General features: G+C 44.3%; 3 protein-coding genes across 4 annotated transcripts; 2 read left to right on the top strand and 1 right to left on the bottom strand.

Moving 5' to 3' along the window:
* Positions 1-25867: 25867 nt before the first annotated feature.
* Positions 25868-60734, top strand: TP53BP2 (tumor protein p53 binding protein 2). Its single transcript, XM_086629729.1, has 17 exons — positions 25868-26015; positions 30889-31002; positions 33555-33634; positions 34588-34689; positions 41796-41970; positions 43402-43583; positions 43977-44141; positions 44547-44784; positions 46530-46658; positions 47084-47220; positions 47990-48479; positions 48818-49599; positions 51482-51619; positions 52176-52309; positions 53340-53506; positions 57042-57241; positions 59995-60734. Exons 1-17 carry the CDS (start codon positions 25868-25870, stop codon positions 60034-60036), a joined length of 3423 nt encoding a protein of 1140 aa, XP_086485855.1. The 3' UTR covers positions 60037-60734.
* Positions 60735-62532: 1798 nt separating this feature from the next.
* Positions 62533-92794, bottom strand: LOC104376259 (calpain-2 catalytic subunit). Its single transcript, XM_086629720.1, has 21 exons — positions 92558-92794; positions 91494-91563; positions 82861-82979; positions 82341-82474; positions 81284-81452; positions 79216-79299; positions 77592-77677; positions 76830-76904; positions 76456-76616; positions 75939-76108; positions 74851-74862; positions 73173-73384; positions 72181-72217; positions 71322-71387; positions 70686-70743; positions 67352-67416; positions 65576-65644; positions 64921-64999; positions 63808-63924; positions 63269-63327; positions 62533-62584 (listed from the first exon to the last, which is right to left on the bottom strand). The coding sequence occupies exons 1-21, from the start codon at positions 92792-92794 to the stop codon at positions 62561-62563; spliced, it is 2103 nt and encodes a 700-aa protein (XP_086485846.1). The 3' UTR covers positions 62533-62560.
* Positions 92795-99836: 7042 nt separating this feature from the next.
* CAPN8 (calpain 8) lies at positions 99837-130609 on the top strand. 2 transcript variants are annotated; one of them, XM_086629704.1, is made up of 21 exons: positions 99837-100073; positions 102814-102883; positions 110751-110869; positions 112516-112649; positions 112950-113118; positions 114012-114095; positions 114905-114990; positions 116346-116420; positions 117430-117590; positions 118295-118470; positions 120473-120484; positions 122133-122344; positions 122973-123009; positions 123674-123739; positions 124671-124728; positions 125272-125336; positions 126549-126617; positions 127938-128016; positions 128933-129049; positions 129625-129683; positions 130586-130609. In XM_086629704.1, the coding sequence occupies exons 1-21, from the start codon at positions 99837-99839 to the stop codon at positions 130607-130609; spliced, it is 2109 nt and encodes a 702-aa protein (XP_086485830.1). The 2 variants fall into 2 exon arrangements, with proteins under 2 accessions (XP_086485830.1, XP_086485836.1); XM_086629710.1 differs by lacking the exon at positions 120473-120484 and having other exon boundaries at positions 118295-118480; positions 122131-122344.
* The last annotated feature ends 12209 nt before the right edge of the window (positions 130610-142818 follow it).

The following is a 142818-nucleotide window of genomic DNA, read 5'->3' as shown; positions in this document are numbered from 1 at the left end:
ATTTTTTGTTCAGATTTTAAATGGGTGTCACTTGTGTGTGAATTAGGAAGTATACGTCACAACTAAAACCGACTTCATCTGACAACAAAACATACCTTTCAACAAAACACACACCATTCAAGTAGGGGCCTGGTGATGTTGTTCATTAAGCATCCACTGATGTGATAAAATTCCCTGAAGGGGATTACGGCTGAAGAGAGTCATTTCAGTTGCCAGACTCAGACGTTGTAGAAAGAAGTAGCTTATCACCAGGAGGAAAATGTGTCTATTATAGCAGTCCTCGATGCCTAAGAAAACCTTTCCACTTAAAGAATTGGACTTGACAGAAGTTGTGGCAAGCCACTGTGTCTTAATTTAAAATCTACATCATAGAATCATGGAATGGTTAGGGTTGGAAGGGGCCTCAAAGATCATCTAGTTCCAACCCCCCTGCCATGGGCAGGGACACCCTCTACGACACCAGGTTGCCCAAAGCCTCATCCAACCTGCCCTTGAACACTTCCAGGGATGGGGCATCCACAACTTCTCTGGGCAACCTGTTCCAGTGCCTCACCACCCTCAGAACAAAAAATTTCTTCCTTAGATCTAATCTAAATCTCCCCTCTTTCAGTTTAAAACCATTGCCCCTTGTCCTGTCACTACATGCCCTTGTAAAAAGCCCCTCTCCAGCTTTCCCGTAGGCCCCCTTTAAGTACTGGAAGGCTGCGATAAGATCACCTAGAGCCTTCTCTTCTCCAGGCTGAACAGCCCCAACTCTCTCAGCCTGTCTTCATAGGAGAGGTGTTCCAGCCCTCTGATCATCTTCGTGGCCCTCCTCTGGACCCGCTCCAGCAGCTCCATGTCCTTCTTGTGTTGGGGACTCCAGAGCTGAACGCAGTGTTCCAGGTGGGGTCTCACAAGAGCAGAGTAGAGGGGCAGAATCACCTCCCTCAACCTGCTGGCCACGTTTCTTTGGATGTAGCCCAGGATGCGATTGGCTTTCTGGGCTGCCAGTGCACATTGCCGGCTCATGTTGAGCTTCTCATCCACCAGCACTCCCAAGTCCTTTTCCTCAGGTCTGCTCTCAATCCATTCTCTGCGCAGGCTGTACATCTGCTAAATGCTTCTTGATGTAGTCTTTTGAATGTGGCATATAGCAAAGGCTTTTGCTTCGGAAGCAGCCACTGGGGTAACATGGGATGTCCTAACTAGTGTGGTTAGCAGAGTCCTGAAAGGACTTCATGAATCTCAGCTGCAGAATCTGGAACTAGTGAATTTCTTTTTTTTCTATCTGGGAGGTAGACTCAGTCATTGCTGCATGTTTTCCTCAAAATTGTTTCCTCTGCAAGGCCTGTGATCTGACTTTCTAAAACAAATTAAATACTAAAAATGCAAACATTAAATAGTGACAATTAATTTAGAAACCATCAGAGGACAGCTGGTGGATTAGCAGAACTATATAAAGGTGAAGAAGGTACAGAAACCATCAGTTTTATTTTCTATAGCTACTTTTTTTCTTTGTGAGGGAATGTGACAACGCTGATGGTTGAGGCCTTTGCTTTGAATCACTGTCTGGAAAAGCCTTATCTTTAGCTGGAGACTAGCTGTATAAATTAGGTGCCAGAAGTTCAACATTGCTGGAAAGAATCCAAACTTGTGAAGCTGCTGTGCTGCGCCCCAGCCTGCTGAGTTAAGTGAGCAGTTTTCTTGGCATGTTCCCTTCTTTTTTTTTTTTCTTTTCGCTCCCCAGCAATCTCAATTCCAAAGCTTTCACTTCTTTCTGCTCTCTTAAGCTGTATCCCTCAGAAACTAGAGCTTAGAAGTTTGACGTGGTGGAGTTTTAACAGTAGGTGGCAGTGGACAGCAAATCTAAACCAGCTGGCCTCCTGCTCCTCTTAACATTGATGCTATTGTGTTGATTTCTGGCAAACTCCCTCTGAAATTACCGTCTTAGAAACAGTCTAAGAATCAGGTTCACCATCTTTTTGCTGAAGAATTAAAAATGTTATTAAAATATAAATGACTGGCAGGTACAGCTTTTTTTTTATTTGTTTATTATTACAACGTACTGCAAAAGAGATGTTGCCTGGTGTCTGTTGCCTGATAATCTTCCTAATTGTGTCAGGACTGTAAAAGAAGGCTTGACTGGGGGCAGTTTTAGGCAGGCTTTAGAGAGGAGGATGAGAAGTTACTGTTAAAATTGCTTAGATATGGCACTGAAGGAATTAACTGAAGTTTTGGAGTTTTAAGTATTGTGCTAAAGGCATGAAACACAGCAGTGTCTTCCCAGTTCCCCTCCCGCCCCGATCCCATTGTATGACAAGACTAAGGGCAAGAAAAGATGATGCTATTGATTTCTACTGAGTATCATCACTACTACTGTCTGTAATGTCTTTCTGCTACTGCAAGTTTCTGTGCTTCAGATGAAGTAGACCTCTTGTGAAGAGAAGAACGATTCTGCTACGTTTTTGCCTGGTGGGTTTTTTTTCATTTTCTTGGATACTTTTCAAGCAATTCTATGAGCATTAACTTCCCCTGGGCCCTTGCTGTGACTGCTTCTAGAGAACTGCATGTGGTCTTAGTCAACTGCAGCACGCTTCAGACAGGCCGCCAAGAGTAGTGGGAACCAGGGAAGAGGTGCAGAGCTTCAGCTGTCTGTGCCATTGGCTCCAAATCCTGCGGATCTTGTCTTCTCTTCCTTTTTGTCGTAGCTCTGTATATGCAGGACTAAGAACTGTTGTCCCTTGCCAATTCTCCTGTGCGTGACTCAGTTATCTCTAACCGTTGACTCTCCGGAGATTGAACCTGCGGTCAAAAACCTTCACGTGTCTCTTCCCGCTGCGGGGGAACCATCTACTCTCTGCTTATAAAACCAAAAATCTCTCCAGTAATTAATAACCTGTCATGGGAAATTCATGTCATGCTTATCTAGTGAAATCATGTCTGAATGCCTGTAAGGGGCAGAAATGTGGCATGCCATTGGGAAAGTAAGAAATCCATAGGGAAGGTAAGAAATGCTGTTGAGATACGCAGAGGTGCGAGTGGTTTTGACCCCGCTTTACCTGCAAACCTGGCGAGCATTGTCTCCTCTGTTGGAAGGAAGCTGTGATCTAAATGGCCAGATGGCACTGGGATCCTCCATCACAGTGTATGAGTCACAGAGCCTGGACAAAAACTGAAAAAAAAAAAATGTGCACCCCTTGAAGCTTCATTTCCTTAGCAGGGATGGGGTTGTAGTTTTGTGCGGAAGATGTAAAAAATTGGAAGTTGTGCCAACAGAGACTTCTGTGGATTGACCCGCAAGAGGCATGCACTGGCAAAATATAGGTACCACACACTCACGTATATCTGAAACATCTCTGTATTTTTTATCTAAACATTCCTAGGTTTATTTTACAGGCTTAGAGATAATATGTGTCTGTATTTGAGGCATACACTAAAAAATCGTACCACTTATTTTATCCTTTACCAGCTAGACGCTCCTAAAAATTCAGCAGAGAATTGCAGAAGAATTTTGGTTCTCCATTGCCGTGTGCTTTGGCCTGTAACATTTTTGTCCTGTAAAGTAAATTCAAAATTTGAGTTAAAAAAAGCTACTAAAGGAAAACTGGGATTATAAACCTTCTGTGGAAAGGTTGATTAGTACGTCCGGGCAGCGGAGAAGCGAGCCATGAATCGGGGCCATGAGACAGAGCTGGTATTTACAGCGTATACTCTACAGGTAACGTATAGGGTGGGTGTTTCCAGTCCTTAAGTCAGGGAGACAAACCGGCGGCGGCCGGTGCTGCTCGGAGGCGCGGGTTTTCCCCAGGGGAGCCACTGCCCGCGGGGCTGCAGGGCCGGAAGGCGGCCGGGAGCAGCCCCAGCTCCGGCGGCGGAGGGCCGCGGGGCGCCAAGGGTTACGGGGCGGTGTCGCGCGCCACGGTGTTGCCGAGAGACGGCGCGCTGTTTTCGCGAGGTAGCCAATAGGCATCGAGAGAGGTGATGTCATGCCGCCGCCGGCGCATCCTCATTGGTCGGACCTGCCGGCAGGGCGGGGACCAACCGGGGGAGGGGCGAGGTCCGCGGGGAGGGAGGCGGGGGCGGCCGCCGGCGGCGTGAGGCCCGGGGTCGCAGGCGGGTGGTTTCGGGGCGGCCCGCTTGGGAGACGAAATGTACCGGAGGGAGTTAAAGCTGGTTACGGCTGCAGGGAAACGGCCGGGCTGGAGCCCCCCCTGCCACGGTCCCGGTCCCTGCCGCCTCTGCAGGTGGTTCTTCCGAAAGCGAAGCGCTCCCGAAGGTGTGAGCCGGGGGCGGGGAGGTTTCGTACAGCAGGTTTAAAACAGATGCGAGACACTTCTGGGACAGGTTTTAAATAGTGCTGTATTTCAAAGCTCTGTAGAAAAAAGCAACCAAAAAAAAGTCGTTTGTTTTTCTTTGCTGTAATTAGGCAACTACAAAAATAGCTTTTTGATTTTTTTTTCCCCCCCAACACTCTCAGCTGCAACAGTATTGTAGTAAACTTGATTATTGCATAGGAGTGACCGGGGTTTCTATCAATGCTGCTTAAGATCCTTTATTGCTTTAGAAAAAAATACAAGTCTATGTACAAATTAGGTCTGAATTTTGTTCTCCCCTCGTCTGGGAACTTCTAATCCTCTTCCCTTTTATCCTTTTTAATTACTGGGAAGATTTTAATACAAGTAGGAAAAACAGATGGAGCTGGTTTTCCTGCAGAGAGCCCTGGTAACGGTGCTGATTTAGCACGCTTTCTGTCCAAGGAACCTGAGCTTTTGAAGTGCTGCTAACAAAGTACCTGGCTTTGAAATGAGTAATCCGCACTCTGGTTCAGGAAAGGGAAAACTTTTTTCCCCTCTCTCTTAAGTGAATCTAAAAGATTTGTGGGGTTGGTTTTTTTGTTTGGTTTTTTTTTTTTTTTTTTTTGGACAGAACAACCTTAATAGGGGTCTTCTATGTTCTGGCACCTTAACGTTGATCTGCGAGGTTTGAGTTGGCCACTGTATCTCGGCTGCCAGGTCCAACTAAAAATAGCAAAAAACCGTAAAACGTACGTTGAGTGGGGATGCTAAACCGGCTGGGTACACGAAAAGCTAAAAGGGGATTATCGGTAGGACCATCCGTTTGAGGTGCAGGGAAGGCAGGGACTCGGAGATCAGACTAGAGGAGGCTTCGGTGCTGAAGCCTGACCTTGGCCAGTTGCTTTCCACCCGCGCTTCCCCGCTGCCGACCCAGGGAGGCTCCCTAGGGAGGAGACCAGTGCTGAGTGTGCCCCTGCCCTCGGCGGGGCCCTGAGGCCGGCGTGTTCCGGAGGGATGTGCGGGAGGAGATGACCCGTGCGGACTCACACGATCTCGTATTGCCACAGCCCCTCACTGAGTCCCGGACCCGGCCCGGGCCCCGGGAGGGCTGACCCCCGCCGCACCGGCACCAGGCGCGGTGCAGCAGCCCCCCCGGGCCGGGCACCCCCGCCGGGGCGGTGGGGGGGAGGAGGCGGGCCGTCCCCCGCGGGAGCTGCGCCGGCCCCTCCCGGGGGGTGGGCGGCGGGCGGGGCGCGGCGGCTCCTCCTCACCAGGCCGGGGTTAGTTTCGGAGCGAAGCCGGGGGCGGCGGCAGCGGCGGGAGAGCGGCGCCCGGTGGGAACAAAGCAGAGACGAGCCGGGCCGGGCGTCTCCTGCAACAGGTCTCCTCGCGTGTCCCGGCAGCAGCGCAGGCCCTCCGCCTCGCGGGTCGCCGGTCTCCCGCTCCGGGCGGCGGGGCCGGTACCGGCCGCCTCCATGCGGTTCGGCTCCAAGATGATGCCGGTGAGTCCCGGGCGGGTAGGGCCACGGGGCTCGGAGTGGAGCAGCGTGGCGGGTGGCGCCCGGGGGCCGCCCCCGGGGCGCGGAAAGTTGGAGCGGGGCAGCGGGGAGGAAAAATGGATCCTGCGGACGTGGAGGAGGGTGGGAGCGCGACCCTCCTTCCCTCCGCCCAGCGCGGGCTCCGCGGCCGCGCAGGGGCTCCCCCTCCCCCTCCTGGCTTTTTTCCTTGTCTTCCTCTTTCACGCCGGGATCAACTTGTTAGACGGGCCCGCTGGAGCAGAGCCAGCGCAGGGGGAAGGGAAAGGGGCGCCGGGCCCCGGCGGGGCTGTCGGCGGTGGGGAGGGGGGGGGGGGGGGCCGCAGCGCCCGGGACCTGCCCCCTTCCCTCCGCTCCGGGGGGGAATATAAGGCGGCTCCGCTGGGGCTGCTCGCTCCGCTCCCCGCGGGGTAAATAGGCACCTCCTCTGAATCCTACTTTTTTTTTTCTTCTTCTTCTTTTTCCTCCATTGTATGAAGTTCTTCAAGTTGGCTTGAGCCGTGCCGCCTCTGCTGCTTCTGGGGGGGGCGGTGATGGTTTTGTTTTCGAGTGCCCGGGCTCCAAGAGGAAGATGGTGTCCATGTTGTTTACGGTTCAACGTGATTAGGAGTTCTCGGGAGTAGGTATTCCTATCCCCGGCTGGGAGAGTTTCAGGAGTTGTTCGCGGCGGTGTGTGTTAAACCCTTCCTGCTCTGGGAGGTGTCTCCGTCTTAACACTTCCAAAAGGCACAGGGAGGACCACCTCCTACCGGAGTTTAAACATTAATTTTAAAACTACACCGTTATTGTCAGCTGAAGTTGGATGAAAGCATAGCGCAGCAGCTTTGCTTGGTTTTCAGCACAAAATACGTGAAGATGATGACATAAAATTCCTTAAAAAAAAAAGTACACCTGCCTCTGAATACCTGGTTTTACCCGCAGAGATGCCCCATGAAGTCCATAATCTGTTGTTTCTAGAGACTGGAATATGTACAGAAAAATCTCAGCAAGTTTATACCTACTTAGTGTGAGTTGAGGGTGCTCTAAAATGATCTCTCCACCATCCTCCCCCGGGCGGTACGGCCTGCCATACTGTGCTTAATGCCGAGTAGCTTTGCACGCAAAGGTGGTCCTTTCAACTCTATTAAAGATTATTCTCTTAATCTATTAAAGATTATTTCCATTTAACTCTTCCCAGAGGAAGGAGCTGCACTGGGAGGTGAAACTGGGAATCCGTGATGGAAGTATATGGGTGTTTCAGGGATGCTTGTTTTGCTATCGGTGTGAGATTCTTCCCCTGCAATTAGGAGGAAATAATGAGTGATGATTTGATCTCGCTGAGCACTAGAGAAGGCTGGGTGACTTATTGCTGTAACTAATGAGGGAGGAACAGAGACAGAAGGAGCCTAACTACAGATTAAATAGCCAATGTGTTGTGCAACTGTGGTGTTGTCTACCTCTGAAAAACTAATAAAAACAAGCAGTAAATGTAATAAGGTGTTAATTCAACTCGTGTCAAAACCGGACTAGGTAAGCACTCATGCAACAGCGAAATCTCCAAGAGATGCTGTTGCTGGCCGGTTCCTTGGCACTGAGTTCAAATAAAGGAGAATCTCAACAAGCAGGAGCAGTCTTGTCCCATCAGTGTTTGCAGGTGACAAGTTCTGGAGTGTGCATTGCCCTGGTATCTCAGAGTTTTCTTTGGCTGACGACTCAACTTAGTGATTCTGGATTTTAACCCATAAATAAAGGGATGGATACAGCCTTTTCATGTGCTTACAGTGACTAATGAAAGATTTATAAAGGTTGAATGTGGCTAAAGGAATTAAAAATATAAGTGTTATGAGTATTAGAACTTTAAATCTGCTTGAAAAAACCCCACAAAAACCTGAGTTTTAGTATAATCTTCAGAGGGGTAAGATGTCCAACAGTTATATTAAACAGTGCAAACGGGTGTTAAAAAAGTGCTGTGGTCCGTTGGCTGTAGGGCAAATAGACAGCCGCTGCCTCTTTGAAAACATTTTGTAGTAAATATGCTCACATGAATGTGAATCCAAGAGTGTGGAAAATGCAGTGCCTAAAGTGGTTTGTACTATTTATCTTTTTTTTGTAAATATTTCTATAGATTTCCTCATCTCTTTATTTTTTATTAATTTTTAGATCCTCGCTCCCCTCCCCCACACTAATTCACATTTCTCTTATTTTATAAAGAAATTGAAAGAGTTTGGGGTAGGAAGAGAAGGACGGACCAGGACATCCCAGTGCCCTTTTATTTACGCACGAACGAGGTGTTCATGGACTTTGAGTATCTTTATCAGTGGTGTTTGAATGAGAAGTAGTAGGCTGGCCCTAAACCATCTGCTAAATATTTTGTTTCTTGCTTAATGTTTCTCACTGTTGTCTTTCCCACCCTCCAATAGAACATTGTAGAAGATTTTAAGTCTCTACTCCAGGTCCATCTCTCCTCTGCTCCAGAAAATAGCGTGGACAAGGGATTAAACAACACAGGAGGGGAGCTTGTGACCCCAAGTGGGAAGACGGCAATTCCTGGTGAGCCCAGCCAGGAATTCACCTCTGAGTAGCTGCTAGTGAAAAGCCTGGAAACTGCTGCAGCAGCATAACTACTCGTGCTCTTGGGAGACTACCCTGAAATGGGAATGTTTTCCTTGCGGTGATGACAGATAGGAGCTAAACTGCTGCTGTTACCATATGTCAGGACAACGTGATTAAAAGTCTGCATAAAGGTGTAATAGGAAGCAATTTGTGTGTAGCTGCACTGATGAAGGTAATAACAGGGCTAACGCTGGCAAGATGTGTGAAGTTGTCTCACCTTTCATCTGGGAAGGCTTGTGGGAGTGTGACTTGTACTGTTAAGTAGTGAAAAGGATCTGGAAATGCTTTCAAAAATAGTATATCTTTCTGCAGCATAGTTGGTCTCTCTCCCTTATTTTACATTATTACCCTAAAGATAAGCATGTATCAAGAAATGATTTGCGTCATTATGCATTCGGGATAAATGGCTTTTCACAGATAGTGGGAGGTAACTTCTCTACCCTTTAGAGAATTTGCTGATCCAAACCCCCTGATGATCTAGATAAGACAAACTGCAAAATGGAACCTTACGTGTAGTAGTTACTGGGGGCCTCCTTGAAATCAGGATGGATCCTGACATGCAGATGTATTGTTAGGGTTAGGGACTAATTTGGCAAACTGGTGAATGCTTGAATTCCTAAATTAGTTTTGTCTGCTATCATCAGAAACTACTTAAATTCCTGAAAATAAATTTTCATGATAACCGTATGTTCATTTCTAATCAAGTTCTGCTACACTTCAAGTGTAACCCTGCAACTTTGATAAAGTGAGTTCTACTTCTAAAGTCTGTCGCATGCCTTGTTCCAAGTGGTCCTCTCTGAGCTGTTACGTCCACTAAGCACTGGACTTGAAGTACATATTTTCATTGCACAATACTCGCTGCTTTGTGGATGTTTGTATTTTTTAAAAATGTATTTTTGGCCTTCTGTAAAACACCTACAATTTAAGTTGTTTTGCTTTTTCCATTAGGCGGTTAATTGGAATTGCCATAGGGATTGTGAATTACTGAAGTAGTGTAGTAGTAGCCTGTCTTGGGCAATTTCCTTGGGAATCACCTTTCTTGCCCTTTGACTAAAGAAACTTTAACGGAAATTGATCTCTTGCACTTTGTGGGATGAGCAGCTGTAAGTATGTATGAACAAAGTGGCCCATGGTACTTCTTGTGATCCCAATAAGTGAGCTCTGCCCCATTCCCTATAGTCTTTTAATTACTTAAGCTCCAATCAGGTTGATTGGTCACTGACACTATTTTTCTTGTCTGCCTGCACGGATTTCAGAGCGTGAATGGGACTTCAGAACGTGAGCTGCTCTGAGCATGTGCCTTGTATCTTCATCTCATTGAAGTATTTAGTATCTGTTGTGAGTTCTGATTGAATTTCCTTTTAATGTTAGTCATTTAAAAGTCTTAATATTGTGATGATATTCAGAAATTTTAGTGTGATATTCAGTGTTTGAAGTATTTTGTCTAGAATAATGCTGAATAAAGCTTAGATTAGAGGTAAGAAAGCTCTTCTAACAAACTTCTCCTGTCTCTTGCACTTCTCTGATAGACTGTGACCTGCCATTATGCACAATAGGAAATATTGCCTTGAGGTTCTGAGTGTACTTTTAAAAATTTTTTTAAATGCCCTCCCCCTCCTCTTTCATGTTGTTAAAAGGAGATCTTCTTTCTGTCCTGTGAATAATTGTTCCAGGAATAGTTTAAAATATTGAATTTCTCAGATGACTTTTTTAATACCTTAGCTCTCCATCTGCAATTTGTGTTGTATTACGCTGTGGTATATTAAATATCTTTGTTTCTTTTTGTGGGGGAAGGGCAATATTACAAATTCATACCAGATCAAGCTGTAGAGGCCATGGGAATAGCTAATTATGCTGCTTCTGATCTATTAAACAGTTCAGGGTGTTCGTGCCTTGTGGGGCTCTTGCATTTACTGTTTCAAGGGCTAGTATGCGGTGATGAAGTTTGAGATGGGTGGATAATTCACAGGATTTTTTTTTCCATAATGTCGCCAGATGGAATCTGCACTTTATTAGTGAGCAGGTTTGCTTTGTGAGATAAATTCACATGCAAGTCAGTTGGACTTTAAAAGAGGCAGGTATAAAGGTTATTTCAGCAGAATAAACTAGCAGAATGGCAATAGCAATGTGCCTAGCATTCTTTTCAAATTATTGATTAAGAAACCTTCTTGAGAATGCTCCATTTGTCTAGCCACTGTCCTTGTTAGTAGTCTGCCTCGGGGACTGTCCTTTCTCTCCCACTGTGTGTGTTATTGAGCTTGTTTAATTATGGGCATAGTTCTGCTTTTGCTGCCATACTCTGAAGAGGGAGCTGGATAACTCCAAGGAGACTGAAGTAAGCTACCTCCCATGGCTTGGTGGCACAACTGGAGGAGGACTTCTTGCTTCCTTCTGCGTGGGTCCACTGGTAACAAAGGAACCCCCACATCCTTTTAATCTATGGGCTTTTGGCTTCCTGTGAAGTCTAAAAACTTATTTAATGCTCTGGAAACTGGAAGGTGCTCCCATTCATGAAGTAATGAGCAGATAAAACTCTTCTTTTTGCTCTCAGTTTTATAGTCTTTGGGCCTGGTTTCTCTCGGCTTAGTCACTTGTGAGTCAAGCAAAGTCTTTTTGATCTTCAGTACCCAACAGTTGGATGATACTGTGTATAAAGGTCACTAGAAATCCTGGACATCATGTGAAATACACTTAATTATCTTAGTCACTGCTGCTTAACTGTTTTAGAGGTTTCAGGCTTTTCTGGGGAAGGTGAAAGACCTGAAACATTGTTTAAAATAGTGTTAGGCAGCTATTGCTGTAGTTTGGGATAAGTTCATGGAGAGGGAACTGTAAGTAAATTGGGGAAAGAACAGCAGTTGTGGCACTGTTGTGATGCTGAACATGTTAAAAGGCAGAAACTAGTCTTCTGCTTACTTTTGCCGTTTGCTTTTTGTTAATCATTAATGTTCTGGATCTTGCTGCTGGTGTTTGGAGTTAGTCACGCGTGTAGCCTCACCAGTTTCACTGTAGCGATGGCATTACGTGGATGTTGAACACAGTTGTGTAAAAAAGATGAGCCCTTTGGTTTTGTTGCTGTGACGTTAACACCGAGAATTTTATTACTGAGATGGTAGCATTGCTTCTATACTAATTTAATCTATGCTACAATGATGCTTCCAGGTCTTAATACGATATGATCCTTTGATAGATGGCTGTGTGCAGTGCCCTAGCTTTTATTGGTGTCTATTTTTAAAAGGAGGATTAGGGGAACACTTCTTGCCTTTTTCTTGAGCTTTTTAAAGCCCTACTCTTACATCTTTATTTCATTCTTTTGCAAAGTAAAGCATATACATTTTAAAACCAAACATGTACTGCAGTTATCCCTTGTTCTGCATGGTTCTCTTGATTATGAAATTAATTGAGAAAAACCTTTATCTGCAGTGTACCTGGGTTCTAGTTACAGTGCCCAAACTCAAGTAAAAGCATGGACACTTTCACATTGCTGACTTGAAAGCTGCTGACATTATTTGAGTTGTTCAATATCAAACATCTGGTCTGTAAAATACTAACTGCTACAGATCAGAGCATTTAATAAAGGGAGCAGAAGCTGCAGGGAGGTTAAGCTACTTGTTAAAGGTCATGCAGCGAGTTCAGCCTGGGATTTGGGAGACCCAAAGAGTCAAACCAACTGGTACATTGTGGTACAGCTGGAATAAAAGTCTGGAATCCAACGTATGTATTAAATGATCTTGCTTAAAGTAATTACATTGCCTGCAACTCTATTTTTATAGGGTTAATCATGAATGGGCAGAGAATCTCGATGGTAGTTCATTCTGTTCCATGCTGGAACAGTCTCCAAAAGAAGTGCTTTTTCGCAAGTCCTTTATGTGTGTGTAAAGTCATTGTTCCCTTTTCACTGTTTAAGGCATACCTTGGGTATAAGAAGCAGCACGTGTGTAGGTGTGTTTTTTTTTTTTTTCAAATAAGTTAGGAGATTTTCCTTCTCTTTTGATACTTTCATTTTGTGAGGCTTAACTGCTTAAGGAGCAATTTAGATCTAAGCTTAGATTATTACTTTTCTGTATGGCAATAGCCTGTTAAATCCCATTGTTTCTTTAAATTGAAAGCTAAGAAGAGTCTCTGGTTTTGCGTATTTTTCTTACCTTCAGTTTCCTTCTGTCCTTCGAAAGAGGAAAATCCGTATTTTCTTAGATCTTCCTTCACAGGTGTGTTTTTTTAATGCTGTCATTGTTATCCTGTTTGAGCTCTGTGCTGTACCAAACCACCTGTGTGCTCTTGTACTCCAGTGGAGCAGCAGCCTGCAGATCTGTGAACATGTCACAGCCTTGCAGTGTGCAAATAAGTTGCTGAAAGACTACAGGTAAGTACTGGTGTAGGGTATCGCTCTTGCATTCTCAAGGTATGGAGACTTGGGCCTTCTGCAAGGGGACTGTCCCTTTCCTAGGTTTCAGTAGTGGCAAGCATCTTGAGTAAGACACACAGGGATCTTATCCCCCTGTTCCTTAGTTTTACTGGAAAAGTTAAAGTTGTGCAAGTTGAGTGGGCTAGCAAATCATAAAAACGTAGAGGAAGGCTCTTACTCCCTGTAGCTGAGGCTCTTACTCAGCTGGTTCTATCATGCCTGTGCACAGTTAGCTTGCTGGTAATTTGTGACTTGTCTGGTGTGCTATTTTTTTTGTTGTGTTTTGTGTTGTGTGTGTTGTGTTTTTTGTTTTTTTTTTTTTTAAAGTGTGTGTAAACACCTTTTTTTTTTTTTTTTTTTTTTACCCAGCTCTCCATCCTACATAAGTGTATGCTGCCCTGAATGCAGAACCTCACCCAGATCAGTGTCTGGGCCATGCAGAGCAGTGATTGATGGCCTCTGCCCTGGTTTCTCCAGGAAAGTGAAACTCATTCCTGCCATCTTTGGGCATCCTGGGGCTGGGAAGACCCTCTAAAGGATGAGATTCCCAGAATTTGGTTGAAGTTCTCTGATCTCAACTGTAGGAAGACTCTGTGTGTGTGTCTCTCAACATAATGAGGTGTTCTGGAAAAGCTGACATAGCAGGGAACGTGACTGATGTCTGGCTGCGAAAGGAGGAGGGAGGTGTTGCTGAGTTGTGAAAGGCAGGATGCGTAGGGGCCAGGCAAAATACTCCAGACCTCCTTGGATAATGCCACGAAGCTCTCTTGTGAAATACCAAAAATGACAAAGTGACTCTGCCATGGGTATGAGCTGTTTCTGAAGAGCTTCACCTACTTATCGTGCTGCCCCATAGCCATTTTATCAGTGAGTGCCATGCTGTGCCTTCCAGCCTTTTGAGAACAAGTTTTACTACAAGTAAGGGTTTGTGTGGGGAAGCTGTGGAAACGGCACTTGCATGCTTCTTGTCTCTGCATCGTTTTTCCTATGCTATTGTACGTAGGTCTTGCCCACGAGGCCTTTCTGCAGTGTGGCTTCCCAGTGTTGCACAAAACCATTGTTATTTAGAGTGTTTCTCTTGCAAATAGCAGTTAGTGGGGTTGGGTTAGAGAAAAAGTTTTCTGCCTTCAGGGAAGCAGAATGAGTGGCCAAATAATTAACAGTCTCAGAGGGACAATTTCTGGAGTTCTCGGGGCAAAAGAAGTCTGTTGAGGAGCCCAGCGTAGTATAAGTATTGATTTGATTAAACTCTACTCTGTTTAATTAATTTAAAGTAGCTGCGACGTCACCTCAGTGGCCATTGTTTCACACGAGGCCGTCTGCGAAGATCACCGTCATGACTTCACTGGTGATAACATGCAGAGCCACCCAGCAAGCCTGCTCCCTCGCTCTGATGAACCGCACTCCCTTCCTTTGCTTCTCAGCTGGCATGTCTATGTAGAGCCTGGTATTGCCTAGAAGGAGCTCTGGGGAGTGAGCAGCACTTAAAAAAAACCTGTCAGACAGTGATCAGATGTACAATCTGCCACCCTTCTGCAGCTTCTCTTAGAGTAGCTGAATGTTTCCTGATGAAAGTTAAAGCCTGTAGAGCTCCACATTACAGGAGCAAAAGTTAGATGAAGTGGAGTGCTTGGTGGGCTAACAGGCTGACTGGTGAGGCAAGATTTCTCCTTCCCAGTTCCGCTGTAGTGGGTAGGTTGTACGTATCCCATTATAATTTGGTTGACTAAGACCATCTGACCGTTTGTCGTTTGCAGTGTGAGAATAGCCCCACTGGTCCCTTTTAACTTGCAAAATAACAAAAAAAAAATCCATCTGTTTTGGTGCAGAAGCTCAGTTTGCCTACTCTGCTAGCTGAACGCGTGCTGCTGTACATAATATTCTTCGATATGTGCACAGTTACTAATGACTTCCTGCGTGTTTGCAGCCCAGAAGTGGTAGGACAAAAGCCCTTCTTTATGGCTTAGAATAATAACTTCAGCTGTTGTCAAACAGACATGATCACCAAGCATAGGCATCTTGTGCCAGTTGTTTTTGGCATTGCTGGTGGCTGTGTTGGTAGCCTGCATTGCTGTGCACGGGCTGCTCGCTGTCAGTGTATCCCAGTCATCTGGGTCTGTCAAGCCAAGGTCATTCTTCAAGGTACACTTCCATCACAACAGGAGTGCCTTCCCACCCAGAACTGGTGGTGGGTTGGAAAGGGCTGCCCTTCTGCAAAGGTATGGTGTGACATTACACCTAATTAATTTAATAGTAGGATGCTGCTCAAATGAATGGTCTTGTTCCTTTGGTTTCCATCCCCACCCAAAGCCACGTCTGTTGTGGCTTCTTGAATTTAGTAAGGAGTTGGGTGACAGTTGAGAGGAAATGCTACCTGTGCTAAAGGCAAAAAGCAACAAAAGGCTTATATGGTGGAAGTGATTTGCCATGTGACTGCATAATCAGATGCAATAGGGGGGATTTGGGAAGAGCAGAGCTTGCCTCTGTCAGTTTACCATTGAGGTCAGCTAAGCTGTAGCAGTCAGATGATACTTTATGCTTTCCTTAACCTCAGTGAGTTATTACCATCTGAGAGATGGGAATAAGGGGAATTTCTCTACCATCTTTGGATAAGTTACAAGGGCGTGTAGTGATAGGACAAGGGGCAATGGCTTTAAACTGATAGAAGGTAGATTTAGATTAGATCTAAGATGGACATTTTTTACAATGAAGGTGGTGAGGGACTGGAACAGGTTGCCCAGAGAAGTTGTGGATGCCCCATCCCTGGAAGTGTTCAAGGCCAGGTTGGATGGGGCTTTGAGCAATCTGATCCAGTGGAAGGTGTCCCTGCTTATGGCAAGGGAGTTGAAACTAGATGATCTTTGAGGTCCCTTCCAACCCAAACCGTTTTATGATTCTTGCTCACTGCTAGGGTGAAGTTGGACTAACACAAACATATATTTATCCTGGTGAGACTGAGAAGCTCATATAGCAGGAAGCCTGTTTCCTGGAGGCAAATATATAGGCAGCTGAAGCTGACCCTGAAAGCGCACAGACTGTTGTTCTGTGTGGTCTGAAATTTCTGGTTTAGGTTTGTATGTTTTTTACTTGTCCTGAAGGTAGATGGCTGAACAGCATGTTCTAGGATCGCAGCATAAAGGAAGTGTCAACCTGCGGTGCACTAAAATGCCTCCGAATTCGACATTGTAGTAATGCATTTTAGTATACCAGACTGGTCAGCCTGTACAGAGAACAGCCCAAACAGTTTATCTTGTGGCTTTCTCCACACTGGAATTACCCATGTGGTTAAACACGTGTCATTGTTTCAGGTGCTAGAAGTGCTGTGTCCTCTGACCTACCTGTGCACGTCATGAGCGTTTGGGTTTGTCATAGGTCTGTTTCGTAGAGGTGGGCCCCAGATTTTGTCAGGTGTTTTCCAGGAGAAGTGACTAACGTGATGTAAAGAGTAGTATTTTCAAAAGTGTTTGGCATTGAGCTCTATGGAGTTGCTGGGATTGGAGTAAAGCAGTGTTCTGCACTTCCATTTTTCTGACTTGCTACATGCTTTGTTTTGTGTTGCTATTAAATCACAAAGCTTCTGCTCTCTGGGTTTGATTTTTTTTTTTTAAAAAAAAAAACCTGTTTGAGCTAGACACTGACTTACAAAAAACCCCCCTCTTTTCTACTTCAACACTCTGCCTCCCTCATGGGCACTCTGAGAAGCACAGCCTCCTGCTGCTTGTGAATAGAGGGTAATAAATGTGCTTGATATGTGGATCACCACTTGTTGCATGATAACTGTAGATTTGACTGCGTATTCTGGTGGGCTGAGGGAGAGTGCTTCCCGGTGCGAATGTTGATTGTCTTTCTGTTGGTGAGATTATTATAGGTTGGCTGGAAAAGCAAAAAAATGAGTATTTTTAAACCCAGTAAAGAGTTGATGTCTTAGGCAGTGGGCGGTGTGGTGTGGGTGTTATAGATGCCAGTTTACTGTGATAGCCTGTTTTGTTTAGGTGTAGGTTGTGTTAAATATGCTTCATCCCTGACGTGGGTGTAACGTTGCTTTTCTCTGGGAAGGGTCCTGGCTTGTAAAAAATCTTTTTTCATTACTAGGAAAAATACTAGGCTTTCTATTCATTGTAAGACTATAGATGCATCTTAAAGGACTATTTTGAGAAGCAGAATTCTCAAGTGTCCCAACAGGCAGCACTTAGTATGGCTTCTTATTGGCCTCTAGCTGCCTAGGAGGCTAAGAGAACACTAACACTTACTCCCAATGGCAGGGGATGCAAAGCTCTAGAGCAGCAACAGCAGCTTAGTTTCTTTTTTATTTTCCTTTATTTAGTTTGGTGTTTTTTTAGTACAAAGACTGCCTCTGGGTTTGACGCAAGTATAGAAAATTGAGATGATTCAGGCTTAAGCTTGAGTTCATAACCTTGCTCATTATGCTTGGATGTTGCCTTGGCTTTAGGCTCTTGTTAGGTACAATCTGTGTTGCGATACTGAAGATTGGGAGGAGGAGTGACTGCGCATCCCTGTGGTTATGTTGTATGAGTTAGACTGTTACAATAAGTACTAAGCTCTGGAAAAAGGTAAGAATTAAGTGGTATCAGTTTTTTTAATCTGCCTGAAAATATTATTAATTGCTTTCTGCTTGTGTACCAAGTGTTTATAACTCAGTGCTGAACACAGAAGATGAGACAGTCTGCCTGAAGGGGCAAGCCTCCAAAGACCCAATTCTCCTTTGCTGACTCCAGGAGGAGGAGCAAGCTCCAAGTAGGACACCAACAGTACAAGTCCTAACACTGTGTGTAGGCTTGCTTTTCTGCCAGTCACCAGTTTTGGTGAAATGTCCAGCAACACAAAAGTGGTGATTCGAAAGGGGAGGAGAACTTACTGGGGGATAATGTGTGGAGGAGAACAACTTCACAGATGGCAACGGGAAGAGATCTGTGAATGTGCTGCCGCGTGGTACAATATGAAGAATGTATTCAGGGTCTGATTACCCTGAATTCCTGCAGTTGTTTTAATTAAATTGGTGCAAATCCAAGTGTGGATTCAGGTCTGAGCAGAATGAGTTGTACATGATGTGTTGGCAAATGTGGGTACTCGGTAAAAGGCTGTGGTTTCCTACATATGTTACTGAAACCAATTTAGTTTATATATACTAAAAAAGAAAGTGGCCTGTATATTTTAGAACATTTTCCTCTGCTTAATGCTGATGTGGCAATAGATACCTGCAAAGCAAAAGTAGAAGTGGCTTTAAAAGCCATGCTTGACTTGAGAGATTCTTGCCTTCAGTGATATGTGGTACCTCAACCAAGGAGTGTGTTGCTCCTGTGCCTAGCGTTTGTCCAAAATAGTGAGCTTTGTTTGCATAGACTTTTCTGATGTCTGGCTTATGGGAGGACATTTGCTCTCTTTTTGTGTATGAGAATGATTGAAGAAAAACGTCAAGGTGGAAAACGTAACTTGGGTTCAAAGTAAAAGTCTTAATTTGGAAAGATGCCACCTTAATGACTTTGTGTGTAATACCCTACTGAAAGAGGGGAGGTGTAGGTTAGGCATCCTATATTTATCAGTCCTGAGTTATATCTGACAGAAAACACACAATCAAAATGGCTGAACTGAGATGATGGAGATGATTTTTCTATAAGGTTTGGCAGGAAGATTGTAATCGCATCTTCATCTTTTCCAAGTCTGAACTGAAGCACTGAGCTGTCTTTGAGGTTGCAGTCCATGAAGTAGGAGGGTTGCAAACCTACATCTGTTAATTTCAGATAGTAAGAATGCTTGGCCAGAACTCAGACTGATTTCCTTGCTGCTCTTCAGAGTCCCCCGATGATGATTCAGATGCATGCCTGATTGTGAGACGTAATGTGATGTTTGTGTATAGTGTTTGCCCAGTTTAACTAGTATATACCAAAAGCAGATGGCTTTTGTTCTGTTCTGTCTACATTAAGGATAAGAGGGAGAAAGAAAGGAAGGGGAGAGGAAAGCTTCCTCTTTGCTGTTTCCAGCTCTGTCTCTCCATCCCCCAAAAGTGCACATAGATGTACAATTGTATTTTAAGTCCTGGAAAAAATTGACATTTTTAGCAAAGATAAAATACAAATACATAATAAACTTATCTCTAAAATAATCTATACAAGCAGAAACTACTGTGCCTTTGAGAGTAAAGGCTCAGTCTTGTTTGCTCCTGTGACACAATTGAAAGGGAAAAGGACTGTGCTTTATATAGACTGAGAATAATCTGAACAATCCCATGGTGCTTCCTACTATACTCCACCTACCTTGCATCATAACTTCCTTTCTCGTATTTATGGCCAAAAGCCAGTACAATACAAACGGAGTAGTGTGTGTGGCCGGTGAGAAGACAGGAACATAACTCCATGCGTTTGGGTGTGGCTATAGGCAAATACTAAACTTTGCTCTGCGTTTCTGTTGAACCTAGCTTTATTGAACAGCTGAGTATGAAAAGGATCGGGAATAGCAATCATCTTGTGTGCCTGTCTTCTAGTAAGTCTTATAGTCCTTTGCTTACCTTAATCTTTTTACTTACTTTAATCTTCAGGTACAATAAGTGAGGACGTTACCTACTGAAGGACTGTTGCCAGGTTCTGAGAAACTTGGTGCGAAAGAATCATTGAATTACTTTGTTATTGTGGTATACTTTGCATTAAATGGAGAGCCGTAACTATGCACCAGCTCAGAATGCTGCTTATCAGAACAGGAAAATGTGCTGTTGTGCAGGCTGTCTTCTGTTGTTTAGAAAGTTGCATCAAGTCAGCAAAAATATCTGTTTTAGCAGCTGATTTCTTCGCAGCTGTCTGGAAGGTGCAGCATCAGTGTTATCACTAGGTAAGATTCAAGACTTCCATTTAAAACTCTTTGTTTGGAGGGATTTTATATTTATCAGCAAAGACTCATTTGTGGTTAGAACTGTGGGTATCAGGTCTGTGGGTGGAAGCAATTATTTCTCATTCCTGTTGTCTGTAGTTGAAATTTGATAGTTAATCTATTCATTATAAAAATTTTATGGTGTTAGTTTTTCAGCTAACTAAAATTAACTTATAAAAATATATTTCCGGATGTAAATTATATTGTTGTAATTATTTTCCATCCCACACAGTGTTTCTATTTCATGTACTTGTGAAATATATTTTCTGTATTGATGTATATTGCTGCTGTGTAACCACACAGTGCAGAAAAGTCGTTGAAGGGCATGCTATGAGCTCCTTTTTGGAGGCTTGTTTATACAGCACATCAGGTGTACATGCTCTCCGTGTTGTAGAAAGATATATTGCCTATGTTGGAACGTTTGCAGTGTAATATGATAGGTATAACTCAGATAACAATAGAGAGAATGTTCCTGCAAAGCATTGCACTGTCAACCTTAAGAGTGACTTTTACTGCCCTCTTAAAAACGAGAACTAAGAAAATTTGTTATGCAAGGTAAGACCATTACGTAGCTGTGTTATGTAAATATAAAACCCCCCAACACTAGTTTTGTGTGGTTCAAGGGTATTAGGTTTCGGTCTAGAATGCAGAGAATAGGGAATTTGATACAGAATTATATTAACTCTAATGTAAAGTAATGAAATGAATCACGGTTTCCAGAGGCAGTATGCTTGTTTGGCTACCAAATAATATTCTTGTCTCTGTCATTGCCTTGTTGTATGCCTCGGTTTCCCTGCCTGTGAAATAGGAAACTGCTTGCTTGTGTTGCGACTTCCTGGTCATAAGATGCTTTGAAGATGAAAAATACTATGTGAATAGATGCTGTGGTTTGTATTATATGTTACATGCTGTGCAGGAAGACTGCATAATGCAAAGTTAGGAATTTAGCAAATAGTGAAAACCAGGCTTAAGTTAGTCTGTTTTTTTATGAATTCTGTACTCGATTATAATATTTTATAAAGGACTGAGTTCTGCCCTGGAAGATTGTTATATGTTGTTGAAATTTCATTATCTCAACTAGATATTTCACTAGAAACCGTTAGAGGAGAAAAAAGTTTGTTCATCCTTTAAACTCAGGTAGTTTCAGGAATTAATGAAGTCCTCGTATTTTTAATTTGCTTCATGCACAATAATGGAGTCTTCCTGAATACTTTCATCCTGAACAATTGAATATTATTAGTATATTAATTAGAAAATGTCCAACTTAACAGCCTTTTAATACCTAAGATGTGTGATATCAGTTTTATAAGAAGTAAGAGAAATCTGATCATTACAGAAACATCATCAAAGCTGAAAAGTAAATTGCATTTCCATTTCTCCCCTCTTTAATCAATAATTGAGGTCTTCTGATCTCAGGAGAAGATTGATATGAGGTCTTTGATATGAAGCGGTGTCTTGTTGGATGGATGCAAATTGTAATGCACGTGTTTCCTCAGGTTCATTGTTTTCCTTGTTCCAAACAAGTTTGGAAGCTGGTTTATTGATTTTTTTTTTTTTTTTTTTTAATATGACAAAGCAGGACCCAAAATGTAGTGTGGTCATAGCCTAGCACTTTTGTAGAGCTAGCCATTCTTAAATATTTACTTTCAGTTGAAAACTTATTTGCAGATTTGAGATGATGTTGTGTTAATATCAGTGCAATTGTATGAAATTATTCTGATGAGCTTAACAACAAATGGGATGGATTTGTAGGCAAATGTAAGGCTATTTGGGATTGATGTGCAGAAGAGAGTTGGAGGATTATGAAGTGGGGTGTGACTTTCTTTAATTGATGTACTCTTACGTCCTCTTGGTTGCTTTTCTTGCTACGTTCTCTTCCTGCTCCTGGGTGCGGTACAGTCCAGACTTACTGGCTGTGGTTGGAGGTGATGCATAAATAATGTGGGTTGGAACAAAATTATATATTTCATACCGAGAGGACTCAAAGCTGTAATTCGTACCAATTTGGATTTTCTTAGATCTGTGTCTTAGGTGGTAGCCTTTTTGAGACATAAAGTCTTCCCTTATGTTCAGTTCTCTACTTTGCTGTTCAGTTGTTTGTAAGTCGCATGTAGCAGTCATTCCTTGCAAAAACTATCTCTTGCTTTAGCTCATGTGTCCTTGGTCATCCCTTTGCCCTTGGTGCATCTGATCGAACTGCCTCATCTGGTGGCTCCATAGCTGCAAACTTTTATTTTCTAAGCTGTAGCAGAGTCAGCTGAAATCTGTGATGTGATTTTTAAAAGGAACTGCTTCAGTAGGTACACAGCACATCTGTGGTTTCTTGCGAGTGTGCCACAGTACTGGAATGCTTTTACATTTTAAAGTTTTTCAGTACCTATAAACAGCGAGTACATCTTGGGGATGGGATGGGGAATGAGGGGGAAATCTTTAGAATTTAGGGACCTGATTTTGAGTGCTCAGCCTATATACTGGGCAGTCCTAAAACTCAATCTCTAAAGGTTGAAGAGAAGAAAAAACCCTGATCTAAGGCTATATGGAATTGTACAGATATTTCAGTATTTGCCTGGATGCTATCTTTAAAAGAAGTGCAAGGTCTGACTGGGATTTGTCTTCCTCTTTTTTTATCAAGTCCTTTAATTCATGCCTAGCTTGAAACTGATTTTTTTTTTTGCATGTTGTTTTTTCTTTTTTGCTTCTATCTTAATTCCTGGTTGCCTGTATATAACTGTCTTAACATCTTTGGTTTCAGGGGAGAGGCAAAGGATCGCATTACACTCTAGCTTGGTGCAATCAAAAGGATTAAAACCTCTGAACAAGGTGTCAGGAGAGTATTCTCGTTTCCTTTGATTTTTTCACTGCTGCACAGCAATCAAACAGCAATATCAACTAGCTGGTAGGGTGGTTAATAAATGTTGCATTTGAACCATTCCCAGGGGAAGGATAACTTCTTGGGATTCCGATGCACAGTGGTGCAAGCCACAGCAGCCACCAAGGGTTACGAAAAGTGCCAAGAAGCTATAGTGGGCTTTTGGTTCACACCAGTTTCTTTACCTTTTTCAGCCCTTTCTGGGGAGACAGACATCTCTGTGATGGATACTCTCTGCTTAGTGCTTGTCCTAGGCTCAGACATGGCCAGGCAGGAGAAGGTTACCCCAGGATACCTTGCAGATATGTGGACAGTGGAGCAGGCAGGGCTAGCTCCTTGCCTCTGCTGTGCAAGGTGATAAATGTGACTGCTGTTTGGATGGGAGAGGAGGGACACAACTACTTGGAGAGCTTCTCATTCATCTCAGCATTGTCCCTGGGGCTGAAGAGAAGTGGGGTGAGGTAACTGTGAAGATCATGTCAATTTTGTAGCTTTTTAGTTGCTTTAGACTCTAGGAATTTGCAGTTTGGTTACATCTTCTGTTTTTTTTTCTCTCCATTTCCTAGAATACGTAGGATGGAGCTAATACAGATGTTACCAAGTCTCAGAAATGGCCCTCACACACCAAGTTTGAGTGCTTTTGGCTTAATGTATTAGTAATTATTCTAAGCATTGTGGATAGAAATGGCAACTCGTGATCCTTCCTGCGTAGCTGTCTGTATTGGTAAATCCTAAGGATTAACAACGGGATATAAACAGGCACACCGAAGAGTGAACAGGCCTGCTAGGGTCAAATTAGGTCTGCTTTGTGTATAATGCCGTGTTTTTTATAATTTTCTCTTAATTCCCATCTGCAAGCTCATCTCTTAAAACTAACAAATGTTGCTGCAGGTACACAGCCTGTGTGATTTACTGGTGTTCTGAATATGAGGTTGTACAGCATTAAACGTGAAGTGTTGATGGGTTTAACGAACCTATAGAACTATATAGCTATATATAGCTATTTGGGAGCCTCTTTTTTATTTTATACTTTGCTGCAATTTTCGTGATTAAGTGGTATTCTTACCTGGTTGCACTTGGCATCTCTTATTGTCAGCCCCCTCTAGAAACACTACATCTAAAAGATAGCATGTTCAATGACAAAAGATTAAAGCTGAGTATCAGAGTTCCTGCCTGGAATGCTTTGTCTCTTAATTTAGGTCAGTACTTCAATGCGCTGTGCCGTAAACAGCACAATGGTGGTACCCATCTTCCCTGTATAATAAGGGTATGTTGTAAACTGATCCTACCTGCCTGCCTGCCACGCAGCTCTGGCCCACACAAAGCATACCGGAGAGGGAGCAGCATTCAAAGAAATTCCCTGCTGCTCGTGGGCGAGCAGCTGTGACCCTGGCTGGCAGGTGGGATGCTCCCCTCCAAAAGCAGAGCTGTGGAGTGAGCAGCAGCCTTGATTCAAGCCAAAATTCTCAAGCACTGGGTGACCCGCTTCATCTGCCTGCCTGCCCTTCATGGGATTCACTGGCTTCCATCGGTCAGTGACCAGAATTTTGTGGCCACTGTTGCATTTCCCCCCATTCTGTTTCCTAATTCCTCTCCTTGGAAGCTCCAAGTGTTTGGATTTTTTTTGACCATAACGTGAAAAGGAAATGGTTAGGGCATCTAAACATTTTCCAAAGGCTTACAGGCAGTTTTGAGCTCTCTTTCAGCAGACTTTTTCTGCTCTGTGAATATCTGTAGGAAGTCTTTAGGAATTTATCGGACTGTTGTCTTGAGGAGCTGGGCAGAACCAGAGATCGGAAACTCTGCGTGCTCTTGGTGCTGAATCTGATGCAGTCCCAGGGCCCAAAATACTATTCACAAGTGGGATGAATACTTAGTCTGTATAACAAGACATACTGAGTGTGGAGTGTTTTCGTGGAAGTTTATAAAGGCAGCTCCTCTCATGGCACTGGAGGGGATCTAGGCACTCAAAAGAGCCCTGGAAAGGCTTTGGAGACATCAGGGACGTTCCTGCGCATGGTTGTATTCCAGGAGAATCCCCAAGAAGGGATTCCTAAAAGATGAAGAAAATGGGGCTAAATTTCACTTTGCAGTGGCACCAAAACTACTTGTTCCAGTGTATTCACACAAAATCACAGAAATAATGCATGTGGTAATGTCTTTTTTTCCTTTAAATTTAGATGAATATTTTTATACCTCTCTTACCTTGTTTGATTTGAACTTTTTTTTTTACCTTTGAACTGTTGTTCGTAAGGATGCATACCCCTTTTACTCTTTAAAAATGAGGACAGGCAAGGATTTGGGTCTTTTCCTGTAGAAACAGATTTTCTAGCTGTATGAAAAAGACTGAATTGTGTAGCCTATTGATAAGGATTCTATTGCTTGAAATACTTAGTGGAGTAATTGCTTTCTGGAGACATTTGACTGATTTTTGTGTTGCTGGAAGTCATGCAACTAGCAGCTGGCTGATATGGAAGTTGAGAATAGGTCTCAGAAGAGAATTAACATTAATTTTTAGTTAGCAGCTAAACTTTGATAGCAGTTTAATATTACTATCCTACAGTGAGGAGGTGTTCAGAGGCATTTTTAAAATGCTGGTTTTCTAGTTGTGGCAGAAAAGACATGAGCAAAGATAACGTCTAGCTGTATGGTGTGTTTATACAGAATAATAACCAAAGATCAGGGATCTTCTACAGCTGTGAAGAGGAAGCCAAGTAAATATCCTTGCTTTCCTGTGAAGGGCGTTTTGGGGAGTATTCAGACTGAAACTAAGGGCGTAACAAGTTGTCTTGTGTTTCTAAGAAACCTTTGGATGAAATGTGTTAAGGAAATGTAAATATGTTTCCACTTCACTGCCTATGTACTAAGCTCTTTTTTTTGTTGTGTTGTTGTTTTTTTTTTTTAAAAAAAAGATGTAATTGCCATTGCTTTTTCACTGTAAAGAATATTTCTGAGCTCTAGATGACTACTCCTGCTGTGTCAAATGGGTGCAGTATATATGTATAGTAAGGTAGGAGGAGTTCTGATACATCACCTTGAGAGAAGGAAGGAGCAGTAGGTCCAGATTTAAAACCAGACAATCCTCCAGCAATGTAATTTAGTTGAGCAGAGAATAACTTGCAACGTGTCTCACTTGTTTGTACCTTGAAAAGAAATTTGATTTTGTTTCAAAATTCTATATGCACAGTAGTTGATAAGAAATTCTACGGTTGTGTTGAAAATGATGCATTTAATGAGGGTTGTGACTCCAGTGTGCAGTCTGGCTTTGTGTTATAAAGTAACCATGTGCTGTTGCCTTTGTCTTTTCCAGATGTTTCTGACAGTGTACCTCAGTAACAATGAGCAGCACTTCACTGAGGTGCCAATCACGCCCGAAACAACCTGCAGAGATGTGGTGGAGCTGTGCAAGGAGCCTGGTGAGAGCGAGTGCCACCTGGCTGAAGTGTGGTGTGGCTCAGGTAGGTGAGGCTTGCAGTTTGTGAATTAGTGGCCGTTCACTGATTCTAATAAGGTAGTGCACAGAGACCTGACAGCCGTGGTCCTGTCCCAGAGGGCTTCTGCTTTACAGTTTTGCTAATCTCTTCATCAGATCTGCTGTGTGATAATGCATCTACAGAAAGGCTCACGTGTGGAAAAATGAGTTAAAAGCTAAAGAAGGGGAATCAAGCATGCAGGTGTTCTTGTGTATATGCAGCCCTCTTCTGACTCAAATGAGTCTTCAAATGGTGTGGGGGAGTTGTTTTCTCTTCCTTCTTCTCCCCATAGTGGGATCCCAGTGGCCTGTGTGGGGTTTCTGAAGTAATAAGTATCAGTAGTTTTGTGACCCGGTCAGAATAATTTCTTCAACCTCATAGCTGTTTTCACTTGCAGTGGCAAAGGAAAACTTCCTTCTTCTGATGACATCTTTGTTATTCCTGATCATGTTAATTGAGTTTGGAAGGGAAGGAGTGTTACCAGAAGTAGTAGGAGTTACCTGATGTGACCTTCTCTAAAGGAGCTGTGAGATGGTTGGGAGGGAGGACGTAGAAACTACTTTTGACTGTGTCCTATCCTTTTAAGCTTGTGTAAGAGGGTTTCAGGTATGTGATTGTGTGGTGTGGGTTTTTTTTTTCCATTCCGTGTTCTTGCTGAATTTCTCTTGGATGTTTGAATTTCCCTGGCTTGCAGTGCTCCTTTGAAACTAGAGAACATGTTAACAAGCAAATCATAAGTATGACTAACATTTCATGGCTTTAATGGGAAAGGACTCTTGACTATCTCCTCTCTCCATGATACTCATTAGATACTGGTAGCCATCCAAAGGTGTAAAATAGATGAATTTCCGGATTTCAAGTAATGAAAAATAAGGATATTAGATGTACTTTTTTGAGATGCTTCAACAAAATTATAAAAGAATCAGATCATAAGGGCTTATGTTCCTGTCTTTCTCTGCTCTTGGCTCAGGCTCACACCTGTTCAAAGAAGTCTTCATGAGCTGGATGTTTAATAGCACGAGATACCTGAGTTGTCTCTTGATTTTTAGCCTCTTCTAACAGAGATGTAATGTTTCTGATATTTCTGAGTTTAAAAAATGCAACAGAAACTTTTTCTTCCTCTTGGGAAAGAAAGCATCTTTTCTTTATAAATAATAGTAACATAAAATCATAAATCCAGCATGGAAAGAGGTCTTTCAGGAAAGAAGTGTTTTGTTTTTTTAATTGTACATCTTTGTCCAACTGTAATCAACACAATACCAAAGTCTACAGTGAAAGACAAATAAAATAAAGGTTTAGATAAAATCACTGAATTTATAGTTAACAGGGCATGAGGCCAAGGCTAAAGACCACAGGTTGTGGTGAGGGACAGGGTTCTTCTGTCGTCACCAAAGCTGGAGCCCTGCTAGAGTGGGTAACTCAACTGGCTGTGTTTCCTGAACCTGGATTCTTGATTGGCTTTTGAGATGTTGATGTAGAGTATGCTAGAAAGGGCAGCAAGATTGTCCTGGAATCAAGGGAGACCACCTATGCTGAGAGGCAAGTGAAGTCTGCCAGTACTTAGTGTCCAAATGGTCTTGTTAAGCTGAAAAGTGAACTTCTTGGTGAGTGGGGCCATAGAATGCATGGAGGTTTATCTCTAAAATCAAGTTATCAGCTGATGTGGTACTTGAGGAGATGTAAGGAAATAATCTGGACATGGAAACACCAAGTGAAGCAGAGAATCTTTTCTGAGATTAATCAGTGCAAAGATGTCATGATATACCATGAGAACAGATATCTAAATGTTACTTGCACAGCTATTGTCGTAAGACAAAAAAAGTATTGTCTATTTATACAGTGAAAACCTTGACAATTGTGTTAGAAACCAAATTATTCTTGTTCCTTTCACTGATCCTGTCATATTTACTGATTATTTACTTCTGTATACAAACACTGGTATGTCTAAAACTGTATACAGTTTCAAATTGTACTTGGTAACAAAAAATGTGGTAGTCTCAAATCATGTAACATTAAAAGACTTGAGTACTGGATGAAGCATGTGCGTATTGTTTCAGATAAAATATAGCCTTTCTGAAGCGTCTGTATAACATCCAGTGGTAACCATTTGCAAGGTATGTTTTCATGTATATCTTGGGTTTTTTTTTTTTTTGAGGGGAGGGAGAGAAATACTTTTAGCTTTCATCTGATCTCATTTTAGATGTCAGCAAAGTTCACTATCTTGTTTTGCCAAGATATGCCATGACTTCTATTTTGTTTGTGTTTTACACTGAACAAATTTATTTTAAAACAAACATGGTGCATGGCAGCTAACCTTGTGGGATAGAAACAAAAGATTTATGTTGGAAATTGACTTCTCAGACTTCAATTACTGAGATCCTTCTTAAAGAGCTTGTGTCTTTCTCTTTCTGACGCCTGCTCAGGCATTTTAGCTTCTGTTGTCAGACTTTATTAAGTGTACTTTGAAAGATCGCTGCAGAGTGCTTGAGGCACTCTGCTCCCTGAAGGGGGCAAGTTTACTACTCTCGCTGACCTCCCAGTTTTGCCTGAAATTTAATGAGTATCTGAGCAAACTTTCTCGATCCTCCCATTATTGCCAGAATTCTGTTAGGCAACTCCCTCGGCCACAGTGGAAAGCAGTCTAAAGGTATGTATGTGTATAAAGATTTATTTTTTTTTAATGAGAAGGGGAATTGAAAAAAATAAAGTCTGATTGTTTGTCCTATCTTCTTGAGCTTTCCAAATCTAGTTTTGTTTGGTATTTGAAAATCTCTTTGACCTTCCTTTGAAGTCACTGAGTGGTATTGACAGAAGCCTTGTGTAAAGGGCATCTCCCTTGATTATAGAGTTTCAATTGAAGTATTGCTGAGCTGCTGGAAATCTGTCTCATAAGCCTGCTGTACATTCTTTAAGATGGAAATATGACAGTGGTACTGTTGTTTTTGCCTTTTTTTTCCTCTTGAATTAAGGTTTAGCAGATGAAGAGCTTTTTTAGATGTCTAGACAAGTAACCGCCAAGAGACTGCTTTTTCTGTAACAGTGACCTACTTGCTTATTCTGTAAAGCTAATCTCTTTTGACAGTGACTCCAGAAATTTTCCTTCCTAGATTGCTTGAGCGCAGCTGCAGCATTTACATTTAAAGAAACACTTTTATGTTGAAAAGAGCTTTTCACAGGCTGAAAACATATGTTAGTAGCTCCTCTTCTTCTGAAACTGACAACATTTGTACTTAACACCCAACAATTTTTTCCCCTGAAATGATTATTCCATATTAAGATAGTGACTTAGAATTAGTCTCTGTTGAATATGAACGAACTACACTCTGGTTGTGTGTGGTTTTTTTCTTTTTTTCCCTCCCCTTGCTTAAATAATGAAAGGAAACATCCAACAAAAGCAACGTCAGGAAAAATGAAACTGGTGCAAAAGTGGTGGTATTTAATTTCAGTCTTTGTCTGCTTGTCTTATTTCTTGGGCTAGGAACAATATCTTCTGTTGGTTTGGCACCCAGCACAAATGGATCCAACCTGATCGTGAGTCTCAGGTGTTGTCATAAGATACTATGATGGTATCCTGACTATGTAAAGTTGACTACTATGATATATTGAGCACCTAGTTGCCATCACCTTTAAAACAGGCATAAAAATGTGTGGTAAAATGTCTACTATAACAATAGAATTTGGTTTTATGTAAAGATTTAGCTACCAATAAGTAATTCTAATTATATGCTGTCTGTGAATGCCCTGCTATGAAGCGTGTAAATTTTGGAAGAACAGTAATACGGAAAGGGAGGAGTACAGGTAAATGAAGGTGGTAGATGTAGACTCCCACTGGATTTTTGTAATATAAAAAAGCAACATGTAAGGCTTAAGAATTAGAGATGTGACTGAATCCCAAACTTGGGAACAAGAGCAGGAAAGGACATTCAGTGGAACTTATGCATGTAATTTTTAAAGAAACTTCATCTTAACTGAAAGAAAATGGCAAGTTCTTATCGGAGTCACTTTTCACTGTCTGAGCTGTGAATCCAAAATAGTTCAGCTTTTCCAGGTTTGTCAGAAGAAGAATTTTCAAAATGTATGTAATCTGAACTTCCATGAAACTTACTAAGAGAATGAGCCAGATCTATGGGTGACAAGAGCTGCAGGAGAATACTTGAAGTGACAGAAGCTGTGATGCCTTGAGGAGGATCGGGCCCATGGGGTACTGCCTAGGAGCCTCTTCAGAGTATTGAATGCTTCTCCCTGAGCTTGAACTCAAGGGCTGCAATCCAGCATTTGATCACTATCCTTAGGAAGCATTAAAAGAGCTTCTCCTCTTCTCCGACAGTTTTGCATCTCTCTTAATTCTCGTTGGAATAGGAAGTAACCGAGTGCCTGTAGGAATTGAGAGAGAGGAGCGTTTAAGGAGGGAGTGGGAATGACTGGGAAATAACTTTGTGTGAGGTACCACAGAAGTGGAGTAAAAGGTTTGCCAGCGTGTTTCCTGTGGTGGTGAGTGGGCAAGATGATTTGCAAATACAAAACTATGGCACTGGTGCTGAAAGCTCTAAATTGCCTGTTGACTTCCCCTTGGGCTGAGATGGAGCCTCAGCTTCTCCCTTCAGGGGCGGACTTTTAAAGGGCTGTATCTGCTTTTTTGGAGGTGTTGGTTTAACTTCAGAAGCAGGGAGTGGTGCAATGCCTCCCTAAGGGAAAGGCAGAAATGCCTTGGGTGAGGGCAAGGGTTAGGTGCACACACTGCACCTGAGTAATAACAGGTGTTCAAGTGAAAGGTGATGGGCAGGTATCTTTGTTTTGTTTTGGTATATACCTGAACAACACAGGGATGTCATAGTCAACTGGATTTTTACCTTTTCAGAACGTCCCATAGCCGATAATGAACGGATGCTGGATATTTTGCAGCGCTTTGGGATGCAGAGAAATGAGGTTCGTTTCTTTCTTCGACATGAACGCTCTCCCAGCCGGGAAGCAGGTAGGTGTTAATCTCAGCTGGTTTGTTTGTCTAAGTTTCATTTTGTTCCTTAAGGTTAAAGAAACGGCTTGTGTATGTTATTTATTCATGTTGGTAGTCAGTATGGTGTTGCAGCCCTTTTTGGTCTAGCCATTATTTTCTCATGAATAGAGAATGCTAGTAACAGAAAATTTGTTCATTTTAGTAAAAGTAATCCTCCCTTGCCAGATCTGAGGGCAACAAATTCAAATTGAAACTCTTGCGGGTTTTCTAGAGCTGGTCATCACCGCAGCATCCAAGGGCATCCTGCGTTAAATATATTAGCCACAGCTAAGTATCTAGAGATCTGTGGTAGTCTCTTCTCTTCTAGTAACCAAGCTGTTGTCCAGTAATGTAATTTATTATTTGAGTCTAGGATGTTTAACCTGGATAATACTTTACCAGGGTGATAAACTTAGCATACTTGGCAAAAGATAGAGTTCTTTGATGTTTCTCCCACATTCTACGCATTCGTGTTAGTTGCAGGAATAGCATTAAATGAACTGCTCAGTCAAGTCCTCTGAGAACGTTAATATCCATGCATTCTAAATCTACATGTGAAACTGTTGTAGGTTAGGCCGCTCCGGCAACTAAACCCTATACAGTCTCTCTCTCACCCTCCCCCACCCCCAGGGATGAGGGAGAGAATCAAAGAGGAAAAAGAAAAGAGACCCGTGGGTTGAGATAAGAACAATTTACTACTACTGCTACATATATATATATACTGCTATATATATACAGATATGTACAAGGATAAACATATACAAACGAGTGATGTACAGTGTAATTGCTCACCACCCCTTGACTGAGGCCCGTCTTGTTCCAAAGCTGCAATCCCAAAACGGATAAAACTCAATACTGCAATCCCAGATGAACGGGAGGCCCCGAGACAGAAAGCGAGAGAGAGAGAAAACACTCTGAGAGCCCGAAAGTGAGAGTCCCGTAAGGGCAAAAATCCCTTCTTTCCAGCTGACCCTCAGTCTTATACTGGGCATGAGGCTGCATGATATGGAATACTAATTGGCCAGTCTGGCCCTCAATCTTAAGTTTAGGTACAAATCGTAAGGAAGAGTCGTGGACCGCTTGTCCTGGCCATGCTCCCCCTTATCGTGTTGTGCTCCTGCACACTGGCAAGAACCCGGCAGGCTGAAAAGTCCTTGAGACCTCAGTGCCAGCTACAAACATCAGTGCACTGTCAACATTCTTCTCAGAGTGAGCCTCTGTGTAAAACCAAAACAGGGAGCTCTTTTGGCTGCTAAAAAGAAGAGCTGACTCTGCCCCAGCTAAAACCAGGACAGAAACTTACAAAGAAAATTACTTCTTGCTTTTCAGGGTTTTTCTGTGCATCTCATATTAACCTCTTCAGTAGAATCCTTAAGACTTTTATCTTTACATCAGTCTAATGGATTCTTCTTCTTCCCCTTTTTCTGTTTTCACCCTTGGTTAATCTTCCTTGGTATTGGAAATACTGAGTCTGTGTTAAGTGGCATTGTACCTGGCATATGTTAAAATGGCTAAATGTATCTTGGTGTTCGAAATGCATAACGAAGACAGAATGAGTACATGAAAAGTTAAAGCTGTGCCATTTCTACCTACTAAGGATCTTGCAGTGCAGTGTTGTCAGGATGTAATTTTTCAAGTCTAAGGTGCTTGTAGTATAAGGCTTATTGGCATTTTATTGGGCACAGCATTGCTAAGCAATATGCTTGAGGAAGAGCGAATGAATAGTTAGGAGTTCTGCAGTTAGTCTTGCGGGAGTATGCTCTTGAAATAGGTATCAAATTGGCAAGAAACTAACAGACATGGCTTCGTCCTGTAGTAAATGTGTCCTACAGGGAAATGAGTGAGCTTGGTATTTGGCATCTGAACACCGTTTGTATGTAATTTGATGGAAACCTTAAAGTAGAATTCCAGTGAAGTAGCATCTTTACTGTCACAATGACTGCCAGGAAGAAGAAAAAAAAATGTGCTTTTAAACTTTATGTGCAAATAATCAGCTGTAGATTAAATGGTGTGTCTTTCATGATAGGTGACTAAGCTTTAACTGTTGTTATTCATGTTCTCTGAGAGACAGTTGACAAAGGCACACCAGAACGTCTAGATGCTGGATTTAAGATGCTGGTCCAAATGCCTCTCTATGAATTAACCAGTTATTGTTGTGGTGTTTGCAGAGGGGAACGCGTTTTTGTTACTATGCATTTGTAATGCAGACTTTCTAGGTCCAACTGCCTGTTGACTGCAGGAGAAATACTGAAATACCATACTGTTGATTAAGTTTTTTTGTTTGTCTAATTTTTAAACTGTCCTATATTTTAAAATAAATGTTGACATCGTACAGCAACCTCTTTGTAAAAATGCCTAGTGTCATTACTTAGGTGTCTCTTAGTGGTAAGCATGTGGGAAGAACAGGTGTTCAGATTCTAAACCAAAATGATTGTACTCTTTCTCCTTTTGTATTGAATACTGTGTCTAAAGGAATAAGAAATATCCTAAAATTACTCACCATCTTTTACTGTTCCTGTATTTCTATCTAGGGACTGGACAAAGGTCTCACGATCCAACCTTAAAAAGAAACGGTGTGAAACTGCCTGGTGATCGAAGAATAGAGAATGGAGTAAGTGCTTAATGCAAGGGCCAATCTAGTGAAAATGGTGGCTTCCCTTCCTTTGAGATATCGGTGCAAATCCTATCTTGGAAACTAAGAGATTGTTTTGGAGACATTGCTGATGACTGCTCTAAAATAGACACGAGGCCTCTAACGATTATCACCCTTGCTTTGAGTTTTTAAGATGTTTCTGAGACCCATTGGCTGCCATATCTGTGTTTGTACAGGTGATCTTAGAGCAGCAAATTCAGCATACTTTTGCTTCTCCCATCAAAAATTCTCTCCTTTCCTTTCATTGATTATTTTCACATTCAGTTTTGTGTCAGAGATCTCTTGGTTCCAGATGTCAAGTTGAGACCAGTTAGTGTTTCAGCATTGAATCCATTGTCTGTTATTTATTCTTGCTCCAGAAGGTATGATTATGGATATAAGATTGAATCTAGATTCAGGAAACACATGAACAGACAACTAATGTAATAATGATGCTGTCTTTGAGGGCAGTGGTATTTTTTCCCCCACTATGTTTAAACTTTCTATTTTCTTCAACTTACGTTCAAGTGCTTTGAATTGCGTCGATACACCTACGACCACAGATCCATCCTGCTGTGTGCTGAGTATTCTGGGCTCAGTCAGTCAAAGCTGATTCACGCTGAGCTTAATTATAAAGGGCTCCGAAACGCCCATTTAAAATGCTACTGGGATTTTGCTAGAAATATAATGTTTCAAGAGATGTCAGCTTATGTGTGTTGCTGGATTGGGCTACGCATGCGTATGAGCTTAGAACTATTTATTCTTTTACCATGGAAATATGCCATTTCTTTCTAATTATTTTGTTGGACGCTCAGTTTTGTTCTTATTTTTTAATAGACCTTTATCATACTTTTCTCCAGTAGCTCTGTTGAGTTGCATGCTAGCTCAATTAAAAGTTCTAGCCTTAGCATGCTTTGTATTTTCTTTGACAGGTCAGTGCTCCAAGGATGGATATGACACTGGCTGAACTTCAGGAAATGGCATCACGCCAGCAGCAACAAATTGAGGCTCAACAGCAAATGCTGGCTAACAAGGTGGGTTTGGAATGAGATTGTTTACAGCCAGGAACAAAGGTAGTAAGAGTCACATGAGGTGGAGGGACGGTTGAGGATTTATTTGGTTGGTTGGTTTTTTTTCCTGCCTCTTAGAAACAGAGGGCTCCTTTTCTTTGTCTGCCTCTTTTTAAATTTGAAAGTCAACCTATGCAAATATTCAGTAGTAAAACATTAAAATAATGCTGGTGATAGAAGTGACCATATAGCTTACTAAAAGGATAGAACGTTGTCGTGGTTTTTGGACTGAGGGTCGAGACAAGAACCGAGAGGGAGAACCCACCAACCATGATCCCGGGCAAAACATGACTCAGGCTTTCTTCTTAAAACAAAAACAATTTATTAACAGTTACTAAACAAAAGACAAAAGGGAACGAAACCGGTTACTTGAGAGGAGAGAAAAAAACAAGGCCAGATCTTAAAACAACACCTCCCCACCCCGTTTCCTTTCGTTCCTGGCTCTGCCTTCCCCCCAGCGGCGCAGGGAGACAGGGAATGGGGGAGTACAGGTCAGTTCATCCATGTTGTTTACTGCCGCTCCTTTCTTAAAGGAGGAGGAGCCTTTACACCATTTTTCCCTTGCTTCGGTGGATCCCCTACTCACGAGGAAAAAAAGTCCCCAAACTTTTCCACTGTAAGTCCTGCCCGCAGGATTGCAATCCTTCCCCATGGATTGTACCAGTTCGGGCTTTACCAGTCTCGGCCTCTTAGGGAGCTGCTGCCACTCGCGTCGGCGTGGGTCGTCCCACGATTCCAGATGCCTCCACGACCTCGTTGTGCATTCCATGCCCATTATTAACAGTACCTTGTCGTGCATCCCCTACTCCACGACCTCTCCTGGGCTCAGGCATCTCTTCCCCGACGTGGGTTTCTCCACGGGCCACGAGTGGGTCTCTGCTCCGCCGAGTACACCCTGGCTGCAGGGGGGCCGCCTGCCATCTCACACCGATTTGCAAGGGAAGCCTCAGCTCCAGCACACCTCCTCCTGCTCCATCCTTAACTGACCTGGTCGTTGTGGTTGTTTTCTCTTAGATCTTAATCTCCTCTAGAGGAGCTCGGCCCGGCGGGCACCCCGGGAGCGAGGCGCTTCCCGAGCCCCCCCCATGCGGCTCCCCTGGCGCCATCTTGAGCACATGGCGCCGGCCCGGGCCCGGGCAGCCGCCCGGCCGGGAGCCGGGAGCGAGGGCAGCGCCCTCCTGCTCTCTCCTCGCTCCTGAGCAAAAAGCCTCTTTCCCGCCCCTTTGTCCCAACTTAAATAGGGCAATTTGCAGAGGCACCAATTTGGCTCAACCTCCCCCGGGGGGGGATGAGACTCAGATCTGGTGGCACAGGGAGCAAACCCCCTCCCCTGCCACCAGAACACCCCCCCACACATCAAACTATCACAAATGTATAACATTAATATATTGTCATTCATCCTGTTGGCTCTGCCAGCTCTATCTGTGCTCTGTGTGGTTACCAGCCATTCACCAGTTTGATCACTGAACAACGTTTTTGTCTCTGGACACAATGCTGTCCTGTAATGATATCTTGCTTTCTCCTGATTGGATTCAATGTGCCTGGTTTCCTGGGGCAGCTGTCTAGGAAAGAAGGCATGTATGTGATAAAAGTAGCTAGGAGAGTGATTTATAAAATGCTTGCCAAACTATAAAAGCTAATGAAAGCACACAGGGTGCTCCTGAATGCACCTGCAGAATGGTGGCATGGATTTCGTATTTGACTTAAGCGATGTTGGTATACGCTGCTCCTGAAAATGTGACGAAAAATGCTGCTTTAGGCAGGGAGTTGTTAAATGCAAGCTCATCCTGAAGAGCGCTTGGCTGTCTGGGTGAATGAGTTCTCGTGCATTTCCGAATGCACTTTACTGGGAAAGGCAGCTGCTCTGGGGCTCTTGTCTCACTACTCTTCCCCTGTCAGAAGCCTTGTCTCCCTCTCCTCTTGAGATCAGCGGGGTGTCCACCCCCCATATGTTTAGCACCTTGTTCAATGCCCTTGGCTTTCAGTAATCTCAGGCAAGGTATCTCAAGGGAGTGCTTCAAACCCTGGCTTTCTAATGGTTCTGCAGCACCTGCAAAGTGGTACTATGGCCTGTCAAAATAGCCAATTGTTATGGTTTGAAGTGGGGGGGGGAGGTCCGGGTGGCACAAGCTGCCCATCAGACCGGACTCCCGTCCCCCTCGGGGCTTGACCCAATCGGCGCCTCTGCGAATTGCCCTATTTACGTCGGACAAAGGAACCGGAAAGGGGTGCCTTTGCCCAGGAGCGAGGAGAGGGGAGAGGGGGGCACGGCCCCCGCTCCCGGCTCCCGGCCGGGCCGGCGGCCTGGCCTGGTCCGGGCCGGGCCCGCTCCATGCCGGTGCCCGCTCCGTCGAGGATGGCGGCGGCGGAGCCACTTGGGGAACTCGGGGAGAGCCCCGCTGCCGGGGCGCCCACCGGGCCGAGTTCACCCAGACAGGACTGAAATCTAAGAGAAACGGCCACACAGCTAAGAGGTCAGTGAAGATGGAACGGAACAACGTGTGCCGCGGCTGAGTCCCCCTTGTGAGCGGCCCCTTCTAACAAACAGTCCTCGGTGGAGCAAGCAGAAAACCCACTCGCAACCAGTGGATGACCCACGTTGGAAAGAGATGCCTAAGCCTGAGACTATTGTGAATCATGGGCACAGGTAGAGACACTTTTACGCATTTTACGCATTTTACGCATTTTACGCATTTTACGCATTTTACGCATTTTACGCATTTTACGCATTTTACGCATTTTACGCATTTTACGCATTTTACGCATTTTACGCATTTACGCATTTAAAGTTTCTATGGAGACGCATTTAAGGTCGGCATGACGACCCACACCGGAGCACATTTAAAGTTTGTTGATGACCCACGCCAGAGTGAGTGGCTACAGCTCCTTAAAAGCCCAGGACTGGTAAAGCCCGCACTTGGGGCAAATCCGATGGGGTAAGGATTTGCCCCCCAGCGGGCAGGATTCACGCCTTCGCCGTGAGTAGGGGATCCGCTGGAGCAAGGGACAACGGTGTAAGGACTCCTTTTCCTTTAAGAGAAGCGGCAGTAACAACTTGGAATGAACTGACCTGCACTCCCCCATTCCCTGCCCCCTGCGCCGCTGGGGGGAGGAGGTAGAGCTGGGAAGAAGAGGCAAAGGTGGGGGGGAGTGGTGTTGGTTTTAAGACCTGGCCTTGTTTTCTCGTTATTCTCTTAAGTAACCGTTTTTGTGTGCTTTTCTCTTTCTAGGTAGCTGTTAATAAATAGTTTTGCATTAAGAAAAAGCCTCTTTTGCCCGGGACCGTGGTTGGTGGGTGCTCCTCTGTTCCTGTCTCGATCCTCAGCTCTTTTATTACATTTTTTTTTTCTCTCCTCTCCATTTTACTGGACTGGGAGAGCTGCGTGGGTTTGGTTGACGGACTCAGCCTAACCCACGACAGTCTTTTTGGCGCCCAACGTGGGGCTGAGGAATTCGAGATAGGGATGGAGACTGGGAAAGGTAACGGGCAAAACATGGACTGCATAGTGGTGAAAAACAGAAGGACCTTGGAAAGCTCAGCTTGTTGTGACTGGTGAAGGTACCAGGGGTGGATTGTTTATGAAAAGCTTGTTCTTGTTCAATATTGTTTGCAAAATCTGTGTTCTTGTTGATGTAACTGAAATTGTGCCTCAATAGGGAATCCGCAGAGGCGAGGGGTGGAATGTTATGGTTTGAAGTGGGGGGGGGGAGGTCCGGGTGGCACAAGCTGCCCATCAGACCGGACTCCCGTCCCCCTCGGGGCTTGACCCAATCGGCGCCTCTGCGAATTGCCCTATTTACGTCGGACAAAGGAACCGGAAAGGGGTGCCTTTGCCCAGGAGCGAGGAGAGGGGAGAGGGGGGCACGGCCCCCGCTCCCGGCTCCCGGCCGGGCCGGCGGCCTGGCCTGGTCCGGGCCGGGCCCGCTCCATGCCGGTGCCCGCTCCGTCGAGGATGGCGGCGGCGGAGCCACTTGGGGAACTCGGGGAGAGCCCCGCTGCCGGGGCGCCCACCGGGCCGAGTTCACCCAGACAGGACTGAAATCTAAGAGAAACGGCCACACAGCTAAGAGGTCAGTGAAGATGGAACGGAACAACGTGTGCCGCGGCTGAGTCCCCCTTGTGAGCGGCCCCTTCTAACAAACAGTCCTCGGTGGAGCAAGCAGAAAACCCACTCGCAACCAGTGGATGACCCACGTTGGAAAGAGATGCCTAAGCCTGAGACTATTGTGAATCATGGGCACAGGTAGAGACACTTTTACGCATTTTACGCATTTTACGCATTTTACGCATTTTACGCATTTTACGCATTTTACGCATTTTACGCATTTTACGCATTTTACGCATTTTACGCATTTTACGCATTTTACGCATTTTACGCATTTTACGCATTTTACGCATTTTACGCATTTTACGCATTTTACGCATTTTACGCATTTTACGCATTTTACGCATTTTACGCATTTTACGCATTTACGCATTTTACGCATTTTACGCATTTTACGCATTTTACGCATTTTACGCATTTTACGCATTTTACGCATTTTACGCATTTTACGCATTTTACGCATTTTACGCATTTTACGCATTTTACGCATTTTACGCATTTTACGCATTTTACGCATTTTACGCATTTTACGCATTTTACGCATTTTACGCATTTTACGCATTTACGCATTTAAAGTTTCTATGGAGACGCATTTAAGGTCGGCATGACGACCCACACCGGAGCACATTTAAAGTTTGTTGATGACCCACGCCAGAGTGAGTGGCTACAGCTCCTTAAAAGCCCAGGACTGGTAAAGCCCGCACTTGGGGCAAATCCGATGGGGTAAGGATTTGCCCCCCAGCGGGCAGGATTCACGCCTTCGCCGTGAGTAGGGGATCCGCTGGAGCAAGGGACAACGGTGTAAGGACTCCTTTTCCTTTAAGAGAAGCGGCAGTAACAACTTGGAATGAACTGACCTGCACTCCCCCATTCCCTGCCCCCTGCGCCGCTGGGGGGAGGAGGTAGAGCTGGGAAGAAGAGGCAAAGGTGGGGGGGAGTGGTGTTGGTTTTAAGACCTGGCCTTGTTTTCTCATTATTCTCTTAAGTAACCGTTTTTGTGTGCTTTTCTCTTTCTAGGTAGCTGTTAATAAATAGTTTTGCATTAAGAAAAAGCCTCTTTTGCCCGGGACCGTGGTTGGTGGGTGCTCCTCTGTTCCTGTCTCGATCCTCAGCTCTTTTATTACATTTTTTTTTTTCTCTCCTCTCCATTTTACTGGACTGGGAGAGCTGCGTGGGTTTGGTTGACGGACTCAGCCTAACCCACGACACCAATAAAGCGTTATTTCTGTTTTATGGTAAGAACAGGTATGAAGAAGGTGCAACTATAAATGTAAGAAATGAGTCAATCAACCACGTGATTAGAGTTTTCACTTGAAGTTTAGCAGCACAATTAACACCTGTTCTGCCCTGATTAGTTTGCCAAGGCAGAATTTTTCCCTCTTCTCAGTTCTAGCTGAGATGTGTTAAATTTAAAAGAGGAGCTTAAACTTAACTCTTGCCTGTTTCACTCACAGGTGATGGTAATAGACCTTGGTCTTATATACAGTGACTGCATTGTTATTTATATGAAACCAGAAATAGGAGCATTATGCATATTTACTGTAAAGGGAGTTGTACAAGACTCAAAATAAGTAAATTTTTTCTTTGAGTCTAGATAGCTACCCATCAGGTAGATGTCTTCTGCCTGTGGTTTGAAGAAGAGTAGCCTTATGGGAGTCCCATGGGGAGAATTTTTCATTTAACATGCCTCTCTGGAACAAACCTGCTTTTTCCAGGCACCTTTTCAAAGAGGGGCTTTCCATTGCCTCTTTCCTGCCTTCTGAAATCAGATGAAATATTAAAAATAGATTCTGAGGGGGAAGAATACACTTTCTTTTTAGACACGAGCTGTAATAGCTATTTTTTGACGTTTTCCTGCGTGGGATTGACTCTAAACTAGTGCATGCACTGTAGGTGCTGCCTGGTTTTCTGTGGAAGGCAAGCTCATTTTTTGCTCTTCCTTTTTTATTCAAAGTGCACAAAAGTCCCTGTTTCTAAATATGACTGGTGATTTTTTTTTTTGAGGAAGTGTTGAGTACTAATGTTAGTAAGCAGTGGTAGTCTTGGCTGTTAGTGGGTGCTTGTGAGAAAGTCTTAGTAGTTCTCCTACCACTGGAACAACCGATCATGTCCAGAACTGAAAGCCATGCGTAATGGCCAGTGATTTAAAGGAAGTCTCTATAGATGATCTAGTTTCTTTTAGCTCTAAACTGTAGACTTCTTTATATAGAAACTGATAGTGTACCATTTTACAGTTATGTTCTTGGAAAGGCAAGAGGATCCTCTCCCCTGAGGTGATGTCTGTTGTATGAAGGGGTGTCAAGTCACTGTGAAGGTTTTCCTGTGTCGTGAATTATCCTGTGTTGTGATGGTTATCAGGAAACAGTAAATTTTCAGAGCTTTGATGAGCAGTGGTCCCCCATCTCAAGGAGATTCTTACAGAACAAGTGAAAGTACAGTGATGAAAATGATCAATAATTTATGGAATACCTTCTGTATAAAGAATGTCTAATATTCTCAGCATGACTTTCAGATGTTTAAACTGTGATATATTATAGAGATCTGTAAAGTACAAGCAGTATGGAGAAGGTAGACAGGAAGTCATCATTAGCTCTTGCAACTCAAGAGCCAAGTAGTGATGAAATGAAGTTTTCAAATGTCATGGAACATGTGTGCTAAAGTTCTTCTTAGGCTTCAAGGGCTTTTGGGCAGTTTAATGGAAGAAAAATTTGCCAAGGGCTTAGACGTGGATATCACCTCTGTTTCAGTAAGTTCTTATACTAAGAATGGTTGTACATGGAGGACAGAATTGGTACATGTTTGCTTAGTTCTCTTGGACTTCTCATGGCGCTCTGGGAAGCCAGGATACTGGGCTAAAACTGATCTGAGCTGCTGTTTAAAAAGTTTTGAGACTGTTTCTGTCAATACTTTACCTTAAGTTAATTAAAAAAAAGAAAAATCAAAAATTCTTTATCTTGGCTGCAGGAACAACGTCTGAAATTCCTGAAACAGCAAGATCAGCGACAGCAGCAGCAAGCTGCTGAACAGGAAAAATTGAAGCGATTAAAGGAAATTGCTGAGAATCAGGAAGCCAAACTTAAGAAAGTGAGAGCACTGAAAGGCCATGTGGAGCAAAAAAGACTCAGCAATGGGAAATTAGGTGAGTTGCTGCTTGGGGAAAGTAGCTTGTGATTTTTCATCAAGCATGGCTCTTGGAACTCTAAATTTTCTGGTGATTTCAGTGATTCAGAGGGGTATTTATAGCATTCTAGGAAATGTTAATCTTAGCAATTTCACATCTTGTATTTACGAAGAAAACTCCTGAATGACCTAGAACAAAATAGATTTTCTTACTGTATTTTAAAATATCCCGTAAGGGCAACCTGTGTTTTGAGCCTAGCATGTCTGCTCTTTAATTATAGTGTAGGTTTTTCCTTAATTTGTGTACCACAGTAACTTTTTCCATCCTTGATGTTAATACCTCACACATTTCAAGTGTTATTTTGTTGGCCTATAACAAAGCTTGGCCTGATACCCATGTTGCCTCTTATGCAAGAGGTAGCTTAATGGCCAAAGTGGCTGAGTATTTTCTTTTTAATTACGGAAATCTGACTAGTGTCTGCCTTGCTACAGTACTAGTTGAGTGCTTGCAGTTCAGCATGTTGATGCAATGTTAAATATTTATTTCAGGCTTCATATCAACACACATTCTTCTGCCTACCTTTTCATCCTCCCTCTTATTGTATAAAACTGGTCATGTCCAGCTGGACTCAAATGAAAATATATTGGTTTTCTTAAGGTTAGAGATAAATATATTGTTTTATTAGGAAGCATTGTGCTTTACAGATAAAGCAAAAGTGTTTTTCTGTGGGGAGAACACGTTTTCTGTTTGGGTTCTGTTGCACAAAATAAACAGCAGTTTAAAGGAATGGAAGGATGGTAGAGTAATACAAGATCTTGAAGCACGTATATCTGTTTCCCTGCACTCTCCCCAGCAGGTCTGGTCTTGATACTTGCTTGAACTCTTACTGTTTCCTTAAACTTTGTTCTATAACGCGACAGTTTTGGCAGTTGGAGCAGCTGATGACAACTGTTTGTAATAGACCCTAGAGAGCCCTGAGTGTTTGTTTAATATAGCATAATATAACAGCTCGAGTGTTTTGTCATTGAGTTCCTATGACCTCAATTTGGAGTTTTAAATATCATAAATATGCCTTGTGGTTGAGTGAGTGTCTTCCTGCTGAATTCAGCATTAAGTGAATTTAGGTTTCTACAGATAAAATTCAGCCTGGCAACGTGGTTTTGTTTATTTCCATACTTCAGAAAGTAAGAAAATGTTCCTTTTTCCCTCTCCATCGGTGCTCTAATCAGACCGAATTTACGTAATCTTGCTAGTACGTTTGCTTTTGCAAGTGCTTGGAGGAAGAGCTGGTTTGACAGGGACCGTGAGCTTGCGACAAGCGTCCGCAGCCTGTGTGCAGCCCTGCTCCGAGGGCCGGCAGGGCACTCTGTCCCCTTAATGGCCGCCTTGGAAGCAGCCCACGCTCGGCTGTTTCTCAAGGCAGCTATTGTGCTCTCTCGTCCTCTCCAGTGGAGGAGATTGAACAGATGAACAGCCTGTTCCAGCAAAAGCAGCGCGAGCTGGTGCTGGCGGTGTCAAAGGTAGAGGAACTCACCAGGCAACTGGAGATGCTGAAGAACGGCCGAATTGATGGTTACCACGACAACCAGTCGGCTGTAGCTGAGCTCGACCGCCTGTACAAGGAGCTGCAGGTAATGCAAAGCCGGCTTGTGAACCACAACTTCAAGGGCTAAAAGTTGGTTGGATTATTTTTTTGCCTCGTCAGAGAGAAATCCCATTGCTCCTGTTCCTGACAGTGGTGTGGCTGCCTGCATGCCGAGGACGGAGGGTGGTTAGTTGTACTGGGTTCAAGGTAAACAGGGGAAGGAGCACGCAGTCTATATACCTTTCCTTTCTGTAAAAGCTGGAGACTAACCCACGCTTTCTCTGGAGAAAATAATCCTGAGTTTGCTAGCATGACTTGACTTTTTAGAAGGCTTTTCTCTTCGTAACTGTTTCCTGTCCCCCATCCTGAAAGTTAATTTGTTTTGAATTTTTGTTCTTTTCCCCTCCTCCCCCCCCGCCGGCTTTGTGGATTTATTCAGTTGAGGAACAAACTGAACCAGGAGCAGAATGCCAAGCTGCAGCAACAGAGGGAGTGTTTGAACAAGCGCAACTCGGAGGTGGCAGTCATGGATAAGCGTGTTAATGAGCTGCGAGAGCGCTTGTGGAAGAAAAAGGCAGCTCTGCAACAGAAAGAGAATGTGCCAGTAAGTGTGGGATACCTCATAACAAAAAAAATTTAATTTCGTTTGTGGCCTGTACAGTCTGAAGTAAAAACTTGCTTGTGAGGAAAGCTGTTCAGATGGTAGACTTGTTTTTATCCATATGTCATGGAAGTCTTGTATTATTAAAGTAATTTCATGGTACATTGGTGTTAACCTACTTTTTATGGACAAGAACTCTTCTTATGCTGCTGTGGATTTTTTTTAAGATAGTTTTTTTTTTTGCAATTACTACGCCATGTCTACATCTCAAAGGTTTTTTAAAAAATAATTTTTAATATTTGAGTATCACTTTCTATTTGTTCTTTATCCTTTTTGACTTCTATTTCAAACGGTGATGGATGGATACTGCAGCGTAACATTATTTGCATTTTCTTTTTATCCCTAAAGGTTTCTTCAGATGGGAATTTGCCCCAGCCAGTGGCTTCTGCTCCAAGTCGAGTGGCAGCAGTAGGTCCTTATATCCAGTCCTCTACTATGCCACGTATTGCTTCCAGACCTGAACTTTTGGTGAAACCAGCATTTTCAGATGGGACACAAGCTTTGCAGGTACCTGATGGTCCACTAAAAACACAAACTCTGCCCAACATGAGAGCCGGGAGCAGTTCACAAGCTAAAACTCCTGCAGGTAATAGCTTATGGTTAATATTTCTTCTCCTGAAATGTTTTGTTTTCTGATCTACTAGCTCATCTGTGGTTTGTTTTTTTTTTTTTTTTAAAGCAAAGTATTTGAGATGTCAGTCTTACCACTTGCAATTTTCCTTGAATATATTTATAAGCAGTGAGGTTATACGATTTGATGTGTTATGAATCAGGTAATCATCTTAGTGAGCAATTTGAGCATAGAATGTGGGAGGATTTTTCTGTAAACTATTTATTTATTTATTTAAAACTATGCCTGAAAACTATACAAGAGTGTGTGAGTTTCTATGGGCAATTTTAGGGCATACATGGTAACAACCCGGTGCCTGGATTTAAAAACTGGCAAAGTCAAGTTTTCTGATCATGCATTTTGGAAATGACACATGTAAAGAATTAACCAACACTACAAGAAACATTATAAAGGAGGCAGTTGATGGTAGCACAGAAATTGATATAAACTTGCTGACATGTTGATGACATAGGAATATGGAGAGACGTAAATTCAACACTTGACATGGGGCTTGGCCTCTCCTGATTGGAGTGTTAATGGAGATTTGCCTGGCTTCTCTGTGGCTTTCTCCTACAAAATAAGAGTACAGCTCTCTAAGAGTAGAAGTCTGGAGAAACTGGAGAGTTGTAAATACGTCTTCTGTGCTTCCGTGGGAGGAGAAGACTGACTTTTCAGCTGGGAGAAGAGAGAGAAACTCTGATCTTCCCAAAAGAAAAAAAATGGAGGCTGAGCTTGTAAAATAGCTGTTTATTTTTTTAATCTTCCTCCCATCTCCAGTTCTGGCAGATATTATTAAAGTAGCCATGACATGACACAAAACCAGTCCAAGTGTCTCTCGCTGTACTGGAAAACGGGGAACTCTTGCGCTTCTGTTTCAACTGTTTGCAGATCCAAAAACTTGGATTTTTAGCTCTAGTCCATACAAAATTTGAATTTTTGCTATAGGAATGTGTGGTGGTGTGCGATTTGAACTAAAACGTTACTCCTTATTTTTAGCATTTGGGCAAACGACTGCTTTCCTAGAGAGGTAGTATCCAATACTTTGTCAGAATGAAACTTTTCTCCTGCTGCTTATCACTACTATTTACATTTAATATCACTTATTGTACTAGATAATTTAAAATTCAGTAGACAACATTTGGTGAAATATTTAAACTAATAGCAATTGGCAAGCATTTTCTTAGTTATTTTTGATGTAGAATGGATGTCAACTCAAGTGAATGTAAAGATCAGCTTTAATGCAGTGCCCATATGCACATGGAACGTACAGATGATTTTTCTACTGTTTTGGATATCACTGGCAGGATCTACTCATGCTTTACATCATAATCATGTTTTTCTTTGCACAATATATCTTTCTCATCCCTTCTTTACCATCCTGTTGCGTTTAACTTACTGTAAATATCCAAGGAAAGTTTCTTACTAACTGGAAAGAAGGTAGTTTATAGAGAAGTTTCTTATCTGAATGCTCTAAGTGCAGACACATGCTAGGACAAATAGTTTTGCTGCTGCTTTGATAATTGTTTCCGAGCTTGGTTTTGCATTCTCTTTTTAAAACAAACAAATGAGCGAAAATCTGAAGTGATAGGATTTATAGCAGTTAACCTATATATGGTACTTGTACACTGTCTAGACCTGACTCTTAGAAAAAAACTATCAGTAATAAATAAGTCAATAAAATTGTTATTTTAGCATCATCTGTTCCACTTGTTCACTCCTAGGTTCTGTAGTCTCCAGTGCAAAACCTTCCCCATCTGCCACTGACTGGAGTAGTTCAAATGCAGACGATCATATTAGCCAAGGATCAGCCTTGACTTCAGGAAAAGGAGTTGTGACTAGTGAAGGACAAGGTATGTTTCTATGTGCTTGGCTAATCTTAAAATATGGACAATCTAGTTAATCGTATCTGTCTGTTTTAAGTGCTTCAGTAAATATGTAGAATTAATTTGAGAGCACAAAAAAAAATTTCCATATAAGCTTTAGTATGGTGTTGCAGGGATATTTTGTGTTGTGTTGTGGGTTTTTTTGTTTGTTTGTTTTTTCTGAAAACCCAACTAGTTTCAGGTGGTGAAATAGATACTAGTGCCTTCTTACATACTCCTGTTCAATTTGCAAGATACAGCATTTGGTAGACCCTTGGATCCTTAGCACAGGGGTAGGATGGACAGAGAAAGCATCCCTTGCGTACAATGTCTTGAATATTGCACAGAACAGGACTCTTATTCCTACAATTGTGTTGTCCCTTTCAAAAGTCTTCCTCTTTCTCTAACAACAGCTGAAGGAGAAGCTTTATTACGAGACAAAGAGAAAAAAGTGCGTCCGTTCTCGATGTTTGATTCTGTGGACCAGTCTGCTGGGCTTGGCACGCTGAGAAAGAACCAGAGCAGTGAAGATCTTCTGCGAGAAGCACAGGTATGCAGGAAACTCGAACTACTGCATTCCATCTGACAGGGATTGCTACACAGCTTTTCAAATATTGCTGTCAGGAAGCTCTTTGAAAAATACCTAGGTCTTCTTTTAAGACTGCTTTTAAGAAGAAAGCCTTTTAGGGTTTTCATGATCGTTGGTAAATCAAAATCGTTCTCTGCAGCCACTGTGAAAATCTGCATTTTGACTGAGTACATAAAAATGACTGTGTTACTTGTAGTAGTGTGTATGCATATAATTCTTTTTTCCCAAAGATTATATGCACAGAGGCATTTGCGTGAGGTTTTTAAAATTATTTACACACTTGTTTCACTGTAGCAGTATCCTTCAGGTGTTTGATTGCAGCAAGACCTCCAAACTAAATCTTGGCACAAGGGCATGATTTGATCAGGTAGGGGTGAAGTTACATAGCAGAACTGGGAATGACAAGTGCTCTGTTGGAAAACAAGCTTCTTGCCTACAGATGCTACTAAGTGCCTCTGCTATCTCTAGAATTATTACTGTGCGCTGCCATTGTTTGATGTTTTAAACAGCTGCTGCAGAAAAAAATAGAGAAATGAGTTCAAAGTATTAAACAACTATGATGATAATTTCAAGAAGTCTCTTCATGTTTCCAATGATACTGCAAACAGTGTTGCAGCAACTGTAGAAATGGTAGATGCTGTGTCATTCTTTGAGGCTCTTTGGTTCTTCACAGCAGCGCTCCTAATAAGCATTTTGCTGTTTAAGATTAAACTTTTTTTTTGTCTTGCAGACAGCCAATAAAAACATAACAAAGGTACCACCACCTGTCCCCACTAAACCGAAACAGATAAACTTGCCTTACTTTGGTCAAGCCAATCATCTGCAACCTTCTGATACTAAGCTGGATGGAAACCTGCAGAAGCTGCCTTTGGCTATTGTAACTATGGGCAACAAACAAAAAACAGTGGCACAGCAGCCTTCTCATCCTTCTCAGCAGATACAGCAAAGAATTTCTATACCTCCTGCAGGTCCTTCTTCTAGCCAGGATCAAATTCTTCCGTCCTCCAAACAGGAGAGTCCCCCAGCAGCAGCCGTGAGACCTTTTACCCCTCAGCCGTCCAAAGACACCTCACTCCCACCGTTTCGAAAGCCTCAGACTGTGGCTGCAAGTTCAATTTACAGCATGTACACACAACAGCAGACTCCTGGGAAGAACTTCCAGCAGGCAGTGCAGAGTGCTTTGACGAGGGCGCAGACCAGAGGACCGCACTTCCCAAGTGGTAAGCGTGTGACTTTTTTCCATGTTCATAGATGTGCTTTCCACCTGGCCTGTGGTATAAAGTTCTTCCTCAGGGGAATCAAGCAGGTTAGTGCAGCTGTAAGAATCTTAGGTGGATCTTACATGCTGTACATCAGCATTAACAAAAAGTGCAGAACATCTGTCTTGCATTTGCAGGATAACTAATGGTAAACCTGGTTATCAGATTAGTTCTGGTCAGTTGATCATATTATTCTGATTCTTTGCCCTACGTAGGTGAATCAGATTGCACGATCTTTTTAAGTTTGATCAAATATTCACACTTGTTTTTTCCCCACCCCTCTCTGAACTTCTCTGCAGTGTATGGCAAGCCTGTGATGGCAGGAGCTGGCGTACAGAATCAGCTGCCGCAGACAGAGAACGTCTACTCAAACCTCCAAGGCAAGCCAGGCAGTCCAGAGCCTGAGATGGAAACAACAGCCTCTGCTCATGAGAATCACGAAACAGAGCGGATACCCCGTCCCCTTAGCCCGACCAAATTGCTGCCTTTCTTATCCAATCCATATCGCAACCAGAGCGATGCTGATCTGGAAGCACTACGGAAAAAGCTGTCCAATGCACCCAGGCCACTGAAGAAACGCAGTTCCATTACTGAGCCAGAAGGACCTAATGGCCCCAATATTCAGAAGCTATTGTATCAGAGGACCACTCTGGCTGCAATGGAGACTATTTCAGCTCCATCCCATCCCTCCAAACAGACAGCATCTGCTGCCACTCCTGAAAGCCCAGTAGAAATCCCAAATCCCTATCTAAGTGCAGAATCGGAAAAAGAAACAGCTGCTTCTATGCCAGAGCCAGCCATTGCTGAGGAAGCAGAAGACACACCAGCAGATCAGAGCGAAGCTGTTCTTCCCTCTGTAGCTTTGGACACTGTACCTGAGGGAGTATCAGATAGTGATGAACTCACGCAGCCGAAAATGGAAGAACCAAGCGTAGAAGCTTCACTGCCACTGGAAGTATATATGGAAGAATATCCTCCGTACCCACCACCTCCCTATCCATCAGGGGAACCAGAGAGTTTGGGAGAGGACTCATTCAATATGAGGCCTCCTGAAGTTACTGGACAGTTTTCCCTGCCTCCTGTAAGTATTAGTTAGCCTACAGCTTGAGTGTCCTGTCAATAAGTCTTCTCAAGCTTTGCCATAAATCCTGTGCATTGTATTGTAGAGCTTCAGCAGATGTGGGAGACCAATCACACAAATAGGCTAGAAGTCTCTCTATTCTATTTCTGCGATGCTTTTATCTCCAGAGTGAATGACAGTACTGAAAAGTGTCTTTTGTCTCTAGAATTAATGACATGATGAAAAGTTTCAAATGGAATTTGATATGCAAATAGTAAAACTCTTCTGGGTTGTAAAGAATGTCCCTTATAGTTTGGATGTAGTAAGCAGACTTCTATACTTCCTTCTTAAGAGAAATTAAAGTTGGTGGGGTTTGGTTTTTTTTTGAGGCACAGATACAGATTTTACAAGCATTTCCCACTATTGCTGATACGAGATGAAAGCTAAATTATTTTAATTCCGGATTGCATTTGTTTATCTGAAAGTGCCTTACTTGAAAAATCTGGAGAAACAGACTTTAGTTTCTGCTGTAGAAACTGATTTGTAAACATCAACTGCTTGCACTTCCACTGAAATGTTTTCTGAATTTTTCTTTGGAACCTGATTTAACATTGGTCAGTTCTCAAGTTGCATCAAAATGAAGTCTCTTTGGGCTAAGGGTAGGCAGCGTTTTACCAACTTGTTTGTTTTGGAAGTTTGTATCTGTGTGTGATATAGTGTTATCTCACTGTTGTAGAGCAGAAATGCTTACTGCTTTCAGATCCTCAAAGAGTTTCTTTAAAATTCTATTCATAATAATTTTTTAAACAACTTGATACATGAAAGTGTTTTTTCCTCCATCGCTTTACTGCAGAGGAGTTAAAAGTTTTAAACATGCTTTTTAAGCACGTTTCTGCATGGAGCAGTCATTGCATGTTTTCATGCTTTGAAGACCTTGTCCTTGTTCCCTTTTACATGGAAACTTGAGTGGTAGGATTTCCTAAATGTAAGAACTCATTTCTGGTTCATTTTGTAACAGTTCTGCCATGATAAGAAGAAACCAGCCCAACTTCTTGATTTCATATTTAAAAACTTGGGTTGTGCTGACAGGCTCTTTCTTTAAAAAGCCTGTGCTTTTGATATTATGTATACATCACCAGGCAAAAGAGTACTTTCTGGGAATCTCCTCTTAGATATCTTATCTTCATGTTTGCTCTTGCAAAACATGAGCTGTTTCTATTCATCTTTGCTCTGGCATCTGTCAGAAATTTACATACCCTTATGAATAGTGTTTATTGCTGCTGAACAGCCAGCTGGGGAGAGCGCTGAGCTAATGCGTGTGTGTTCGCTAAAGGAAGGAGTAGAAACTCCAGCTATAGAAGCACTTGCTTTCCAGTATCACTGGGAGCATCTAAAGCGTTTCTTCACTTGGTTCTATATTCTTCCCAGAACCATTTTCCATAACTGTTTATGTTCCTGCTAATCTCTGCTAAACTTAGGAAAATGTTAGGAACTTAACATCAGTGCTTAAAAAGTAGTGTACTTCATGGAGTGTACTACTTGATTTATGCAACAGTTTTGAGAGCTAATGCTAAAATGGTCTGAATAAAAAAACAAAATCACATTTTTTTTCCTTGATCTTCAGGGATTTTGGAGTTTTATTATCTTGTTGATGTTTTTGATCAAGGTGACTTCTGTATTCGAGTTGAATAGTGACCTTGTCTAGAGATATAGGCAGAGATCTTTCGTACCATGCCTAACCTCCTATATTTGTAATGTGTCGGGGAACTGGTAGAAAATAGTCTACATTTCATATTAAAAACAGCCTTAATTGGTCATTTCTGTTGTCATTTGCAATAAGCAATTCTGTGTTCTTGTTCTTCCCGGGAAAAAAATGCCTTTAACTTGTGTTACTTTTCCACAGGGGAAGAGGACAAACTTGCGTAAAACTGGCTCTGAGAGAATTGGACATGGAATGAGAGTGAAATTCAATCCCCTCGCGTTGCTTCTGGATTCGTCTTTGGAGGGGGAGTTTGACCTTGTGCAGAGGATAATTTATGAGGTACAAATGCTAACTTGTAAGAGAAGGAATAGCAATCCTGGTTCAAATCGGGAAAGTTGCAGCTCTTCTGGACTGAGGAAGCTAAAATAATAGTGCATGCCTAAATCTGCCCTTGAGGAGATAAGTCCTAACAGGACATGGCCACTTGGAGTCTGATTTTAAGTGTGTTAAATCCACACTGGGTATTCAGCATCAAGACTGTGTAAATTTGCAGGACAACTTTTTCCTCGTTTCTTACACAGTGTTTCATCCCTTATCTGGCATGTTACCAGATAACTTGATAAGCAAAATCCTTGTGAGTTTTGCTTACAGCTAAATAGGCAAATACCAGAAATTTGTTATAAATATACATTTACTAAGTTATCAAGATACTGTTTCTCTGAACCATTTTAGGTTCTCACTGTTAAAAGGAGGCTGCAAGCTTACATGTGGGTCGTCTTGTGAGATTGGCTACTGCTGCAGCCTGTTGCTCATGTCCTTCATAGAAATATGACTCAATCATATTTCAGAATAAGACAATTCATTAATGTGAATGACTCCTTTTCTGGCTGAATAGGTTGAAGATCCTAGCATGCCCAATGATGAAGGGATTACTGCACTGCACAACGCTGTGTGTGCTGGGCACACGGAAATCGTGAAGTTCCTGGTGCAATTTGGTGTGAATGTGAATGCTGCAGATAGTGATGGATGGTAAGGCTTTCTTTAAGTGGTACCTTACAGATGCTTTCCGTAAGACAGCTATGGCTTGGAGTCTGCTACAGGTCCCTCAGAAGGTCCCTCACTTTGCTCCTGTAGAGCTGGCAACGATTTTTTCACAGAACAGCAGCAGTTCTCTGAGCATCATATGAGAATGTGCGGAGGAGAAAATACGCAAATTATGGTAATATTCATTATATGAAAAAAGTGTGTGTCTGAGGCCCAGTAGGGTGGATACAGTTGTCAGGAAATAGCTCTGCTGCTTTGAAATATTGAAGATGGGTTATGCATAATGAGCCATTTGCTGAAATTCCCAATGTCTTGTCTGTGAGAGAGCGCATAGCTCATATATGCTCTGGGCAGTATCTAACCCTGCAAACTCTCCTCAGTTCTTTGTCCGGTACTTGGACACCTTAAAAACAAAGCAGAAAACCACAACCTGCAAACCAGGCTTGCAACTGATAATGGGTTACAAACCCTCCTTACGCGTAGCTAGGGAGCTTATTTATAAAAAGGCTGGCGCAGGGGGCAGTGATTTTACTGTGATTTCTGCCTGTAACAGAAGTGTCTAAGGTCCAAGACTGAATAGAGATGCTTGTGGTCCATCAGCCTCAGTGGTTATCCCAGTTACCTGCACTTGTCACCAAGTCAAGTGTTGAAGTAACTGTCTGTAGATTGTTAGAGGCATGATATCAGGATTTCTGAATGTGTTTTCTAATATGGATGTTTTTTTTTTAATTATTTGTATTGCCTTAATGTTCTTAATGGCTTATAAAAAGGTAGCATAACTAGAGGTCCATACGGAAACCCAGCCTTAGGGCTCAAGCAGCTCTTGGTAACTCCTGTTATCTCTGAAAAGCAATTGCTTTTGCCATCCTGGGTTAAGTGCTTCTGGTGGGAAGCCTTCAGCGATGCAGTACTGATTGCTGGAGGTCATGCACAAAAGTGGTTTGCTCCCAGGAGTCTGTAAGCGCTGCTATGAGCAGCATAAGGAATGTGTCATCTCTCTCTTCTTGGCTTGCAGGACCCCATTACACTGTGCTGCATCTTGCAATAACGTGCAGGTGTGCAAGTTCCTGGTGGAGTCAGGGGCAGCAGTATTTGCGATGACCTACAGTGACATGCAGACGGCTGCAGACAAGTGTGAGGAAATGGAGGAAGGCTACACACAGTGCTCTCAGTTCTTATATGGTAGGTAGTGACAACTGAGTTCTCGAGCATGCTAAGGGCTTGCCTGGTGCTTTTTGGTGTGTTTTTGGATGAGGAATGGTAAGTTGCACGCTTAAGTTGTGTGCCCATGCCTCAAGTTTCTCTCAGAGAGACAGAGGTTTTAGCCAGCTGCTTGTCACAGAATGAGGTCCATCGAGACTAACTTTATAATGTTGAACTCGGAGAAGATCTGAGTAACAAAATACTCCCCTACATTAAAAACCTTGAAATAAGTTAAAAGCATACATTGACAAATACGTTAGGGTGAGGTGATAATTGGGTGAATCTTACCATGTAAGTACTTTTTTACATGAAAAAAAGTGGCATGGATATCTCAGTAGGCAGTTTGTGTCTGCTACCTAGTGTCTTTAAATGAGGAATATTTCCTAATGCGCACTTCAGAACCGAGAAAGGTACTGCCAAGTTTCTGCCTTAATGCAGGTTAGTAAGCTCTGAGTTTGACTTTATCTTTCTGGCCATTTTCTTCTCTTGCCTTTAAAAACAAATCCCGTTATTAAATTTAGATTTTATTCAAATAGTAAGACTACAGGGGAACTATCTTTTAACGGAGAGGATGAATTCTCCCTATGGTGCGATGAGTATTAGTCAATGAGATTTTAAATTACTTTACTCTGTTTTGTATGTAATGAGGTTTTAAATTACTTTTCTCTATATTTTGTATGTAGTTCTTGTCCCCTAGGCACCTACCAGCTGGAGTGTCATCTATCTGTAAGAGGTTAGAGTAATAGCAATGTAATACGGTGTAAAAAGCTGTAATGCAGCCTTTCTGGTTTGGTGGAACACGAGATCTGAGTTTCTGTAAGCTGCTCAGCCAGCATGTTTCCAAACAGTCTGTCCAGCTGTCCTCACTAAGCTTGAAAACTGTATCTCTTGGTGCCAAATATATCGTTTTCCCTGTGAAGGGAGGAAGCCTGTTTATTTACCTAGCCTCAAAATCTGTGGGCTAAGCAAAATTGCATTTAGTTTTGTGTCCAGACTCCAACGGTGGTCATCAACAGCAAATGCCCAAGGAAGATTGTAAGACTAGATTAAAATTAATAATACTTGTCCAATGCTTCTTACTGATTTTAACTCTGATATGAGTTCAGGAATGGTATCTTTGTGTAGAATAGGTCTTGAGACATTTCTTTCAGGAATTTGCCTAATTCTTAAATTCAAGTAAACAGCCCAAAAGATCCTGTGGGAAGGAGATCTATGACTTTATTATATACAACATGAAGACAGACATTCTTTTTTTTTTTTGTGGGGTTTTTTGGACCCACCATCTGGTGATTTCACTTGATACTGTTTTTTGTTGGATTTGGGATTTTTTGTTTGTTTGTTATGAGATACTTCTCAGTGGATCCTGAAAGGACTGTAAGGCTTTGCCTTATTGCCAGCTTTTTCAAATTGAACCCACTGAAACTAAGGTATCTCTTGATACACTGGCTGTTCTGCTGTCAAATTTCCATATTGTTCCATTAGGAATGAATCCTATTGCTAAGACTGTTTCTGGTTGCCTATAGTTAAGAAATTCATTCACTGGCTAAATCTGTTTCTTGCTGTAAAAGAATGTTGGGGATGTGTATCTGTCTGTTCCCAGAACAGATATGGCATTAAAACCTGGCTCTCTAAATTCATCTGTTAGGTGAGAAACCTTAGTGTAACTCATTGATTCACCTAATCCCTTTTTGTTCTGAATGATGCACAATATTGAATCATAGAATCACAGAATGGTTTGGGTTGGAAGGGACCTCAAAGATCATCTAGTTCCAACCTTCCTGCCATGGGCAGGGAAACCCTCCACTACACCAGGTTGCCCAAAGCCTCATCCAACCTGGCCTTGAACACTTCCAGGGATGGGGCATCTACAACTTCTCTGGGCAACCTGTTCCAGTGCCTTACCACCCTCTGAGTGAAAAATTTCTTCCTTAGATCTAATCTAAATTTCCCCTCTTTCAGTTTAAAGCCATTTCCCCTTGTCCTATCACTACACACCCTTGTAAAAAGTCCCTCTTCAGCTTTCCTGTAGGCCCCCTTTAAGTACTGGAAGGCTACTATAAGATCACCCCGGAGCCTTCTGAATATCAAGTGCAGGTACATTTAAATAAAACCACTAGTCCTTTAGTAGCATTGATTAAATGACAAGTCTGATGCTGCTTAAGTATGTCATTTTCACTTTCTGAGTTTTAATACCTGTGCTGTCTTTAAGAGCATGTTTGCACTGCTACCCTGGTGTGACTGTTAACACTCTTTTTTTTTAAAAAAAAAAACAGATCAGTTGTGTGAACCTTCTCTTTGTTTGCTTTGATGTTCAGGGCTCAGTCTTACCTTTCACATGGGTGCAGAGCACAGCTTTTGCCAAACATTAAATCATACCAAATGCAAAGCAAGGGGAGAGTTTCTTTAAGAAGAACTAAGCATGCAGTGCAAGAAATTTAATTTTGCAGGATGAACTGGTACGCAAAAATAAAGAACTTTATTTGAGCAGATGCTTCCTTTAGCAGAGGTAGGTAAGAATCCTATACAATAGGTTGTGGTAGGTAAGAGATGGAAAGGGAAATGACAGGTTTTGCGATGGGATGTGCAACATACTCCTTGCTCCTGGCAATAGCAAAACCAAACAAAAAATCCTAGTAGGATTCAGTATTTTAAAATGGAGTAATTACCTAAGAGAAAGCTTGTATACCAGTTAAGATACTTTTTTCTGGTTTGGTGCTTAGAAGCTGAGGAGTGTGTACAGCAAGAATAGTATTTCATCTCTGGCTACAGCTGCAAAATGATCAAGTCTAAATAATGTCTGCAAGACGTATGCATGTTCTCCAAAACACCTTGGTCCAGAAACAATTTAACAGAAGTCTGTTTCTGAAGTCAGTGTTTAAAAAAAATTAAAATAATGGTAGGAAATTAAGAACTACTGAGAAGTGCTTGAGTTAACCGAAAGTAGCTGGTGGGTAGCAAACAAATCTTTCAGATTTAGGTCTGAGATACAACTTGGTTTAAAGTTCTGAAATAAAGTGGCAAAGGGTCAAATGACACCTCAAGCATTAAAATTACAATGGTGGTCAACATAAGCAGGTATTGCTATCTTCCTTTTGACAGAAAAGAGATTACTGATGAGCGAAGAGTACAAACAAGTGTTTCTTGCTCATCACTTAGGTCTAGGAAACGTGAATGCTAGTACAAAAATAAAATCTTTTATCAATCAGTGCTGGTCTCCCCGTTTCCTTCCTTACAGGTGTTCAAAAAATATGAGGTTATCTTATCTGCTGCGTGCAAGGGCTAACTTTACAATGCCACCAGTTCCAGGATGGGCTTTTAGTAGGCTGATGACAACAAGGTGCTAAGTGTGATAGGAATCGAGGTGGCTGGTAGTTTTTGGTTTGTTTTCTGGTCTGCTCTGCAGAAAGAGTACAGTAGTCTTTCCAACTGTTCTCTTTTTTTTTTCCCCCTCCTTTTTTTTTTTCTTCTCTTTTGAACTTTTTTTTTTTGAGCTGCTCTGTTTTTAATGTTGCAGGAGTCCAGGAGAAAATGGGGATAATGAACAAAGGTGTGATTTATGGACTCTGGGATTATGAGGCTCAGAACGACGATGAGCTCTCGATTAAAGAAGGAGACTGCATGACAATCCTGCGCCGGGAAGATGAAGATGAAATTGAGTGGTGGTGGGCACGGCTGAATGACAAGGAAGGCTATGTTCCTCGCAACCTGCTAGGGGTGAGTCCTTGATACTTCCAGAGTCAAAATAACACACACCACTATGTGGAATATACACAGCATTATTCTCATGCATCTAGGTTAGGTGCAATTTGAAAAGTCAAGGGGAAAGAGTTGACGTTCTCCATTTATTCATTTGGGAAGTTGAATACCTTGGCAGAGTAGCTTAACACCCTCTGTTTAGATACCTAACACAGATTATATTAATAAGAACAACATGTATTACCACCCTGCTATACATAGCAGGTTCTGATACGAACCTTGTCTCACCACCTTAGAGAAGAAAAAAAACTTTTATCTGAACATGGTGTGTGCGTAAGGTTTTGTTGAGCATGTGAACAGAACTGGGTTTCCCCCTTTTAGAAAGTGATACACTGGCACCAAGGCCCTGGAGAACTGAAAATTTTGCGAAGAATGAGTCACGAGTCCTTCCCTGTCCAGGTGCATGTACACAGTGCACCTTGTGATCCAAGATGGTTTCACAGAGAGTTTTAAGACAAACACTGCAAAATTCTATGGTTGTCTTTTTTCCTAGTGTTGAGACAGATATCACATTGCCAAATAAAGGCAGATCTTTGTTTTCTCCTATGAGCTTTAAGTAGTATTTTAATCATAAGTCAAAGGCCTTAAATTAATGGCCTCTCCTTATCACCTTCTGTACCTCTTTTATTAAAAGCAACTGTGTACAAATAACATTTTCAGTTGTGTCGCTGTGTTCCTCCTCAAGGCTGAGTTGCTAGAAAACCATAGCAGATGGGCACATGTATAAAAATTCCATTAAGCTTTTTTCTACATATCCAGTTGCCTTGCTGCTGGAGATAAGAGGTTCTGCCAGTACTAAAGATTAACTGCTATGAATTTTAGCTGATTGATGTATGATGCTTGAAAGAGGCTGAACCTCCTTCCTCATGCAGATAATCCTTAAACTGGTTACATTTTGCAGGGTGACTGTATCTAATGCAAAATCAGTTTTCACTTCTGTATTGCTTTCAGGTCAGCCCTATCCACAAGGAGCTGTAAAATTCTCCCTAACATATAGTACTTCTAAGTCTAAGTGTTTTTTTCCTTTCCAAATGTAAACTTTTCTAAACTGAGGGCAGCCATCAGCACTGTACAACAAGGTCAGAAATGGCAGGGTTTTTTTTTTTTCCTGCTCCAGGGTGAATTGTGCATGTGGCTACTTCATCAGCTTGTGCACTCAGCCTGAGCACAGGTGTGTAAGAACATGAGGAGCATCTGTGCTTCGGTACTAAAAAGCACAAGGTAACACAGCCCAGACTGAGAATCATGACTTATCCTTCTAAGTACAACAATCCAAACAGACCTTTGGGGAAAACTTCCCAGGCCCCACATTAACTGTTACACTTCTGTGTGTCTGTGCAGTTGTGCTGGTACCGCTACCAAAGTATTCTGTGGTCATTCTCAAAAGCAATTACTGGACTCTTAACATAGCAGCTGAAATCTCGGCTAAGATACTCAGCGTAGAGGCAAATGCTTGGTAGTTTGATATATTCTTATATGAAGCTGTATTTTTATCACGGCTGCTTTATCCTTTTGCAGTTAGGTGCACTGAATAAAAACAAGGATGAAATTATCCACATCAGTACTCTACCCTTCTTAGTGACTCACTGGCTCCCTAAGCTGTGCGAGAGCTCCAAAAGCGAATGCAAATAAGAGAATACTGTCAAAATACTTTCTGCTTCATACTAAACAAAATCTTTTGAATACCATCAGGTGTTACGGTGCTGTGACTGACTGACTAGTGGTGAAGTCATAGCAGGCTGAGACAAACCCTGTGGGTGAAGCTATTGGTCTTCTCTTAAATCATTAGCTGACCATGAAAAATAAGAAAGCCAGAATCTAGCTGGAGAGAGAAAAGGGCATCTTTAAGGAGAACTTTAGCTAAAAACACCCAGGATGTAATGTAGACATACATTACTATTTAGAGCACAGAGGATTCGTTTTTCCTAATAGTATGGAGTGTATCCTTCTATTTTTATATGCCAGTAGCCACACTTTGCAGAACACTAGTTGTTCCCAAAGCCCTTTGCAAGTGGGAGCCAAGAGCTTCCCAAGCATCTCAGTGCTGCTGCGTGCGGTGTCGAGCTGTGTCCTGTCAGTCGTCACCCTGCATCTGAGGCAGCCTCTGTACCTCTGCGTGTAGCCAGACTGTGAATAGCGCACAGCTCGAGGGCCAGAGGGTGGCAGCTACTGATTTACTGCTGGGCAGTTAAATGAGTTTAACTGGCCACCCACTACCCACTAACTAAAGCACAGCTCCTGTGGTTCCATGGTCCTTATGCAGCCAGATGTTCCCAGCTTGCCCAAAGCTATAGATCTGTAAAGGCTGATAGGCATTCAGAGAGAGAGAAAGCAAAACAGACTTTAATACCTCTCTACTTCCTTTATAAAACTGGGAAGAAATCTCATAGTTCACTGAACACAAAAGTCTCTTGACTTACAAAGCCACATGCTTTTCCCAGCCCACCCATCTGGGTAGAGCTGAAGGTACTGAAGTATGTGATTTTTTTCAATGCCTTCCTTTTGTACTGACATGGTTTGTATTTTTTAAGCTTGCCTAAGAATACTAAATTTATATTTGTTAGTGCTTTGGGTGTTTTGATAACCATGCTTTTCCTACTAGAGATTACATTAGAATTGTAGCACCAAAGAGAGGTTTCTCTTTTTTGTTTTTAAAAAAGTAACCTTTTAAAGCACTAAAATTTCAAATCTCATTTCTATTTTACCCTCAGCTGTATCCAAGGATTAAACCTAGACAAAGAAGCTTGGCATGAAGCAGTACAGAAACCAGGTTCTTGAAGTACTAATCATGGATGACTTACAAAAAAAAAAAAAATCATTTTGTGTTGGTTCCAATATCATGAGACTTTTTTTCAATGACAAAGTAATTTGAAAGCTATGAAGAATGTGCTTTGGAAACAAATGAAGGATTGATGCATTAGCAAATGGATGAGGGCATTGTACAAGATGAAATAATGCTTACAAGCAAATGAGATTCTGCTGCCTTTGGTCTAAGCAAGCCATTGTGTTCAAGTACCTGCTCTGATTTCGTCAAACATGGCAGAAAAGAATTTCACATTTTTCTGCATTAAATACAAGGACCTTTTCAATTTACCATTGAAGGAATCATGATGAAACAGACAATTTGGCTTTGTCCAAATTTATCCCGAGGCTTTTTCCAGATGGGAGAAATTACAATAAAGTACGTGCACAGCACCCAAATGCTCATTGCTGGAAGCAGAACGTTTGTTAAAGGAGCTAAACAGAAGTGCATCTGAACAGTGACAACCCTGTGACCAATCCATTAAGCAATAACTTTTAAAAATGCTGTAGCATCTTAGGAATTCCATGTACTCAAAATATTATGTGCTGTAACAGTCAATGTAGTTTTAGATTCCTCTTTTTACAAAGAGCCTCATGTATTTATTGTATTTTGTACTTTGAAAACTAAGTGTAGAAACTTTCTGTAGTTCTTGACAACTTAACTTGTTTTTACTTGACTGTGATACCATTAAACTTTTGTCTCCTCTTAACTCTGAGTCTCAGTGTTGAGTTTTTATTGGACCATCTGAAAACGTTAATGGTAAGACACGCTGTTGTTCTACATCATGCTAACATTCAGCCACTTTCTGTGTTAAACTGAACCCCTCCTCCCCAGTTCATTCAAGACAGTCTTTCTGCATTTAAAATTAAACCGAATCTGTTACTTGAACATAACCTTTGTTAACCTTAAAAGCTAAGTGACATACTTGAAAAAAACAAACAAACAACTTGGTACAAGTATTTTCCAGATAAAGCCTTTTCCATGGAATTATCCTTTACATCTATTTAGTTGGGAATAATCATTTGATAGTGAATATTATTTAATAGAGAGGATCAAATCTTTCCTTAAGGCTATTTATGAAGTGCTTCACCCTTCAAGCTTATGTTTTCCTATGAGGTAAATCGTTACTGCTTTCTGAAAAGGTGCCCATAGATACAATAAACTCTTTGTAGGAAAGAGGACAATTGCTCATGTGGGTAAACTTCAGTCAGCAGTAGTGAGAACTCCTGAAGCAACAATCTGCTCATGTTCACAGCCTCATGATTTTAATAGGTTGTGTATGAGGTAGATAGGATCAATTATCTTTCTTGGAAACCGTTAGTTTTCCAAGTGTTACTTTATCTGATACTTTAAAAGATTATCAGACTGTCTAGCATTTCATTAACTGACATGGCCAGAGTGTCTGTCAGTGCCCAGTCAGCTCCCGAATACTCTTTTCCCCTTAAAAGGTAACATACTCTCTTCCTGACACTAAAAGTGCTGCATACACTCTGTGATGATATATCTCTAAGAAAAACTGTGCTTATTTGCAAAAGAAATAAGTGTTGCAAACTTTATTTCTACTATTTTTATTTAAATATGTTCCTGTATTTCAAAGGAAGATAAGTAAGAGGCAGGAAATCAAGATTCCACCTGAGAGCATGGGCTTTCTCTTGGAAGAGTATGGTTGCCAACAGCCTCCTGCTACAGGCACATCAATGGTCAGGAGGTAAAGACTTGTCCTCTTGTACTTGCTCCTCAACATCTTCAATGAATATTTAACCAGAATAATGCTTGGGCTTGACAGAAAGCACTCAAAGGACCCATATCTTACCTAAACACCTGTATTCAGACAGATGGAACGCTGCCCCTTTTCTAGTTTCAGATACGTAGGATGGAGCTCTTGGTTATTCAAAAAGCACTTACTGAACCAGACTGTAAAGCTATAATGAGCTTTCTTCCAGAAGTCATGTAAAACACCTTAAATTCAAATATATTAGTTCAGCTCTGGGGCCACCAACATAAGAAGGACATGGACCTGTTGGAATGAGAAATTCCTCACCCTAAGGTTGGTGAGGCACTGGAACGGGTTGCCCAGAGAAGCTGTGGCTGCCCCATCCCTGGGAGTGTTCAAGGCCAGGTTGGATGAGGCTTTGACCAACCTGGTCTAGAGGAAGGTGTCCCTGCCTCTGGCAGGGAGGTTGGAACTAGATGATCTTTGAGGTTCCTTCCAACCCAAACCATTCTATGATTAGCAAAGCAGTATTTTCAAAAGTTGCAGTAAGGATTTATACTAAATTAAAGCTTTTGTACTGAGGATATGTAAAAACTGTCAGACCCAGAAAAGGAGATCGGAGAGTCGTCTTCCAACTGTGTGCAAAATTTGCCATGTGTAAGTTAAGGCACATTCATGTTGGGATATTACTCGTATGTTTGCTTGATTATCTTCACCTGATCTTGCTGGTTTTGAGGTGGCTTGAGCTGATGTCAATGGCTCAAATGACAGTAACGCACAGCCACTGTAATGGGAGAGAGAGGAAAACGGCTCGAGGTTAAGTTTAATAAAAATACCTGTAGGTAGGAAGCCTTCATGTTCCCATTTCCAGCACGAGGCGGAAAGTCTATTGTTACAGAAGTAATTTTAGAATCTTTCCTGAATGATTTAAATTTGTATCTATCTCATTTAAGCCAGAAGAGTTTTGGGATGATGTGCACATTCCTCGTTTAGGTCCAGACATGAGTTATGTTCAGGTAATAAGCAAGTTGAATGCATGTGGGAGGGTAGGTTCCTCCTAACTTAGTCCTTTCCACAGGGCACGCATGGTGCAGAAAGAAGCAGGCACAGGCAGTAGCGTGAGTCACTACTGCACCTAGGTTTTACCCTGTTGTTGCCAGAAAAGGCAGGGAAGAAGTTTGCATCCGTATCAGCCAAAATTTCTGCCAGTAAGGTTAAAGTAACCTGGCCTGTTCGTTAGAGCACACAATGTGATGTAGGTACATCTTAAAAAATGGTAACCTTTCTTAAGACTGCTTATAAAAACATTATAAATTCACAGGCTATATAGATCCAGCATATATGTGAATACATATAACCAGCCATAATCAGTTCAGAATGGAGTAGGACAATCTCAACTGTTAAACCCTTTCCCCCGCAAAAAAAAAAAAAAAAAGACAACAAGCGTTTTAGAGCTAAACGTACTTACATCAACAAGGTTCAGTTCTATTGTTCCAGTTTTTTCAGTATCCAGTTTTCTAAACATTTCTGTAGCAGGAGAGAGATGATAGCAAGCATGAATATAGGAATAACTGGAAAGCCTTCCCTTCCTTGTGCTTCAGGATCAAAAAGGAATTTAGTCCCACAGTCTAAAATTCGACAACAGCCTAAGCCCCAAACCAGAAAGGGCAGCTCTAAAGTCATTGCATGCTTGTGTCCAAGAAGGAGACAGAACATTTTTAATGGTTCAGTCTGCAACATTAACATTATTTGTTAATCTACAAGTGTTTAGATTTTTTTTTTTAATTTTAATCAACATTTGCATGGAAGACTTGTCTGGCTCTGGTTCAGCAACCTGGCCTGAAAGGCTGATTCCTAGCTCTAGGAGGAGCATGCAGACCAGGTTGCCAGATTTATAGCTCAGCTTTGAAGTCACTTTGATTCCAGTACAAAGGTTTCTGAATAACTTATCCCAGACTTGAAAACACAAAGCAACAGAGTTTCTCTGGTTATTAAGCTTGCACTCACTGAACAAGGTTTCCAGTCGGATCAAACACCGGACAAAGTTATCAAAGTCAATGATGAGGTCTTCATCAGCAAAACGAGCCACAATGATTTGATGTAACTGGCAGTTCAATTTGAACCCTACAAATACAATGCCAAGGATTTAAAAAAGAGGAAGAAAAAGAATGCAAAAAGCTCCAACCAACAAAAAACCCTCAACCTTATACGCCTCCAGAAACTCAGATACTTTTCGTTAAATTCTCCAAGTTTAAAAGTATTTACTCCATTTTGGAAACTCCCAACACCCCTTCTGTATTTGGAGTGATTTAGAGCTGTGACTAGGTGATGTGTGCTTCCTGCCGTGTGTGTTTCCATGTATGTACTCCTGTTTCTCAAGGGACACAGCCAACTGCTCCAGCTCATGGTCCTTCCCTGCCAGACTCAGCCCACCAAGACCTGAGATGAAGCAGTGGCTTTCTGTGGGCAAATGGTTCTCTATTTCCAAAGAGTATCTAAACTTTGGGACAAAAATAAATGCTGCCTCGTCTTATGTGGTGAGAAGAAAAGAGAGCTCCAGAGAGCCCAAGCGTGGATGTTAAGATGGCCCCAGAAGATCAGTAAATTAATTTGGGATCATATGGCTCTGCAATACCCCCCCTTGCTTGCCATAACTCAGATTTGCTTTTCAGTAGTTGCAGTAGCAAACTGACTCTTCTTTAAAGCTCTTGTGAGCATCACCCCTTGGTCAAGCCACTTCCATTCCCTAGGTCACAGGATCCCGGCTTTACCGGCTTATGCCAAACCCACATATACCCAGAGAGACTCACTGAAAGACAACAGTATGCTGTCACAAGACTAGATCGTTGCAGTTATTTGTGCTTTTCCAAAAGCTGGTCGCTAAAGAAAGCAACTGCAAACCTGTCACTCCTTTGTGTAGCAGTGTCTTGCCATGCAGGCACACTGAAAGCATCTCAAAGACAAGAGCCCAGGCTGAGCATCTAGATTATATGGAGGCCTTTCAGCTCTAGGAACACAGGATTTTTCAACTTACAGGTGATATACAGGAGACTGGTGACCATCTATCAACCCAGCTTGAAACTGATATAATCCTAAAAAGAGACAGATCGATGTAAATACCTGCTGTTTCCAGCGCTCTCCTCATCTCGTACGAATTCATGGTACCAGATCGATCCACATCAATTTCCCTGTAAATTTTCTGCAGAACACAAAACCCAAAGTCAAAACTTGTCAATAATTCAAAACGTGCTTTGGCTTTTGTCAGAAGTCAAACATTTTGAAATGCAGCCTGCACATTGCTTAGGAGCATTTGTAATGTTGGTCTGAAGGACTAGGTACTTAACCCTGAGTTCAGGTAAAAGTGGCTTTAGAAAGTAAAGTCTTTTCAATGCAGCAGCCAGAGAGGATAAAAACTCCGGAGAATTCCCTGAACACCTCTGCAAAATGGTACTATTGCTACCAAAGCGGCAAGAACACCACCAAACTCACACTGTTAAGTGGGAAGGCTTAACGTATTTGGGGGTGAGTTAAACCAAAAACCCCTCAGAGAGCGAGGCAGGAAGAGAGGCAGCCTTTCCTTCAGCCCAGGCTGAAGCTGTCACACCACTGGGCCCCGAGCGACAAAGCCTGGGAAACTGAGGACACAAAATGCATCGTGAGCTGAAGTGGGAGCCCCTGCTTTGGGAAGCGTGATGGTATGCATCGTATGAGACAAATCAGTCTACAGCCACCTCCATGTTTGATTGCACGTTCACCCAAAAAGTTTGCATCTTACCTGGTATTTCTGAATCTTTGTCCAGAGGGTGTGGAATTCCTTCAGTCCCAGTTTACCACTCCCGTCATTCTTCTTTGAGTTAAGGGAATCTCTTTGGAAGGAAGGAAAAGGGTTTCCCCTCCTTGTACTGGGTTTATTTACATGGGCAGCTGTGACTTAATACTTTTAAAAAAAATAATATTGCAATTAAGAAAAGGATGCAAGTTCTCTCTGAAGGACTCATCCTATTGAATACACTACTGTTGTCCAAGAGTTCTTGTCCTTCTAGATCCATAAGGGGATTTATTCATTTAAACCATGATAATTTCACAAGGTCTTTCTGTTCCTCCTATCGTCTCAACAGATGTATAAAACAGCCACAATGATGCCATTTTGTTCTGCATTGTCAGTTCAACGCCTGCAGTTATAGGAGCATGAGTCCTAAGTCTGGATTATAAACAGGAAAAGCCACAACCAGGCCTACTATTTGGAGAACCTAAGTTCTTGCACAAGTGGCTAACAAAAGAACCTGGTCATTGCATTGCACCCCAAAACCACTAATGAGTCCCTACGGACTGCCGTATTTTACACCAAATTATAGCACAGCATCATTCTGTTTTGGTAACATTCTCTTTTTTCTGACTATGCAATTCAACTCCCACTGCACGGAGAAGCTGAACGCAACTATTCTTACACTTGAATCCTTCACCCTATACCTCTGCCCTTATTCTTAGGAGTAGAAGCTCCTAGAAGCCAGGACACTCTCTGGTTTCTGTATTTGTTTGCATCATTTTGTATTTGCTAAATTCTCATGGCTTTATTATGCCCTTACCAACTCCAGCCAGGTAACAAAGCAGTGAAATGCAATGTTCAAACTCTACAGCCAAGGCAATCCACCCCATGCTGAGAGCCAGGTGCCTTTTCCCAGCACAAACATCACACTGTCTCCAGCTAAACCAGGACGTGCAACAGCTGGGAAGACTTCAAAGCAGGTTGTCTTGTCTGAAAATGGATTTTTCCCACTGCCTAGGAGAACACATGTGCCACGGTCAGCAGCAATGGCAAGGGCTACCGTTTTTATTCAGGGAACCAGAGTAAAACCAGCTTCTCTCTAACAGTGTGGCCAGCAGGAGCAGGGAAGTGACTGTCCCCCTATACTCAGCACTGGTGAGGCCACACCTTGAGTACTGTGTCCAGTTTTGGGCCCCTCACTTCAAGAAGGACGTTGAGGTGCTGGAGTGGGTTCAGAGAAGGGCAACGAAACTAGTGAAGGGTTTAGAGAACTTGTCCTATGAGGAGCGGCTCAGGGAGCTGGGACTGTTTAGTCTGGAGAAGAGAAGGCTCAGGGGGGACCTTATCGCTCTCTACAATTACCTGAAAGGAAGTTGTAGGGAGATGGGGGTCGGTCTCTTCTCATACGTTATGAATGACAGGACGAGAGGGAATGGCCTCAAGTTACGCCAGGGGAAATTTAGGTTAGATATCAGGAAAAATTCCTCTACAGAGAGGGTTGTGAAGTATTGGAACAGGCTACCCAGGGAGGTGGTGGAGTCCCCATCCCTGGAGGTGTTTAAAAACTGTGTGGATTTGGTGTTGAGGAACATGGTTTAGGGACCCTGACAGTGCAGGGTGAATGGCTGGACTTGATGATCTTGAGGGTCTCTTCCAACTAGATGATTCTATGATTCCACCTCAGGAGTTACTAGTACATCAGTATGGACCCAGCACTGCAAAGGCAGTAGGTTACCTACTCCAGCACAGGCACAAGAATATTATCTAGGAAGCCTTAAAGGATACATCTAACAGGTCAACCATTATTTTGCACGTCTCAATACTAAAGCCATCAGATTTAATATCTTGGCCTGTAAAGAAAGAGCAAAAGGCAGGATTAGCACTGCATGCTGTACCACAGCACCTTCCTAAATTGCTCAGGAGCTCCGTAACCAGTGTATATTCAGCCCTTATTTGCTTCTGTGTCATCAGTGGCTTCCTTTGCAACTGGCAAGCTGACTTTTTCAATTTAGTGTGCTTTTTGCTTCTACATAACGCACGCTTAGTGCTCTACGTTGTTTGTGATCTACACCTGCTAGTTACTTGATAGCAATCCTATCGGCCTATGGTGTCTGAGGGCAGGGAGGAAGAGCAGATCGAAGCTCCTGTGATCGAAGAGGAACGGGTCAAGGATCTGCTCCTTCGGCTGGATGCCCACAAGTCCATGGGGCCTGATGGTATCCACCCGAGAGTCCTGAGAGAGCTGGCGGATGTCATTGCCAAACCCCTGTCCATTATCTTTGGGCAGTCTTGGCTCACTGGGGAAGTTCCGCTGGACTGGAGACTGGCGGATGTTACCCCCATTTACAAAAAAGGGCGGAAGGAGGATCCGGGGAACTACAGGCCTGTCAGTTTGACCTCGGTGACGGGCAAAGTCATGGAACAGGTTATCCTGAGTGCTATTAACGAGCACATACAGGTTAACCGGGTGATCAGGCCCAGTCAACATGGGTTTATGAAAGGCAGGTCTTGCCAATCAAACCTGATCACCTTCTATGACAGGGTGACCCGCCTGGTTGACAAGGGAAGGGCTGTGGATGTAGTTTTCCTTGACCTCAGTAAAGCCTTTGATAGAGTTTCTCATAGTGTTCTGGTTGAGAAACTGATAACTGCAGGCCTGGATAGGCACACCCTCCTTTGGGTTAAAAACTGGCTGGATGGCCGGGCCCAAAGAGTGGTGGTAAATGGGGCTAAATCCGGCTGGAGGCCGGTCACCAGTGGGGTTCCCCAGGGCTCAGTGCTGGGTCCAGTTCTGTTTAACATATTTATCAATGACCTGGATGAGGGGATTGAATGTACCCTCAGTAAGTTCGCGGACGACACCAAGCTGGGAGGCTGTGTCGATCTGCTCGAGGGTAGGGAGGCCCTTCAGAGGGATTTGAACAGACTGGATCGTTGGGCTGAGGCCAATGGCATGAGCTTTAATAAGGCCAAGTGCAGAGTCCTTCATTTGGGGTATAAAAACCCCAAGTATCGCTATAGGCTCGGGGAAGAGTGGCTGGAGAGCTGCTTGGTGGAGAAGGACCTGGGGGTGTTGGTTGACTACCGGCTTGATATGAGCCAGCAGTGTGCCCAGGTGGCCAAAAAGGCCAATGGGATACTGGCGTGTATCAAGAATAGTGTGACCAGCAGGAACAGGGAAGTGATCCTGCCCCTGTACTCGGCACTGGTGAGGCCGCACCTGGAATATTGTGTCCAGTTTTGGGCCCCTCGCTTTAAGAGAGATATTGAGCTCCTGGAGCGGGTCCAAAGAAGGGCGACTAAACTGGTCAAGGGGCTGGAAAATAAAACTTAGGAGGAGCGGCTGAGGGAATTGGGGCTGTTTAGCCTGGAGAAGAGGAGGCTGAGGGGAGACCTGATTATGGCCTACAAATACTTGAGAAGGGATGGTGGGGAGGTGGGGGAAGGGCTGTTTACATTAGTGATGGGTGATAGGACAAGAGGAAATGGGTATAAGCTTAGTCAGGGGAGGTTCAGGTTGGATGTTAGAAAGAATTTCTCCTCTGAAAGGGTTGTCAGCCACTGGAATAGGCTGCCCAGGGAGGTGGTTGAGTCCCCATCCCTGGATGTGTTTAAGAAAAGGGTGGATGAACTGCTTAGGGATACGGTTTAACAGGGGATTAGGGACAGTTGGACTGGATGATCTCTTAGGTCTTTTCCAACCTAGAAATTCTATGAAATCTATGAAATCCACTGCCTGCTTCAAATCCTCCCCTGGGAACAGGTATCCAGCTGTACCCGCTGCCAGATGAGCACAGTGAGCGGCATGGGATGCCTGCCTCCTGCTCTGGGAATCACTATTATCATCTGAAGCCTTTGGGATCTGGCAAGTACCTGATGCAATACTAATTGTGGAGGATGTGGTGCCTGTACAGCTGTAGTCAGGACACCTGTGTACAGATAGTCCTACAATTCCCTCAAATGCTGGATGGGAAAACGGTTGCTGTACCTGCTTAGGTACCCCCTTGGAGGTAAGCTATGACTTCTGACAACTCCTGTGCATCCAATCCAGCAGCACAGGAGGCAACGCTCACTTACAGGTGTGGTCAGTGGGGTCAGGACTTGCCAGCAAGGAAGTGCTTCAGGTGGGAGGACACACAAGCAAGAATTACAAGGTTCTTGGCCATCTTGGTCATAGGACGGTCCTTGTTTTGCATGAGAGAGATGCAGCACTGAAGCAGGCAAATGGATGCTAATAGGCAGCCCTCTTTGATTTCCTGACAAAGAGACTTAGGGTGAAAGTTAGCTGTGATGTTTCTCCAAGCGAACAGCCCAGTTAGTCTAGTTTGTAGGTGTGCCACAGAAACAAGAGACAGATAAAGCTTTCCTGCCCTTACCGTCTGCTTGCAAAAACAAGGGTGGACTTTTCTGAACAACACGGACTTCTGACCTATGGAGGTCAGTGGTGGGTAGCTTCATGCAAGGGAAGAACATCAAATCAAGCCCTGGCAATCAGCAATACACCATTGCAAACTGGCTGGTGCACACAGACATACAAGACAGTCCTAGCTACCTGGCTAAGATTTCCCTCTGGAAATTAAAGAGACACTTATTTCTCCAAGCACTTATTTCTTGAGCACTGTTTTAATGGAAAGGAAAATAATGCAGAGCCAAGCTCTCAATCACTTTGCAGAAAAAGAAGCCCAGAGTTTCAAAGTTTCTCCTCGTCATTAGAGAGACCACTGGCTGGGCTACTGGTTGAATCCCGAGTGGTTCAGCACTAAAGTAGCAGCAATACCTTCTCTTGATTATTATCAAGCATTAATCAAATCCGTCCATCTTCCCGGCAGCCAATTCCCAGTAGCAGATGCTGGGATAAAAGGCACCCATACGCACCCTGCCGAAGCACACATCCTGTGAAACACACCTTCAGCGCAGGCACAGCCCCAGTATTTCCTCAGCCCTCGGAAGGAGCAGAGATGGGACATGGCCTTGGCTACACAGAGAGCCAAGCCGCAGGTCTGGGGCAGAGCCCAGGGGTCTGACTCTGCCCAGGCCAGTGCTGCGCTCTGTGCTCTCATAGCCACGCTGGAAACCTGCTGGTGGCCAACCGAAGCCACCATTGGAGGAAGGTACTTACGTTTAGCCATGACTTTATTCAAGATGTTGCGCAGTTCGAAGGCAGAGATCTCTGCATCCTGTGGAAAAGAGGAGAACAACTGAAATATTCTATTCTGTTCACTGGGAGCTGCAGACCACCTCACAAACAACCTCTGACTCCTTTGGGTGAGATGGCCAAGTTCAAGCATCCCTTGGAATTCTGGTTTCCCTTGGAAGGAAATGCAAGTGGTAAGCTCTCCCCACCATTCGCTCCCAGTAGCCCAGCCCTGCTGTGCATTATCAGGCCGGGCTGTGGGGTCTGCCCGAGCCCTCGGGCAGGTGAGAGCAGCCCGGGGAGAAGACACAGCCCAGCCCTCGCTGTGTCCCAGAGGGACCCGCACGCACAGACACCAAATGCTCTGCCCAAGGGACGGAATTAGGGACCTGCAAAGATATAAGCCAAGCCTGTAGTTCAAAGAGTGGAGATCATTTGCCAGGAGCGCTCACAGTTCTGTTGCGTAAGCGGACGGGTAACTACACAGATTTCTGCATGCACGATTGGGCACAAGCTTGAGATCTGACTCAGCACAAGCATCAAACTCCACGCTGGGGCCGAGGCGTCCCTTACCTACTCACGCATGCTACCAGTAAGTCCTTAAAAAAACCAGATACTCACACTTCCTGCTAGCTGTCCAAAAAGCTTTTTAAAGCTTGGTTCAATGTCATCTTCACTGATCTCGGTCTAGAAGAGAGAGAAACAGAGAATATGGAAAGGAGGAACTTTTCTGCCTGAGAAGGCCTTAATGCATTCCCTCGTTCCTAGCGAAACAAAATTTAAGTGGCAAAGTCGAGGGTAAAGTAGGCTTTTACTTTGATTTTAATCAGTTTTATTTTCAGGGGCACCTCAAAATGCTGACATTGCAAACACTGCAGGAATTAAGAACTTTTGCAATGGCTTTTACTAAAAATAAAATAAAATAAAAATACTTTATTTAAAAAAAAAATCACTACCAAATTCAGAACTTCACTGTTGCTGCTGCTGCTATTAGATGTTATCATTTAAAGAAAAGAAAGCAAAACATAAGTTCTTATCTTGAAAAAAAAAAAAGAAATAAATCACATGGAGTGGTAGATGCCTTAGTAGGTGAAGCATCTTCAGCAAGACTAAACATCTGGTGAGCCACTACTTAAAAACACACCTATGGCTAACGGCTGCACTCTGGGATTCCTGCAGAGCAAAGGGAATTTCCAATGGCTCCAGCTAGCTCTGCAGAGAGGACCTGATCTCCTCTACCCGGGAAGGCCAAGCTCACCGCTCTGGATAAAGTACGACACGTGTTTCCATTATTGCTTACGATGTTTCCATTTGCTGGACGTTCAACTATGGATATTGAAAAATCTGTTTCCAAAGTGGGACAACAGCTCTTGACAATGCCTATAGAAAAACGCTGCCCTGCACAGGGAACAGAGCTCCCCAACCCCACTTATTTACAAGAAAATTATCTCCACTTAAAAATATTTAACTTAAGATATACCTCTTCAAAATTGGCCTCAATTTCATCATCTATAACCCTAGAAAGATAAAAAAAAAATCAGTATTAAACCCAAAACAACTCAGTTTTCTGATGCCCTTGCTTCAGGTTTTGGTTACAGAGAGATTCTTTAAATGATGGGAGTAACGACGAGTGTTTGCAAATTACTGGATTAATCAGCCACAGACATGCATACCACCAGTGAAAGCAGTATTTTACCAGCCATGGTAACAAGAGTCTCAAAACACATTACAAACCGTGCAACGTCCCACAGAGCCACAGACAAGATTTTGGGTCACACGCAACCCTTTGGGTCTCTTAGTGCCACTGCCTACAGACCTCAGCCCAGGACCAGGCTCTCGGGTGCAAATCAAACTTTATCTAGTAGCTTTTCCCCCCCCTCCCCTTTTTCTTTTTTTCCTTTAAAACTGCAAAAAGTGACTGTCTTAAAGTCATTTGGACGTGCCAGAGTCGGAGGAGGAGCATTTCACGCTGTCCCCCAGCTGCTGTGGGAGCATCACACCTACGGATGGAGCACAAGCACTGCCACGGGCCCATCAAAAGCAGAATGTGCCTTCACACAGCTGGCAAACCTGTTTTCTCACCGCTACAGAAACACACAACAAAAGATTTCAGAGCAGTAGAATGGTTTTTGCTAGCTTTGAATTAGGGAACTCAATACAAAAGACCCCACATCCCTTCCCAAGGCCTTCACCCAGCTGCTCTTTAAGGTGCGACATGTCTAAATTCTTTCATGGCTTCAAAGCTAACAGTGTGGTTGGAGCCACTGTTTAATGGAGTTCCATTAAAACCCATCTTAATTTTATCAAAGGTATCATTTGATTGAGCAAGCATCTTGAATTTTTTTCCAGCCTGATCTCAAAGGCGTGAGATCCATTGTTGTGATCAGTGTGTTCCCAGGCAGCAGAGCCGGAGATCGCCCACGTGCCCCTACCGCTCTTACATGACTACGAAAAAAAAAAAAAGCTACGTACGTGGAGTCTGCGTTTTTTTCAGAGAAGACTCGCAGACAGAAATCCCCGTTCTTGTTGGGTTCGAAGGTCGAGGGCACAATGATGTATTCTCCAGCAGGGAGCTTGAACCGGTTCAGCACTTCTCGGAGGTTGATAAAGGTGTTTGATTTTTCTCTTGCTTTGTTGGTGAGGAAGAAGTTCTTGCTCAGATGAATATTTGTCTGGCCAGAAAACTTAGGAAAAACAAAGAAAGAAGGAAGAAAACCCAGCAGTTTGCATGTATTTGCATTTAAAAAAATAAAAATATAATAGATATGACAATTAGGTGGCAGGGGGAGGGGGGATAAAAATATGTCTGTTCCACAGAACTGAAAGAGGAAAGAGAAATGGGTGGGCGCATCCCACCACAGTACTCCTGAGCTGTGGGTGCAAACGTATTTTGCAGATCATCTCAATAAATCATTTGGGTCTCACATTTGTGTTTTGCAGATGATGATGGGTACGTGTAGACTTTTGGCAAATTTTTCCACCAATTTTTCTTTAAAACAAGATGGCTTACGACTGATGTCCCTCTGGCCTCCAGAGCTGGTGCCACCAGGGTACTGCAGCTCAGCTCTGCCTCTGAGGTCAGGCTGCCCTAAAGAAGAGACCCCACCTATGGAGGCCTCCAAGAATAAAATAAGCGTTACGCATTATAAAAGCATATTTAGAGTGTAAAATCTTCCAGAATAAACTTCTGCTCAGAGTCTTACAGGTGGGCTAGCTCAGCTCCAGAAACAAACATCAGGAATGTGGATGGTTCAGCAACCTCCCCCTTCCCATCCTCCTGGATTTTTAAGAATGCAAAACCTGTCTGACCCGCTGCCATGGCAGGAGATAAAATTCCACCTTTTAGGGGAGAAAGAAAAGTCACGGGACTGTAGAGTCTGTTTTTTATGGAAATCAGATTTTTGGACCACTAGAGTGAGGCCGAGCAGCTCATGGAGAACTGCTAAAGCACTCAAAAGCTATGTAAGAAATTTAATTAACTGGCAGCATCATTTCCTTCCTGATGAAACCAAGTTTCACATGGCAGCAGCTGGTTTGAGCATAGCCTCAGGAGCCGGGAGATGCCCCAGCTGCTTTGCATGCACCCTTGCAGGTACGGCAAGCCCCGTAATGAGGTTATCCTGGCGTTTTGTTCAACCTCACTCGCTCCTCTGAGGAGCAACAGCTCAGAGGCATCTGCAGAACTGCCCTGCACTGCAGAGGCATCGCTGCCTTGCACACCCCTCTCTGATCCCCAGGGCATGCTCTAGCTACCTGCAGGTAGACACAGAGAGAAACCAATAAAGACAGTGCTTAGGGAAATGAAAACAAACGCCTCCTTGGAATATTAGTTGTGTGTCAAGCATGAACTCTGTGCAAACCTGAGAAACGCAGCTGTGCTCTGGGGGAGCAGGTGTGGAACTGGGCTGGGAGAAGACTCGTGGAAGAAAAGCTTTGGTAGTTTCTGTGGTACAGAGAGTTCTCATCCCAACCCAAGACGCTCTGGAAACACAACACGGGCTCCAGGCCCCTTCCAGAATAAACAGCCTCTAACTTTAGACTCTCCACAGTCAACATTGTCTTGCAGTGAAGGAGGACCCTCTGAACCGTTTCTTCCCACAAGCCATTCAGCCCCAAGTCCGTACTTTGACCACCACTGCATGCTACGTACCTCTGGGGGCACCTGCAAGGAAAAAAGGAGAGAGTTATTTGCTTGTGGAATGGAGGCTCCAGGGCTATTTCTTTTCACTGCTGGTTAGTGAGTACATCCACACTCATGGAAAAAAACCCAAACAAACAAAAACCAAAGAGTCAGCTCAAGGGGGAAGGCGAGCGCTGAGCCCACCTCACCCAATGCTGACTGCTGGCTCTGCTCCCAACTCCATCCCGGAGGTCGGTGGGGCTCCCCCGGGGCAGTGCGGGCACAGCCCGGCACAGGGCAGCCAGGCTGGTCATGGTTTTCTGCTGACCCTCTGCCCTGCAGCCTACCACGACAGTTTTTTGTGGACTCAGTTTCTCTATTTCTTTCCACTTTCTCTGTCACCCTCCTGCCCCTCTGGCCTCTCCGCCACCAGGAGAGGAGGCAGGGGCTGAGCAACCTGCAGGCAAAATCATCATTCCTATTTTCCCTACCAGTTAAGCATCGCTGCTTTGCAGCTCTGAACAAAATGTCCTGCTTAAGGAGTTACCACAGAAGTGTCTCTGACCCTTTATTCAGCAGAATGAGTTTTACAGGTGTTTTGGCCAGTTCTGCTGCTGGGTTCCCAGCCAGCGTGACATCCCTGCCACAGCTGATCTCATTCTGCTGCTTTTCACCTCAGCCTGAAAAGTGAAGCTCAGACTGGATTTCTGCATTTTATTTTATTTTATTTTTAAATACTTCTTCTGCTCTTCTATCTAGAAGCACACAATATTATATAGGTGGGAAGAGGCCTCTGTAGGTCATGTGGTCCAACCCCCTACTCAAATCAAGGCCAATATCAAAGTTAATGACACTGCTCAGGACCTTGTCCAGACTAGGTTTGAATATCTCCAGGAACGTAGATTCCATCATCTCTCTGGGTACCTGTCCCTGTGCTTGACCACTGTTATTGTGGAGGATAATTTTCTAAACAGAATCTAAGTGGAATTTTCCTTGCTGCAGCTGGTGTCCAACTCAACCCTGCTGAGTTTTGATAGTGCCGTTCTCAGACTGGGCTTTCCATCTCATTTATAGGGTGAGAGAGTTTTCTTCCCATGCACCTGTACGGCCTTACTTGCCTCATAAATCGCAAAGCCGATGGTGTGCATGTCCTCTCCCATCTTCCTCTGCTTCCGCCGGTGCTTCTGAATCAAGCCAATGAGGAAAGTGCAGCCCCTCTCGGGATCATCGGGATCCTCATCTTCTTCCTCCAGCTTGATTAAATACTGTGGATTCGTCCAGAAAGTGTCTGGAAAGTGGATTTATGCAAACGGCTCAGAGGCTGAAAGCAGCTGTGCTGATATATACATTGGTTAGGACAGATGCGGCTCTGACCTCCAAAACCAGCTGTGACAAGGCAAAACTAACAGTCCCCTCCCAGCCTTTATATCCACAACTAGATCCTCACCAGGGAGCCAAGTTTCCCAAACACTTGCACTTTTTGGACATCAGTCCTGGATATCCCAGGTACGTCCTGCTGCTCCATAGGCTACTCCAAAGCAGCTCCCAGAAGTACCCAGAAGCAGCTCCCAGAGCAAGTACAAGTGGCTGAGTCCAAAGGGTTCCTCCATCACAGCGGTGACCACGCGCTCTTACTCGGGTAATTCCTGCAGCCCCCTGCGGTGGCTCCTCGCCTCCAGTTCCCATCCAGCTTCAGCAGGCTCCACTTCTTGTACTTGTCACTTGCCAAGGTGTCTGGAGTCAGGTTGCAGATCTCCAGGCGGGAGTAATGTCTCAAGAAGTCGTTGAACGCCATCCTGTGGGAGACAACGCCACCAGCAACGTCTCCTTAGAACGGACAGGTTTTCTATACAACCACCTTGCCTATCCTCCCACTGCGATTTAGCACTGGGATTTGGGGTGAATTTGCTCACTCATCTTGGAGAGTCTACTGGGAGAGTTACTTTGTGTGAAAAAAGCAGAGGAGAAGACATTCCCTTCGGCCTGAATGGAAGCCCAGTGCTACTTACCAAAATTCCCCATCTTCGTGCCTCCTGGTGAGCCGCTCCCGCACCTCAGGGTCAACGCCGCTCCAGTTTGGGCAGCTGAAAGACAACCCCACATCAACTACAGGGCGCAGTAAAGGTTAAACTCTAATGTAGCTGTTCCGGCACCACGATTTCACTTTCTTACAGCCCTGCACAGTTGCAATACTCCACAATATCTTGCTGATAGCAGCTCCAGGGCTCTCAAACCACAGCAGAATTAAAACACAGGGACCTGGGATATTTGATACCTCATTTCTTAAACATCCAAGGTAAGGATCAGACAGAGAGTTTTACTTGCAGAAAGTGCTAATTCCTTGACTAAGATGGAGCTTTATTTTAGAAAAAGCAAGACCCAGAATAAATACTGCCCAGCCACAGAAGCAAGTAAACTCTGGCTTCTATTGCTAATGACACAAATGGATTTTTAAAGCCTTTTTAGAAAGTAAGTTTTCAGAAGCTCACCACTGAACCCGGGCTGTTAAAGAAGCAGAAACTACAGAGAGGCTTGCAGGAGCCACTAACCAAATGACTGCATCTTACACGAAGGCAGGTGTTTGTACGAAAGGCATCATGTGCTGTGACGCCTACTTGGGAGATGATAGTGGTGGGATGCTCCTGTTAAACAGCTCAGAGTGAACATCACATCCAGATGTGACTTCCAGAGGGAGAAGAAAGGTGACAGCAGAAACACGATCACACTCCTGCAGTAAAGGCCTACGGGCAACGCGCAAGTCATCGACTCACTTGTCGTTCCATTTCCCAGTCCACTCCACTTCCCCCCAGGGATTTCGGATTCTGATCAGCTTCTGCACAGTTCCTCGGAAGTTCACCTGATGGGATCAGAAGCGTATGGAGAATTACCCGGGGACTCAGCACTGTGCTCCCTTCCACCTTTTCTATGGGAATTGAAGGACATGACAGAGTATCTCAGTACTACACAAACACTAAGGTGTATGTACACAAACACACACGCATCTGGTCCAAAAGACATGAAGCAAAAATGATTTTGCACGAGCTTCATGCATCCAAGCCTCCCAAAGAAGGTTTTGGTGCAATCAAAGCTCACAATAACCAAAACATCTGTTTTGTGCGGCTAAAAAGTTACATCTGATAGGATTTCAAGCAAAGGGAGTGTAAAGCTGCTACAGGACTGTCAAAAAGCAGGTACAAGGGGGTATTTCTCTAAAGCTGTCATCTGTGTATAAACTGTCCTTTCACATTCAAATGCCTTTTCCTCCCTCCCTATATATAACCTGAACTGCACCTATTACAAAAGGTGGGATCCTCAGCCTGGCCACAACCCCTCTGACCACAAGAACGCCCCATGGCACGAGCCCTGCCATGACAGCACCTCCTCGCACTGCGCCCAAGCCCTGGCTTCTGATCTGCTGATCTCTGCACACACAAAGTCCAGGTCAAGCAAAGCTGTGCATGGTTCAGTGGGAACACTCAGTATTTACAGAGAACACACGGCACTAATTTGAGGAAGGAGCTGGTGCACCTCTAGAGCCCAAAGTCGAGAAAACAGCACGGAGCAGCGGCAGTGCAGAGTCCAGAGACGATACCCCAGTGCCTGAGATGAACTATCTGCACAAAGCCTGCCCACATTTCCAAAGGAAAAGCCTGGCTAAGTCCTGCCTCTGTGAATTAAGTTCAAACAACTCCCTCTTTGCTGCAAGCAGAGGAGCAAACACAAGCACACAAACTTGCCTGTTAGCAGCATCCACCTCAACGCAGCTCTCTATGCCTCACTCTGAAGTTTCAAAAATTATTTCAGAAACCCTTTATCATTGAAGAGACCGAAAGTCTGTTGCTCACATACAAGGACGCCACGATCTGCTTCCTTTGTTCTCACATGTCTTATCTTCGCCAGTCACCTGCTCTTGGACCGGCACCTTGTGCTTGAACACCAAGCCCTGCTGAAAGGCACTGCTCGGCAGGCATTTAGGGATAACAATTTTTTTTTTTTTTTTTTTGCTTGGCACACGTCTCTGCACATCTTGCTGTGCATTTAAGGTACAGTGCAGCCCACTATGCAGAAAGGTTTTGAGGGGTTCCACCACCAACAGAGGATAGGGTGCCCTCCTCTGCACAGGGCTTCTTGCTACCCAGTTCATTGGAAAATTTCCATAAGCATCGTGCTCACAGAAAAAAAAAAAAAGGCTTTTTTTGTTTAAGACCCCAAAAAGCCCAGTTTGTGTTTATCCAAAACACAGCAACTAATTTGGTATTTCTTCACTCAAAACCTGATTCAGCAAAATGGGTGAGTCTGGAGAATTTGCAAGGTGGAAGATGAATTTTCAGCTGCCATGGCCCTGGCTAAGCACAAAACTTACTGCATTTTGCCCCTTTGGAGCGGCGCACCTACCTCCTCTGCTCCGGTGACTGAGTACGCGTGTCCCTTCACCAGCTTCTGGGAAGTGACCGCCTCCGTCTCCGCTGCACTGGTGATCTGGAGAAGCAAAGCAAGTTGGTAAGCGTGGCTCCCAGGGTGGCAGGGGATCCAACAGAGCAAAGCTTCCCTGTCCAATGGAGCTTTATCCTGGCTGGGAGACTGCAGGGGTGGTTTAGCTGCTGCACAGAAGCAACGAGTGCAGGGAGAGGGGACAGCAGCACGTGCGGTGGTGCTGGAGCTCCAGGGCCCACCTTCACAGCATGGGGTGCATGCCAGAAGTCCTGCACTGGAGCAAAGCTCCCTCTTGGCTCTGAAATGCTTGGTGTGGTCACACCCTCTCATGCATCTCCAAATGCCGTACAAAGGGGATACATGGGATGAACTCCGTGTTCTCAAGGGACCTGGAAGAACATCGGGGCGACCGGCTTGATGTTGCCCAGGTATCACCAGGGATCGCCCCCAGGTCCAGCAAGCCCCAGTGCTTTCCTTCAAGGTCGAAACACGTCCTTTGGGTCCACAGCGGGGTGGGTGCTTTCTTTCCCCAGCACCGTCACCCTGGGACCTGCCATGCAGGGAAGCAAGGGGAAAGGCTGCACTTTGGATGCTGTTCATACCTGAAGGCATACCTCTCACTTTTTTGCAGCCATTACATTACTCGGGCAGTCTGGCCTACAAACACTGCAGAGAAAAGCCACTTCTTTCCAGAAAGTGACTCTGCTTGACATCTTGCTGTAATAATGCTTAACCCTCTATGAAACACACAGTTGTCATTGCCTTCTCACCATTTCAGAAAGTGTGTGAGCTTTAAACAAGCATATCTGATGCTTAAAAAAAGGAAAGGGTGGGATCAAGCAGGCAAGATTCCTGCTGTCAATTCATTCCCTATTACTGCCCGGCAGTGCACTCTCCGTGTAACACTTAACCTCTGTGTCCCTATTCCTCTCAGAGAAGAGAAGGAAAGATTTTACAGGATTTTTTCAAGGGCTAAACTCACTACTAAGTAGTTTACAACACAGAAAGTGTCAGCACTTACCAAAACCGGAACATATTCCGCTCCCCCCCACCCCACAACAAGAGATTTGTATCATTCCAGGGCAAAAATCCAGATGTCAGATTCTTATCTAAACGCAAACAGGCAAAACAGGCCTCAAAAAGTGCTGCGAAGTCGCACGCTGACATTAACCAAGTACTTTTCCTGCTGTGAAGCTTCCCTCTGCTGTGACTCTGATTTAACTTGAAAAATGGGAGGAAACATTTGAATTTATGTTATTAATGGAGTTTTTGTAAACAGCTTACCTTCCTTTTAGACATAACTAAGATGTAATCTCCTTTGGGAGTAGGGTGATTATCACAGTAACAATACTTAGGCTCATTTAAGTAAGGCTAAAAGCGATGCTGAATCCTTGCAGGTAGGGCCAAAGTTCCTCTTTTCCTTCCCATGCAGGTTCAGCTTTTGACAACGTGTTTTCCTATAAAGCCTTTTAAAAGCCTGGCAACAGTCCGAACCTCCCTGCTTCAAGAACAGAGCCCAGATTTTTTGGGAACATTTTAGTACGATCTGTGCGACAAGCAGGCTATAGCAAGGACAGAGGTTGCCATCTCTGAGTATCTGACTGCAGGAGCCATTAGCAGCAGCTTTCTGTCCAAACTCACTCAGCCTGCACCGACCCACTGCCAAGCTACAGCCTTCTTAAGGACAAAGATATAAATCAGGACTCGTAAGGAGATCCCTGTAGGATTTGTTACCACAAACCTATGAAACAGCAAAAGCTCGAGGTCTTGAGGAAGAAACATGAAGGAGACAACAAGCTTCTACACATGAGCTAACGAAGCCTGCATTTCAATCTAACCCCCTAGAAGAGCACGTGCCTGGGATACACTCTTGGGTCAAATTCTCCAGAGACAAGGTAGAGCAGAGAACCATAGGCAGAGGGGACCAGCATCCTTCGTGCAACTCCTGCAGATGGAGCACAGGTCTGCCCCGTCGCTGCCTGCACGCACAGCAAGAGCTGAGTGTCCAGCAACAAGCCTGCTAACTCACGTCAATGGAGCAGCCAAGGAGAGAACCTTTCTGAAGTGCCTTCTGAATGATTCTGAAGAGGTTGGGTGGTGCCTTCTGCAGCTCATACCATTCCGCAATTCCACCAGTGAAGTCCTCAAAGCCTTCGGTGGTGGTGCCACCAGAGAGAGACTCATACGATCCATTCAGCCTACATGAAAGGGGACACACATACACACACAACCATCAGGCTCCCTATTCTCTTCTCAGACCCACAACCATCAGGTTCCCTGTTCTCCTCTTCTCTTGGAAAGAGGCACTGAGTTGTGGCAACTGTCACAGCATTTCTGCTTTCAACAGCTCCACGGCAGCTATCATTCTGCCTTCCATTCAACTTTGCTTCTTAGACCTCTGTACTTGGAAAGCCCGGCATAAAATCTTCTACAATCATGTATATAGGTTGCAGGTTCAGTCATGTCAATGACAAAAATCATGAACACTATTTGAAGAAAAAGTAGTATTAAAAAAACACCCATCTAACAATTTGCCTCTCTAGTTCCACACAGACCTTTAATCCCTTTAACAGTTATAGGTCTGATTTTCAGCTGATCTAAATTAGCTCAATTTCTTAAGTCAATTGAAAATAGTAATGTTAGATGGCAGAATTCCTCCCTGGCCATCCCCAAACTGGAAATTCAGATTTGAGCATCTTTACTTTGAACAGAGACCTGAGCAGATGGACTGGTGTGCTTTGCACACTGAAGCACTGCAGCTGCAAGCCCTCGCAGGTGTGTAGAGCACACGGAATGGAGCTTCCCAAGCCCCAGTGACAGGAGACGGTATTCTAGGAACAGCCTTGCCATAAGATACAAGAGCTATTTTTCTTAGCTAGCAACAAAGCCAATACTTTTGGCTACTTGTCTTAAGCACCCGTCAGTAAAGCTTTACTAAAGCAGCCGTTGTGGGATATCCCAGAAGCTGTAAAGGCTAATAATTAGGCTGACATTTTAAATGCATAGCACCCATGCAGTTCAGGATGCTATAGGGAAGCAGAGGCATCGGGAGACTTGAGCGGGGTGAAAGCCTGGCCTTGACTCACTTGGCATAGGCCTTCTCCAGCAGCGCACTCCAGAACTCACTGCCCTCCGCTGAGTGCACGAAGAGCAGCTCCCCGTTCTTGGTGGGCAGCCTGTCGTCCACCACAACGTCCACCCACTCCCCGTACTGCCAGAACTGGAAAGAGAGCACAAACTCCTCGTCACCGCCCCACGCTGTGCACTCACATCACTGGGATGTTTCTCTGCTAACACCAATTTCCTCAAGGAAAAGCAATCCCCTTCGCAGTCAGCTTTGCCCACCCTGTTTGGGGATGCACGTCCTCAGCTGGATCTGCCGACAGAGGAAGGACCACAAAGACAGCCCCCACTCCCACCTCTTTGGTTAGCTGTCTTCTTCCTTCCACCACCATCACCCTTCTTGGATTTCTCCATTTTTCTGCCTAGCTCTTTGACGTTTTTCAAAATGTTCCAGGAAACACCATGCACGTAGACATGGCCAGCCACACCAGTTCCTGGCTGACAGCACTGAGGAGGGAAGGCAAGAGCCAGTTTTCAGCTCACCTGGAAGTGGAAAATTCCTGCATATTTATCCTGGAAGCTCTGGTCTTTGGGAACGACACGGGCCAGAATTTCTTCATTCAAGGTGAGAGAGGCAATAGCAGCCAAGAGCCAACAGTCCCCTGTAGGGGGAAGGAAAAAAAAAATAAAATTGAGTTCATCATTCAAATTTTAGTTTTTCTACTGCATAGGGATTGTGCATTATAACCAATAACCACTTCAGCAGCGATGAGATGGTCCCTCCCATCACTTTACGTCTAAGGCAGATCAAACGCATGTACGCAAACATTTCCAGGCAAGTTCATGTTTCCTCAAGACCAAAGAAATAAAAAAAAGTAAAAGCAGGCTTTTTATGATCTACCAGCACAGTTAGCACCCATGTGAGACTATTTGAAAGAAAACTTAATTGAATGTTTACAGGTTAGGAAGCAGCATGGGAAAAAGGCAAAGAGCTGGACCTGTGGGCACACATGGGTACTCAGCAGTGCAGGTTTTTCTGAAAAGACCAGTGTTTTCTCAAGAACAGGCTGTTTTCCTTTCCCTCCTCCATGTTTAATAAACGCCTGTTGACTTGCCGTCCAGAGGTCTACCCCATGGCTGAGCTCCCTTTGAGGCCTCTGGCCAGACTCCTACCAAACAGCAGCTCCTTTCACCTCCGGAGGCTCTTGCGAGAGGCCTCTCTGTTTAGTCCCACATCCCGTCTCTGGTGACAGTCATCAGAGAGTCAGGGACAGCCTGAAGGCAGGCACTGTTCCCCGGCCCCACACACCTCCTCACCCCTCCTGGGATGGGGCCAACAGGCTGTCTGGATAGTATTTTTCCACACCACCTCCTACCAAGCAGAGGCAGGAGGAGACCACAACTATACAAACATTACCTCCGTTTCCTGTAATTATTTTCAGAAATCAGCGTTACTTTAACAGAGTGGTTACCTGTCTGCTCAGCCGAGGGTATTCTGCAGCCTTCCACAAGGTGATTACAGATTTAAAGACCAGCTGATCCCCAGATTCCCACAACCCAACACAAAACTCCTTCCCATCATTACCCAGTGTAGCGGAGGGTGTCCCTGCCCATGGCAGGGGGGCTGGAACTAGATGATCTTTGAGGTCCCTTCCAACCCAAACCGTTCCATGATTCTATGATTACCAGATCCGATTCCTGTGTTCACAAAGCAAGACAAGTCAGAATTACACATTAGATCCCTGTGCTGGTTTTGGCTGGCATAGAATTCATTTTCCTCACAGTAGCTTGTGTGGGGCTGTGCTCTGGATTTGTGCTGGAAAGAGCGTTGATAATGCTGATGTTTTCATTATTGCTGGGCAGAAACACAGCACACAGCATCAAGGCCTTTTCTGCTTCTCACCCCACCCCACCAGTGAGAAGGCTGGAGGTGCACAAGATATTGGAGGGGACACAGCTGTGACAGCTGACCCCAACTGACCAAAGGGATATTCCACACCAAATGACATCATGCTCAGCATATAGACCTGGGCAAAGAAGGAATGGCAGAGTGATGGCATTTGTCTTCCCAAGTAACCATTAGGCGTGATGGAGCCCTGCTTTCCTGGAGATGGCTGAACACCTGCCTGCCGATGGGAAGCGGTGAATTAATTCCTTGTTTTGCTTTGCTTGTGCACATGGCTTTTTCTTTACCTATTAAACTGTCTTTATCTCAACCCACGAGTTTTCTTAAGTTTTATTCTTCCAGTTCTCTCCCTCATCACACTGGGGGGGAACGAGTGAGTGGCTGGGTGGGGCTTGGTTGCAGCTGGACTTAAACCAGGACAACCCCACCGAGCCATCCTGCAGCATGCATAGGGCTGTAGGTTCAAGAAGCACGAGCCAGCCACACAGCTGCTAGCAAGTCCGAGGCCAGCAAAGCAGCGGTCTCTATACAGCCCGCTCTCTCCTATAGGAAAAGGGGCAAAAGCTCACAGGTGAGAGTAGAGTTCAAATAGGTGACTGGGAAAAAGCCTCAGAGAGAGGCAGCTCTTGGTCACCCTCAGGCTCAAGACCAAGGCACCACTTAGCACCAGGAGGAACACAGGCAAGGTGGGACTCCCTCCGGGCCGCCCATCGCTTTCCACAGCTGATCCCGGCAGCAGCTCTACGAATGACATTTGTCCCATGGCCCTTTTTGCATCTTGTGAAAGGTGGAAGATGTGGAATTTCAGAATAATTTCCAAACATGAGATGCTTTTACTATTTCATAAGCTAGAGGGGAAGAAATGAACGTAAAACTTTCCCTTCAGCCCTGCCGCTGGCTGCTTGTACTGCAATGGAGGAATTGTCACGTCAGGGAAGTTTTTCAAACAGGAAAAGTCACCTTGCCATTCTCCTGTGACAGATCATGAAGCAATGAGGACGTTCCCCTCCCTCCTCTGCGACAGCACATCCATCTTGCCCTGCAAAACGGCAACCCTTCTTACAGCCTCCTTCGCAGCGCTGAGACCCTCTTCCCAGGAGCTGCGCACCCTCTGCTTCAGATGTCCCGCCAAGCCCAGCAACTGCGCTTGCTGGGAAAGGGATTGGGGTCAGAAGGCACTAACAGACATTTTCAGATGGGCTAATCTGCAATTAGCAGCATGATCCTCTGTCCCCCAGCCACACGAGGGCTTTGGCAGTTATCCTTCACAGCAATTCTCCTTACAAGGGAGGACATCGAGGAGCTCTGCAAACAAACTCCTCTTTCGAAAGGCAACAACAGGACTTCAGCTTCAGTTCAGCTCAGATCTGTGCTCTCCCATACACAGCCAGCCTGCAAAAAGTTACTTCTTTGTGTTTTTTTCCTTTTGCTTTTTTTTTTTTTTTTGACCAAGGGAGTCTTGAAACAAACCTGACAACACGGTAATCACTTGGGAGAGACTACCCAGAGATCCCTCTGTACTGAGGATCCCCGTTTTTACTAAGTCTCCAAAACAAGTAGTTTCTGGACAAGAGTTGGGGTTCTTAAAGCCCAAGAGAGAACTCCCTGCTAGAGAACAACCCTGGCTGCTAGAGAAAAGCCCCCTGACTGGGGCTCTTGTGGCATCAGGCTGAATTAATACTGTACTACCTCTGAAGTAGCATCATATTGTCTTCACCCCTGCCTCCTTCACTTGTTTTTCTCCCTCGTGCACTCATCACAGAGCAAGTCAATTCATTAATCCAGACAAAAAAGTCTTTCTGTCGCCTTACTGAGTTAAAGGAGGTCACAGCTTGTGACAGGCCTCTTCTGGGCCAAGACAGCAGTAGGTTGTTATGTATTTGGCAGAGACACTGTGGGAGAAGGGGACGGATGTAAATACACACGTGCACTGGAGCAGCACACAGCGCAAGAGAGCTGAGCACTCTCCATCAACACCTCAGCACTGCTCGCAGGTGGATAAACCCTCAGCCTCCCTTTCCCGATACTCCCCTCCTAGCACCCAGGAGCCATGAGATCCTCAGTGGTTTTAAGACCAACAAAATCCTAAAAGAAGGAAAAGAGTGGGGATCTTCATCCTCCCTGCTGCACCACTGTCCCTCCAGCAGAACAATTATTCACACCTGGGAAAAGTTAGCAAGCCTTAGTGAGGCTCTTAACTTCTTACCAACAGTGATCTGAAAGCATCAGTAATGCTGGGAACAGGCATGAGACAAGTCACAAATACAGATATCGATGGGTTAACTGGTTTCATCTCAGCACAGAGACCAGATAACCCGCAGAGAGGTGTCTGTCGGAGCAGCAGAACAACCCCAGCACACACCCCAGGCTCTCCAAGGCTTTTGCAGACAGACACACCCAACTCAGAGGTGAGGTGAGTCTCTGGCATCTCAGACCTACACTAGCTAGGCTAAAACCAGTACAGGTATGCTTACCTAGACTTCTAGGATGCCTTCATGTGGTTAGGCAGATCCATGCTCTCATTCAGACTAAATCAGATAAACCCAAAAAGGGCAACTCAGCCTGCTCAGCACAGCTCTGCTAGTCCTAAGGCACAGCTGGGTAAAACCATACAGCTCCTGGCCTCTACAAGAAAGCCACAGGCAGAGCTGGAGGCACTTTGGGCATACTAAATTGAGTGTGTGGAAACAGCTGGAGGCATGTCCTGTGCCCCTTGTTTGCAGTCAGCTGTGGAGGTGTTTTTCCTCCCTATTGCTCAATCCGCAGCATAAGCCAGAGCCTTACTCGATCAGGCAAACTCAACCGCTCCAAGAGACCCCCTGAGCATTTGACATGGGTGTTACTACTCTCAGAAAAAATGTGCTGATTTAAATCAGTAGCAAGTCTGGCTCAGAGAGCAGCCGTCCTATCACTCTTCCAAAGAAATATTCCATAAACAAGGCAGGGAGCAGCACAGAAAGAATAAGCGAACAACTCAACACGACCACAACAGCTCAGGAAGCCTCGGTCAAGAAGCTGCTCAGGCATCTAGATAAAGAATACACACACCCTTTAATGCTATGATACATCTTTGAGTCAGATTTCCCCTGTAGATAAGAAGCACTGATTCAAGGAGGAGACACTCCTCCCAGAGGACCTCTAAGCCCGTAAGCGGAGTTTATAAAGAATTTTCCTTACTTTCTAGCTGTCCCATCAAGCCAGACATGAAGAGAAAGAAACAGCAGACTTTGTTGTCAAATCTCTCTGTTGAACTTTACACTGCTTTCTAAGGAGAATTTGGAGTTCAGACAAACATAGATCTTAACTCCAACAACTGTGGGCAAGGTCTTCTTGAGGTTAAAAGGCAGATTTAGCATATATGGGAGACACATCACCCTCTGGTTTCCACATTTAAAAGTGCTCAACAGTCAGGATACCTTTTCTCTCTTTCTGAGCAGTCATCGCTAAAGGTAGAACTGAGAATTCAAAGCCTGGATGAGATTAGATCTTGTGGTAATACCTGGAGTTTTAGCCTGCACTAAGTAGGCCTGAGCAGGGTCTTTACCTAAGTCTTAACTATAAGAACTGGTACTTTTCTAAGGCTCTTGACAGTGATGACTTTCCTATGATAAAGAAGGAAAGTCCAAGAGGAGGCTGACAGACAGGTTACTTATATGAATGTGAAAGGAGTGTCAGCAAGACTAGGTTAATCGTGGAGAATTTTTGTAAATGCACAATACAACAGGCAGAAAAATGTTATCAGAAAAGGGAATATTATAAAGCTATGAGTTTATTCATATTAACAAGAAGTACTGTTTTCTCCTGTCATGCTTCCTTTTTGCTGCTATCAATGTTTTACTTGTTATTTCTATATATCCATCTCTGCTTTCACCTAACCTCCAGCTATAAACAAGAATGTTACAAAAAAATGTAATTGCAAGGCAAGCATAAATAGCCACAAGGGCTTAAAATTGGCCATTCTGGAGACCAAAGACAAGCAAAACATCCTCATGAAGTGGCTGGAAGGCTGTCAGCAAAAGGCAGCTTCTCTGATCACTGCATAGCACAAATAAGAGTATGGGGTTAAAGGAAAAATGTGCATTCAGCCAATCACAGACACATCGTTCTTTTAAAACACTCATCGCTGTAGATCAACAACTACTGAATGTATTATATTAATACCACGGGACTCCAGGAAGTTTTCTGGTTAGAAACACAAAGCTGTGGCAAGCCACTTACAGTAGAGTGGTTGCCAGCAAGGGAAAACCACGCATCTAATTTTCTAAATTCATCCTACTCGATTCATTATTTTTCCACACATTTTTATTTAAGGAGGAGACACCTGTGTCTAAACAGCAGATGAGAGATACTGCGCTGTGTACGCCCCAGTGTTGTGATACCATGGTGACATGCCCTCTAAATAAGGTGGTTAATGGTGAATAAGCTTCCTCTCCGCAGTGGCTTTGGTTCCTCCCCTCCGCTGTAATGAGTCACCACATCCCATTTGCTGCCGTTCTGAGCCAAATAACCATCACTGACTTCAGATCTGATACTGCAAAACTAACTCCAAATACTTGCCTTTAAAAGTTTCTTCTAAAAGCCAACAAAAATAGAAAAAAGGATAATCTAAAGCCCAAGGGGCAGAACTCTGGTGTCCAGAGAACCTGGTGCGGGGACAACCTTTACTATGTTGATGATCAGCTATGCCTTTTATGCATCACAATATCGTACAGTCCAGGTCAAAGACAACGACGCAAGTTTATAGGCTGCATCTGGCTCATGGACCAAAGACTCTTGGGCTAAAAGGAACATGTGTACCACTGCTCATTAGCCGAGCTGTTCGGTCACACATCCCCTGCCAAGAAGCCTGTTGCAGCAGTGATGGGTGCATGTGCTCTGGATGCCTCATGTCCCTGCAGTACTCCGAGATGTTCTGAGTGGCTTAGCAACAGTCATGAAACTCCACACGTTGCTTTGTGATCAAGTCTTTTGGGGGATAAATAAGATTCCTACGAAAGGAAAAAAAAAGGAAAAAAGGATTCCTACAAAAGGAAAAAAACTACGAAAGATTCCTACAAAAAAAATCAATGCAATAAAAACCACAGCTTTCCAGGAGCACCCGCCATCTTCCAGTGCAATCTTCTCTGTAATGTCCTAAAATGTGATGGGACATCGGTGTCAACACACAAGGTTCAAGCAAGTAAATGGAAACTTAAGCAAATGTATTGATACAAATGCTGGTATCAGATGAGGCAGTGGCAAAAAGAAAAAGAAAAAAAGCATTTGTACAGCACATCTGCTAGTCTCATTGTGTGAAAAAGCAGAGATTCAACACAGGCTCTTAGTAACTCAACAGCTATACAGAGAAAAAATCAATAGCATCTAATTTTTGATCAACCACTAAACTGTCACACAATACCAAAATCCTGCCCAGATTCATAAGAAGATAGCAGGGCAAGTCATCGCAGTACTCAGGCATGGTGAAAACAGTAATATGACCAAGAACACTAACAACCTCCTATTCAAATATTGGTTTAGGAGGTAAAATAATACCAGCTTTGAGTCAGTTTGTATCCTTCAGTGATATTGTACAAACCCTTGAGAACAATGACTGGTCCAAAGATCACTAAGGCAACAAATACTTTCATCAATTTAAAACAAGGTTTGGCATTACCAACAGCAACTCCACGACTTGAAAACGAAGTTACAAATTTTTCATTCCAGTGCTTTTGCTGCCACAATATCCAGATAGAAAAGCCAGGAGCCTGTAGAAGGCAGAAAGCAACTAAGTGCCTTCAGAAAGGAGCACGTCTACAAAATGCCAGATGTTGAAACGGCATTACAATCAACTCTAATTTCAAGTTGAACAACTCCTTAGATGTAAAGTTTCGCAATAAAAAAAGAGGACAGATGTCTGGCATGTATGTTAAGCACTGAGACATGCTTCATGCCAAGATAGTCATGGTGGGAGACATGGTATCAGGCAGAGAGAGAACACATGAAGGAAGCTAGTGACATACCAAGGACTTCACTGATTACGCAACAGAGCCTAATCCCTGCCACAGATGATACTGGGACATGGGGACAATTAAATTCACAATCTCAGTATTTTTTGTTGTCAGGGCTTTTTACACAAATTGTATCTAGTTATTGAAGCACTAACCTAAATAACTTCTGCAAGAAAACATAAGCACAAAATACGGGAAATAAGCTTCCCTATCCGTTATATTTTTGGACATGAAAACACAAGTAGCAGCAGCGGGACTAGAAACGAAGAAGCCACAACGTGGCTAATATTATGCTGATGAAAAGCAAACAAACAGAACTTAGTTCCTTTGCCAACCCCACTCTGAAAGCACAACACATGGCACTTATTAGTCATGTCTCCCTACACCCGAGAGCTTTCCCTCAACCATGCTATCAGTCTCATCTAAAACCCTCTCCCTACAGTTATGGAATAAATAGGAGCCTCACTGCTTCCACTTCAGTCGATTTCCTCTCGCACGCCCGCAGCTGTCCTCCTCACCAGCCTCCAGGCTACCTTTTGGGAGGAGAGGCACAGAGGCACTCGCCTAAAACCCCTTCTGCCAGGCAAGCCAGGAGAGAAGCTTCAAGACTGGGACAGCTGTGCACACACAGCCAGGTTAAGCCACTCACTTCCCGCTGTCCCCTGGCACTTTTCTGCAGCTCCAGAGGCTTCTCCGGAGCAGCTGGCCAAGTGGCAGCCACTGCAAATGCAGAGGGCTCACAGGCTGGCCCATCCGTCCTGAAACACTCTGGCTTTGTTTTCCTCAAGTGCTGGCGAGCAGCAGGGAATTCTCCAACATAAATCTGTTTTCTCTGTACTGCATCTTTCCAGGTTTTAGGGGGTCCCTCCTGCTCGGCAGCACTCTCTCCCACTGGGGAAAGAAACGCTCCACAATGCACTCAACTGCTCTTCTAAGCAGACTGTTAAAGGCATAAGTTAGACAGGCTACTCTCAAGCACACGGATGCGGAGATGAAAGGAACTGGTAGCAACCAGAAAAGCCATCAGGAAACCAGTCTGTGTCATCCGCACTCGGTGCACGCAGAAAGGCTGTGCTCAGCAGACAAACACACACGGTCTCTACCTGCAAGCTGCTGAGGTAAGGCAAGAAACATCTAATTTGATACGAAGAGAGGTGGTAGGATGCAAGATGTATTCACAGAGTAAGATACAGCCTAGTACAAATCCACATGGCACAGCAGGGAAATGTGGTGTCCTGGGGCAGCACCTGCATGGGAAACTCAGCTTTCTGCCTCCACCTTACCTAAGGCCCCTTGGCAGATGTCCGTGCGAGTGGCTCCACCGGCTATGAACTGGGGGCTGGAACACAGCTCCTGGGAAAGAAAGAGGCCTTGCATTACATATATCCACAGGTAAAGGAGGGAACAAGGCCTCACAGCAAATTCAAACAAGCGACTGACCACAGCAGGACAACGCCACAGAGGTGGAGATAGTCAGGAACGAGTGCGGGGCCATCAGACACGCTAAGCGTGGTGAGAAAGGGGGCTGGTGACCAAAGCTTGTGGGCAGCCATCTCACTTCACAGTACATGCCAGGAGGTCCGCTGTGTTTTTACACACGTGCACGCACCGGCTCCGCTATTACCTCCCCACCACTGACTACGTCAGGGTCTTTCAGAAACACCTAGGCACCCCGGAGTCCCTCTGACCCGATGGCTCCCGTGGCCAGACAGGGCTGCTTCGGTAGCCAGAGGCGCAGGCTGAGCCAGAGCTCCTAAAGGAAACCTCCGCATGGTGGTCAGCTCATCTCTCTGCTAAAGAAAAGAGTTATCCACAGCGACAGCCCCGAGCGCTCCCAAAAGCAAGTGCTTTATCCAGCTGGAGAGTTCGGGCTGGGGAGGTGCACGAGGTGGACGAGGTGGATGGTTTTTTGGGTGTTCTGCTCTTCAGATGGAGCGTGTCGGGCTGCCAGCCCGGCCCCCGGGCAGAGAGATAGCCCCAGAGCTCGGAGCGGCCGTGGGTCTCACAAAAACGGGCGCACCGGGATTTTGCGGGCGCCTGGGTGCTGCCCGGGGGGGCTGCGGGCCCGGGGCCGCGCTCGGCAGCTGCGGCCCGACCCGCCGCCGGTGCCGGTGCTGGGCGGCGGCCGGAGGAACGCGCCGGCCGGGTGGACCGAGAGGGAGAAGGGGGAGCGCGAAAAGCACACGCACAGCCCCCGCCGAATTAAATCAAACGCAGTTTAAGGGGGAGGGAGGAAGAGAAAAGTCGGGTGAAAAGGCACGGTGGTGCCGCGGGAGGATGCTACCGGCACTGGAGACCGAGACCCCGACACCCCGACCCCACCTCCCCGCCGCCGCCCTCACTCTACCGTAGGTCTGCGCCAGACAACGCCCTGCGTTTTGTAGGAGCTGGGCCCCAGCTCTCGGTAGCCGAGCGCGGCGGGGCCGGCAGGGAAGGAGGGGTCCTGGAAGAGCCGCCCCTCCTGCAGGCACTCCTGCCGCAGCGCCCCGAAATCCTGGCCCAGGTAGGGGACGGCGTGGCCGTGCCGCCCCGCGCCCGCCGCCGCCGCCCGCTCCTTCGCCACCGCCGCCGCTATCCCCGCCATCGCCCCGCCGCCGCCGCCACCACCGCTGCTGCTGCTGCTGCTGCCTCCGCCCCGGCACGGCACGGCCCGGCCCCGCCCGGCCCAATCTGACATCCCTCCCCCCCCCTCGGCGGGTGTCACGACTGCCGCCCGTGCTCAACCCGGCGCAGTCCCGCGGCATCCCCCGGTTTGCTCGAGTCCTTCTGCACCGGGAGCCACCTGCACCACCCCTTCTCCCCCCGGGATGAAAATCCCCTCCGCCCCGGTCTCCATCTCTATTCCCCGTGGACCCGAAGGAAAGCACGTTTCCCTCGCAGCTGCTCCAGCCCTGGCTCCCATGTGGCAACATGTATTCACCAATTGAAAAAAAAAAAAAAAAGGTATTTCCTGCATAAAACCCAGAAATATCTATGTCCAAATCTGTAAGCTTAGAAAAAAGCAAAAGGGAAAAAAATAGTATGGCTCAAAAACTAATATGGTATGTATGTACCCTGTATTGTCATCCTGTTACGACTGTGAACGCTGAACGCAACAGAAATCATTTACAGCTTGATTTGCCAGCAGTAACCAAAGCACGTGTAGCTGCCACTGCTGGCATAAACCCATCCACTCCCCTGGTGCAGCCCAAATCTCCCGCAGCGAATTCCCCCTAAACGCACACCCCTGCTGAGCTGTGCAGGAAAAGGAGTGTCTCGGTTTCAGGGGGCCACTGCTGCCAAGAACGGCTGAAATACTGATGCTGGCACTGGCGTAATATGGCGTCCCTCCGAGGGAGAATTCAAACCATTTGTTTCATATTTTAGGTCTGACTCAGGGCATGCTGGGCGCCAGGCAGCATTCCCCGGGCAGCAGTGCAGAGGCCGATAGCCCTTAGTGCTGCACCCACCTCCCGCGCTGGCTGTTCTGCTGCCTTGGAAGGAGAGGCACCTCTTTTTGTGGCTCATATCCCAAGCCCTGGATGCACTAAACACTTGTTTGGAGCCATCCTACCTGACTAAAGTGAATGTTATTGTTTGAAAAACATCTGAAGAATCATAAAATACCCGGCTGTACTGTTTGCTGAGACGTAGTGGGAAGCGTTCCTTGAAAATTATGAATTAGAATTTTTTATTTGTTGCTGATATATGGTGCCTCGATGCACTGGGAAACACTGTTCGTTTGCTTGGTGGCTTTGGACTTCAATCACTTGTGATTCCTCTGCTTATAGTCAGCACAGGTTCTACTTACACAGTTACATGGGAAACCGTTGCTATTGAATAGGGAAACGAGGTAAGCATCACCCATTCAATACACATTATAGCAGAGGAGGCCCCCAAAATCTTTTTGAAGAGAGGTACGAGAGTGGTACGAGCCACACCAGCCACCAACGTCTGTGTAGATCACAGCCGTGCAAGGGAGCAGTCCTGATGCTGCCTTCGAGGTTTTCCAAACCTGGCCAGGCACAGACTGACTTTGCTCTGCTTTGAAGGTCTCAGTTCTTCCTTGCGGGTCAGAGGGGCTCTCTGTGTGAAGAGAATAACGGTATTTTTGGCTGCGTATTGAGGCACGTGGGAAATCAGTCACACAGGGAGAACTGGAGACAAATCAAGTAATATTATGTGCTGTAAGAGCTCTCTGAACAGAGCTAGTACATGCTGTGCGTACTCAATTATGGGTACGCCATTAGCCAAGGTCTCCAGCACAGCCCTGCTGAAGCTCTAGCAGGACACAATATGACACCAGAGGATGCTTTTGCTCAACTGTTTCGATTCATTAAGCACTGCTGAATTATTTCACAGGCAAGAAGGCCATCTACTGAAGCAGGCGACCAAGCGACAACACACCTGGGAGTTTAACTAACAACGAGCCGTGTTGCATCATAACGTGACAGATTCGGTAGCTGTAGAGCTGCTCAAAAGGCGTTTGTTTGGCTCCACGCAGTGGTTCAAATCTGTACAGCTGCCACAGATCAGACTTAGCTCTGATTTTTCGAAGGTCACGGTAAAAGGAAACTGGTGTCCGTTGAAAGCAGTGGTTTTCACTGGCCCACAAAACCCGTTTTGGTTTGTGAACCCCTCTAGCCACTTTCCAGTAGCTGCAGAAGTTTAACCTGGGTTGAGGTTTGTCATATAATCTCTATGCTTTTCTTAGTCGTCTCCCCTGTGTCCCATAGATGATATTCACAGACCACTCCAGGGCCTGCTGGCAGCGTGCCGACAGCCTCCGCTTAGACAGCCATCAAGGAGATCAAATGTGTACAACCATGTTATATGGCCATGCTGTGCAATCAGAGTTACCAGAGTTTTCTTAGGGTCTCTGTGGTGGGACAGAGGTTGAGACAGAGCCAAACAGAAAAGGAGAGAGACAGAAGGGAGCCAAGCCAGCAGGAAACTGAGCCAGTAAGGATTCAAGTAGTTGGTGGGAGAGGTACCTGGGGCAATGAAAAGAAAAGGTATATTTGCCACTATGGCCTGTTAGACTGGTCCCAAACGTATAGGGGTTGTAGTGTCCCAGGTGGTTTGATGATAGACCAGGATATGTTGCTGTAATACAGAATTTCACTTACTATATGAGAAGTTGGCTGTTCCAGAAGCCATCTGAACAGCCTACCCACAAAGTCCTCTGCAGCCAAGTAAGTTGACAAGTCAGCCACTTCCAGCCCAGTAGCAGATATGGACATGAGTCCACAGTTAGAGGGAAGGAAGTGCTTTTGAGCACCACACGAGCCAGCCTTCTACATGCTCACATAATATGCCCATTTTATCTAAAGAAAGAGGTAATTTCCACTTGACTGTGAGACTAGTGTAGTGCTCCTAGGTAAAATAACAGCCCCAAGAATAGTTACCCACTAGTATCCTCCTAAAACTAGGCAACTTTAGAAACAAAAAGGAATTTGACTTTTTCTTAAGCTCTCTGCACACCTGCAACTGTTCAAAAAAGTCACCAGCTCCCGCATTTAGCAAGTAAAGTGGTTTCAGCTGTTGCTACAGCTGCTTATGCTGGTTCCTAATAAGGAGCATCCAACTGCCTCTCAGCCTGAAGTCCCAGGTAGGATGTGCTTCTCTTTTCTGAGAAGGCTGAGAGAGCTGGGGTTGTTCAGCCTGGAGAAGAGAAGGCTCTGGGGAGACCTTCAAGCAGTCTTCCAGTACCTAAAGGGGGCCTACAAGAAAGCTGGAGAGGGAATTTTTGCAAGGATGTGTAGTGATAGGACAAGGGGCAATGGCTTTAAACTGATAGAGAGTGGTTTTAGATTAGACAGAAGGAAGAAGTTCTTCACTCTGAGGGTGGTGAGGCACTGGAACAGGTTAGCCAGAGAAGCTGTGGCTGCCCCATCCCTGGAAGTGTTCAAGGCCAGGCTGAATGAGGCTTTGAGCAACCTGATCTAGGGGAAGGTGTCCCTGCCTATAGCAGGGAGGTTGGAACTAGATGATCTTTAAGGTCTCTTCTAACCCAAACCATTCTATGTTTCCCTATGCTCACACTCAGCAGCTGTGAGCAGCTCAGTGCTGCTCTGCCTCGTGGCATCCCTCCCTCTTGCTCATCTGTCCTCCACTATACACAGTTATTGGGAGGACAACAGGAAGCAACTGTCCAACTATCCAGAAAGGGAGAAACAGGGCCACGCATCCACTGGACTCCTGCTCTCCTTCCCCAGGAGCTGCCCTGTCCCCACCAGAACAAGGGAGCAGTGATGTTTCACAACAAAAGGAGTTGCTTTCCCCTCTGGATCTGGGATCTGGAGGGGAATTGAAGTTTCCTCATCAGTGCAAGACTGGCTGCTGCCTCAGCCAACATAGTGAGAGGTGACAGCAAGACCTCAGTCATCTTGTGAAACACAGCCACCCTTCCCAGCTCCTTACAGTGCTGAAATACCATCCCTTAATCATCTTGGCTGTGTTGTGGAGCTCCACACCTGAGGTGCAGTCATTACTGCTTCAGCCCATCATCTTCCTCTTTCACTTCCTAAGGCACTGACAATTTTCTGGCTCTTATTAAAAAAAAAATGACCCAGGTCGCTGATAATCTTAGATGCATTTCCCTATAGGGAACCCACTAGGCTGCAGCTTGTAGCAGCTCCTCCCCCCACAAACATTTAGGTGAAATATTGCAACCTCTAAAAGAATTATCTTACTGATAAGCATTTAGGACCTTTCACTGCTCGTGCTAGTCCACCTATTAATAGTCACTCCGTTTTCACAGTAATAGGGTGGGTAGGAGCCCATCCATCTAGAACTGGGGAAAGCAAGCTCTCTAAATCGAGCTAATCCCTTTTCATGCTGTAGGGTCTACAATACAGCTAAGCAGCTTTAATTCCCATTAGCAAAGTGCAGCATTACAGGAGACCCATTTAATTTCCCTCTAATGCTCTACAGAAAAAAAACGTATCTAGAACTGTTAGGCAATTGGCAGTTATTTTCTTTTAAAGATTTCTGCAGATTTGGAACAGCCTCAATTTCATGGAATTTGCAGACTCTTATTTGAAACCGAGATGATGTGTTTTCCTGGTTTATTCAGTTTTTCCCCATTTCTCTCACCCTCTTGCTGTCATCAAGAAAGGGGAGGAGGGGAAGGAAAGCGGGAAGAGTCAGGCAAAAACATACAAATCCCAGAAGGAACAGAAATCAGAATAGTTTGTACATATTTTTTTCTGATTGCTGTTTCCCTAGGGGTTAATGCCCTTTCAATCACAGTTTTTGATAGTCATGGGGAGCCTGAAAACTTTTTCCCCATGATATAACTGTCAGCTGTTACTGTAGTCAGCTCTACAGTCATCATCTTTTCCTCTTCTTTATATCCTCTAGATGGTGCTTGTGTTTCAATTTCTACACAAATAAATAATTCTGCTGCTAATCAAGCTTGGAAGTGGATTTGAAGTGCTGTGCTACAGATCATTAGGAGCAGAGGGTCATGGTGGACACACTGAGGGGTTACCTGGCCCTCTGTCAGAGAAAATCATTGTCCTCAGCCTCTTCCCAAATGTGAGATACAGGACAGAAAAAAACCCTATGGCACATTTTACTGGAATTTATGAAGATTAAAATCTGATTGTATTTCCTCTGTATCATACCTTAACATGATGATGCACAAGAGTTCACCTCTTCTGTGCCCGCTTGTGTCTGCTGGCAACTGGAGTTACAGAGCACACAGCATATCACATGTATGTCTAAAAAATCAGGTGGGAAACAAAAGATTTCTCATCTTGATGGCATTTCCTAAATGCCAAAAAACTGTGCTTTTCCATGGACAACGATGCCAAAGCTTGCAGCTTATAGCAGTCACAGCACAAGTGGACTATGCCTCTGGGCCACAGGGACAGAGGAAATTTCAGCATAAGAAGCTGGTGCAGGGAGGGAAAGAAAGCAGTGTTCTGCCTCGTAAGCAGAGAAATTGAGTCTGAGTGGGTCTATTCGTCAGGAAAAAAATCCACCCTGGAAAGAAAAAACACTCCCCCCAATCCTTTATTATTCCACACTCTGTTCTGATTAAGTACACAGACACACCTAGAAGCACTGAAATGTAACAGAGTTAAAATTCTGGACATCCTTTTCCTTTACTCAATTCTAACAGTATTAATTTTATTTTTAGATAACCAGTGCAGTAATTCTCCCAGCCCAGCCTTCTCTACCTGTGCCCACCTGGAACCGATCAAGTAACTGCATTTCCTCTTTTGCATCGACGCTCTTTCAAATGTTTGCAGACAAGGGTCACGGCTAGCCTCTGTTTGGACTCCTTATCTCAACAGGTTTCAGTCCTTCAGATTTCTTTCTTCCCTTCTCCACACCTCCTGTTCAAACTTACCAAGGGATAGTCATCAAACATGCTCTCTGGCAAATAAAGTTACTGTTTACCCAGCTCTCAGCTGGACACGCAGCGGGCTTTGTTGGGAAAACTCAACCATTAAATAGGAAGACAGCAGAGAGCAGCTGTGCTCCATGGAAAGTTTCTCCTGCTTCAGTGCTTGAACCTACAGACATTTGCAGCCACCTCGCCAGGGAGATGTGCACCTCTGTGTCAGTACAAAACGGGGTTGCCAGGGTAGAAACTTGAAGTTTTTCTACTACAAGAACAGGAACCACTATCTTTTAAGGTCTAAAAAGCCTTCTGCACCCAAGGCTGGCTTTGGATTTTGCTTGTAAATATTTTATGTGCAGGAAGCACCACCAGAAGACTGTAAATATGATGGCTAACTTCCCACTAGCTGAGATAAGACCCTGTTTTTACAGATGAGGAAGGTACAGTGACTTTTGCTCAAGGTCACACTGGAGGTGGGGAGCAGGGGTTACCAGCTTGACTCCTGCTTGGTGATATAATTTTCCATTTTTGGCCTGGGTCATGCTCCTGGATTGTATCCTTGCTCTCTGCAGGTCATATGGCCAAGTGGCCATTTCTAGCTCTGTCAAGTTCATGCCTTTTATTGCTAATAAATTAATTCTTAAAAATCACACTGCTTTGAGATATCAGAGACAGATTTTTTTTTTTTTTTTCAAAAGAATGATCATTTAAGCCAGAAGCGGGTTCAACTTTTCAATGTTTTCCTGGCTTTAAAACTCACAGACACCTCCATAGCCATGTAAGCTGTAGCAGTAGATGTCCAGCCCCTGGTTTCGTGGCTGCTCTACTCTCCAAGAGTCTAGAGCCCAGTCTCAGAAGGAAAGAAAGGAGTTTTAAACTTATCTTCATGTAGATTTTTAAAGCACTGATCCTTAAGCCTGACTTTCAGCACACAACGCAGACGATCACTTTCCATATGTAAATAAGTGTGTCTGCAAAAACACTGGTTTCCCTTGCTCCCTGTTAAACACGTATTTTGAAAAGGGGCAGGGAATTCACAAGCTTTTAAGCAAACACCAGGGGAGCAGCACAAGGCAGTGCCCACAGTCTCAGCCGCGCCAGCTCCCTCCCCGCCTCTCTCGGGTCCATCTCGGGTACATATTTGCACTTCTGGTGCCTCCTCCCTCCTGGGCTTTTGGAGCATGTAGGGCAACCCCCAGCTCCACCCAAACTTGCTACCTGGCTATATTCACCTCCTCTTGCCCAGGAGGCACCAAGAGAGCTGTGCCACACGCTGGGAGGGTGGGCAGGCATGTCCAGGGTGGCGGCGAGGCTCTGCCAAGAACGAGCGGCCGCAGACGGGCTTGGATCCAACAGGAATGCCATCAAGTATTTGAAGCAGGACTATGAAGCCCTGAAGCAGCAGTGCCTGAAGGCTGGCACCTTGTTTAAGGATGAAGAGTTCCCAGCCTGTCCTTCTGCCCTGGGCTACCGGGACCTGGGACCATACTCCTTCAAAACCCAGGGGATAATCTGGAAGCGCCCCACGGTAAGAGTGCTTTATAACCGCCTGTTTTACTGGGTTCAGGTCTAATCAGAGCTCACCTAAACATCCACACTAACTCAGTGGTGAGCCTGAATATCCACTATTCCTGTATGTTTTGCTTTTTTCTTGCTTTACCTCCATGGTTAGCAGAAAGAAGGTTGAAAAGGGAGTGGGAGGAAGAAATCAACATCTTCTAAGCCCTTCAAAAAGCAAGAATCTTGCAAGTGCTTCACGGAACCTAGTTCCTCCCTGACCATCCCAGCTCCATGGAGCTACGGGTCCAGAGTACAATCCAAAGATGGACGCCAAAGTCCCATGTGTATCCAGACAGAGTGCAGGGCACCCCAGGAACCATCGACCATCAATTATAATGGTACTCCCACACTGTGGTCTTGCTGCTGTGCACCCCAGGAAACGAGGCTAATACTTAAATAGAATCCTCTGCCTCACTTCAAGCTACCTGTAAGAGTTGAAGAGCAACTGACTGGAACTGTTATTATCCAAATACATATATATTGTATAAATAGCCTTTAATTTTAAAATCTAATTATTGTCAGGAAAGATTAGATGCCAAATATGTTTTAAACCACAAAATCAGAAATTTTTCTGCACTTTCATTTTTCAGTCATTTGTTTCTGTCCCTACTTTGCTCCTTCTTTGTCATTTTGCCCCTCCTTGCAATATGAAAAAAAAAAATAAATCAAAAAACAGGGGAAGAAAGGGGAAAAAAGCCCAAACAGCTTACCTTCCTCTGATGGGGGAAAGGAGAACAAGAGAAGAAGGGAAAATTTCAAGACTTAGATGTTTTTTTTTCTCTTGAAAAGTGAGAAGCAGAAACTTGCAGGTTTGATAACTGGAAGTTTTCACCCTGCCAACCTCATTTGTCCACCAGCACTTCATTCTGGCACCTGGATGTTTCAGAAACAAGTACTGTGAAAGTATCTTTTGGCTTTGCCTATCCTGGGAGAAGATCAGCCCTAGAAAACTCATTCAACTATACTTTGTTTTTTCTTGCAAGAACAACATTGTGCCTGTTGCAGGCAGAGACACAGTTGCAAGTGTAGCGTAGTTGGGAATGACTGAGAGCTGAAAGGTCCCAGACCTGCCTGCCAGAGACCTGCCCATGTGAGACCCCTCTTTCCCTCCAGCGCTCAGCAGAGACACCAACAATTTATGGACTCTTAACCATAGAATCATAGTCCACAAGTACCGAGACCCACTGGCTTATCCCTACCCATGAGGCAGAGTCCAACCTTGCGGCAAGGTGACACAAGCACATGTGCTGGGGACAAACCTTCTGCTTTGCTCTCCTGTGGAGGGACCTGGATCTGACCTACTTCTACAGGCATGGATGGCTCTTATCATAGGTCACGGTCACAGCCCTACTCGTTGCTTGGAATTTTTCAACTGGCCAAGAGGCTTCCATCTGCAGGACCCGATGGGATCACTGTTCACTTACCTGCCTGCATCCCAAACGGGCAGCAGGATCCAGTGGGTAGTCTGAAGGAGACCTGCCATAGAAATTCCCTTTGTAAAATAAATATCCGCTGCTGAGGTCATCCCCCCCGGGCTGTGACTGCTGGTTTGCAGACAGTGTGTGTCAGACACTCTGCCATCAAAAGCTTATCTTCTTAGTTCAACAGCGGGTTTACAGAAAGAGACAAGGTGGAAATGCAGTTGTGTGAAAGGTGTATGTGGCACTTGGCAATGGCTCAGTAAGGACAGGTGTCAAGGTGAGTGATAAGTCATACACAGCTGACTACCACCAGGTTCACCTCTTTGGGAGCAGGAGAGAAAAACGAACACAAAACCTTTTCTGTGTGGTGGGTCACCTACTCCTGACTCCTATCCACTGAGACAGCTGCAAGGCAGCTGACCAGCTGGATAATCATGGAAGCAAAAGGATGTAGCTGAGATCACACCTATTGGGAGGGGACATTCACAAACAGGCTCTTAATCATGCATGCACAAGAAGTCCCGGGTTGTCCCTGCCTCCATGGCTCAGTGACGCAAGGATGCTCAGAGCTCACAACTGCTGCTCTCTGGCAGAGCCTAAACCTTCCTCAACCCTGCTCACCAAGTTAGGCTTCCTATCAACCACCCCTTGCTGCAATCCAGAAGCTCACGGAAAATCCTCAGGAGACAGCTTTTGTTTCTAGAGAGACAATATTAACTTCCTAATATAAGGTGTGAATTGTTGGAAGGCTCAGAGTTGGGATGGGACAGTCATTGCCATGACCTACTCATCAGGACCCCAAAAGGACCAGGAAAGAAGGGGGGAGGTCATTAATAAAAGCATTTGCATGGTTGGCCTCCCAGGAAGTGAGGTCAGGATGGAGGAACATCCTCCATACTGGTGGCAGCGGCAGCTCAACACAGCTCCAGTGCCAGACCCAGTGGTGACAGTCACAAACTCATTTGCACTGCTTGAGCCCAAACCACAGCAAGATAAAATAAGATTTAAATACCGAGGTTGAGTTTTCATCTATCCCCACAGTAGCAAAAATTCTCACCAGTATCACTGTCTCAAGTAGCAAAGGGCTTCAGGATTTGCCTCCAAAAAATACACGCAGTTTTCAATTTAATAAGGCAATGTTAATCAGATAAAGGACAAAGGACATATTTCTAAAGAAATGTTGAAAGTATTTAATATTTTTTGAACCTTCACATTGAAACAATGAGCAAGAACTGAGGACTTTTCAGACCAGAAAGGGTGATGCATACTTTGAAAATGTCTTTTCAGGAGTTATGTGCCAACCCTCAGTTTATAATTGGAGGAGCTACTCGAACAGATGTCTGCCAAGGAGAGCTGGGTATGTACAGTGCTTCTGAATTTTGTTTTGGAAGAAAGGAGAAAAAAAAAAGCAGCTTAATTTAAAAATTACTCATACATAGACTATTTTATTGCTTATCTCCCAGACATAGCGTGGAGAGAGGCAGATACCCAAGAAGGGGACTCACAGACCAGCATTGCTGCCTGGAATGGGTTCTATAAGGACTTGTAAGAGCATTATCAAACCTGGGAGACATCCAGCTGTCTCTTGGAGGTAGGAAGCTAACTCTCTCTTTGTGGAGCAGAAGTCTGGCTTGCTTTTCACCTCTTGAGACAGAGCTGGACACCAACCTAATCAAAAGAGCACTTGCCTTGAAGCAACAGAGCGGGCTTCATGCCCATCCCAGAAAGAGCAGCCCCAAAGACTCAGTGAACAAGATACACCAGGCAAACTTCACCCAGTACCCGAGTCATTAGGGATTTTTATTTGGGAAGCAGAACAAGTTCTAGCCACAGTTTCACGCAGAACAAGTTCTAGCCACAGTTTCACACAGAACAAGTACACGATAACCAAGGAGCGAGCAGGAACTGGTTTAGTACAGGGGCTGGGGCTACGATGTACCATTTCACACCAAACAGGAGGGTCTGTTTGCTTGCAGGCATGAGTCAGAAACAACATAAAAATAAAAAGGAACAGAAATAAACTTTGTAATACCATCTGCAATAAGGAAATTATTCCGACCCCCTCATGCTGAACGCTTCTGCCTGTACGGTGTTTGGTGCAGAGCTGCAAGCAGAGGCAGGAGCGACCAGGGCGCGCTATACCAACATGGCCAAAAAAATCACAGCTCCCCGAATTAGGGGCTGACACTGATGAGATGTCTCTCAGACAGCACTTGTCCTCTCCTGGACATCCATCACAGCAAAACTTTCTTACCCGTTTTTGCTCAACGCTTACCCTTGTCTAAACAGAGCTCCTGTGCAAGGGGCCAGAAGGCAGCTGCGAGGGAGCTTTGTTTCCCCCTCGAATAGCTGCAGCAGCAGCCACCTTCCCTGCCTGCCTCACTGATAAGATCCAGCTCCAGAAGACAGCAGCAGCAACCTCTCCTGACTACATACAGAGGTGAGAAGGCTGAAACTCTCGTAATGAGAATTTGATAGATTAGACACAGAGAAATCAGTCTTTCTCCCTCCTGCGCTGCGTACCACAGTACTCCTGACCTTACTGGTCTTCCAGCCCATCCATTGTGCAAATGAGATTCAAACAATTTCTGCAAGTCATTGGCAATAAATAATACCAATGCTGGTCCTGTAAACACAGCACCATTAAAGCAATTGCTAAAAAATTCCCTGGTGTGTGGGCCTGTGCTCCAAATGCTAAAAGTAAGATGCCTGATCGTATACTTGCTCCAGGATATTTATTTAGTGGATGCTGGAACAGAGTAGGGGGAAATCACTTACTGTATTTTAGGAAAATGGTTCAGATAAGTAATAGAAACAACATTTCTTGTCACCTCAAATTTGGGAATTTTCTATAATAACATAAAAAAAAAAAAGATCATATGCCTGAAGTAAAACTTCATTTTTCTTGACAGTTTACAAGTTAAAGGACTGAAGAATATTACCTGCTCTTAAGCCAGAAGAGGTCAATGCATTATTTGTGTTAAGCCTAGAAACTGAATGCAAATACTCTGAGCCCCTTTTTATTTCTGCCACCTCCTGAATGTCTCTGTGGAGTTCCAGTCCTTTGTGCTAAATGGGCTTTCATTAGAGAGCAGTGCCAAAATCCATCAAACGAGAACTGGGCCCAAAATCCTCCCATGAAGCTGGGCACCTGGGGACGGTGCCTGCCTCTGGGCTTTCCCAAGCCAGCCTTCAGTGGGCAGTACCCCAAGCGCTGGTCCTGAAAGTGACCCCTAAACCTAGAAGAAAAGCCCCAATGTCTGATTCTATTTTTGTTAGGAGCTTCCTTTTCTCTCTCTCTCTCAAAGGAAAAATAATCAAAGATAATTCAATTTGTTTCTGTGAGGCTGCTTACAACCACTTCTTCACACACTGACCCACCAGAAAAATAAACTTCAGAATATAGGCATGGGAATTCCCTTTTAGCGTTCAGGTATTTGCTTTACATTTCTGAAGCACACTACGCTTTTTTGGTGTTTGATCCAATACCTTGAATATCAAAGCCCAAGTTACAAAAGCCCCCATGTAAAACGCTTCTGTTGAAACAGACCCTGAGTACATATTTACATAAGCCATGTATGTGTCCTGTTAACTAGTCCTTTAGGGAAATAGAGCCTGTTTTTAATAATCTTCTCTGACATGTTTCTTTTCTTTTAAAAATAACACTACAGGTCTGGGTTTACATGAACAAAAGGAACAATAAAACCCAGAGTTAGTCTCACTCCATTAAACTTATTTCTTTGACAACAGTGTAAGCTAGATGGGTATCAGCTTGGGAAGTTTGATGGGAACTTGAAAGACTTGAAATATTTTAAACGTTCTTTGAACCATATCTTTTTGATAGCCTAGTAACAACTTGAAATGCAGTCACATAGGCTTAGTTATTAAAGGTGACTTACGAAATTTTCTTGCAGCTGTCTGAATAAGTTAACCCCAGAATTGTTTGCAGGAGGTTTTAAGAAGCAACTGGCATACATTTAATTTCAAGACTATGAAACATACTCAAACCTTCTCAGTTTAATATTAGCTTTCCAGACCTGCACCATTTATATTCATGGGGTGCCTTTTGTTGTGAAGGCTCAGAGGCACTACAGGTCCCTTGGCCTGTGCTGTCAGCTGGAGAAGTCCTCTGAAGTCAATAGATGTACCAGTTCACACCAGCTGAGGAGCCCACCCCACCCATTTTGCCTTATGGGCAGACTTGAGAAGGTTACAGGTCCGTTGGAGGACAAATCCAAGCCTGACAGCTCTGACATATATCCAATACCTGTTGAGGGAGCCTTTGGAGCTCCTGTAGGCAGGAGAGCACTTAATAGTACTGGGTTTGTTCACTTATTTTACTATAGACATTAATATATGGTCCTTCTGATATTCAGTCCCATGGGCCCAGGGGTATTTGAGATCCTTGTTCTAGGAGACAGATCCTCTAGATCTCAAAAAATACATTCGCTGACATCTCTGAGACCCCAAATTGAAGAAACCCTGCTCCTTTGCTGGGTACTCCTTTGCCTTTCTGTACGCAGCTGCAGAGCTTAATTCATTTCCATAAAAAACTGTTGGAAGCCTTCTTCAGAAATCTTAAAGCAGGAACAGCCAGTGCTGCCAGAAATTACAAAGCTAGCAGGGTCAGTGCTTCCTCGATGTCTGGTAGGATGCCCCAGGTGCTACGAGCTCTGCAGAAGGGCTTCCAGCAGAGACTAAAGCTGAGAGTCAAAGCTGCTCAACAAACCGGGAAGCAAGAGCCACAGCACTGAATTTGGATCCTTTCTGAACACCAGGCACTGCCGAAATAGCAGCAAGCCAAAGTACAGTCAGGGCAGAAACGCCCCTGTACTGACCCAATAGATCTTGGAACCAGATGCTTGGACTTTCGGCTTAAACTCACCATCACTAGGTCAATTAAGAGTTTAGATGCTCTGTGTCTAGACACTTTGATAGCAGCTAAACAGAAACTGAGCACTGCTCTGTGGCAACTGAAACTAATCAAATTTCTCATTTATTTTATGGCCTCTGTGAGTGCAGCGTGCTTGGGTAAACACCATCAATATAGACGAGCTGCTCAGCTCCCAGGTCACCAAGGATTTGGTATTCTCTGCAGCAATTCGATTACCTCTGAAAACCAGGAGGCACCTGCGTAGCACTGAGTACACAAGCCGTCTCAGTACCTCTGTGAGCAGCAAATGATTTTTATTTCGAGTACACTAATAGGCAAAGTAATTCTCCAAGATCATTTGTGTGTGTACGCATATATATATTTATATTTTTATATATACGTACACACATAGAGGTAGGCACAGCTAGGCTTTTTATTTACCCTTTTCGTTACAAACTCAAGGTCAGAATTGCTTATTTCAAATTAAAAAAAAATAAAAGAAAAGAATTGGACTTTACCAACATTACAAATGACTTCAGATCCAGGAACCAAGCTGGCTTCTTTTTAGCACATTCAGCAGCAGCAGTAAACACTGTAATTGGCACTTGTCTGAAACTTTTGTTTGTGAAATATGAGACTGAGCAGAAAGCAGTGTATGTGCCTGTAGGTGATTTAGCCTTGCATAGCTAATGCGGAGAAGACTTTTTTATTTTTAATTTGTTTTTATAAGCTGAAAGGCTACAACTTCAAACACACACAATGAACAGAAATGCTTTTTGATATTGTCATTTTTCTGATTATAACTGTATTGTAAATACATTCTAATTAAATATTTAGTTCATTGGCCAGTTGGCCTCATTTTCTCTGCCTCCAAAAATTCACTTTTTAGGAAGGAAATCAAATAGTTTCCTCACAGTTTGAAAGGTGACTCATAACCTGCAGCTGAATCAGGACCAGTTTGAATGGTCCTACGTAAGCTGCCTTACCAGGGAGCTTGTGCTGCCGCACTATACTGTAGGCACAACCCCAAACAAACCTCTGAAGTTTGCTGCTGGCAAAATGACGTTAAACTTTGGAAGAAGGAACATGGAATGTCAACTTGTACTTTTTTAAAATTACTAATATATTTTCCAGTAGGGCTGAGAAACCTTATTAATAGGCTGGGATCCCACTGCGGTATACAAGAAGGTAAGAGGCAACCTGTGCAGTTTAGGCTCCATCCTGGAAGCTCCTTGGTATGGACCAATTCCTGCATCCTCTTTAACTCATCTTCAAGCTAGTATCACAGGAACCTGGGTGTAACACATCACTTGTGTATAGAAGATGGCCCCAAACCGTCTGCATCTAGGCACCTCAGGAAAACCTTTCTTTTTATCCAGTTACTCACAGCAGCCAACTCCCAGCTAGTTCCTTGCAGAGGACACGGTTAATATTTGTTTAGCCACAAGCTTAGCCAAAGATATTAGTTCCTCAAGTAAGGTTTAGAGACAGGACTCTGCATTGCTTAAGGCAAACATAACTGGTTTTAAGGCCAAGTTTACAGCTGCAATTCTTCCCACATGTGCTTTACGCAGACTTGCCCCTAACGCTTCCCCAGGAGGTTAGATTGCACGGTGTGTTTGCAAGAGGCAGAAGTGCCAAAGCCGATGCCACTCAGTCTGCCAGAAGTTAATTCATACCGTGAGATAGCTGTAAAGGATTTCACGCTGCATTTGGCATCTTACAGGGATGAGATTCTAAAATTGTTTAGTTCTGAGTCAGGGAAGTAAATAACATATTTAAGGAAACCCCTCTCATTTCACTGATTCTTCTGCCTAACTGCGCATCAAACATACACCATCCCCAACAAAGTTCAGAGCAGTTTCCCCTTCACTGCCTGTGAAAACCTGGCCTGGACCAGGAAGTGGAGGGAAACTCTTCCAGGTGTTGCACATCAGGAGAGCACCAACTCATTATTGCTACAGACCTTCTCTGGTCTCACTGCGAGTAGAGGAATACAACAGGGACACCAGGACCCCCAGCCTGTTGCCTTCTCAGTAATAATCTTCTGTGCTTCACAGCAGGCCAGCAAGAAAGTCTGGGATAGGAAAGAAAAAAAAAAGGGGGGGCTTCAGTTGTAACTTTATAGGACTTTTCGTCTTCCTCTTCTGAAGCGCCACTCCCCAGACTTATCACCATTATTTCTACCTCTCCAAAGAAAAGCAGAAATTATAACAGAATAAGGTATAGACCTGTGCCAAGGAAAGCCTCAAAGAAACAGGTATAAAGCAGGCCTGAGTGTTCTCATTCTCATTTTTTCCTGCATCTTTATTTTCTTGGGAGAGGAGGTTCGTAAAGCCTTTTCTTCCCCACCTTGTGCTCTCCTGATTTTGCTTATTTTATACATAAGTACCTAAGGCTGGGAAGAACCTTCCAGGCCAGAGAGTCAACACCTCTCCCTCAGAATGCAAAACAGTTTGTAGAATAATTAGGTCAAAGATGAGCTTGAGAAAGTTTTTGTTCATGGTTGTTCTAGAGGCTGAGGCTTTTGGAGTCTCTCTTCTATATGCACAGCAGCAACTTTTTCCTATTTCCAGTTTAAACATCTCACAACCCTTTTGTTTTTTTTACTTTCTCTTCTGCAAGGGAAATCTTACCTTTCAAGTAGAAGCTCTTGGCTGAAACAGCTTTTCTCCAAAGTAGCATTTAACCTGCCTCTTTAAACTTCACTTGCATAGGATGAGCAGGACAAGATTTTTTTTAACCTCTTCTCGTAAGAAACGTGGATGTGGAGAAGTGGATAGTCCAGCCATTTTCTACTCTTTTCCAGTTTGAATGTTCTTTCCTGAATGTGTCAGCCAAGATGACACCAAGCAATCCTCAAGGAACGCTTGAGTCGCACCTTGCTTACTAATACAAGTTTATCCCTTCTTATTGGAAATGCCTGCCCTGACACCCCGGTTGGATCACAATTTTGCATTCATGTCAGATCAGCCAGCTCAGATGGTTACAGATCATCACACCAGGGGCACTTCTTTAGAGCTGTTTCTCAAGTCACTGGTTGCCTAACTGGGAACAGCTGTTTCTTGCTCAGCTCATAGGAGGCATTGGGGTACAGGCAGCAGGGAGCACACAGCACCAGGCAAGTCCCCATATCTTACCCTTACAATTACATTGATCATTGCACTAAATCATAAAGCTCAAACCAATATAAAGAGTTAACCGCTGCTCTAAGATATTAAATTGCACTACAGATTAAACTCTTTCCTTGGTTTCTCTGTTAGCTTATTTCCACTGAAGCAAGAGCTGTTATGCCAATTCCTTCTGCAGAATGTGGACTTGCACAAAGAAGCTATGTCTTAGCACAGATAATCCAAAAGGAACCAGGAAAACATTTGTATCTTCAGAGCAGCTTTGTTTTCCTAAACTTCCTGCACACCTCAGAAAGAACACAGAACTCAAAACACTGTGAGAAACCCATGAGTCCCTGAGTTTCCCAGGTATATCACCTCTGGTGTGATAGAGGCTTCCTCTTACCCAACCTCCAAGCCACAATGGGCAGGTAACCCAGCAAACAGCTCAAGCTGTGGGATACCTGGCCTTCAGCAAGGGCTGGGTATGCCCATCATGTCCAGGATAAGGAGCTGGTCAGAGAAAGGACTCACCTCCTTGCAGAGTTTCCAGGAGACTTTGGTTTCCATTAGACTCATGGGCAAACCTGTAGTGATGGGTCTAAGTGATGGTTCAAATGTGGACCTTCAAAGAAAGGGCTAAGAAGAAACATCCTCCCAATTGTTCCTGCTATCCACTGAATCTTCTCCAAAAGATGTGGATGGAAGCAGCACCACCCCTCTATCAACCCAGAGCTTTTGCCCTCCTCTGGACACTTTCTAAGCCCTTAGCTCTCCCAGGTGTATTGGTTCTGGTCTAGTTAAAGTATCACAGGTCATTAACTCTGTGCTGCCCAGCCAGGCTTTGCAACCCACATACCCCCAAATGCCTTTTCTCTCTGGCTATATCCTTGGTCTCCTGAGGGCATTAACAAGCTTGGATAAAGCAGCCTGCTTTCACAGCTTCATTAAAAAATCAAAATAGCAAAGCCCAAATGATGCCATTGAAATTACTACCATGATCAGCCTCTGAGGCCCCAAGATACCTACTCTGAGTGAGTGGAAAATGAGCAGAAGAGATAAATAACACCACAAACCAAGAATGAGCTGCTGAACCCATACTGAGTCTGGCAGGACCTTGCAAAGCACTTAGTGCTGGTATTTTATTCTAGATGGGAATGTGGCGTAATGGTGTAAGGATCAGGTCAGCAAAACACTGGTTATTAATGGACCTTCCTGCTTTGTAACGTATCTGTTTTCAGGTGATTGCTGGCTCCTAGCTGCCATCGCATCTCTCACTTTGAATCCAGAAGTTCTGTATCGCGTTGTTCCCGAAGCTCAGAGCTTCCAGAAGGACTACGCTGGGATCTTTCATTTCCAGGTACCTGTATGATCCAGGTATTGAGAATAAAAGAGGAAAATGCTCATATTTAGCTAAAAGCAGCTTTTTTGTGTGTTTGGCACAGGCTAAATATTCAAGAATTACAGCATGTAAGTGAAGTTGGTGGGGAAGGAAAGGGAAAGAACAGAGTTAAATAATGTTAAGTGACACCTGCTCACTGGCTAGGTTCTGCTGTCTTACAGCTGATAGGGCTCTAGTGAGTTATACAGGTTTTGTAAACTGAGCCAAACTATCGTGACACAGGAATCAAGCCAAGCTTTGCTGCTGGCTGTTGAGAGCAAATTCAGGCTGATGCGTTTTCTCCTCCTTCCCTTCCCACGCCTTTGTCTGGACTTTTGTCTGTTCCTTGCCTGCAGACTTGACATGTTGGGACTGAGCCAGGTTGCTTTAACCAGAAGTTAGGCTCAGGTGTGAGCAGTATGGATTTGCTGCTCACCAGCCCAGGCTGCAGCTCCAAGGATGTCATTGCATCTCCCACAGCCAGGAGGAAACAGCCCACCTTTTGTAGGCAGGGTCTCAACCTTAATTAGATCAATACAAGCCAGCTGGGTGATAGCCATAATTCCCCCTTTTTGTTTTACAGTTTTTTGGTTTTCGAGAAGGCTTTACAGTGAGCAGAGACCCAATTAATTCATTCCAACTCCAGCACACTTCCCTCTTTTGGGGTAGCAGCTTGACCTTCTTTATCAAAGGACTTCTCACTCCAGCTCTGGCTCTTTTGGCTCTGGCGTCAGGGTCAAGGTCTTCAGGGCCTCTCGTGAGGATATCACACCAGATGTTGCTCACCAACCTAAGCTGCAACTCCAAGAATGTCATCACATCTCCCACAGCCAGGAGGAAATGGCCCGCCTTTTGTAGGCAGGGCCTAAACCTTAGTTAGGTGATTACCAATACAAGCCAGCTGGGTGATATATCCATATGGATTCACCCTGCAAAGCTAAAGGAGGTGTTTTGGCGAGGAGAGATGTTATAGAGCACATACCTATCCCTTCCACCAGCTCATCTCAGCAGAGGGGTTATTATGTAAATTATCTCATTTCCTTTCCTTTCCTTTCCTTTCAGGACTGCATCAAATTCTAGATTAAATTTTTCAAGTCCTCAGGCAAAAAAATAGTCTTAGCAATGTTTCACACGTTTCCCAGTATTTTCAGAAGGGATTAGCACTATGGAGTGTTTCCTCTTTGGCTGGCCTCTCCTTGCAGCATTTTTACAGGGTCTTTCTTTCCCCCCCCACCCCCCCAACCCCCCCCAATGGATTTGGCCTTAAAAGAGCAGACAAGAAAGAATTCAGAGTATCCTGTCTCTGCACTAGATTTCTGGGCTCTCCATCATGTAAGCTCTGCATGGAGCACAGACAGTGTTCCAGATGTTATGCACAAGAAGTTGCTGTTAATATTACTTATCAGCAAAACTTTGATACAGCATTAAGGAGCCTGCTCAGCCCTTCACAAGAATGGAAAGAGTTTGCCTCTGTTAAGAGGGAGAGGAGTCGAACATGGGAATGAAACATTACAGTGACTTATCCAGGGGGAACTGATGACAGGTGAAGGGATAGGAAGATGGTATTGTGGAGCTATTATGTGCACACCAACCCTCATCATTTTTTCCTTTCTTCTTTTCATCAGTTCTGGCAGTATGGAGAGTGGGTGGACGTTGTGGTGGATGACAGGCTGCCCACCAAGAATGGGAGGCTGGTCTTCGTGCACTCGGAGGAAGGCAATGAGTTCTGGAGTGCACTGCTGGAGAAGGCCTATGCCAAGTACGATGGCTAAGCAGGAGTCACTGCTCCGGGGTGTGCAGAAGTTGACTGCCTGGGTGGTTGTGGTGCTGGACACAATGCACTGCGCTCAAATGCAGCCTGCCTTCCACCCGTTATTTACAGTTTCCTCTAGGTCCATAAAGGATATTGCCAACCGTCTATTTCAAAGGGCCTTACATCTGGTGCCCCAGGTCATGCTGATGGACCGAGGGATACTGAATTATGAGCCCTTCCTTCTGTAGTGCCAATGCTTATGAGTGGAGATGGCCCCTCATATAATTCTTGTCATTTCCTCCACAGGTTGAATGGCTCTTATGAAGCTCTCACAGGAGGGTCCACTATAGAGGGCTTTGAGGACTTTACTGGAGGCATCTCCGAGTCCTATGAGCTGCGGAGGGCTCCTACAAATCTGTACCAGATCATCCAGAAGGCTCTGAGAGCTGGGTCATTGCTTGGCTGTTCCATCGACGTAAGAGACTGCAACTGCTTTACTCTTCTCGCTCCTCTTCTCAGGACTCTGGTCCATATTGTAACAAAAGCTCAGACCAATGTTAGACATAGGTAGGAAGGTCTGAATTAAAAGCATACTACAATTAGTGGGAGACTTTTATTGATTTCAGTTATAAAAACTTTGGATGAGGTTCTGAATAACCAATTCACATTATGCCTCACTTTTTGCAAGACAGCCTGTGATAATATTTTGAGCCATGAACTGGGGACTTGTCTTCCTGAACTTTGTTTTCATTCTCTGAGTATCTTTTCTCTTTCAAATTCTGTGTAATTTCAGCTCCAGACACACAACTGCCAGAGACAAAGTCTTTGAGATACTTTGTTGTAGCCTGTGATCTGATTCTGGCTTTGGTTTTTGGACCCTAAAGATTATTGACACCTGTAATACAAATCCTCTCAAGTTACAGATGATGTTTGTACATGTTTTGGAAGCTCCACACCTTTCACAGCCCATTTCATTATCTTGTTTGAAATCCTGGTTCATGGCATATAGGATTACCAGTTTTGAAATTTTGATATGCTGGATCTCAGCTGAGGCAGGCTAGAGGCTAGTTCACAGGAAGACATCTTTGCAGGTGACTGAATCTGTTACCTGAGCTGGGAATTGGGTTTAGATTTAGATTTCATTGTACATTCTTGAATCTCTGCTGTGCTAGGACTGCATATTTAGGGGCCTGAAACTGTGGAAGTGAACTTTTGCTGTGGATCTCATCTCTGTTTAATACGCTTTGCCTCAGGAATCTATTCATCGTGCATACCACTTTGGACATCTTCCCCCACATTAATTTGCTCATGAAAGCTGTGTTAATATGCAATATATAGTCCTAAACATGTATACTTTTATTGCCCCAGATAACTACTGCAGCTGAAACAGAAGCAGTCACAAGTCTGAAGCTGGTAAAGGGACACGCTTACTCTGTCACTGGAGCAGAGGAGGTAAGCCAGCCTCTCCAGGGCCGTCATACAGAACAGCTTGGGGATGCAATACTGCAGTGTCTTCAACTTTCCGATGTCTCTCTGTGACTGACCAAATAAAAACATTGCTGCCTTATGCACCCTCTTACAGAAAAAGAAAGTACCTGTAGCACTGAGCCAGGCTGAAAGCTCTGTACGGGTGGTTATATAGGGTAAACTCTGCAGCCTGCAACTTGTGTAGTACCAACAGGCTGGAACACTAAATGTAAAGGTGGGCTAAGCTGTTACTGACATGGAGAGTGTGGAAAGGAGAACCAGGAGAGGAGGCAGCCGATTCCTCACGTGTTCCTACTGCATGAGGTGGGAGTAGGTACTTTGCCTCTCAGTGCTAATGGGAAAGGAGTAAAAGCCTCATTCATGAACTTCCCTGTCAGTCTCACCTCCACAGGGAGCCCTAGATACTCCTGCTCCTCTGAAACTGAAATCTTTACAGAGGTGTCGATGCCAAATAACCTCTTTCCAACCTTGCTGTGTTGTGCGTCTCCTGCTTTTGAGGGTGTAGATATTCTGCTGTTTTGTAGCTGTTGTTTTTCCTCGCAGGTTGCTGTCACTATATGAAACGGTGAGTGCTGCGGCTCATGGCTCACTTAGTGGCATAGGATAATGCAAAATAAGGGTGGAAGGCATCTAGGTGTCTTTTGACTATTGCAAATTGTAATGGAGTGTGTCACTCAAGTACATATCAGGTTCTGTCCTGTCTGAAAAGCAATCGCCCCTTGATGATTGGAATAATGGAAGTGCTCAGGCTCTGTTTGTTGTGAATCTTTTAGGTATATTACCGAGGACGGCCAGAGAAACTAGTGAGGCTTAGAAATCCCTGGGGTGAAGTGGAATGGACTGGAGCTTGGAGCGATAAGTAAGTTTTTATATGCCCCTGCTTCTTTCCCTTCAGCATATTTTGGTATCTTTAAAAATTAAATTGGGACTGTGCAGTTAATCCAATCACAAAGCACATTTAGGAGAGATACTAAATCAGTTGGAATAAAACACTCTTAATTTATTAGCAAGGTTAGATATTGATCTGCTCTGCCTAGTGGACATTCCTCTCTGCCTCAGGCAGAACTTTCTAATAAGAGAGAACAGCCTATATTTTAATTGTGAGCAGCCCAATGTAAGCCGTATCCACATCATTTTGCAAGACGACTTTTCTCAGACTGATCTGACTGATGATGCCAGGACCTTAGTAGGATACACAAACCAGCCCCATTCCTGGGAAATAGAGCAGGGCTAAGCCATCATGCCTCTGCTTCACCTCCAGGGTTGCTGTGCTCTAAATCAGGCCAGTATTTGGTTTCTACTGGAGAATCTTGAAAAAAATGGGGATGTTGACTAAGCTAAGGGCCCAGAGGTTTGAATATCAGAAACTGTCTGGGCTTCAGCTATCTTGGAATCTCATGAGGATGGCAGTGACAACACCTCTTTTATTTTTATATTTAGAATGGCATAAATTTTACTTTCATTGGGGCCATGTGTTTTCACACAATAGTTTGAGATTTCCATCTCCTGTCCTGACTGACTGCAATACTGGTGCAGATGTTGTATAACACTTAAGGATAGAAAAGAGGTAAGCATTAGAATTATTCTTGCCTTTATCAGAGCTGCTCTGCTCAGCCCCGAGATAAGGTGCCTTAGGTGCTCTCACATGCCATATCCTGATTTTGTTGCATGTGTTTTACCATAGGACAACCCTGCTAGGACAGGTGCAGAACTGCACCATCACATGGGAGCAGACCAGAGCAGAATCCAACTTGGTCCACAGTAACATCAGAATGGGAAAGGAGCAATGCTGTTTTCTACAGTACATTTTTTAATTCCACTTTTTTGCTTTCTTATTCTTTTGTGACCCCAATAGCGGAGCTTATATCATTTCCCAAGGGAGAATACCAGGCATCACAACAGATATTACCATCGAGAAGCCATGCTTGACTTTCAGGCTTCGTGTTACCTAATCCAGCCGGTCTGCAATATTTGTACATTCTGGCACCTGGCAGTGATGATTACATTTAAGGCATATTTATTGCAAATAACGTTGCAGTCTGATTCCAGGCCTGTGCAGTCAGGTTTCAGCGTGTACTGCCATTGGGAGGGGCAGAAGGTCTAGTTGTTGAAGAAATACATACTCCTTTATCAGCTGTAACTGAAGACTGAGCCTAACTCTCCGATGTTGTAGAATAAAAAACTGAACAGCTTGCTTTTGTGCTTTGTCTGCAGTGCTCCAGAATGGAATTATGTTGATCCCAAACAAAAACAGGCGCTGGATAAGCAAGCAGATGATGGAGAGTTTTGGTGAGAATCGTTCAGTTAGCTTTTGGATGTTTTATGTGCACGAATGTTTTTTAAGCAGTCCTTTCAGTTGCACGGAGAGAAACTGCCAGCACCAAGGGGGTTAATAATAACATGCGTGAGTTGTTAGCCTCTTGTTTACCTTCCTTCCCATTCAAATATTACCTTTTATTAGAGCTTGCATAACATAACTCAGTGCTTATCCAAAATATAGAGACCAGATGGTAATAAAATTAATGAGGTGGCAAGAATGAACCTCAGCTGCTCTATATTTTAAGGTTTGGTTTTTTTTTGCCTAAATGCTACACACTAATGAAAAAGTTTAGTAGATTACCAGCTTGGGAAGAGTCTGTTTACCCAGACCTAATGGAAAGCCCATCCCAGTTAGCTGATTATATGGATCAGTACTGAATCTCTGTCACTCTGTCCTAGACTGGAAAGATAAATGCCCACCACCTTTCAGTGCAATCAGCTATATGGGCCATAAGGCACTGAGAAATGAGAGCAGACCTCGGCTTGCAGCATGACGTGATCAACGTCTGTCACTCATGCGAACCTACTGGGAATATTAAAAACAAACATTAGCGGTAGAATTAAAGCAAGGCACAAACTGAGACTGCTTTTCTACAGAGTGACCCTTTCATAAGGGCCAACTCTTGCTCCCATTGAATGGCACCTCCTTGCATATTTTGTTCCACCAATTTTAGTGAGTTTACTTATGAAGTATGATTCATGAGGGATTGCCCATGGCCGGGTATGTCAGAAAACAGTATGACTGAGCCCATAATGTGTAACAGCCATTGAGAACCACTGTCTCCAGGAGATACAGCTGATTCAGGAAGTGGGAAATCTCATTTTCCAAAAGCCAGTTCCAAGCTTCAGAGTTCAAATAAATGGGGCTTTAGGCAGCTCTGTGGTACTGAAGTTTGCTGCTCCATTAGGAGAGACATACATTTGCAGTCGCCTCGATTGTTGGAGGCTGATAGACTAACTGTGGTCTTTTTGTGCACAGGATGGCATTTTCGGATTTTCAAAGGCAGTTCACCCGCCTTGAGATCTGCAACTTGACTCCTGACACACTGGCAAGCAACGAAGTCAATAAATGGGACCTGACCCTGTTTAATGGACAGTGGAGACGGGGTTCGACTGCTGGGGGCTGCCAGAACTACCAAGGTGGAGACCCAGACAAGTGGGCACTTGGTGAAATACCAATAAAACAAAAAAAGCAGATGCTTGTGAACTGGAGGGGACTTCGGTGGGAAGGGTTCAGAGGTGCAGCTCTTTTTGCAGGGTTTAGATAGTAAGCAAAAGCTTGGCAGCCTAAACCAAGATCTAATTCACACTTATTTCCTCGTCAGGGATTACCAACTCACTAAGCAGTTAATTCATGGCTGTATTCATTTTTTTTCTCTGTCTGCTTTTCCTACCTACATGGCTTTTGCTACTGACTGGAGTAATCCTCTGAAGGGTTGAGTAGGCCAGGAAAATGTCACAGTTCAGCAGCAGTGTTGTTTCCCATTCATTTTCAGGTTAGACCTCTGGAGAGGCTGTCTGGCATTTGATCCTATTGCAACAATAGCAGCCTCGGCCAAAGACATTTCCTGGAGATAAATGACCAGCTGGAATTATTGATATCGGCTCCTCCCTGTTGGTCATTACTCCCCAGGAAATACCTTGGTGCTTTGATTCACCATAGCTCTAACTGATATTCAGCATAGCTGTGAAAGCAAAAAAACATCTAACGTAGCGGAAAAGACTGGAAAAACTCAAGGCAAAAGTCCTTCCAAAGACTTATTCTCTGTAGTTCTGGTGACAACCATCTTAGCTACAATGACAGCAAAATGTCCTCCTTTTTGTCTTGCCTTGGGAATTATCAGCGACATACTGGACCAATCCCCAGTTTAAAATCCGACTGGACGAACCTGATGATGACCATGAAGGGAGTTTGAACGAGCCGTGCTGTACTATACTGGTGGGCTTGATGCAGAAGAACCGCAGGAGACAGAAGAAAATGGGAGAAGCTCTGCTTAGTATTGGTTATTCGCTCTATCAGGTAAAGTTTGCTCCTGATTAAAGGCTTTATCCCCTGTTCTGTTACGCTGGAAAAAAATTGGCAGTGTGCTACATCTTGACGTTCAGCACTACGCTTCAATGAGAACTGGATTTTGAAAATGACTCAGTTCCTTCTCTCATTTCTTCTTGACCCACATAATATGGGGAGATTCAGATAAATTTAGGCTCAGTTTTTGTCCTGTTTTAACAGGAGAGCAGTGTAAAACTAGAGGCAATAATTTAGCAACAGTGTCATTGAGAACCTTCTCTTACAAAATCTGAATGGGGGCAGGCTCAGGGTGCCTGGCAATTCCAGATAAGTGTTTCTGATTACGGCCTATCGTTAGTGCTCTGTAGTCACTTTCTTTTTTTTCATTACTTTTCCCTTGCAATTGGAAATTGTTTTGATTCATTGTCTACCCTGCTATTGTTCTGGTTCAGTAGTTTTGGACTTCTTTTTCTGATTCTCCCAGTGTTGCTTCTTTCTATAAAAATATAACGTAGGGAAAAAATCTACAGTGTCACCTCTAATTTCTGCGATGTGAGGGGAGAGAAGCAAATACAAAAATTTCCAATCAGTATTATCATTCCCAACATCATATCTGCAGAAAAGCAATTAAACATTGTATAGGTTCCACTGGATGAAGATCATTAACCAGCACAGGTGGAAGCAGATGGGATTGGCTGACTTTTGCTAATATATTTTGTGCAGGACAGTTCAAAACTAGGAAAGGTTTTCCTTAGTGCCTAAGTGTCTGCATACACAAACAGTTCTCCCCAAGCACGTTTCTGAGTTGCCATCTGCATGGTGCTAAGCACCCTGGCCTATTGGCATCCTGAATTTGCACATTAAGGATGTTTGTCTGGTCACATCACTGAGTACAACCCTGGAGAAGTTAGCAGAACTTTTGTGCTTTACATCTATTTCATCCCATCTGTTTCTGTGATCTTTCCCATACTAGGGTAGACTTGGTGACTCTTAACAAGATGCTTCTTTTGAAAGACATGGCTGCTAAGTCATCTCAGGTAGACATCCAGCTATGATTCAAGTTAGTCAGGTCATGCACTGTTGTAGATTTATGTCATTGCAGCTGATTCTGTGGCTGAGGAGGTTCAGTTAGGACAGCATGGATGGTGACCTAAAGCAGATCCCTGTCAGGAGAAGGTGAAAAGATGTATGCTCAAGTCTATCTGCCCTGCAGAGCTTTTGTAAGTCACCTAGCTCCAACTGCCTACTGATAATAACTGTAAATGTGCCCATCACTGAGCTCCTGGCCTTCTAGTGTGCTGGTTATAAGGAATAAGAACTGAGGTCTCATGGGGCCATCTCAGGCCCCAGAATCATTGTATGGGCAATATTTTCAAAAGCTTTTTTGGGACTTGGAAGGACACTGTCTTTGGCTTTCACTGGAATCTGTGCTCTCAAGACAACTAACTGCTTTGGGAAAGCTACCTTAAATTTAGAGGTACAAATTAACATAGCAATTTAGTTAATTTAGAAAAGCCAAATCTTGAAATTTGTTGCTTTTTGAGTTGTCTTACAATAATCTCATCATCCTCAGGGTGATTGCTAGTGGCAGTAGCCTTATACTGTCATCATGTTCCAGTAACAGTAGACTAGTAGATTTTAGGTCTGCTGCAATAAATTCTCAGTTTGTTTTTGGTTAGCAAAGTGGGGCTAACTTGTTAACTTTCCTGACTGAACATTTAAAGGCTTACCCAAATGTCTCCAACCAGTAGTATTGTTCACAACACCACATCAGGAGAAAAGCAATTACATGTTGTAGAGATTCCTCTGGATGAAGATCCTGTTTTTCCTTTGTAACAGCTCTAGCAAAAGCTGGAACTTCATGTATAACTGATACTATAATATGTGATTGTAAACGAAAATGAAAAAAAAAGTATCTGAAGGAGGCTTTACCTGATCTTTTTTTTTTTTTTCCTAATGATAGATGCAGGTATGTAGGAGCCTTTTTAACATCGACTCTTTCTCTTCCTTTCAGATTCCTCAGGAGGTATGCAATTTGTGCTGAAGACTTCTAGCCTCCATATGGGTACTTCCTGTTGCACTGGAGAACTTCTTCCTTATTAATGACAGCTCTTCTGGAGAGCTTTGTTCTTGGATCACTTGACCCATATCTCAAATTCCGAATAACCATTTCCAAGGGAGTGGGGCATAAGGCTTTATTACAGACATCTAAGTCCCAATCTTGACTTCATTTATACTTGCTGAAATTTGGCTTCCACTAAGTTTGTATAACAGAGGTCAGAATTTGTCTATTTAGTGAAGGCAGAACAAGATCTCTGCACTCTAAAATCGAAAAATGCAGCTAATGCTGTTTAGAAGAAATCCCAAACTCTGTGGATCCATTCCTTTTATAGTTCTGAGTTGGAGCTCCTGGTAATGAATAAACCCCACTCAACATTTCCTAATCCTCCCAGATGTCAATACCAAGGTAAAGAGACTTTTCATTCCTGAAGAAAGAGACCTCAGGGGTGTCTGGCATTAGGAACAGCCTATACTCATTACTGAAGTCCAGCAGCCTGTGCTGCCAATTTTTCCTTGGCTTTTCAGCCCTTTTCTTCTCTCTCAGTAAATGAATGTGTGGTCATGTAGCAATTAACTGTGTTCTTTTAACAGCCTTGCAGATGCAAAGGGAAAAGATATGGATCTGGCGTCTTAATCTTTGCAGTCTACTTAGTTTAAGATTGACTGAGAAGAAACGATGGGGCTGTTGAATAAATATCAAATCCAACCTTATCTTGAGAACAAAAGAGGAAAAACTCCCATATTTTTCTACAGTTTACAACAGAAAAACTGAAAGATTATAAAATATTGGATAACATGTTTGTATGTTCTGATCTTAGACACCCAGAAACTTTGTCTGTATGCAATATTTCCCACCCTGTGTCAACCACACAGCACTTCTTGTGGATCATTGAATCACATTTTTTGAAAGACACCTCTGTGGAGCAAAAGTCATGAGTAGGAGGTTTATAGCGGAGATGTTATTCTTACACTATTGTTTCTTCCTTACATCCATGTTTTGTTTTATTGGCTGTGCAATGTTTCACTTGCTTAAGAGTATATTGGTATTAAGGAAAAGTCAAGTACTATTATCAACATAATGCAAAGAAACACTCTTAGTATTATTAATAGAAATTGGGTAAATCATCTAAAGAGGCCCAAAAGTCTCACCCTTGTGACTACTACTTTGTCATGTTTGCTATTCCTTTCTGCCTGTTTAAAGAAATCAGAAACTACAATTCCTATGCAATTAGATTTGTCCCATAAAATAAATTGCTCAAAACATTCTGAGATTTAAATTTGTTCATGAGCAGCCTGTGAAGGCAAAAAATGCTCAATACATGGATGTCTTAAGTACAGCAGGTACTAGTTTGACCAGATTTAAGTGCACATTATAATCTTTTTATTTATTTTATATCACAGACTATAAAGAGGCATGTGAAAAGATAATCTTTATAAAGGAGGATACTTTCCCCTTCTAATTATCTGCCTGACTGTTTCTCAGGACAGAACCTTGGTTTTATTTTATGCTAAGAAAAAACTTCAGATGGCTTTAAAGCACTGAAATTGAAATAGGGCAGCCAGCTTACCAGTGAATTGTCAAATGGTTTCTAACGACAATGCATTTCCCACAGCTGGAAAATAACACAGATATTCATATGAACCGTGCTTTCTTCGCAAGAAACCGACCAGCAGCCCGGTCTGATCCTTATGTCAACCTGCGTGAAGTCTCCAGCCGCATGAAATTGCCCCGGGGAGAGTACCTTATCGTGCCATCCACTTTTGAGCCTTACAAAAATGGAGAGTTCTGCCTGCGAGTTTTTGCTGAGAAACAGGCTAAAACGCAGTGCGTATCTTCTCCGTAAAGCCTCTTCTTCTGCTGGTGAGGCGCATAAAGGAAAAGGTCAGATGTTGCACCCACATCCCGTTCTCTGTCTTTTCCCTTAACAGCCAAAATAAGCCCATTTCTAGGATCTATTTTCTTATGTAGTCTACTATGTGTCACCCCCCCCCCCCCCCCCCCCCCACCACACACACACACCACCCCCCCCACCCCCACCCCCCCCGGCAGACAGTCATGGCTCTTCAGACGACTTCCAGCAAGCACTGGAGTGATAACCAGATCCCCTAGGTCTGTGAAGTAGAAGTTCCCACAATTGAAAAATGGAGGATTAGAGAGTATGATGATGAGGAGACGATTTTAAAAAGGGTTGTGTCAATAGCAACCATTTAGTGAGAAAACAAGAGGGTGGATACAAGACAAGAACAAGGCTGGATTTCCCAAGAAAATATCTTCAAAGAGGTGGGATAAACAGAGGTAGGATGGGGACCACAGGAAGCAAGGAACCTGGGGGCTTGTTCTGTGCATTTGCCAACACCTTATATTAAAACAGTTTGTTTTACTAATTATTTTAAAGACAAATGGTGGACTCGTCATTTCTGGTCATTTTATTCTTTTTCTTTTTTTTCCTTAGGATGATTGGTGATGTAGTGGCTGCAAAACCATATGAGGTAAACATTTAACAGGGCAGATATTTTTTTTTCCTAGCAGACTTTTCTTTCTTAATGTAGGGGCAAAGAAAGTAAGAGATTTTTGTTTCTCCTCTGAGCTGGGATCACAGTATATGTTTGTGATCAGAGAAATATTTTTTGGTTACGGAGATTCTTTGCATATTTCCATGGATAGTTTTACATGCATTTTGATGTACCTGGGCCCATGTGGCACAGAAACCACACCCTTGTAGATTGTGCTGGAACACATTAAATTGTCCTTCCATCTAGTACAGGTATGAGAAAGAGGAGAGGGCACTGACTGATTCTTTTCACAACAAATAGTCTTCCTGAAGCCCGAGAGAAATTGCAAAAGCACACTTCCAGGGAACTGCTGAATTGCTATGGCCAGATGGAGCAATGTTTTTGCTGCAGCTATTTTATAAAACTATCTTAGTAACAGAAGAAAACTTTTTCAGCAGTCTTAGAAAGTATTTACTCCTGAATAAAGCCAGCCCCTGGCCAGCTGTGATTTAAGTAGTGCATCCGATTTGCCATTGCTGCGGAGCAAGTGCTCATTTTCTGTTGCTGTAAACAGTCCCTTGTAAAGCTGCTTTATGACATCCTCAGCTCACTTTATAGAACCACCTTGTAAACCGCATGCTTGATCATCTCTTTCCTCTAGCCTCATGTCGATAACAAAGATATAGATGATGAGTTCAAGACTCTGTTTCAAAAGCTCTCAGGAGAGGTAAGTGGATTAAAGTGAAAGAAAAGGTCTAGGACCTCTCTGTTATGATTATGCAAATATTTGATTTGCTGAATCCTTTTGTGTCTGGTCTTCAAAAAACTGAGCAGTTCTCCCTTTTTATTAACTCACAGTTTCAGTTCAATTTATTTTACAGTAGAGTAGTTTTACTACATTGTTCCTCTTATTGATGCAAAATGCGATTTGTTCCCTCGGTAATGCAGGGCATGGAATAACTTCCATGTTCCCTCAGTAATGCAGGGGTGATGAGAGTGAGGACTGTGAAAATATTATCCCATGGTGAAATAAATTACCTGTGGAGTTAGCGTATAATTCTGACAATTTCCTAGTTAGCCAATTCCTTCCTTTTTTGTTTAGAAGCCCCGAAAACTGGAAAACTGTTGGCTGCACTTTCTCTCTTTATTGTATTTGACAAGCCTCGGTACCTACAAAGCCCTGCTGCGCTAGTCTGTGGCTGTCATGTCAGATTTCCTCTTAATGAACAGGTGGCCACTGGTACTGAAAAGGGAAAATATCTTAGTTAGAAAGACCTTTTTGAATTTTGAGAGGGTAGTTTCAGTATTGTTTCGTTGTAGTTTCCATCAGCCTGGAAATCTCGAATGCTCTCCTGAACCTCTTCAGCTGAGAAAGAAGGCGGTTACCCAATTCGGTCAAACCCATCAAAAAGTTAACATTTACTGGGTGATGTCACCATGGCACCTAACAAACCACTGATTGCCCATTTGAAAGGCTAGGAAATATTGTTTCTGAGGATCTCCTCCATGTGATGTCTAATGGTAAAGGTTAGAAGAAATGGTAAGTATTAGAAAAAAATTAAAGGTTTACATGTCTTAGATAAGGGATGGAAGGAAAATAGTCTCCAGATGTCTGACATAATTTTTTTGTTAACACCTAAAATATGTTTTCTTTTCAGGACTGTGAAGTGACTGCAATTGAACTTCAAGCTATCCTAAACCGGGTTTTGGCAAAGAGTAAGTAACATTATGTAGTTCCCATGGAACGGAGCTAAGGTGAATGCTGAAATGATGAGACATAAAGTTGCTCTTTGGTCAGAGTGAACGTCTGTGCCTGGGTCCATCAGCACATAGATGGGACCAGTGCTAACAAAACCCAGCTCTGTCAGCTAAGGGTGATGAAAAAACGAGGTTTTGTCCTGGCTTGTCAAACCCCTAATATAGGGGAAAAAAATACCACCTGGTGCTCCCCTTCCAAGTGCTGCCAGCCCATGTCCTGCAGAGCCACTATGTTCCCTCTACCTTCTTGGGAGGACCACCATGGGAAGATATTATTATGCTGCTGCATAACTTCTGTGGACAGATAGAGGCTTACCTCCCCCAAAACCAAGAGCATCCCCTGCCCATGTGCCAAAAAAGACATGTCAATCAGCTGAAGGGAAGTAGCGAAAGAAATGGCAGAGCAAGATTTTAAGGTGGCTGACATCTCCAAGGCTGTCTGCAGAAAAGGATTTGTCTAAAAATGTTTCTGATTTGGATTTTTCCTTCCTTTTTGCACAGGAAAGGATGTTAAAAGTGATGGATTCAACATTAACACTTGCAGGGAGATGATCAGCCTTTTAGATGTATCCTTTGAATGTAATTTTGTCACCTTTGAAGTTTCTGGATCTCCTTTGCAAAACTTCCTGACAAAATAAGGCTAAGTTTATGCTTCTGTCGTCCAGGTGCGCGGCTGGAGGCATAAAATTCAGCCAAGCAGCTCTATCAGCTCAGGGTGGCAGAAACCTGAACCATTTAATAATTGGCTGCTTCTTTCACCTACTCTGCATCTCTCATTGCTTAAACTTTTCCCTAAAAATAGCAGGGAGGAGAAGCAGGGACCTTCTGCCTGGATGCACCTGTGCAGTTTCAGATGTGTACTCAGCGTGCTTCACAGGAGGCAGGTTTTAAGCACAGCCTCAACTTCCACCTCTAAGTCAGGTACTGCTTGTAGGGCACAGAGCTCAAAGCAGCAGAGACAGGCTGGAGACCCTGTTCAGAGGTGGAAGGATACGAGTACATGCCGTGCCTCCCTCCCTTCTGCATAGCTTGTAGGACATGTGGGAGCTAATAAGCTTTGCGTAGCCAAGGGAAGAGGAGAGGGCAGCACATCTGCCCACTACTCTGACTTGCTGGGAAGGTGGCCAGTGCACTGCAATGGTTCAAGAGCCATGCTGTCAGGATTATGCTAACGTTGGTCTCATGACGTGGTTGTGTTGAGGTCAGTAGGCATTAGCCGTGGATCTTGTGGATCGTCGGCGATGCCTTTGCCTGACACTCCACAGTCTCCCAAATCCAACAGGGCAACTCAGTAAGTGCAGCATCATGGGGGCCAGCTCCCCGTTTCTGCATAATTTTCCTTAGGAATGGATGTTCAAGGTGCTGAAGGACACAAAGGAAGACTGTGTAGTCTACTGTTGGCTGTTCACTCACAGTTCCTGTCTCTGCTTTCTGATGCTTGTCTGTTGGGAGGCCAGCTCCTTGTTTCCCTAAGGGCTTTAATCTACTATTAACTGTACAAGACACAAGTGGATCTAATCAGGCTTATATATTTAGCAATCCCATATATCATTCCTTGAGAGTGCAGATAGCCTAGAAATTCTTGGCACGCCTTTAGCTAAGCAAATGTAAAGCTGTGGGCGTGTCTGTGTGAGATGGACATGTATTACAAATGAGAATGAACATGGCATTAAGATGACACTGTGATGGATGACTTGTTTTTATCAGAACTAATTGCTCCCCAGTTTTGCTAAGGATAGAGGAATCCTTATTTTTGAACCATGCCTTAACATCCTCAGACCAATGGGACCGGCACCTTGGGACTCGTAGAATTCAAGACACTTTGGATGAAGATTCAAAAGTATTTGGTAACACAATATTTCTGTCTGTCTCCCCTTCCCTCTCAGCTCTGAAGTACAGATCCAGAACAGAGATAGGGTTAAGCCACCACAGGTAGATATACTTGGAAGCCTTCCTTCTTGTGGTTTGAGTATGTTGCCAGGCTCAGAAACACCTCTGATTTAAAAGGACACCTTTCACATTGCCCCTACCATTCTCCATAACTTGCAATACCTTATGGAAAGCCAAATTAACCCTCTTTCATTGCTGGCAAAGACAGCTCTCTGCTGCCTGCTATTTTAGAGCTCATATGAACATGTCTCCGCTGCTGCGATGTTACGTTGCCAGCTGAGCACCAGCAAACATAAGGAACGCATATTTTTAGGACCGGCAAAAACTTGGCTTTGTATTTTTTAGATCTTGTAGAAGTGACAAATTATTTTTCTGACAGAGGATTTAATATTACAAGAAGTGCACCCAGAATCAAACAGTCTAAAGGAAGGTCAAATCTGGACCTGCTTGGTTTGACAATATGCCTTTTGGGCAAGTCTGCTGCTACCACGCTTGATGCTGGTCAGCACAGAGCATCTGTCCTGGAGGTTCATGAGGAGGTGAGTGTTCAGCTCTCCTCAGCCAGAGCCACCGGCTCTGTCCTGGGGCTGGTGTCGGCAGAGCAAGCCTCTGGAGCTAATTCCAGTCTGATCTGTAGATCTGGGTGGCATCTAATTCTGGATTATAAACCTGCTGGCAGTAGGAAGCATCTGTCATTGTGTCTGAAATATTAGGCAAAATGGACTTTGTTGCAGTGTTTGCCAAATGATAGGATGTTTTCCTCAATGGCCTGTCTGTCACCACGCAACATGAAGGCAGGCAGGCTGCCAGCCCATGGGAATGTGTTTCCCAGTCTGCCTTGCTTGCCAGTAGCTGCTTGAAGCGTTGAAATCCTTTGCTCATCAACATTTCAAAGAGTAGGAGCCTGGGCTGGTAGGGGCAGCCCTGGTCCCAGCCTTCCGAAACCTCAAGGCTGTGTTGGCACAGCAAGAGCGATGATGTGAGCGCAGCAGAGGCAGGGACCAGCGTCTTGGCTTTAATCTAGCTACAGGAGCAGGGAGGACTGCAGGGCACAGGCTGCAGGGTGGTCTGGCAAACCAAGGTTCAGCCCCAGAGGGTCCCTGGTTACTTCGTTCTGGCTGCTACCTCCTGGAAAGCCTGGTGTTGCCACGTCTTCGCTACCGTTGTTACCTAGCCATGAAAGCCAAAGCCTGCCTGCCCGTGCCTGCACCATCGCGCTGCTGCGTGGGCACACGTTGAGAAGGCATTTCCATATTTCCACATTTCCTCTGCTGCAGGTGATCTATAAGAAAGTGGACAGTGACTACTCGGGTACCATTGACTCCCATGAGATGCGAAATGCCCTCAGAGAGGCAGGTGAGTGCACTGCTCAGGGACATCTTTGTATCACTGCAGTCCCCCCACCAAACACTGGAAGAACAGTGGAGCCTTTAATGGCTTTTCTTTCCTCCTGTCTCCTAGATCACAGCGTTGCCAGTGCCATTGTCCCTTCCCAACAGCTACGTCCTTTTGCTGTTATACACATCAAAACCCATCCTCTGCTCTGTGTTATGAACCACTGATATTTTTGTCCATGCTGGGACCGTTGCTTATCCATCTGATTATTCCTTGCTCTATTTTTGGCCTCATTATTTCCTAATCTAATTGTCCTCTTTCAGAGCTATGTCCAAATCCTCTTTTTCCTTCATTTCCTCCCACCACCTTTCTCTACACCAGAGAAAGTGCAAGCCTGATCAAGGCATGCCCCAACGATATCCTCTCTGATGTGTGCTATTCACTTTTGGAGCAGTGCTTGCCAGCTCAAGGGCATCTAAGGGAGCACTGTTTTTTTGATCTGTCTTATGCTCGATGGAGTTTATGTGAATGATCCAGAGACAGAAATAGCACTAATATGGGCCTGAATAGAGCCCAATGTGTTATGCGAGCAATTGGCTCTGCTGCAATCACTGCTATTCAGCTGCAGCACCAAGACTCGCTAATTAGAGGTTTATCTGGGGAGCATAGGACTGGTTATGCTGTGCAACAATGTGAAATATGCAGTCTGACAAAATGCTGTGGGAGAACGTCATGCCTTTCTTCACCCAGCACAATGGACTTTGGAAAGGACCCGCAGCAGAGGTGGGTGATGGAGTCCAACAGACCTTCTTGGAGGAGTAGTCGTCAACCCTTCATCCAGGTCTGCCTGCAGCTGCAGCAGTCCACGGATCAGTCACATCAAAGACAGCATATTAACCTTCTGTGTCAATGATTCCTGTGCTTCCCGTGCCTTCAGGTTTCACGCTCAACGACCAGGTGCAGCACAGCATCATCATCCGCTACGCCTGCAGCAAGCTGACCATCGATTTTGACGGTTTTGTGGCCTGTATGATCCGTCTGGAAAGCCTGTTCAGTGAGTGTCTCCATTCATCAGTCAAGGGGAATCCCTGAAAACTTTGGGGTTTTGCTAAGTATTTGGTGTCTTTTAACTGTGAATGTAGCAAATTGCATGGAAATGTGAGGGTGCCAGCAAAATTGTGTCCACCATGGGGCGTGGGGGACATGTTTTCATAACCTGCCATGCTCTTCTGCTTTACAGTCATCTACGTTTTATGGTCAGTGCTCTGGCCCTGAAGTTGTCCCATCTTCTATAAATGGTACCATTTATCATTTACAGTCCTTACTCAGACCTGTTTCACAGGTTTGTCCCTGGATCATACCAGATGCTACTGTATCAGATTTTATAGTTGTCCTGCTGCCAACTCTCAGTTTGCTGCTGTAGATCTGACTATTCTGCCCCAAGAAGCAGCTTAGAAATTACTCACAAGAGGAAAGAAGAACAGCTGCAATATTCTTTTACAGAACAAGTCTAGATTTCCAGTAGATAATGGCAAAAAGCCAGGCTTCTACATTTTGTCTGACTGATTCTCTACATGCCAAACTCTGTGGTATATATCCAATATATTTTCCCCCTCTTCTACTTTTCAGAAGCGTTTCATCTCCTGGACAAAGACAAGAGTGGAGTCATCCAGCTCTCTCTGGCTGAGGTGAGGCTGGCCAGATTGAAATGACATCTGATTAAGTCACAGCAATGGACTGCACTAGAATATATTTATTTAAAATTATTGTTATAAGTGATAAACTCAGTAGTGATTCAAAGGAACAGTTCACGTGAAAAGGCTCTTCAGCTTGGAAGCTACTAATTTTGTCCAGATTAGTAGAATGAACATTTACCTTATATGAGCAAAAAACTAAAAGTATGTTCAAAACCCCTAAGGTTGCTTCAGAAGATGCTTACACAGGGTGTTTCACTGTCCACTTTCAGAGGGCAGTGGTCAATTCATTAGAAAACACACTGCAGGGAACTGTTCTTGTCTGGCAGAGAATGTACTGATCAACGTGCCAGAATTATAAGAGACCTCTTAAGATGCCAGGTCTTTTTTTTCCCCGCATTGTTTCTAATGCAAATTTCTCCTGTTGAAGCTGTAATAAATGGAATCAGCTTGAGTCTTCCCTTTGCAGAGTACAAATATATCTCAGGAAACAGCTGGAGGAGGCCCCAAGAGGTCCATCCAATTAGTTGTCTCAGCTGAAGACTGGCTCAAAGGGTGGAGGGTGGCTAGGAAGCCCTATGGCCCTCCATCACAGTTAGTCAAATCTAGCTGAAATCATACATTGCAGACTCCCACCTTAGAATTTTTCAATAGTCACACAGCTTGCCCTAGAGAACTGGTCTTCCTTCAGAAAAGACCCCACTTGCAAGATCTGAGGCTGGTCCTGCCAATAATTTTCCCTGAAGTTCCAGAGCAGATGGATCTTACATGTACAACGGTTTAAAGTGCAGCTCCAGCCTTTCCCAGCTTGTTCTCCCAGAGCTATGGTAGATTGCCCCGGTGGCATCCTGTGGACCTTCCAGATGGTCTGACTACTTGCTCTCTTTCTCCCTCAGTGGCTGTGCTGCACGCTGGTCTGAACCACAGTTGATGAATTCAGCAGAGACTTCTGAAGATCTTATGAACATGAAACCACTCGTTCAGCTTCTCCTTGTTACGAAAAGCAGAGAGAGAAACTTGTTTTTATTACTGCAAGTTATTTTAGGCTCACTAAAAGTGATCTCTTGTCAGTTAGAAAATAAATACATTCTTGAATTAAACAAGGTAAACAAACAAATAAAACAAACCCAAATCTAACCTCATTTACTTTTCCTGCCCAAATAGTATTTCTATATGTCACGCTGAAATGTCACAAATTTTGACTTACCACAGATGGGCTCAGGTGGCTTTAATTTGACTTCTGACTGTGCATCAAAGGTCAGCAGTGTTCAAAATCCTGGAAGGGATCTTTATTGCCTGGAACGTCCAGCACATGTTTCACAGAGAGAAACCCATGCTCAGAGCCTGGGCAAAATTTGCGTTGCTTCTCTGGCTACTTCCCTTCCCAGCCAATTGTCCACTTTGGCTGTGCCAAGCACCCGCAGAAGCTGGGGGTGAGGAGCTCGGACATGGACATGGCATGGACACAGCCCCAAGGATGAACAGGGAATTAGGTGAACACGATGGCACTCACCCATGAGTCTTGGCTCAGTCTTCCAGGAAGAGGAGCAAGGATGGAAGGCCATAGGCAAGTTGCTGCAGTTATTTCAGCTGAGTTTTTCTCCTGTGAATGCTTGTCCATATATGTACTTCAGTGCCTAAAGGTGGGGTCTGGAGTTTCAGGACATGAGTGATTGGAGCCCAGAGCTCATGAAGGCAAGTGTGAAGGGAGGAACATGAAATGCATGTGTAGGGGCTCCAGGAGCTTGAGTGTGAGAGGCTTGTGCTAATGTGGATCACGATTTAAAGAAGAAACTGAAGCTAATAGCCACTGGCTAACAGTGCTATGCTTTCTTAAGATCTTGTAAAATATTTGTCCTTTAAAAAAAAAATCTCCCTGCATTTAATTGCGCAGTACTATAGCAATAGGAAAATATTTCTGTAACTCGCAGTAACGATCTGACGGGAAGTCGTCTTTGACACTTCTCCCTGGGAGCAGAAGGAGTGCAGGCAGAGATCTGTGTCCTCAAGGCAGACATGGGGCTAAGTCTTCATCCCCCTCTCCCTTCAGCGCTGTGTTTGATAGGAGCCATTCTCCATGCCTGCTTGTTCCTAAGCTTTTTCTTTAAGCAGGAAGAAAGCTGCTGTTTGGTTCCCATCTCTGAAAACAGAATGCCTCGTGACAAACCCCAAGCCTCCACTTCACGTCTCCCAGCATTTTTTCTTGGTGCCAGCTACAGCTGTTTGACTAAAAGGGATGTATGACCCGCTTCGGTGCCTGCCTCTGCCTTTCTAATAGATGGGATTAGCTGCTCTCATTTAGAGGTCCTCTGCCGGTAAAAGAGAAATAAATACTTTGTAGTTCAGATTTCAGGATAAGAACAGGCAGCGGGGGAGCCATAGGCTTTCCCCTGCTGTCCCTGTGCACGTATCACATGTCATGACATGGATGCAGCTGTCTTAGGTTGTCATCAGTTTCTGATGGCAGATACTTGCCTGCTGACCAACAATAGACATCTACATACCTCCACCTGCCTGGAAGACAGAGCTGCCCGGGGTAAGCTGAGGTCTCCAAAACCTTGAGAATTTTCTAGCAAATGCTCTGCGTGTTCAGTAAGATGAACGTGTCCTTCCCTGCCCTATATCTTGGGTATGCAACACGTCTCCTTACTAACCATGCAGCAGGGTGAGCTAACTGCTTGCAGCTTCAGATTTGCTTTCTGCTCACATGTGCTATTCATGAGTTCATTCCAATTACGATCACAGAGAGGCCTCTCTCCACAGGACTGGGAAAACTTGAATACATGCAGAAATCCATTGCGTGCTCCCAGTTCTTCTTCCTTTACATCAAGCAAGATGCCTTCCTCACAATAATTCTCATAGTTATCTCAATGACTTTCATCCTCCTGTACAGGATGGGCAGAGTGCAGCACTCCATCTTCCTTTATCTTTGGGAAGCAGGCAGCTCCAGAGCAGCCACCTCCTCTTTAATTTGTTCTTTGAGCACAGCGCTTGGCTATCAGGTCTTGGAGAACAACTGCTCAAAAATAAGCCTTTTCATGGGATTGAATGCACTTCTACTTTTTACTTGACGCATCTGCGAAAAGATGATGAATCAATGTCCACCTTGTTTTGCTTCCTCATGCTGCAAGTGGAACAAATGTCTGCACTCGTCAGCTCTCCCAGTTAGTCCTGATGGGGCTAAAATACTTTTTGACTGAAATGCCTGCAGCAGCTCCCGCGGAAGCAGTGGGGTGTGGTGGGCTGAGCCAGGGCTTGGGCATCTGGCTTCCCTACACTCTTACACCCTGCATGTTGGCCGTGCTTCGTTTTTGGAACTGTGAAGCACTGCAGCTCCTGTTAGATTTGAGTAGCTCGGTCACGGGGAATGACAATGCAGGCGAGTCACAAAGGCTCATGAATTTGTGACACGTTGCCTGTCACTATGAAAACCGTGCTGCATGGCATTCTCAGCACTTTATAAGTAAGGTGGGGCAAAAAAGACCCCCATGGAAACTCTGCAATGGCTCTTCAGATCTTTCCTTTCTCTCTCCACTTTCTCATAGGAATGTTTCCATTTGCACTGCAGCTTTGTGAACTGAAAACTTGAACTCTGTATATTGCTTCTGTAAAATGTGATTCACATTAGATCATATTCAGAGTTCCAAACTCCTTGGGCACTAATTGTCTTATGGTTGGCTATAGAGGAGCTTCCCGTGGGTATAAATCCTGCCATGTTGGCATCTCACACCAGCTTTGCACCAGAGCAAATGTCTGCATGAGATGCAAGACAATCATGGGGATTTGGGATTCTGCCTATGAGCTAGCAGGATAAAAAGAATCAACCTTGTACATGTAATTATCTGTCACCTGCTCATCCTCCCAGAATGAGAGATTTACAGAGGGATCTCTCCTTTCCATCACTGCAAGCTAATGATCAGATCCACAGCTTACAAGTAAGCACAGAAGGAGCAGTCCTTTTCAAACTCCTTTTCATTCTTTAGTTCAGACAATCCCACTGAACCTGACTCAATGGTATGTTTTAGTTCTTCATTTCCATACAGTTCAGACAACCTGTCAGGTCTGGAAGCACTGAGATGCTGTGAGCACGTTTTTCCTTTCCATCTTATTTAGGATGCATCCAAAATCCCAGCCCGCTGTTACTGTTATCCCAGCCTAAGCTTATAGACTGGAGATTCAAATAAAGTCCATAAAAGCAAGCAAGATTCCGGGTGCAAAAGGAACCCAAATTCCAAAGCTTTTGAAGTTTCTCCACCACTAATGATGTCCCCAGTGATAGTTAATCTTAAAGTAGTGCCCTGCTACTGCCTGACAAGCTTGTTGCCATGGTGTCTGTCTCTCTCTGTATAAAAGGCACGTACAGCATAAAATCCTCCCTTTCTTTAATAGAGCAAATTACTTCACTTGTTACTGTTGGCCACTCGTTAACTCCTTCCTCCATCTTTGAAATCTTTGATGCAGCTCTCACCTGAAGTGCAGGGCACCATCAGAGCAGCATCACCTACCTGTGTGGGTGGGAAGGCTTGGCTGGTGTGGTTCTTGGGGAGGGTTTTGTTGAAAGAGAAAGAGTGTGAAGCAGAAAATTATCGTTAGGAATTGATCTGGGAGATGGGCTAAAGAAGCACCTGAGCAAATGCTGGGATAACAGCCGAGAAGAAGCTAAATGAATCAGCTTTCCATCCCTGCAGGAGCTGAACAATGCCAGGAACTGGAGAAAACTGTTTCTTCTTTGACTCTTGCAGCTTTCAGGGAAGAAGGCGTGTGCACTCTCTTCATGATACACAGGGCTGACTTAGGAAGACAAATGTTCTACTTTTATTTGGAAAACTCTGTAAAACATTGCTGGTTTTGCCTATTCACTCACCTCTAAATGTGCAAAAATTACATTGTTGGCTCAAGGGGTGATTCATGTATTTCTTCTAACCCACCTCCTCTTCATTCAAAAAAACCTCCCCAAAACAATGATGCTTTCTTTAAGTTCAAGCTAGCTGGTTTGCTCCTAGGTATGATCCCTCAGCAAATGAGGTTTGCCTAGGCTAGTTTAAATGGAGTAGCTTGATCTAGCTCTTACGCAGAAGATAACAGTGAGGGACTTCTTCCAATAACTTAAAGCATTTCAGGCTTCTCTAGATTCCCACATCCTTTTTGATATTCTCTATCTTACTCTCCTAACTGCACAGATGGTCACATTTTAATCTCTGCTGTATGCTTCTTGTCAGCTGATATGGGAAAATGTTACAGTGTTCCTCTGTTATACGTAAAAAAACACCGAAGCTAGTTTTGAGGGGGAATTTCCATTATCCTCCTCAATTGTTCGCTCTCTGCCAGACAAGACACAAGCCATACCCAGATGACAGGGTTTCTACTAGTGCTCCAGCCCTGGTACATCACCATCAGTTGCTGAGGTGGAGCAGCAGGAATATCTACAATCACTGGCAAGGGGAATATCACCCAGATGCTCTGCTGAGGCCACATATCGCTTTGAAGCAGCCCCCATAACACAGGTACGTGCGGCACAGAGACCCCAAGAGAACTGCTAGGCTATCCATGTAGAAAGCACCACAGATCTTTCCAAAGATGTGTCTTCATTGCATCATAAGCATGTGAGTGAGTATATTAAACACATTTCAATGTAAGTGGGTATTTTCTCTGTGTCATTACTCAACCCTGTAGTTCCATGGGCTGAACTTCCCACCATGAATGTTGCTGCTCTGGCAGTGGCATCACAGACTACGAAGCGACCAACTTCTGGGCCATTGAGGGCCCGTATTTAGACGCTAAAGCAAAGAAATCGATTTATTTCTAGATACCCATAGCTCTCATTGCCTTTTGCACCTCTGAAAGAAGTCAGGCTATTTCTTTATCTGCTGAAGCTTTTAAAGGAAAAAGAGACTAGAGCAGGGCAGTGTGACATTGCTTTAATTACAAAATCATCAGCGGTCTCTTTAATAATGAATGGAATTCTTTTGCCACAGCTTAGCTACAGATAACATAGGATTTGGGATTTCCAGAGATTTTTCATTTCTGTGTCTTATTTTCTCTGCACACCTTAACTGCCTAATTAGCCAGCACTCCTCAGCCAGTTCTTGGGCACAGCTTTCTGGATACCTGGACTTTAATGTCATCCATCTTTAATGCCATCCATGTAGGCTTAACCATAAAATTAAATCTTTCCTTTTGTTTAAAGAGATTTATTTGGTAATTGATTTCAGTAAGATATCTGGTACGGTCTCTAAGCTAGCCAGCTTAAAACTGTATCTGTTTGTAAAACTGTGTATGCTTTCCCAAGCTGTAATCACACTCTTAGACTGCTATGTAAATTTACCCGGCTCACACACCGGAGCAGGTATGATCTCTTGGGATTTTAAAGGGGCTTTGTGACTAACAGTTTATGGCAAATTGTGTTTTGCCACATTTTAAAAGCTCCTTGTAGTTTTTCATTCATTTGCAGGGAGTTGAAGATCAGGAAATGCGGTGCTTGTCAAATACAGGATTGATTACTGCTGGTGGCCAGCACTGTGGCGGGCAGCGGAGCATCCTGCGGGATCTCTGGGCCGCAGGGCAGTGGCATCCCTGGGTGCCGTTCCAGCATGCAGGTTGTGTCATATGAAGGTTGCTCCCCTCTGCCTTGGGTGGCATCTTCTGCTGGGGAAGCCTCGCCTGGGAGATGGTAGACTTGAATACAGGAAATTAAGAAAATATTTTCAGTTTCAGAACGAGTCAGCATGGAACTAATTAAACAGAAAAAAGGAGATTAAAGGAAAAATGAGAAAATTATAAAGTACCAACTTGACCTCTAATTTGGAAAACACCTTTAGTCAAAATCCTGAGAGAAGAAGCTATCTGAAGCAGCAGTTGTGAACTTAATAACACAAAGTTGATTCCAGCAGAGAGTGCCAGCTTTCTACATGCTAATTTAGTTTGAACTCATCTCAGTTTTGGGTTGGGATTTTTTGTGCGTGTGTGGTTTTATACATGCTGATAATGTTTGAATTTCAGACATGCTGGTCTGATGCATGAGAGCTTGAACGAGAAATTATCTAAAGAAATTTTAGTGCCCAAGCTGACAAGAGCACAAACAATGAATAAGCTTTATGGAGAGAAAATAAAATTAATTTCACAGTCCGTGTCTTGCATTGTGTGGTGATACCAGTAACGTGAGTAACAAGAAAATATGAGGATTTTAAAAACTATGTGGGTCACACCAAGGATTTCCTGTCTGTTTTGCCAAGTTAGTAGAAAGATTGAGCATGGCCTTCTGAATGAGGAGCTCGTGGTTCAGTCCTTCTCTTGGCTGGTGACTTCCAGGGTATCCTTGAGGCATTCACTTAATCTGCCCCCACCTGCATTTAGACTCTGAGACCAAAGCTGTGACTTGCCTGTGTTCAGTTACTGACTGCCTGTGGACATACCTCCACTCAGAGGTGCTGCAGATTTTCTGCTGGAGCTGCTGAGGTCCCAGAAAGCTGTGTTTCTCTAAACATGCAGAAATATTTCAGTTTTGACAGTTTTCAGGTTTTGGCATCTAGCTCACTCAAGGTTTCAAGTACTAGGTGTTTTACTAGGAAATAGAGTCCTCTGAGGGGCTCAGTTCAAGAGGCATCTCTGAGGATGCTTAAAGCATCTCAGGAGGATCCAGTTCTTTTTGAAGCACAGTGATAGTACTGCTTTTGTCTGAAATATGTCTACAGAGGAGTTGTTTCCCTGCCACTTTCACTCCCCTCCCATACACGGTGGTGTAGTGGTTTAAGCACTTAAGTAGGATGGATCTGAGAAGCTCTGCTTCAAGCACCCTTTCTCTGTAGATGATGCAAGTCAGCATCTCCTGTCCCCAGGAGAGGCTCTACCATCCCTGAACTCGAGATCATTGCATGGATGGATGGAGACATCTGAATCCGAACTGAAGTCTTTTTGAGGGTTTTTAGCTAGAATTTAAGTGAACCTGGCTGGACCACAGATGTTCATTGCATTGATCAAAAAGTGAACCGCGTGTTTTGATATTGGCTTTTGCAGGTTGGAGTATTCTGATACATGTAGTAAATTGTACCACCTGCCACTACAGTGGTCAATAGAGAAGTCTGGGAATACAGGTCATTCAGAGGCACTGTAAAACCAATTAAACCACCAGCAGATCTTGAAAGTGCCACAGAGCTAGACAAGACTGTGCTGCAACACGTCTTCAACCTGCACTCCCTAAACATTTACTTCTAATTAATTTTCTCAATTGCATAACAGTGCACTTCCTAATTACACTGGGGAATGACTTTTAGATTGTAAAGAGTCTTTATCTATTGCTCAGATTATTCTGGCTGTTGCTCTATCAGCATACTCCCTGGCCTAATTTTGTGCTAGCCTGTATGTCTACGAGCACAGACTGCTCGGGGAATGCTTGACAGATCCTTCAACTGATGCAGCTACATCTCCAAGGACCAGATGGATACCCTTATTCACACTGAGTTACTACTTGAGTAGTGCCATTGAAATCAATGGGACTACTATAGAGGCACTTACTGCTTGATGTAAGGGTTTTGTTAAGAGCTCCTATAAACAACAGCCAGAGGAAGCCATTTACAGTGCACATCCACGGTTTTATTGGTCCTACAATACCCAGGAGCTAGACTACGTGTTCTTGAGAGCCATCTAATTTGGGAAGTAACTAAGTCCTTATCAACAGATGGCATGCTCCTGAAACAGGGAGCACAATCAGCCCCCAAATCAGCCATTTTCACATGATACTGGCAGAAACAAGGAACCCATACCCCCAGCCACCTCCATTTATCCCGTTATTGCAACCTGCATACACAATGGTATAGGCAGGTATGTAATAAAGCCATGCAAGAGTAATTACAATCAAGCAGTAGAAAGACAGGCAAACCGAAATCCCAGTGTGAGGAGTCTGATTTTGAAGGCACACACATCCCAATGCTGCCAAATATGTCTGCTGGGTGGTAGTGCACTTTGTTTCACACTGCTATGCATGTAACACAGATTAAATACCTGAAGTGTATTGCACATTTTTCAATGACACTGATGTGCTTTAACACAGTGTTGGTGCCTCTGGGTTTCCACCACTACTGGGAAGTAGCTGGAGTCTGGATCCTTTTTGCCTTATCCCCATATTTTACTGAAACCAATCAAAAATTTCATCATAATGCTTGGTACATTTTTATATCTCTTTTCCTCCTTTGTTCTCAAATTCTTAGCCAATGAGTTTACCAGGAGCTCTCCCAAAAAACATCTGCCTCACTCCAGGAGAAGAAGATGTTTGATATAATATCAAACTAATACATTGATGCCTGATGAAAGCAAATATATTTTACAAAACACTAACTAAAATGCAGAGCTTATTGTAATGGGGTGTTGCTGGTCTACAGTATTTGGCAAGATGAGAAAAAGGATCAGACATCTGTATGGATAAAAAGGGTAATCAGTCTTTTAATAATTATTGCTAAAACATCTTTTGGAAAATGATGAAACCTCATGATTTCAGGCTTTGAGCTGACCTCTAACTAATATTAGAGATTGAGAGCAAACCTGCTGTGAAGTTTAAAATACTCCTCCCACCTGTGTGGCTACTCTGAAACACTTTTGGACTCTTTGAGACAGGACAGTCCACTGGATGGACCACAGATCACGTCCAGGAGATCAGTATTTGTTTCAAATTATATCAAATAGACTAATATTCATTTGCTGTGCAGTTACCACCAGCACTTTCTACTTCACCTCTCTGCGTTGCCTGGAGCCTTATGTCAGCTTCTGCTTTGCTGAGCAGAGAGGAGTTGACGTGTCACTGTCGTGGTTTTAGGCTGATCCAGCAACTAAAACTCACACAGTCTCTCCTTCTCCAGTAAAGTAGAGAGGAGAGAAAAAAAAACAAAGGGACTGAGGGTTGAGACAAGAACAGAGGGAGCACCCACCAACCATGGTCCTGGGCAAAACAGGCAGAGCTTTTCTCAAAGCAAAACAGTTTATTAATGATTACTTAGAAGGACAAAGGGAAACAAAAACCGATTACTTGAGAGGACAGAAAGAAACAAAACCAGATCTTAAAACTGACACCTTCCCCCCCCCCCCCTTCCTTTTCCTCCCGGCTCTACCTCCTCCCCCCAGCAGCACAGGGGGCAGGGACTGGGGGAGTGCAGGTCAGTTCATTCCGTGCTGTTACTGCTGCTTCTTTCTTAAAGGAGGAGGAGTCCTTACACCCTTTTCCCCTGCTCCAATGGATCCCCTACCCATGAGGAAAAATCCACAAACTTCTCCAGCGTGAGTCCAGCCCACTGGAAACAATCCTTCCCCACAGATTGCTCCGGTGTGGGCTTTACCACAGTCTCGGGTACTTAGGGAGCTGTAGCCACTCGCTCCGGCGTGGGTCGTCACGCAGACTCCAGATGCCTCTCTGCCTTGCCGTGCACCCCAACACGACCATCCTCAGGCTCAGGCATCTTCTCCCCACGGGCTGCGAGTGGGTCTCTGCTCCACCGAGGCCGTCCTGGTTGCAGGGGGGCCGCCTGCTATCTCACCATCAGCCGCAGGGGAAACTCGGCTCCGGCACACCTCCTCCCGCTCCATCCTCACTGACCTGTTGTTGATGCGGCTGTTTCTCTCAGATCTCAGTCCTCCCAGGTGAACTCAGCCCAGTGGGCACCCCGGGAGTGGGGTGCCCCCGAGTTCCCCAGCTGGCTCCGCCGCCATTCTCCGTGGGCGGCGCCGGCCCGACGCAGGCAGCTGCCCGGCCGGGAGCCAGGAAGCGGGGGCAGTGCCCTCCTCCCTTCTCTGCTCGATCCTGGGTGAAGCACCTTTTCCGGTTCCTTTGTCCTGACTTAAATAGGGCAATTTGCAGAGGCGCCCTATTGGCTCAACCCCGAGGGGGATGGCAGTCTGATCTGGTGGCCAGAACTAAGCCTAACCCGGTTCCAAGACCGGGGAGGTCACAGGGACCAAAACCCCTCTCCTGCCACCAGAACCACCCCCCCCTCCACATCAAACCATGACAGTCACAGAGCAGAGAGAACTTGTGCCCTCTCAGAAAGATGTCATTTTCCTCGTCCTTCCTTTGCTGCTTTCACTGCATCCTAAATAAATGCAGCTGAGTAGCAAGTTACAGGTTTATTCTTTATTTATAGACATATAAAGCGATGGAGACTGTGAAAGGTATTTGCAAATCACAGTGCTGGTCAGTTATTGAATTACCTGAAATATGTTTGACCAGTAACAATTACTCCAAAGCAGAGGACAGCCTGTAAGAGTGTAATTGTCTTTTTTCTATAAAAATAGCTTACAATGTGTTTCAGTTGTGGTTAAAGCACAACAGTCCTTTAAGACATGTATTAAAAATATTTCACAAAATCCTGATCTCTGCTAATTGTGAAAAACTTCTGTGGGTTCCTAGGACTCTCGCAGGAAGCACAGTATGATGTGAAGAACTGTGATAGTTTGATGTGTGGGGGGGTGTTCTGGTGGCAGGGGAGGGGATTTGCTCCCTGTGCCACCAGATCTGAGTCCCACCCCCCCCGGGGGAGGTTGAGCCAAGGCGGCGCCTCTGCGAATTGCCCTATTTAAGTTGGGACAAAGGGGCGGGAAAGGGCTTTTTTGCTCAGGAGCGAGGAGAGAGCAGGAGGGCGCTGCCCTCGCTCCCGGCTCCCGGCCGAGCGGCCGCTCAGGCCCGGGCCGGCGCCATGTGCTCAAGATGGCGCCGGGGGAGCCGCATGGGGGACTCGGTAAGCGCCCCACTCCCGGGGTGCCCACCGGGCCGAGCTTCCCCAGAGAGGATTAATATCTAAGAGAAGACAACCACAACGACCGGGTCAGCAAAGATGGAGCAGGAGGAGGTGTACTGGAGCTGAGGCTTCCCTTGCAAATCGGTGTGAGATGGCAGGCGGCCCCCCTGCAGCCAGGGTGTACTCGGCGGAGCAGCGACCCACTCGTGGCCTGTGGAGAAACCCACGTCGGGAAGGAGATGCCTGAGCCCAGGAGAGGTCGTGGAGCAGGGGATGCGCGACCAGGTACTGTTGATAATGGGGCATGGAATGCACGACGAGGTCGTGGAGGCATCTGGAGACCGTGGGACGACCCACGCCGACGCGAGTGGCAGCAGCTCCCTAAGAGGCCGAGACTGGTAAAGCCCGAACTGGTGCGATCCATGGGGAGGATTGCAATCCTGCGGGCAGGACTTACTTTGGAAAAGTTTGGGGACTTTTTTCTTTGTGAGTAGGGGATCCACCGAAGCAAGGGAAAAAAATGGTGTAAAGACTCCTCCTCCTTTAAGAAGGGAGCGGCAGTGAACAACATGGATGAACTGACCTGTACTCCCCCATTCCCTGTCTCCCTGCGCCGCTGGGGGGAAGACAGAGCCAGGAACGAAAGGAAAATAGGGGGTGGGGAGGTGTTGTTTTAAGATCGGGCCTTGTTTTCTCTTTCTCCTCTCAAGTAACCGGTTTTGTTCCCTTTTGTCTTTTGTTTAGTAACTGTTAATAAATTGTTTTGTTTTTATGAAGAAAGCCTGAGTCATGTTTTGCCCGAGACCATGGTTGGTGGGTGCTCCCGCTCGGTTCTTGTCTCGACCCTCAGTCCAAAAACCACGACAAGAACCCACAGCTCTGATTTCCATATCTGGTGATAATGGTGACTATAGTTCTCAGATGACCTGAAAACATCCCTTCATAATTCCTGTTTTCTAACAGCTCTAGAAAATTACTTGTGGGATTGACTAAAAACTCACTAGAATTTTAAATAGCTGTCCTGATAGAGATCAGTCCCCAAAGGGCAAGCATCTGGGTACCCAAAGGAACAAATATTTCTGTCTGCAAACATGCTTCTTAGTGATGATGATGCACAAGCTGTAATGCTTCCTTTTCATCTAGCCCTTTTAACATGATCACAGCAACACATGGCTTCAGCCCAAGTTTTTCCCTGTCATCCATTTCAGCGACCAAGATCTGTGAGACAGATCTGCTTTCAAATTGGATAAGACGTGTACCAGGTGCCGCATCCATGAGCACTGCACAAACAATGAAATCCAAAAATTGCTTTTCAGCACAGCCTGATTAGAACAACTATAAAATAGCAGCGAGGGCTGCCTGAGCCTCAGGATCCATCTTGCCCTCTGCAATGCACTTCAGACTGCACTGCT

This window comes from Tauraco erythrolophus, chromosome 2 (genome assembly GCF_009769465.1).
Source record: "Tauraco erythrolophus isolate bTauEry1 chromosome 2, bTauEry1.pri, whole genome shotgun sequence".
NCBI classification, from domain to species: Eukaryota; Metazoa; Chordata; class Aves; order Musophagiformes; family Musophagidae; genus Tauraco; species Tauraco erythrolophus.
The sequence above is the reverse complement of the archived record's forward strand: the minus strand, read 5'-3'. Positions and strand labels throughout refer to the sequence as shown.

Excerpts from the sequence above, each read along its gene's own strand:
- TP53BP2 (XM_086629729.1), top strand. The coding sequence starts at position 25,868 with ATGTTTCTGACAGTGTACCTCAGTAACAATGAGCAGCACTTCACTGAG. Across the intron at positions 31,003-33,554 it reads CTCTCCCAGCCGGGAAGCAG|GGACTGGACAAAGGTCTCAC; the intron begins GTAGGTGTTAAT and ends ATTTCTATCTAG. Across the intron at positions 53,507-57,041 it reads GTGCTCTCAGTTCTTATATG|GAGTCCAGGAGAAAATGGGG; the intron begins GTAGGTAGTGAC and ends TTAATGTTGCAG.
- LOC104376259 (XM_086629720.1), bottom strand. The coding sequence starts at position 92,794 with ATGGCGGGGATAGCGGCGGCGGTGGCGAAGGAGCGGGCGGCGGCGGCG. Across the intron at positions 82,980-91,493 it reads CATCTGCCAAGGGGCCTTAG|GGGACTGTTGGCTCTTGGCT; the intron begins GTAAGGTGGAGG and ends TTCCCCCTACAG. Across the intron at positions 79,300-81,283 it reads TCCTTGGCTGCTCCATTGAC|ATCACCAGTGCAGCGGAGAC; the intron begins GTGAGTTAGCAG and ends TTGCTTCTCCAG.
- CAPN8 (XM_086629704.1), top strand. The coding sequence starts at position 99,837 with ATGTCCAGGGTGGCGGCGAGGCTCTGCCAAGAACGAGCGGCCGCAGAC. Across the intron at positions 116,421-117,429 it reads GCAGATGATGGAGAGTTTTG|GATGGCATTTTCGGATTTTC; the intron begins GTGAGAATCGTT and ends TTTTGTGCACAG. Across the intron at positions 123,740-124,670 it reads TTCAAAAGCTCTCAGGAGAG|GACTGTGAAGTGACTGCAAT; the intron begins GTAAGTGGATTA and ends TTTTCTTTTCAG.